The sequence below is a fragment of the Ornithodoros turicata genome, chromosome 1 (assembly GCF_037126465.1).
Source record: "Ornithodoros turicata isolate Travis chromosome 1, ASM3712646v1, whole genome shotgun sequence".
Classification (NCBI taxonomy): Eukaryota; Metazoa; Arthropoda; class Arachnida; order Ixodida; family Argasidae; genus Ornithodoros; species Ornithodoros turicata.
The window spans coordinates 133,200,498-133,344,676 of record NC_088201.1 but is presented as its reverse complement, the minus strand read 5'-3'; the positions used below and the strand labels follow the sequence as shown (position 1 = coordinate 133,344,676).

At 44.2% G+C, this 144,179-nt stretch overlaps 1 protein-coding gene and 2 long non-coding RNA genes across 3 annotated transcripts; all 3 read right to left on the bottom strand.

The window, feature by feature from the left end:
- Nucleotides 1–18,402: 18,402 nt before the first annotated feature.
- On the bottom strand, nt 18,403–19,000 carry LOC135369203 (uncharacterized). The gene is made up of 2 exons (XR_010414971.1): nt 18,941–19,000; nt 18,403–18,524 (listed from the first exon to the last, which is right to left on the bottom strand). It is a non-coding gene; the product is annotated as an uncharacterized LOC135369203 (long non-coding RNA).
- A 3,512-nt stretch (nt 19,001–22,512) lies between these two features.
- Nucleotides 22,513–25,098, bottom strand: LOC135369195 (uncharacterized). The gene is made up of 4 exons (XR_010414967.1): nt 24,960–25,098; nt 24,728–24,822; nt 24,487–24,604; nt 22,513–23,481 (listed from the first exon to the last, which is right to left on the bottom strand). It is a non-coding gene; the product is annotated as an uncharacterized LOC135369195 (long non-coding RNA).
- A 25,509-nt stretch (nt 25,099–50,607) lies between these two features.
- On the bottom strand, nt 50,608–126,428 carry LOC135369181 (protein 5NUC-like). Its single transcript, XM_064602826.1, has 8 exons — nt 126,350–126,428; nt 124,043–124,171; nt 108,706–108,934; nt 106,405–106,797; nt 96,737–97,000; nt 89,295–89,441; nt 88,550–88,738; nt 50,608–50,800 (listed from the first exon to the last, which is right to left on the bottom strand). The coding sequence occupies exons 1-8, from the start codon at nt 126,398–126,400 to the stop codon at nt 50,637–50,639; spliced, it is 1,566 nt and encodes a 521-aa protein (XP_064458896.1). The 5' UTR covers nt 126,401–126,428; the 3' UTR covers nt 50,608–50,636.
- Nucleotides 126,429–144,179: the final 17,751 nt, after the last annotated feature.

The window sequence follows — 144,179 nt, the reverse complement described above, 5'->3', positions numbered from 1 at the left end:
TAACTGAAATAATAAATGTAATATTCGTCATCAATGTAATGTATTCTACACATCACAACGAAAACATCTTATTAGTATGGTTAGATTGGAGATTGCTAAGGATACGTTTGTTCCACACCTCGCATGGAATCAGCGCTGACAATCAAAGAGGTTTTACACGACTATACACTCTATAAAACATCGACGTCCGAAGGTTAGAATTGTAGAAGAAGAATCACTAACTGAAATTTGGCATGTGGAAAAGGCATGTTACGTCAATCTTTCTTTGCAAAAGAGGATCACTAATATTTTGCGAAAGCTTATTTTATGAATTAAATTGCACAGTGTATACATTTCTCAATCAGTTGGACAGTTGACAATATACGTTGAAAGGAATCTATAATCAAATGACGTGATGAAGTGAAAGATTTTGCAAGCATGACGCGCAGGCGGAGTCTACAATTCTAATCATCGTATAACACACGGCACACAATTGTAATCAGACTTTGGGAGAATCGAATCACACAACTGTCATCAGAAATGTTTAACCACTATACAATGAAGGTGAGCACTATGCATAAACACAATGGAAGATATGTAATCTTAATTATAATAAGTAAATATTCCTTTGGAAACTTAACCAAAGCGGCACAGATCACACATAAACATAGATCCAATTCACAAAATGTACCTGAGGTTTTCATTAGACATACCGAAAAACTATTAACCTATTCATAATGTCATAGCATATGAGGCACTACAAATGGAAAGGGCACACTTTAATTTTAGAAGTTTTTAGCTCATAATGAGACAAAACGCAAACTCCACACAAAAGATCATTTTCTTGTTTAAATTTTCAATGTCAAAACTGTACACTCTTTCTTAGAATTTTGTTGCAGTTTTGTACTGCAAGCACACCATTGTTTTTCTTGTGAAATTCCCAATAAGTTTGATGTGTCACATGACCCTCTTCCTGTTGAAAAAAAAACAAAAATTGGATTCAAAATGGCCGACTTCAAAATGGCCGCCATGGTCACCACCCATCTTAAAAAGTTTCCCCCCTCACATATACTAATGTGCCACAAACAGGAAGTTAATATCACCAACCATTCCCATTTTATTAAGGTGTATCCATATAAATGGCCCACCTTTGGATTAAAAAGCTGTCTATATAGTCACACATTGTATACAAGATATTTGTTTGTGCATTAATTAATTTTTTCGTTTCTACCATGTAATACTGTGTGTAGTCAGTGTACAATATTGGTGTGTTTTTCCTGAGAATGATGCAAGTAGCATCACCATTGTACTTCCTCACTCCTCTGGTGTAATGCCTCACGGCGCTGCAGAGCTCTCTGAATAAATAAATAAATTAATTGTTAAAGTTTATCAGATCACATTCCAGAGCAGTGGATACTATTACACATCAGTAAGTGTTAACTAAAATTTGAACGGGTGCCGCAATTTACAGACTGAGTTGTAGAAAGTGTAATTTCACAATACGCAAGCTTTAGCTGGCTCACTTTGACACGCGAAGGCTTTAAGAACTCTTTCACGATTACAGATAATTTAATCGAATAAATTGATATTTTCTATATACACTATAATTTAATCCGAATTATCCATGTCGTGGATATTAAAAGTTACGAATATTTTTCGAACGAAATTTACTTAAAACTCGAAGAAATGGTCACCCGCGTCGACGAACCCGTTTCCGAAAGAAAGCAACACGCTCGCGTGGGGTGCCGCGTTAAGGCTATATAATCTCACTCCCCTCTTAAAAAGAGGCAACTTTGTACCAGACCTGTAGCTCTCATTTTCGTCTGTTGGTGGTGAAACCGGTGCCATTCGGACGCTATGATTCTTGACTTGGAAGGACCGTCTTCCGATTTTCGGCCAGGGATGCGGTTGCGGCGCCATAAGGCGTGGAACACGCCAATATCTCCGATTATGGGTGGTATTCGTACGAATATGGCGCAAAAGGGAGAGCAGATAGCGGCGCACAATTTGTTGCGTTGTGTTGTTCTGTGATACGTGGACGCTGGACCGTCTTGCTCTTATTGATATATCACGCCGATAATCTAGAAGCGCCTTCAGAAAAACATGAAAACATGCCTTTCTTTGGCTTCCTGTTTCGAGGTGTTCTAATGTCACCACACAAGCCTAAAAGTGGCAGAGGATAGGAAATTATGCGCAAAACAATTGCTGAAAATTTCAGCATGATTGGAAGAGCACAGCGCAGGTTATTACGTTCCCAAGCCATTCCAAAACCATTCTGACCAAACCAAAACTATACAGGATTTCCGGTGGCCACATAGTGGCGGAGCATGTAACTACCGTGTGATCAACTCCAGTATTCTGCGAAAGGTGGCGCTTGCGTCACTTCTATTCGTTACGTCACGTTGGTTGCGTACTGCTGTGGCCGTGCTGCGGACGCATTCATTCACGCCGTATTGACTGGTGCTGACTGTCGTGTTCTGATTTGAACTGTTGATATGGCTGCACGTTCATAGTATCGTTGCTGCTGCCGCTTCGCACAAACCGGAAACGCGTGGCAATGACACTGCCGTGCAAGAATCCTCGGAAACCGCGGAGTTGCTGTCGGAAATCAGTCCGCAAGCTGCGTCGGCGGTTGGCGAGAGAGAAACGGTAAGTTGTAACCAGGTGGTTGTAACTTTGTACTGGTGCAGTGCGCTTGCTCTTATTTATTTGTTCTTCCTGTAGGCAATCCAAGCTGTGATCTTTGCCCCCCTTGTATGGTCTTAGGCGTCAGAGGTCTTACTCTAGTGCCATTGCTTTGACTCTGGGGGCAAGACTGAGAAGCACCTGTATTACGACACTCCTCCGATTTTTTTTTTTTTTATTCTGAGGTACAGCACAGGAGTAAAAGGGTGAGAATGGACAGCGTTCTCTACGTTTGGAACTGTCTTCTGCTGTGTATCTCACTTCGATATTTCATTTCTGCCCATGAGAACATTACAGAGTTTTTGTGCATTTTGCCTTTTTCAGATTACCACAGTGGTGCCAACTTTCACTTGCGGCTATCCAAGAGACAGGCGTACGATGTGATGCGGTTCAGCTCGACCCGGATGTTATCATAAACAATATATGCATTTACCAATTTCTAATGGCTGTGTTCCATCTCCTCTTTTTCTATGTTTGCTACAGTTGCGTCACTGCCTCATCCCGTTGTTTTACCCTCGCCAAGCGAATGGCCGCTTCCGCAGTACGATGAACTCAGCATGGGCATGTTCATAACAATATCACAATGCCGGTACTAACATACCTGAAATTTGACCCGTACATTCCTGTAGTCTCACCCTATGTTCTTGACTTCTTTTTTTTTGCCTTCTCCAAAGTCCTGAGGTCTCATGAAAAGTTATCCTATAGATTTTTCTCCCACAAACGTCTTCTAACACTTGGAATACGTTAAGCAAGAGCAGGAGATTGACCAACTTGCACGAGATTTCCGACCACTGACCTGCTGCAATCGGGTTAGCATAGCACACGGCCAGAGGAGGGCAGATGACCGAGACAAATAATAGGAAAGCGCGCCCGTTCACATTCCTTCGGTTGTTGTACCTCCTGTCTAATTGTAAAAGAAAATCGTAGGGGAACGCATAAGGCTGTTATTCGAAACGTCAAAATGGCAGAATGGGGCTGTTGGTACATGACTTAAATGAATTAAAACCGGAGCACAGAACACGGACAAGAACACACAGCAAGTGTCGTCTGTGTGTTCTTGTCCGTGTTCCGTGCTCCGCTTTTAATTCAATTATTCGAAACGTGTCTCTTGTGTGCCTCCTTGTTTGTCTTTCTCGCATTCTCGCAAAGTGTCCTCGGCCTAACATATTGGCCTTGGCTCATAATCGTTGTTGTGGACGAACTAAAAATCGTAGAACCCTATGTTTGTGCCTAGAGGGCAATTCGTACGTGTAGTGTGCCTGTGGACCAAATCTAGCGGTACAATGAACGACTGTAGCATTTCGTGCAGCACTATCTTCGGTACGCAAGCAGCCATGGTCTCAAGGGAATATAAAACTGTAATCGGTATCATCAACATAATTATCGTAATGGACCTAATTATTGCAATACGTTTGAATAATAGCAATTGCGCACCTCGCCGCGCATGCTGAATCATATTCGGTTACTGCAAGTGTCACTGACATCCTGTATGTTACATAAAGCTGTTAGGGGCAAAAAGCAGGCTCCTACAAAAGAATTGTCACTGCTAGGCAATGAATGTGAAGAAAAAAAAAGGCTACGAGCTAATTCTCTTCCGTCTCCCAAACACACGCTTCTTCGACTTGTTCCTTTATTTTTTTCTATTTTTGCTTCATTGTTTCTAATCGAACGGAAGGAACCGGGTTATGCACCAGCTTGTCTGCGTCCTGTCCCTTCGGTCGGCAGTTAGGTAGCGGAGTACCGCTATTCGCTACTCCTCTGAAACGCCGCTACTCATTCCGAAACGTAGCGCGGTACTGCTACCGGAAGGAAATATGTACCGGCGCTACTGCCAAGCTGCCTCGTACGATATTTTTTTTTATGACGAACATGTAGCTATTATGAGTAGAGCCCACACAACGCTTAGGCAATAAAATATTGTTTTATGCAGGAACAATAAGCACGAAATTTGTCGATACCAGCTCTGAACTTTATTCTAGGCAGAATAAGAGCGTACAGAAATTAGAAGATATAACTTTGGTCATGCCGGATTGTGACACAGATACTGCGCGTATGACTGAATTCAGGTACCGTCTGCACCATGATAAACATTCGTTATGTAGGCACGGGGATTTTGTCGGACAAATGCTTTTTTATGGCAAGAAGAAAAACAAAAGAAAGAGAGAGAGCAAGAGACAGCAAATCGTGATAAAATTTACCTTTTTTGGCGGGGGAAGAATTCATAAAATTAGATTAGGCAAATGCTGTGGGACTACCTCTGTGTTATGTATTCTTGTCTATCGCATTGCACGATCTCGAAAACCTTCCGTATAACGTTCCTTCCATCTGCCGACGTCCTTGACCATTGAGAGTGAACATGTACGCGTCCTTACATATGTGGCTTCCCAGCTAATAGTTCTTATGAAGCCATAAAAAACATGGTAGTTAGTTAGTTAGTAACTTAGTAAAATAAAAACTTGGTATTTCTGGAACCATGTCAACTGTTTTAGGAAAACCGTGCTACGGAACCTGCGTGGCTAACATCATTTATCCGTAGAAGAGCTTGGAATGAATTTTTGTTCCTTGATTTCTTGAATGGCACTCCAAAATTATCCGCATCCGCAAAGTCCGCATTACGTTTCCTGTGCATTTCCGATCTATTAGAAAATCTATTCATTCCTCGCTAAACGGTATTTGACTAAAGCTAAGAATAACAATAAAGAACAAGAAGAGAAACGAGAACCGCAGATTCGAGATGCTTCTGGTGATAAAGCAGCAAGGTTATACGACATATGGGAATTAGGAAGGGGCCGGGTGGCTGTTTTCAAAATTACGGTTGTTACGTGCCGAAATATCATGAAGCCGAACTATCATATGGCTGAAGAAAAGGACTATGTATATCGTAAACTCACACAAACACACAAAAGAGAAACCCGTCCCCGAATTTCGCACGTGTGCGCCGTCGCGTATCGCGTATGACTGAATTCAGGTACCATCTGCACCATGATAAAAAATCGTTATGCAGGCAAATCCGGACAAATCATTTTTTATGGCAAGAAGAAAAACAAAGGAAAGAGACAGAAGAGATAGCAAATCATGATAAAATTTACCTTTTTTGTTTTAGGGGAGGTGGAATTCATAAAATTAGCTGAGGCATATGTTGTGAGGCTGCGTCAGTGTGAAGTATTCTGGTCTTTCGCATTGCACGTTCTCGAAAACCTTCCGTAAAACGTTCTTTCCATCTACCCCATGTAAAGTTTTCATCAAACCTCTACCAATTCCTTTTTTTTTTCTTTTTTCTGGCTACATTAGTGATCCATACGGCACAATTTTATACTGTATTCATTCAGGGATTGCAAATTCCATCCTTGGTTGGACCTCGACAGCAAACGCCTGACTAAGAATGGATTATATTTCATATCATACATCAATTATATATTACACTACCCGTATTGTTGCAGGAACAGCTATATCAATTCGTACGTATATAGCAACACACAGTCTTGTCTGAACACGTATACGCATGCTGTTGTACCTTCCGTACATTTTATTGCAATAACAGAGGTTATTGCAGCAAGGAGAGGATAGCTCGATAGTGATAGACAGAGGTTAGCTCATGCCCTTTCCAGCAGTGGCAGAACGATGTGTGTATGTGTGAGTGAGCATACGCGCCTGTGACCGGGCAATCGTTTTGCCCGTTCTTTTTTATGAAACAAGTGCAACACACAAACAAAATGTTCCAGTATCCACATCAGTTTTTGACGTGAATATTTCTTATAAATTTTCAACCACACGGTATGGTTTCTTGTAGCTTTTGGACTTTCCCGTGAAACGGTTCATCTTCTTGGACCAACTCCTGGTAACCTTGATGGAGATTTTGGAGATGACGGAGATGGAGAGTTTTCCGGAAGGTAGTTCCCTGTACATTGTCCAGCTGAGTTCAAAGGCTTTCCAAACCGCCGTCATGTTTTAGAAAATGAACGAGAAAGACAGACAGGGTAAAATGTGGGACAGGGACGCTTACACAGTGTCCTGGCTTATTGCGCCTCAATGTAAGAAATGACAAAAATGTGGTGGGACAGCCAGATAAATGTCGACAATTATGTACAGCCATCAAGTCCGCGAAAGAGCCAGGGCATAAATATGCAGTCCGCTGTTTTACGCGTTGTGCACTACCCACACAGAGTGCTTCGCTAACAATGTCACACCGATAGAAGAAATAGAAAAAGCGCGTCACGGAAAATATATCGACAACGACATTCGTCTATTGGGAATATAACAAGGAAATTTGGTTTCAATATCCAAACTTCTAAACTTGCCGAATCAACATGTTCTCTTCTTTTTGTCACAAATAGAAAGCGCGTGTAGGGTTTCCCACACCCCATTACAAGCGTGTAATGGGGTGTGGTTCTGGCGTGTAAAAACTGTCGTTCGCCTTCAAATTATATCAAGCAACCACACGAGGAAGACTCACTACTATCTCGATGCTGAAGCAAGCAAGGTAACAAGCAAAACAACGGGTATATGAAACAACAGTGAGAAAAGAAACGCCGCTCATAGCCCCAGTTGCTTCGGAGAGCTAACACGTAATAAAAAAAATCGAAATAATAAAGAGGACAGGTCAGTTATTTTCCAGCTTCGCCGCCCATTTGTCTCTCTCTCTCTCTTCTTTCTTTTCTTTTTTTTTTTCGAAAGTTACCGTCGCGCTTGATATTGAAAGGAGAATGTCGGACAAATCCTTTTTTATAGCAAGAAGAAAAACAAAGGAAAGAGAGAGAAAACAAGCGATAGCAAATCGTGATGAAATTTACTTTTTTTAGAAACTGATAAAATTACATGAGGCATATGCTGTTATACTGCCTCAGTGTGAAGTATTCCGGTCTTTGCGTTGCAGGATCTCGAAAACCTTCCGTAAAACGTTCCTTCCGTCTGCCAACGCCCTTGACTCTTGCCTTTGTGAAGGGATAATAGGCTCGTGGGGTAGCCCAAGTCGGGAGGGCTATTTTGGGAGTACAGATTTTCTAGGGAACCTGTTTAGAGAAAGCAGAGTTCCTGCTTGCCGCTAACCGACAAGATAAGGTGGTGGCGCCGCGTAGTAGCGGCTGATTCGACGCGATGGGGAAGGGAAATTGTGGGACCGTAGCCTTAACGCGTCGGGCGCCGAATCGCGTTCGGTTTCGGAACGGCCGGGAAACGTTGCCCGGAGTGTTGCCGAAACGCATTCGACGACGCGGGTGACCATTTCTTCGAGTTTTAAGTAAATTTCGTTCGAAAAATATTCGTAACTTTTAATATCCACGACATGGAGAATTCGCATTACGTTATAGTGTATACAGGGTGTCCCAGAAAACGTGTCATTGAATTATAATAAAAAAACTACGCCACCTAGAATCACGCGGTCAACAGCATTTGTTCTTATTAGGTTTTTGCCACCTCCTAATGTGAATGTCATGTACTCCAAGTTTAATTATGTAAATATTTGCAAACTGAACTCGGAAATTTGCCAAGTAAAGGTCACTTTACCCCACCAATATGAAGAGCGTGCCGAATTCACTCAAATTCATGATAATTCCATGATCCCATCGGAAAAAATAGCCGAATATCATGCTTTTCGGAGCACCAGACCATAGCGTGCGATGACTTTTTGGGCGCAATCGCTCTCAGTGCGACGAAAGAAGATTCCGAAGCCAGCCCACAGGGAGTGATAGTAGAAAAAGTAACAGTTCCTAAAATTGGGAGAGGGAAAGCCTTATCCCAGCGAAAGTCGGACGTGATAAGCCGTGCCTGTTTTATCTCTTTCTGCGATGCCGGGGAGGGCTTGATTTCCAACCTCCTTTCGTCGGACTGACAAATATTGTGCTGAAAAATTCATCGTGCGCTATTCTGTGCGACCTCCGTAGAGCATGATGTTCGGCTATTTCTGGGATAGCTCCTGAATACCCCTGTCAATTATCATTAATTTGACTAAATTAGACACGCTCTTCACATTGGTGGGGTAAAAAAGTGACCTTTACAAAGCAAATTTCCGACTTAATCTTAATCGACTTTTTAATCTATATCTTTTAAAAAATTGTAAGAAAGAGTGTACAATTTTGACTTTGAAAATTTAAACTAGAAAATGATATTTGGTGTAGAGTTTGCCTTTTGTCTCAGACTCTCACCCCTGTAGAAAAGCTCAGGTACATTTTGTGAATTGGACCTATGTTTCTGTGTGATCTGTGCTGCTTTTGTTAAGTTTGCAAAAGGAATATTTACTTATTATAATTAAGATTACATATCTTTCATTGTGTTTATGCATATTGCTCATCTTCATTGTATAGTGGTTAAACATTTCTGATGACAGTTGTGTGATTCGATTCTCCCAAAATATTATTGCAATTGTGTGGGGCGTGTTACGATGATTAGAATCGTAGACCCCCCTGCGCGTCATGCTTGCAAAATCCTTCACTTGCATCGCGTCATTTGATAATAGATTCCTTTCAACGTAAATTGTGAACTGTCCAACTGTTTGAGAAATATATACAGGGTGTCCCAGAAAACGTGTCATTGAATTATAATAAAAAAAACTACGCCACCTAAAATCATGCGGTCAACGGCATTTGTTCTTATTAGGTTTTTGCCACCTTTGCGAACTGAACTCAGAAATTTGCAAAGGGAAGGTCACTTTTTTATCCCACCAAAATGAAGAGCGTGCCGAATTCACTAAAATTCATAATTATTGTCAGCGATATTCACGAGCTATCCCATCGGAAAAAATAGCCGAATATCATGCTTTTCGGAGCACCGGACAATAACGCGCGCTATCTTTTTGAGCGCAATCGCTCGCAGTCCGACGAAAGGAGGTTCCGAAGCCAGCCCACAGAGTGATAGTAGAAAAAGTAACAGTTCCTAAAATTGGGAGAGGGCAAGCATTATCCCAGCGAAAGTCCGACGTGATAAGCCACGCCTGCGTTATCTCTTTCTGGGATGCCGGGGTGGGCTGGGTTTCCAACCTCCTTTCGTCGGACTGACAAAGATTGCGCTGAAAAATTCATCGTGCGCTATTCTGTGCGACCTCAGTAGAGCATGATGTTCGGCTATTTTTTCCGATGGCATAGCTCCTGAATACCCCTGTCAATAGCTCCTGAATACCCCTGTCAATTATCATTAATTTGAGTAAATTAGACACGCTCTTTACATTGGTAGGGTAAAAAATTGACCTTTACTAGGCAAATTTCCGACTTAAGCTCGCAAAAATTTACATAATTAAACTTATGTCACACGACATTCACATGAGGAGGTGGCAAAAACCCAGTAAGAACAAATGCCGTTGACCGCATGAGTCTAGGTGGTGTAGTTTTTTTAGTATAATTTAATGACACGTTTTCTGGGACACCCTGTATACAATGTGCAATTTAATTCATAAAATAAGCTTTCGCAAAATATTAGTGATCCTCTTTTCTAAACAAAGATTGGTGTAACATGCCCCTAAATTTCAATTAGCGATTCTTCTTCTACAATTCTAACCTTCGGACGTCGATGTGTAGTCGTGTAAAAGCTCTTTGATTGTCAGCGCTGATTCTATGCGAGGATCCTTGTACGTAGTGTGGAATAAACACATCCTTAGCAATCTTCAATCTAACCACACTAATAAGCTGTTTTCGTTGTGATATGTAGAATACATTACATTGGTGACGAATATTACATTTATTATTTCAGTTATACACTTATTTATTTCGATAAATTACAGTTCTATTCCAAACTCTGAAGTTTAATTTCGTTTGTTGTCTTGATGATGAATTCCGAAGACATCAAATAGTTTTAGTCTTATTATTGGGCGCTTGAATCCAGCGTTGATTAACGCAGGCGATACGTTGTCGCCGTGTTTGTATTGCTTCAACAACTTGCACTTTGTTGCGACGAACTTGCACAGTCTCTTATTGATGTTTCCTTTCCTTGTATGAAGATTCTTGAATGGCGTACAAGAGAGTATTAGATGAAAATCGTCCGGTGGTCCACCGCAATTGATATGTTCGTTGAGTTTCAATAAGTGAGGATACATCAGACCTTGTACGACAATATTGAACTTCTGTTCATTCGACATCATTGCAAGAACTGGTAGAAGAAAATAATTGTGTAGACGCTCTAGTGGAACATGTCACGTGACAATATTTTTTTTGTACGTTCCATTTCAATTGTTAGGTGTAATTTCAACAAATCCGTAATGAATCGTGCGATATAGACTGCTTGTATATGATAATTTGATCTGATTGCTTTCTTGATTAATGCAATGCCCATTGCAATGATTACAATTACATCTGATCTAGTGTATTTCAATTCTTCGTTAGCAAACCTCAAAAACTCCACCATTAATCCCAGCGGCCCTTCCGATGTTGACGTACAAATAGTTTGATAACTATTGTAGATTCGGCATACAAGCTCTTGCACCTTCAATTCCGTAATTTGAACCATATCTTCGAATACGACCATGTCTAAGACGTATTGAAATGCTGTGATAATAGAATCATTTCGCTGCTCTTCTTTTTCGAAGCAGCTTTTTATCATGACCTATGGTAGCGACTAGCGAGTACAAAATCCGTCCATCTCTTCGCTGAAACTTCCTTGTTTGTTCTGTTTTCTAGTGCGCTTCTACACTTCATTAAATCGTATCTGTGCTCATTTATTGATAAAAAAATTTATTATGTTATCAGGTTGTGAATATTAATAATATCCCGCTGCGAGAATTATGGAAAATGGTTTACAAAAACATGCGATGTGTAAGGAAAAACGTGTGCTTTCAATGATTCTATGTACAAGACCACGCTAGAGCCCGCCCCTCCCTATCTTGACATGGGTGGGGGCGAGCTTACGGCCTTCAACTACATTGTGTACCAAGACCACGGGAGCTCCCTGAGGGCAGAACCTTGACGAAAATGTATAGGAATTGTATGGGTAGCAGCTTCCCTCTCTTTTCGAATCCACTAGTGGGTCCTGAATGAAAAAGACAAGTTTCTTTTGTGTATTCGCGCTGCTTTTTAGAAAATGTTTGCCTGAAATAATTACTGCTTTGACTTTGTTTCAGATGATCACTCGACTAATATTAATAAAAATATTGTACTAGTTGGGAAGGTATTCTTGAGATGTGTGTGTTGATTTCCTCTGTATAAAACTTTTACATTAATTTGCATAGAGCGAGAGAGAGAGAGTGACCCCACCAGGCTCTAGTAGCAAAGATAGCTAGCTGGCTTGGTTGTACTGCGTGTCGGATACCTCCGTCAAGGTAATGTTATAGTGCGTGAGTAGGATGAAAATTGTATATTGTTCGACTAGATTAGGTAGCAAGGATGATTTTATGATAGTTTAAAAGATAGATTATTTCCATTTCAAGTTATTAAATTGGTAATGTTTCTTGTTTGATAGTTTGTTTCGATATTAGTTTCCTGCATGTGTCTGTTGTTTACACGTTGCCAGATGCGCCGTTTAGAGTGTTTCTCTGCTATTCAGTGTTAAGTCCGTGCACGTTTATTGTTTCATAGATCAGTGGTTCCCAACCGGGGAGGAGTTCCCCCTAGGGAGGGATTTCATGGCTCCAGGGGAGGAATTAGTCCCGCGTAGGCCTATGATCTGCCATGGGCATCATAGTTGTAGTGAAACTTGAATAAAGGAATATATTAACATTGTGTACACCTCAACAAGTCGATACACTGCTCAACCGTTTTGTGTGTTCGTGCGTCGCTTCCGGCATAATTGAACGCGGCGGGGTGGGGGTGACTCCCCGACATGTGCCAAAAGGGGTCCGGGGAGTGGAGAAGGTTGGGAACTACTGTGATAGGTTCTTTTTCAATTATTTTTCCTTTGTGTACCTCTTGTTTACGAGTTGGATGATGCATAGGTTTGGCTCTCTATTACCGGTTGACCTCTGTTGTTGTTTCTCGTTACTTCCTTGCATGTGTGCTATTCACGTCATAAGAAATTGATTAATTGTGTCATGTTGGAATATTCAATTAGCTTCCCATATTCTTTATTATGTGTATTGCGTTTCTTCTGCTTTCTTTCTTTTTCTGTTGAGTTTTTCTCCCAACTAGCTTCCCATATCCTTTATTATGTGTATTGTATTGTGTTTCTTCCGTTTCATGTTTTTGGTTGGGTTTTTCTTCTTCACGCAGAGTCACAACATAATTCCTGCCCTTATTGGCTTTAATATATTTCATCTTGTACTTTTGTGTATGGCAATCGTTTGTATAACTATACTTGCATGTAAACCGACCACCGCACAACTGCTGTAGCGGAAGAAAATACGAATGAAGTCGGCCCAGAGTGAAAAATTTAATTTGGACCAGGTGTTGTCAGTGTGCATGCTACTACTTGCGTGTAAACCGCCTACCGCACCGCTGTTGTAGCGAACAAATTATGAAAGAAGTCAGCCCAGGTAGAAAAATTGCCAAAGAAGTCGGCCCAGGTGTGACGGTACAATCGCCTGGCTGGGATGACAGTGTGCATGTCCCTACTTGCATGTAAACCACTCACGCGCTGCCTGAAAAAATTGCGAATCAAGTCGGCCCATATGAAAAAATACAGAACGATAAGGGCACGCGCAGTCCTCCGGCTGGCTGGTAGGCACTCGGACAGCCCCTTACCTGCGTGTCCCTACTTGCATGTAAACCATTCACGCACCACCTGAAAAAATTGCGAACGAAGTCGGCTCAGGGTGAAAAATGTGAATGTATTCGGCCCAGGTGTTGTCAGTGTGCATGCCCCTACTTGCATGTGAACCACTCACGAACCACCTGAAAAAATAGCGAACGAAGTCGGCCTAGGCGGAAAAATTGTGAATGAAGTCGGCCCAGGTGTGATGGCATCGTCGCTTGGTAGGGTTGCCAGTGCGCATGTCCCTACTTGCATGTAAACAGCCTACCACACGGTTGTTGTAGCGACAAAACTGATGAACGAACTCGGCCCAGGCGGAAAAATCGCCAGAGAAGTTGGCCCAGGGTAAAAAATACACAACGATAAGGGCGCGCCCAGCCCTTCGGCCATCTGGTAAGCACACGGAGAGCCCCTCACCCGCGCACCACCCACCGCGCGGTGGAAAAAAAAATTCGTGAGACAAGTCGTCCCAGGTTGAAAAATGCCCAACGGTAAACGAAGGCCCTCCGCCAACTCCACCGATCACTTCATAAGAATCTGATTAATTGTGCCTAGGATTTCCGGTTTTCGGTAGCTACCGAAAAGCACTGATAAACATACGCCAGTAAAATTTTTCTCGTGTTCGATGGAAACGGATTTTGCACCGATAACCACCGTAAATGACCTTCTCAGGCTGCTCGGTTTTGCACCAAAGAAGGGAATTTGGAACGGGCAACGCAAACAAGCACTCGAAAACGACGGTTATTCACCTCACTGCGCCTTTGCACTTCATTCAGCTTTCCAGGGGGGCGAAATCTGGGGGGTAGTTCCAAATAGTGTGTTCACAAATACACCTGTGTACTCACGAACTGCTTTGTTAGGGAGCACCGAATGTGACCTGGCATGTGTAAGCATGCTTCTGTTGGAGAGATCTCACGAGATCTGAAAACGTTAGAGAAACTTGAAGCAGCAGAAGTGGTCCGGGATTCGAACCGGGGTCCTTCGCGCGGAGCGTCTTATCCACTGTACCATGCAAGACAATGGCAGCACCTGCTTCAAATCGCTACACCTTTCTTTCATGGACACTCGTTCGGCCCTCTTCCTTGTCTGGGAAAGAGAGTGAGGAGGCAGGGAGTAGAGTTATGGGTTACGTCATCTTTAGAGGTAACGACCTCATTTATATGCCAGTAACCTTGAATGATGCCCAAGCACCACCGAAATAACTGTTAAACATAAATGTACTTCTACGTTTGAAGATGGTAACATTATTTCAAAAGTCATAGGAATATTAGCTGTTGTGCTTGAAGTTACGTACATCTCTCAGAACTTTGTAATTAAAACTCCACTATGGTGCTCACGTATAATAATGTAAGATTTTTTATAATAAATCTTGTAATTTGATTGTAATCATGTTGATTAAAAATATCTTCTTTGATCAAATGTGCTATCACATTTTAGTTCTGCTTAATTGAAAACTTGCGTGATTACCATTAATAAAAAATATTGTGTATGATGTGTGATACCCCTTCAATGCTATTGCATCATACCTGTAATAAGTATAGCCTTTATTACGTGTATCGTATTGTGTTTCTTCTGCATCAGGTTTTTGGCTGGGTTTTTCTCCTTCACACGGAGTCATAACTTAATTCCCGACACTAATGACTTTAATAAATATATTTTCACTTGTACTTTTGTGTATGGCTATCCTTTGCATGTAAACCGCCTACTGCACACCTGTTGTATCGGGAGAAAAATTTGCGATTGAAGTCAGCACAGATGGAAAAATTGCGAAAGAAGTCCGCCCAGGCTGAAAAATGTGAAAGGGTAAGCGCGCACGCAGCCCTCCCCCCGCCGATAAGAGCGCGGACGACCCTCCGCACACGCCCGCCCGCCGGGCGCTGGAAAAAATACGCAAGTGAAGTCGGCCCAGACACAACGGTGGCGCTGCCCTGGTGGCAATGTCTGTGCATCTCATCCTATCTATACTACTCATAATCCTATCATTTCTAATTAATGCTTTTAATTTTAGAATCAACTTAGCATGGCATACCTTATCAAAGCCTTTACTCAGATCAATGAAGATAGCGGGGTCATTCCAGCTCAAACGTCCCGATGATGGCGCTCGACTATCTCTGATTTCCATGAAAAAAATATATGTTGTTGTCGTCCACGTGAACATAATCCCTGCGAAGTATTTCGCCCGGGGTCCGCATAGAACCGCCGTCAGGGGGCTTCGAACTCCCGCGCCGGGCCTAAAACCATGATGCGTCTCAGTGGGCGCTGAGCAAAAACGGTTTTACCTATCCAAAAAATTGAAACGGGACGCGGTTTCGAAAGGGTCACACCAGTTCTGATCACGATCTCAGTCGCGCAAAGCCGATAATTCGCGAGCCGAGCTATCAAAAAGAACGTGCAAAATCGGCCATGTTGAGCAATTTTTTTGAAAACACCGTACATAGAAATCTCAATGTTATATTTTTTCCTTGTTGGGGCCCATCAATATGACTCACTGAGAAAGTTTGACGGCCGGACTATGGACCGTTTGGCTACAAAAAGGCGCGAAATTTGGAAATTTGGCGGAAAATTGGAAACTTTGACAAGAAATAGCGCTAAAAGCGAACGTGGGACAGCGCTGAAATTTGCACAGAAATGTAGCATAGTGTCCCGGTAATCACTACAAAAAATGGCTTCAGGGTGTTTTTTATTTAAAGCGCGTAATGAATTTTTAAAGTTGCTACGGTACGACAAACATGAATCTGCGCTGAGTACACGTAGCACGGTGGAACGGTGCATCACAAGCAGCCTTTTGCGTCCTCCTTTTCTTTTTTCTTTTTTTTTTCTTTCTGTCTATACTATTGCACCCGCTAAGACAAGCTTGAACCCACAGCACGCGAGTGGGTATAGAGTTGAGGGTACTTCTTTGTATTAATTCCAAAATTTTGCGGCACGTATCGGGGCTGCACAATACTTACTCCCATGACGCATCCGTCGCGTCCTACTGGTAACTGAGATGCGTCGGTTCAGAGATGACTAAATGACAGTTTAATGAAAGACACTGATATTACAACTCTCTATTTCAACAGCTCCTCTATTGATGAGGCTTGCTCATGGTTAGATGGACTGAACATGGGCAGACCGCTTGACTCTAGTCCTTGTACACGCGGAACACGCTGCTCTTCGCTGAAGTAGATGTCACCTTTGCACTTACATGGGTCGGAATTGATGGTATTTGCGAGTACCAGAAACAGGGACGGCGTGCTGGAATCGGGAAGCTAGGAATCGCTCCTCATGTGAAACTACGTCGTGCGGGACCCATATCGGTATCCACAAATTCCGGTAATACCGTTTGGGTCTCGGCGAGACCTTGATAATATGAGGAACTGCTCCTCATGTTGAAGGGCGGAAAAGTCAACTAACGTGCCGGGAGTTGCAGATCAATTTTCGGGTCCAAGAGCAGCATTCCAAGACACCCCCTCTGAAATCCAGCTAGACCTGATAGTAGAGGACTACGCAAGGAAGCTATCAGGTCTAGCTGGATTTCAGAGGGGGTGTCTTGGAATGCTGCTCTTGGACCCGAAAATTGATCTGCAATTCCCGGCACGTTAGTTGACTTTTACAGGGTGGTGCGTGAGTACGTGAGGAGGAACAGATTTGGGCAGGGAGAGGAGGACATATCTGAGGCGAATAATTCCCTTTTCGCGCCCCGACCTGATAACAACACCGATAACACGCCCGGTAGCTTTTGCGTAGGATAAAGAATAAAACGTGGTGTATAACTGTGAGAACGAGCATGAGACTTTCCAGATATAGGGAGACTGCCAGATGAAATTGGCAGGTTGGCGCCTGTGATTGCCTTCTGGACGACAAATTGACTAAATCCGAGATCTAAGGGTGCAGCAAGGAGAATAGCTACGGACCGCAGACGATACACAGACTACGTAATTTATGATGATACCGTCAGTATCAAGTTGGTATCAAGAGTTATTACGAGCTAAAATAGAAACTGACAATTTGGCGCCAGTGAGTGCCACTTTGGCGACGATTTGGCAAAATGTCTGAAGTATATAGATTGGGCTGGTTGGTGTAAATCCACAAGCGACCAAAGAACAAACACGAAACAACAACAGAGCGACTTGTGTGTGATCTTGTCTCCTGTTTGTTCTTTGGTCGCTTGAAAATGAACGATTTGATCAAACGCTACTTCGCAGGCTGTAGCAAGGGAAACAGGTATGGGCCGCGGACTCATATTGAGCATGGAGTAGTGATAGATATAGCACTTGGTAACAATGGGCCGCTCAGGTTACATGCGACACGCACACGCACGATAAGATATCTCAGAAAACAATGGAAATCATGTATCGATAGTGTGAACAATGGGTTCCCAGGTTTCAATAACATGCGCCGCCAGGATAAGGTAACGGTTAACTCAGGTAAACAATGGGAACTCACGTGTCGATAGTGTTTGATAGGCACCTGGTTGCACATTTAATGACACTTAATAACACGCAATGACGTTTAATAACACGCAATGACATGTAATAACACGCAATAACATCCGATGACATTGAATAGCATTTTCCGATCGGGTTGACGTCACGATCAGTCCGTCACCTACGCTGGTTGCCGCGTCAGAGCGCCAGGTAGGTTTCCGACCATGTGTAGTTTTGGTTTCGGTTTGAAATTCCCACCAAGCGCCCTCTAGTTTTCAAGCTTTGGCCGTCTGTAGTTTCAGTTTCGTTTGAAAAAACAAATGGATGTCGGGGCCCGCCACCTAGGTTGGCTGCCGCGCTAGAGCGCCAGCTAGGTTGGTTTCTGACCATGTGTAGTTTTGGTTTCGGCTTAAAATTCCCACCAAGCGCCCCATAATTTTCAAGCTTTGGCCGTCTGTAGTTTCGGTTTCGGTTTTAACAAGATGGATGTCGGGACCCGACGCCAATGTTGGTTCCCGTATAGTTTATGACCATGTGTAGTTTTAGTTTCGGTTTGGAATTCCTAGGTTTTGAATGGTTGCAGAAGCCCCCTTGTTTCAAGCTTTAGACCGTCTGTAGTTTCGGTTTCGGTTTGAAAAATGCATGGCGCGTGACAGCATGATTTTTTTTCCCCATGCCACTGTGATAAGTACACCCAAATAATGATGTATGTCGGAGACCAGACAACAGTGTATATATTCCTTTTTTATTTTAGCACATTATTTTTCTACTCTTTTATTTAACTACCGAAGGACATGTTACAAATTACCAGATTCTTGTTTGGCATCATCCTTGTACAAAAGCAATCTGCAAAACAAAGGAAAACGAAACATCCTGTGAATGCTTTTCTCAATCAGAACAAAGTGTGGGACGGCTAAGATCTTGATCGGGTGCCACGCAACAACGACAAGCAGCATTATCAAAGAGTCGGCTAACGTTTCCATTTTCCGATATGTCTCTCATACTGTGTCGTGCATTTGCGTTGGAGTACGGCCTTTGGACATGCCACACGCTAAAGCAAATAACCCGCTGACAATACTCTCAACAATCACTATAAAGTAGAGGTGTTCTATAGACATGCATTTCCAAACTTGTGTTGCTCATTGTGACAACAGCAAGCAACGAATCGAGAAACAGCGCATGACCGCGTATTGTGGTTACCAGCTGTGATGGTTTCGAAATAAAAATAACCAAAATGGCATAAGGGCGAGGGGTACACTCACATCTTGCATGACGAACTAGCACTGGGAACGGGACAGAGAGAAGAGGGTCGTCCATGGAGGTTGGTTCACAATCACCGGACTCAGTCTTCGACAGCTAGCTTATAAGACCCTTAATTTTTGTTTTATTTCAAGGGAAGGAGGGATCACGTGAATGCATCGTGGACAGCTTCTCCTTTCGCAGGAGCAGCATGTGAAATGCGATACCTCTTGCCGACACGCTCTTCTTTCTTCTTCTTTTTGTATGATAACACAAGCCGCGAAACACTGTGGCGGAGACACCCGTCTGGCTTTTTCCAAGTGCTCTTTGGGAACGCCAACCACACAAAAACATTATCGTCCTCGCAAGATGTGTTTTCGACTGCTGCACAAAGTAAATAGAGTTATATATGTGACAGTTGAATGAAATCGGTGCTTGATAGTGTACGTCAATAAGACGCTGTCGCTTTGTAGCACGTTGCATGATCTCGAAGCGAGTGGAATACTAAAACGGTTTCACTCATTCTTACGTGACCGTTAGATTAGTAAAACGAAGGATGTACCTTGAAACGAAAGAAAAAAAAAAGGAATCGACTGTCTGAAGCGCGGAATACATTTCTTTTGGAGATTCCCAGATGACTTGATTTCGACGATTATTCGCTAATCGCTAGAACTTCAAACAGCACAATATTCGTCTCAACTTGAAATGGTTCCATAAAATGTGTCCTCTTGACTGCTGTTAAACTAATTTTAATAGGTCCTTTCGAGCAAGGTATGCTTTCTGATTAGGCGGAGGTATCCAGTTTGGCTCTCACGTTTAAAGGTCAGCTATGCCGATATCCCAAATAGTCGAAACGGTTGTGATATTCTGAAAGCCCACATCCAGCTCTCCCCAAAATACACCTTCATTCTCTCAGTTCGGTACAGTACCATGTCAAAAAAATAGGTAATTCATTCCGAAACACACATGGGCGCAGCCATTTTTATGACGTAAATGCGCCCGAACGGGCATTGTGACGTGTACGCGCCTTCGTACTTGTCAGTGGATTTCAGCTACGGCTTCTCGCGGCTTCACGTATCTGTGCTTGAAGATGGCGGACAGCCGGGTTCCACCGTTCCGCGATAAGTAAACAGTGCAGCAGCTGCGAACTCACTCGCGAACCAACCTCTGTGCGATGTTGTGACTGGAATTCGTCGTTTGTGTTTTGTGAGCACGTACAATTTGTATCAAGTCGCGTCTGCGTTAGCCCCTTTACAGCACTTGCCCATTGTAGAGGCTGACGTTTCGACAGCCGTGTCAGCAAGAAAGTGCCGACAGCGTTTTATTACTGCAGGAAAATTGTGCTATGTATTTGAGAAACCGCATACTGCTATGGGACAAGTTTTACGTACGATTTATCAATGTGCAACAGCGTCGACGATGATATGTAACGACGAAAGACTTAAAACGAAATACAAATCACATTTTAAACTTTTTGTGGGATTCTGTGCATTTTCCAGAAGCTTTCTTTGAATCACGCACTCCCATGTCACGCTGCGTTGTGTGGTATGCTACAAACTACTGCATTTTATGTCTAACATCTGGATATTGTTTGTAATGAACACCGTCGCACAAAAACATGCACACGAAAGCTCCAGTAGCCATGTGGTTGCACACTATGCAGACGCAAAAGAAGTACCAGAGCACATATTGCCACTTAGAAATGTGGTGTCTGAAGAGTTAGGGCATAGCATAGATCCTAGAAATCAGGTGCACCTTATCCTTCTGTAGAGTGCTCTTTCAATTCACAACTCAGCCCATGGGGTGTAAAAGTATTAAAGGCAGTTATGTGACTTGTCGTCGTGGGTGACATCACTGGCCAGCCTCGGGATTAATTCCGTGCTCAGGAATTATTGTACAAAGCACTTTGTATGTAGGACGTGATAAGCAATATGTAAGTTGCAACCTTGTCTGCAGCATTCTCGATTGCCTCTTACCTTTACAGTTCGAGACACGTTATCAAACCATTTGCAAAGGGCACTCTTACAGGGGCTGTGTAACTTGAGTTTTTAGTATAAAATTTATAAAAATATAAGTATATGTAGAGGAACTCCACATGGCGTGCGCCGTGCGCAGGCACATCGAGTCTTGCACGCCCCTCGTGTCGTCTGCTACATATACAATATGTAATATGAAATTTATATAAAATCAAAAATGACATTTATAGAAAGAATTTATAAAAAAAATAAATAAAAAGGCTTCATGGAAGCAATCCGTTAGCATACCCATTGCACATGAAGCACAATTATATATGCTTGGACATCATCTAATTAATCTTCTGAACCATATGTGTGGCTGCATACGAAATTTTTTATGCGCATCCTCTACATTCCTATTCCTACATGTGCACACGAATAACAGTGCATATATGTGAAGTGGCAAAAAGCAACGCTAGACTCTACCATCATTGTGCCCCTTTAACTTTTCCACATTTATGTCTGGTGAACAGGGAATATCTCACTAGAAAAGAAGACATTTGTGCATTGTTTGGCAAGCAAATAAATATATTTATTTACATTTTCCATAAATCAACAATGTTGTGACCTGGTGCAAATATTAATGACAACAAGTAAAGTACTTACAAATTATTCCTATGTGCTCAAATGCAGATATGACAATTCTGTTTTTGTACCTCAGCACAGTACAGTTTCAAAATTAACAAACTACACAGCATCAGCAATCTTAAAGTATCTGAAGAGGGGAATCACATAAAGCTCCAATAATAGACTGTGCAAACAAAGCTAAAAAAAAACAAAGTACTTAAGAAAAATCTGATTAATCGGTTGCCGTTGTGATATGTACTACTATGCACAATTCATGAATGGAACATGTTACCTCATTGCATTGCCTCCATGTGAGCACTAGAACAGGCAGCCTTTTAGGTCGCTCTTTCCGTGTTTTTCTATTGTCTTTTTTTGTTTTCTGTTTTTGCATTAGCAAGCATGGCCATAGTGAACAGACAAGAAAAAGGTTATATATCTTCCCCTCTACTCATTCTATTTCACAGGCAGCCCTAGTATCATTCTGAGTGTGTCCGTGCGTTCCCTTCGAGATAACGTATCTCTGACAGAAGCAAATCCAACAGCGGACTGCTTACGGATGCAACTATCTTTGATTTCTCTCACCACTTGTTATTTAACCGCTGCCTTGAGCTGTGTGTTCTGGAAATTTAGGCAGCATCCAGAGTCCCTGCAATGTGTTGCCATGTTTCTCGAGGGCCTGTGTTTCACTATGGCTCTCAGATACAAACTACCCCATTTCAACACAGTAGAAAACACAGATTTGTAAATAGCATCTGTTGATTGCACTGTACATACCCCCCACATAAAGGATCATAGTGGATACTACATCTTGTGTGATAATGTCAGGAACACAAAAAATATAGATTTTAAACCACTCTTACGTCGTAGTAGTAGTATTTGTGTGAAGCTGCGCAATTCCTGTCCTGCAAATAATTTAAACCATATGTTTAATCTGCCAGCGTGATGATCCCCTGAAAAGCAATTCACACTTGGCGGGAACTACCGGTTCTGAAACCTATCCCTGATATGTGTAGCCATCAGGGAGGAAACCCAAGGGCTGCGGTGGAAAAGACAAACACACACGGGCTACGTTCTCTCTGTGTATCAGCTGCTCTGGCTAGGTTTCTATTCACGCTTAATGGCCTGTATCAGTAATGCATGAAGACCACTGCTAAGTTGTGTTGAGAAACACCACTTTATGTTTGCCATGTCTAAATGAAACGTACCTGACCTGATCCAAATTAATCGTTCTGAGTCTGGAACACACAAAGAAAAAAACGCAACACACGCCACAACATTAACAGATAGCAAATGAGCTGTAGCGAGCTCCACCTTGGGACAAAGTCAACAAGTAATTCACCAAAAGTCAATGAGCGCCTGAAATGTAACATCTCCAGTGGCGTAGCCCGACCTCAAAGGTGGGGGGGGGGGCTCGATACGAATACTCCCCCCCGCTGATCCTGTGTCGACAACACACACATACTTGTGCACACTTCAAACTGAGGATTAAAAAAGTGAACGAAAATAGTTGATTTAGATGTTCACAGTACGATTACATGTATAGGCTGTCATGACCAATGAAGTGGTGTCACGAGATTGGAAGTATTTTGAAAAGCTCATACTTTGAAAACCATTCAAGAATGCTTCTTAGATAGACGCCATGAACTGCAATAACTTTCGCGATAGTCACACTGGTCCCCCCCCCCCATATATTATGTTCTCGGATTTGCACGATTTGTGTGGGTCGGTCCGTGGCAGGTAGGGGGGGCTCGAGACCCCCTAGCCCCCTCGTGGCTACACCACTGAACATCTCTGACTGGTAGCAGGATGGCCCATGTTCAATTCCTGGTGCTAGCACTGACTGGCTTTTTCATGAATTATTTGTTGGAAGTTTCGATGTGCTTGAGAACCATTCGTCAACCATTGTATCCTCATGAGGTGATGAGGGTTTGTCATCCCAAAGAGACTCCCTTTCTGGCATGTGTCCTTATGGATGCTCATCACTGCAGAAAAAAAGAAAGAAAGAAAGGAAAAGCATTTAATGACAAGAAATGGATAGTCGCATTTACTGCATAATGATTGTGCACAACAGAAAGAATACTTTTGCACAGAAGGCTGTACTTCTTGATGTCTAACATCAAGTTACAAAATTCCAGAATATATGACATGTTGTAAGGTAGAGAATAAGTAGAGTTATTGAGTTGTCGAGTTGAGTTGAGGGGGCAGTTGTACCCCCTTTTTATTTTATTATATATGATTATATAATTATCTTTATGTCTGTACCACCTCTCGCTCTCTACATTACAACATGTTTTATATATTCTGGGATTTTGTAACTTCATGTCAGACATTGACAAGAGCAGCCTTGTGCACGAAAGTCTCGTCTCATTAAAATTTAGATGCTCTCAACAGTCTTCTTTCTGTTGTGAATCTCTATCGCAGCATACCTGCACATTGCTGTTCTACGTACTGTGACTTTGCAGTAAGAGTATGGACTTTGGGTAAAAAGACTACACAGCACTGCTCAGGTATTTTTGCCTATCGAACAGTATGTATGTATGCAGTATGCACACAGTATTTGTGCACCGGACCCACTAAAAATGTAGTGAATGTGGCATTGCCCACGGTAATGCACCAAGTTGAACACAATTATTGTAGAATCCAGGTATTTTAGCTTACATGTCAAGCCAGTACCACACCAGTATCCAGTGTGAAGTTGTGACAAATAAATAGTTTCCATTTTTCTTAGCTCTCAGAAAACAGACAGTGAATTAGTGAATTAATAAGAGTAGACAATGTTAACATGAATTCTGGGCTATTCTTCAGTTGAAGATTCACAGATAGTAAAGGCACCTTCCTCAATGGACGTTGATGACACTGAAAATTCTAAAATGTTATCAGAGGCGACATCAGCTTCGGTGTGTCAAAGGATTGTATGTCCAACAGTAATCCAGCTAACAGTAACAAAAATGTGCAAAAGACAAATTAACTGAACTAATGTAACGTACCTTCTATATCAGACAGTGAAGCTTGTAACACCCCATCCACAGGAACCAGTGTCCAGACACAAAAGTGCTTGAACTGGGAGATAGCAGCTAATCGTAATGGCGATCTTTGTTTTCCACCCTGGAAGCACAGGTTGTAACTTTGAGGGCAGATTTAAAAGTGGTGTCAAAATGTCTGCATGCGAGTGCACATGAAAAGTTGAACATAGATGAATACTCAAATTATAACATCACATTGTCATACCTGTTGGTGGAGGTGGACTGCAACTAACGTGTCAGCAATTTCTTCATGACCAGATGCAAGCCAGATCATGCTTCATTTCCGCCTTCAGCGTGCACCTGTGATAATTCAGAAGTTAGATTATCAATAGTACTATTGTGTTGTTAATCGTGGTTATATCAGAGTAAGCGCAGTTGGACAGCTGCACAATCGATTCATTAAGCTTGCTATTTTTTATATCTGAACCTCGACTTACCATTTTTTGCTCTCGTTTTTTGCCTTGATCCTCCGTGGCACGTTCAAAATGTTATGCGTCGGGCACCTCAGATTTTCATCAGACGATTTCGTGCCGAGATTCCAAATTGCCTCTGGAGTCGCGCGTAACCTATGATAACATTCGTGGACGAAACCCTTGCAGTGGAAATTAGCAGGCACCACTGTCAGCCAAGAGCTTCGCACTGCTTGGTCTTTTGGCAGCTTATAATAGGTAACACTTGAATGCACCGATGAATTGTTCTAACAGCGTAGCACTCTCGCATCTTCGACAAATTCGCCGTGGCATATTTACGATTCATATCGCTCCAGCCCATAAAAGGCAAGGTCAGAACAAGGAAGTGCACTTTCCCAACGACGCTGTGCCAAAAAAAAAAAAAAAAAAAAAACATTCACATGCTTTGTTTCCGGCTTAGCAACAACATAACAGCTGTTCGCTTATGTACGACGCACAGAGGAGGAAACGAAAGAAGCCAAGCAGCCAAGTCAAGAGTCCATGCCAAGCCAAAGACAGATAAACCGAGAGCAGTGACGTCGGTGCGCCCGTGCGCAGGGTTTGCCGACGGTCTGACGGCCAGGCGTGGGAACTAAAAAAACTGTTTTCTAAAAAACTACGAACAGTTGGAGCAAGATATTTCGCACACATATTCAGTGTTCGGTAATGAACACACAGCGCGAGTATCGCTCAGTTCTGCGGCACTTCAAAATCGGCATATCTGACCTTTAACCATAACTTCTTCATTTTAATATCGAACACTTTTTCCTTGAAGTGCATGTAGCTTCTCGTAAGGAAAGCAAAATGGTATCAGCCGAAAATTGTCTAATGGTTCACGGCGCTTGATATGGTTATCGAGTTCAATGAATGTGGATACATGAGATGCTGAAACTCTCACAAATGAATTTCTGCTCTTCAATCATCGTTGATCCAAACGATGCAAATCCTACCAGATATGAACACAAGGTGTCAAATAGAACTCTGTTAGCGTCCCGATATGTATGCGGCTGACATACGGGTAATAGTGAGTATAATAGGGAAAAAAAATGGTTAAACATATAACCAGACCGCGATCTGTAAATATATGATAGTCTACATTTCAGCAGGTTAGGTTTAGTAGGTTCTCCCCTCATCTCTATGTTGTCGATCTATAAGAAAGCATTCAATTAGGTCCAAATTACGATCTTTATCAATTGATAGATTCGAAATGATAGCTTTCCAACTCAATGTCGAATAATTATCTTGGATGATATAACATAAGATATTGGCTGGCGTGCCTTATCCATCCTGGGGGTGTGCTAGCTGTTCACTTCATCGATTTCTAATAGCATATAATAATTGATTCCTTACACATACCTACTTGCGAATCGTTCACATGTTGCTACATGTTGGTACATATAGCTACATTTGATTATCACGAATATGGAATACTTAATTCTCTTGTGAGTGTCTGTATAGCTTGGAATGGGATAGTATCTATTCTTTACATGGTGTTGTCTAGAATGTCTTATAGAACTGGTTTGCCCGCGTGTGGACATTGAGTCTATCCACCATGTCCCCCTGTTAATGTATGATTTCTATCGTTTCTTGCGTTAACTATTTACAATTATTGCTAAGATTGGTTGCAGGTGGATCTATCCCTGTCTCTCGAGAAAAAGATGGAGGTTACATATTTGAGTATCAGATGTCCTATAATAAAAAAATGAATTTGATTTGATTGTCATCGTATGGATTGAAAACATCTTATTGAAGCTAAAAGCCGTGTCCCTGATGTAAAATAATTATCGCTGGCTTTGATTTCATTCTTCAGATAGAAACATAGTGGTCGTGGTTTGTCGTTTTCATAGACTGCTTGAGTCTCACTCCTCTGCCTCTGTCGATTTCTTGGTGACTGCCTAATATGCTGTGAGAGACGTGTTCTGGGTGGTCGGTTTCTATCATAAAGAATAGTTATTTCTAGCATTGATTTTTTATTTTTTTAGATATTAAGTTGTGGTATAGAAAATTCACTGACTGGTCTGCTGGACCTCTGGGGATTGATTCCTCTGTCGTAGAATAATTACAGTTAGCTCTGATTTTATTCCCTAGATGTGACAAAAAAAGTGTGGTGTAGATAACAAAATATTTTTACTCGTGCTTTACTTGTGCTTACCGTCATGTCATACGATGCCAAATAAAGTTTAACTTGATACATTCGAATTGGTAACTGAGTCTTAATAGTTAGCCTGGATGACCTGATGCAACATCGAATCGATATTTTAAGGAATGGGAGTATGCAACGTACATAACTCTACAATTTCTATAATATCTAGGGAATATAATCAGAACTAACAACAATTGTTCTATATCAACCCTCCCAGCAATAGGCCATCCATCCAAACGCTCACTTTTCTATGTCACAACTATTTTTAATATCTGAGAAGGAAAATCAATGCTAGCACCAAGTATTCTTTAGCATAGTAGCCGACCAGCTACAATCAATATCTTGTACCATATTATTTCAGTCATCAAGGAATCGACACAGGTGAGACTCAAGCGGTCTATCAAACGAAGAACAACCACCACTATGTTACTATCTGAGGAATAAAATCACAGCAAGGGATAATTGAGTCTCTGTATGCAATACGGGGATAAGTCGAAAATCCCAAACCGAGAAAACTGCGAGTGAATATTTGGTAAAGTAGTTGCAGATAAGTTCCCTCGAATAACGCAAATGTAAAATGTGTAACATATATGCGTGTGTCTACTCTACATGCATGTCCCGTTAGCGTCCTTTCTGAGCGTGTGATTTAGCAGAGATTGAACAAAATCCAGGAGCATGACATATCCCCTTTTTCTATATAACAAAGCACGCACAGGGCTTTCGTGCAGGAAAAAACACTTTTCTTGAGTCGGACTTTCATGGTGACGGCAGGATGGCCGAAGTTACCTTTGTGCAGTGGAGCAGCCTAGATCGTGATTATCGTGCTGCTAAACGAGCATAATCTTGAAAATAATGTTCTATATGACCAGCAAAACATGACGTATTAGTATAGTGCGCACGTTTTCCGATTAAAACGCTCAGTAGCACTGCTGACACTGTTACGTGAGGTAGGAAGAACATGTTTTTCGATCGGAAGTCCAAGTTGATTTCTGCACCCAAAGCAAAATTTAAGCTACACCATTTCTACGCATGTGTAGAAAAGGGGTATGATCTGAATGTCCATCCCATTGACACACATGCATTTGCCGTTTCTTACCCACCTGTTGCGAGTCAATAAATTGCAATACTGTCCTAAATTTTCTTTGGCAGGTAGATAATGGTATGTAGATATCATTGCAACAAAAACACTAAAAGGGGATAATTTGACTTATCCCCTTATTGCACATAGAGGTTCAATCATTTTATGTGAAAACACAACCTTTAATTCCGAGAAGCGATTCTCAATCAACATGCTGGCAATTAACTATTATAGTATGTTGCTAATATTATCCGAAACGATCGACTGCACAACACAACACAGGATGGATAAAGCAGCATAAACAACATGCTGCATAATGTAAAACCCCGAGACTAAGGAACACGAAAGGACAGACACAACACGAAGTCGTTTCGTGTTCCCTAGTCTCGGGGTTTTACATTATGCAACATCTTCACCAGCTCGCTTGGTTCCTAGCCTTTTTTTTTCACTGTCATAAACAACATGTTATATATTTTCATCGTGGTTAATTACGACTCTATGAAGCGCGGAATACATTTCCTTTGGAGTTTCCCAGATGACTTGATTTTGACCATTATTCGCTAAAACTTCAAAGAGCGCAATATTCGTCTAAACTTAAAATGGTTCCACTCCTGACTGGTGTTAAGCTAATTTTGATAGGTCCTTTCCAGCTTATCACATCTAGGGAATAAAATCAGAGCTAACTGCAATTATTCTACGACAGAGGAATCAATTCCCAGAGATGTGTCCAGCGAACCAATCACTCAATTTTCTGTACCACAACTATTTTTTAAATCTCAAAAATACAAAAATCAATGCTAGCAATAATTATTATTTATGATAAAAAACCAGCCACCCACAACAAGTCAATCACAGCATATTAGGCAGTCATCAAGAAATCGACAGAGACAGAGGAGTGAGACTCAAGCAGTCTATGAAAACGACAAACCACCACCACTATGTTTCTATCTGAAGAATGAAATCAAAGCTAGCGATAATTATTTTACATCAGGGACACGGCTTTTAGCTTCAATAAGTGTTTCAAGCCATACGATGACAATCAAATCAAATTCTTTTTTTATTATTATAGGACATCTGATACTCAAATATGTAACCTCCATCCTTTTCTCTAGAGACAGGGATAGACCCACCTGCAACCAACCTTATCAATAATTGTAAATAGTTAACACTAGAAACGATAGAAATCATACATTAACAGGCGAACATGGTGGATAGACTCAATGTCCACACGCGGGCAAACCATTTCTATAAGACATTCTAGACAACACATGTAAAGAATAGATACTATCCCATTTCAAGCCATACAGACACTCACAAGAGAATTAAGTATTCCATATTCGTGATAATCAAATGTAGCTATATGTACCAACATGTAGCAACATGTGAACGATTCGCAAGCAGGTATGTGTAAGGAATTAATTATTCTATGCTATTAGAAATCGATGAAGTGAACAGCACATCCAGGATGGATAAAGCATACCAACCAACACCATATATTATATGATTCAAGAAAATTATTACATATTGATACTATTGGAAAGCTATCATTTCGAATCTATCAATTGAAAGACCGTAATTTGGATCTTTGGGCCAGTACCGCTTGTGGTGCTGTTCCGGGAAGACCTTTTCTTGATCTTTGGATAAGATTTGGATTTGAGATCGACAACATAAAGATGATGGGAGAACCTACCTAACCTTACCTACTAACCTACTGAAATGTACACTATCATATATTTACAGTACGCGGTCTCGTTATATGTTTAAACAGTTTTCCCAATTATACTCGCTGTCACCATATGTTATCCGCATACATATCGGGATGCTAACAGAGTAACATTTGACACCTTGTGTTCGTATCTGGTAGGATTTGAAAACAACTTCAATGACAACAGCCTCAAAATAGACAAATGTTGTAATTGTCGTCTGAGCATCATATGTTATAAGCATTACTATGCTACACATCACGATGAGAAAAAAGAGATAACATTTATTTAGAAGGCATGGCACGAGTGGGTGACGCAAGTTTTAATTAAAGAAGACAATCTGAAGGATCAGGAAGTGTCACTGTCAATCGAGTGAAAGCAAGAACATCTGAAAAGAACACTAAATAATGTTTACATAACCACGGTCAAATTTGAGCATAAGTAAGCAGTGTACATCTGTTAAGTGCGAAATGATCATCAAAACTTCAAAGAACTTATCCCATCAAGCAAAACATAATCTTTATTTGCTTTTCTTTCATTAGCATTTCTTTCATGACTAATATTTTTTTTCTTACTTCATATCGTTGACTAGGTGACAGAGGCACAAACGTTTTACATGTATCACTTTGATTAAAGTACTTTGTTCATCATTTTTGTTTGCTTTGTTCAGTTACTTTGTTCAATCGTTAATTATGTGTACAAATTTTTAATTGCAAACCGTCTTCAGGATAGCGCTCCTATAATTTGGATAGTGAACATTGATTTCGAAAGCATGACATGGGGCTGGCAACACTGAAATACTCAGCCTCGGATGTGATAGGAATCCTCGCTGATGGATTGCCCTTCATAAAGAAATCGGTCCGATCGAATAACCATATCCAAGCAGTGTATATCGAATGAATCATTACAGACTTTCTTGCCATTCCATCTGTATATTGATAGGGAAAGTATTTTTTAAGTCATATCACATGATGTGCCCGCTCTATCAAATCCATGCAATTATTTGCGGCTCGCAGTTGACATCACCGTTTGGATCAACGATGATTCAAGAGCAGAAATTCATTTGTGAGAGTTTCAGCATCTCATGTATCCACATTAATTGAAACTCGATGACCATATCAAGTGCGGTGAACCATTAGACAGTTTTCGATTGATACCATTTTACTCTCCTTACGAGAAGCTACATGAGATTGTGCAAGTTTGTGGAAGTCAAATGCTTATTCCTAAAACGTTATGGTACACGGCTAAGACATCTGACTGTACTGATGAATGCTGTATTCAATCGACTTATCATAAAGAAACACTATTTGGTACACTCTCAATTCATCACTACTCAGGACAAGGACGGCAACCGAAGGATTCGTAAGTTGGAAGATCACTTCAAGGAAAAAGTGTTCGATATCAAAATAAAGAAGTTATGTTTAAAAGTGAGAGTCAAACTGGACACCTCCATCTAATCAGAAAGCACACCTTGCTGGAAAGGACCTATCAAAATTAGCTTAACACCAGTCAGGAGTGGAACCATTTTAAGTTGAGACGAATATTGCGCTCTTTGAAGTTTTGGCGAATAATGGTCGAAATCAAGTCATCTGGGAAACTCCAAAGGAAATGTATTCCGCGCTTCATAGAGTCGTAATTAACCACGATGAAAATATGTAACATGTTGTTTATGACAGTGAAAAAAAAGGCTAGGAAGCAAGCGAGCTGGTGAAGATGTTGCATAATGTAAAACCCCGAGACTAGGGAACACGAAACGACTTCGTGTTGTGTCTGTCCTTTCGTGTTCCCTAGTCTCGGGGTTTTACATTATGCAGCATGTTGTTTATGCTGCTTTATCCATCCTGTATTGTGTTGTGCAGTCGATCGTTTCGGATAATATTAGCAACATACTATAATAGTTAATTGCCAGCATGTTGATTGAGAATCGCTTCTCGGAATTAAAGGTTGAGCTTTTCACATAAAATGATTGAACCTCTATGTGCAATAAGGGTATAAGTCAAATTATCCCCTTTTAGTGTTTTTGTTGCAATGATATCTACATACCATTATCTACCTGCCAAAGAATATTTAGGGCAGTATTGCAATTTATTGACTCGCAACAGGTGGGTAAGAAACGGCAAATGCATGTGTGTCAATGGGATGGACATTCAGATCATACCCCTTTTCTACACATGCGTAGAAATGGTGTAGCTTAAATTTTGCTTTGGGTGCAGAAAACAACTTGGACTTCCGATCGAAAAACATGTTCTTCCTACCTCACGTAACAGTGTCAGCAGTGCTACTGAGCGTTTTAATCGGAAAACGTGCGCACTATACTAATACGTCATGTTTTGCTGGTCATACAGAACATTATTTTCAAGATTATGCTCGATTAGCAGCACGATAATCACGATCTAGGCTGCTCCACTGCACAAAGGTAACTTCGGCCATCCTGCCGTCACCATGAAAGTCCGACTCATGAAAAGTGTTTTTTCCTGCACGAAAGCCCTGTGCGTGCTTTGTTATATAGAAAAAGGGGATATGTCATGCTCCTGGATTTTGTTCAATCTCTGCCAAATCACACGCTCAGAAAGGACGCTAACGGGGCATGCATGTAGAGTAGACACACGCATATATGTTACACATTTTACATTTGCGTTATTCGAGGGAACTTATCTGCAACTACTTTACCAAATATTCACTCGCAGTTTTCTCGGTTTGGGATTTTCGACTTATCCCCGTATTGCATACAGAGACTCAATTATCCCTTGCTGTGATTTTATTCCTCAGATAGTAACATAGTGGTGGTTGTTCTTCGTTTGATAGACCGCTTGAGTCTCACCTGTGTCGATTCCTTGATGACTGAAATAATATAGTACAAGAGATTGATTGTAGCTGGTCGGCTACTATGATAAAGAATACTTGGTGCTAGCATTGATTTTCCTTCTCAGATATTAAAAATAGTTGTGACATAGAAAAGTGAGCGTTTGGATGGATGGCCTATTGCTGGGAGGGTTGATATAGAACAATTGTTGTTAGTTCTGATTATATTTCCTAGATATTATAGAAATTGTAGAGTTATGTACGTTGCATACTCCCATTCCTTACAATATCGATTCGATGTTGCATCAGGTCATCCAGGCTAACTATTAAGACTCAGTTACCAATTCGAATGTATCAAGTTAAACTTTATTTGGTATCGTATGACATGACGGTAAGCACAAGTAAAGCACGAGTAAAAATATTTTGGTATCTACACCACACTTTTTTGTCACATCTAGGGAATAAAATCAGAGCTAACTGTAATTATTCTACGACAGAGGAATCAATCCCCAGAGGTCCAGCAGACCAGTCAGTGAATTTTCTATACCACAACTTAATATCTAAAAAAATAAAAAATCAATGCTAGAAATAACTATTCTTTATGATAGAAACCGACCACCCAGAACAAGTCTCTCGCAGCATATTAGGCAGTCACCAAGAAATCGACAGAGGCAGAGGAGTGAGACTCAAGCAGTCTATGAAAACGACAAACCACGACCACTATGTTTCTATCTGAAGAATGAAATCAAAGCCAGCGATAATTATTTTACATCAGGGACACGGCTTTTAGCTTCAATAAGATGTTTTCAATCCATACCATGACAATCAAATCAAATTCATTTTTTTATTATAGGACATCTGATACTCAAATATGTAACCTCCATCTTTTTCTCGAGAGACAGGGATAGATCCACCTGCAACCAATCTTAGCAATAATTGTAAATAGTTAACGCAAGAAACGATAGAAATCATACATTAACAGGGGGACATGGTGGATAGACTCAATGTCCACACGCGGGCAAACCATTTCTATAAGACATTCTAGACAACACCATGTAAAGAATAGATACTATCCCATTTCAAGCTATACAGACACTCACAAGAGAATTAAGTATTCCATATTCGTGATAATCAAATGTAGCTATATGTACCAACATGTAGCAACATGTGAACGATTCGCAAGTAGGTATGTGTAAGGAATCAATTATTATATGCTATTAGAAATCGATGAAGTGAACAGCTAGCACACCCCCAGGATGGATAAGGCACGCCAGCCAATATCTTATGTTATATCATCCAAGATAATTATTCGACATTGAGTTGGAAAGCTATCATTTCGAATCTATCAATTGATAAAGATTGTAATTTGGACCTAATTGAATGCTTTCTTATAGATCGACAACATAGAGATGAGGGGAGAACCTACTAAACCTAACCTGCTGAAATGTAGACTATCATATATTTACAGATCGCGGTCTGGTTATATGTTTAACCATTTTTTCCCTATTATACTCACTATCACCCATATGTCAGCCGCATACATATCGGGACGCTAACAGAGTTCTATTTGACACCTTGTGTTCATATCTGGTAGGATTTGCATCGTTTGGATCAACGATGATTGAAGAGCAGAAATTCATTTGTGAGAGTTTCAGCATCTCATGTATCCACATTCATTGAACTCGATAACCATATCAAGCGCCGTGAACCATTAGACAATTTTCGGCTGATACCATTTTGCTCTCCTTACGAGAAGCTACATGCACTTCAAGGAAAAAGTGTTCGATATTAAAATGAAGAAGTTATGGTTAAACGTGAGAGCCAAACTGGATACCTCCGCCTAATCAGAAAGCATACCTTGCTCGAAAGGACCTATTAAAATTAGTTTAACAGCAGTCAAGAGGACACATTTTATGGAACCATTTCAAGTTGAGACGAATATTGTGCTGTTTGAAGTTCTAGCGATTAGCGAATAATCGTCGAAATCAAGTCATCTGGGAATCTCCAAAGGAAATGTATTCCGCGCTTCATACAGTCGATTCCTTTTTTTTTCTTTCGTTTCAAGGTACATCCTTCGTTTTACTAATCTAACGGTCACGTAAGAATGAGTGAAACCGTTTTAGTATTCCACTCGCTTCGAGATCATGCAACGTGCTACAAAGCGACAGCGTCTTATTGACGTACACTATCAAGCACCGATTTCATTCAACTGTCACATATATAACTCTATTTACTTTGTGCAGCAGTCGAAAACACATCTTGCGAGGACGATAATGTTTTTGTGTGGTTGGCGTTCCCAAAGAGCACTTGGAAAAAGCCAGACGGGTGTCTCCGCCACAGTGTTTCGCGGCTTGTGTTATCATACAAAAAGAAGAAGAAAGAAGAGCGTGTCGGCAAGAGGTATCGCATTTCACATGCTGCTCCTGCGAAAGGAGAAGCTGTCCACGGTGCATTCGCGTGATCCCTCCTTCCCTTGAAATAAAACAAAAATCAAGAGTCTTATAAGCTAGCTGTCGAAGACTGAGTCCGGTGATTGTGAACGAACCTCCATGGACGACCCTCTTCTATCTGTCCCGTTCCCAGTGCTAGTTCGTCATGCAAGATGTGAGTGTACCCCTCGCCCTTATGCCATTTTGGTTATTTTTATTTCGAAACCATGACAGCTGGTAACCACAATACGCGGTCATGCGCTGTTTCTCGATTCGTTGCTTGCTGTTGTCACAATGAGCAACACAAGTTTGGAAATGCATGTCTATAGAACACCTCTACTTTATAGTGATTGTTGAGAGTATTGTCAGCGGGTTATTTGCTTTAGCGTGTGGCATGTCCAAAGGCCGTACTCCAACGCAAATGCACGACACAGTATGAGAGACATATCGGAAAATGGAAACGTTAGCCGACTCTTTGATAATGCTGCTTGTCGTTGTTGCGTGGCACCCGATCAAGATCTTAGCCGTCCCACACTTTGTTCTGATTGAGAAAAGCATTCACAGGATGTTTCGTTTTCCTTTGTTTTGCAGATTGCTTTTGTACAAGGATGATGCCAAACAAGAATCTGGTAATTTGTAACATGTCCTTCGGTAGTTAAATAAAAGAGTAGAAAAATAATGTGCTAAAATAAAAAAGGAATATGTACACTGTTGTCTGGTCTCCGACATACATCATTATTTGGGTGTACTTATCACAGTGGCATGGGGGAAAAAAATCATGCTGTCACGCGCCATGCATTTTTCAAACCGAAACCGAAACTACAGACGGTCTAAAGCTTGAAACAAGGGGGCTTCTGCAACCATTCAAAACCTAGGAATTCCAAACCGAAACTAAAACTACACATGGTCAGAAACCAACCTAGCTGGCGCTCTAGCGCGGCAACCAACCTAGGTGGCGGGCCCCGACATCCATTTGTTTTTTCAAACGAAACCGAAACTACAGACGGCCAATGCTTGAAAACTAGAGGGCGCTTGGTGGGAATTTCAAACCGAAACCAAAACTACACATGGTCGGAAACCTACCTGGCGCTCTGACGCGGCAACCAGCGTAGGTGACGGACTGATCGTGACGTCAACCCGATCGGAAAATGCTATTAAATGTCATCGGATGTTATTGCGTGTTATTAAATGTCATTTGCGTGTTATTACATGTCATTGCGTGTTATTAAACGTCATTGCGTGTTATTAAGTGTCATTAAATGTGCAACCAGGTGCCTATCAAACACTATCGACACGTGAGTTCCCATTGTTTACCTGAGTTAACCGTTACCTTATCCTGGCGGCGCATGTTATTGAAACCTGGGAACCCATTGTTCACACTATCGATACATGATTTCCATTGTTTTCCGAGATATCTTATCGTGCGTGTGCGTGTCGCATGTAACCTGAGCGGCCCATTGTTACCAAGTGCTATATCTATCACTACTGCATGGATATACAGACTACGTAATTAAATGATGACATCTTCGATATCACGTTTATATCCAGAGTTATTACTAAATGAAATGGAAGATATGGACAATTTGGCGTCTGCGAGTGCTGTGGCGATGCGAGTGGTTGTGTCTGCGAGTGGCAATGGTTGTTACCCTTGCTCGATGTAGTGCTGCTCCTGTCGACGTTAGGAAGTACATTCACATTTGAGCAGATCTTGTGACTCATGAACCTCAACAAGCAGTTATAGCGATCTGGTCTGAACGTGCATGTTGATAAACTACACTGTAAGTAATATGATAATTAAGAAGTAATGTGGACCCAAGTGCAGAGAATGGTTACACTAAGTTTATGGGCTTGCAGCATAGCAGCAGCCTCTCCGGATATCGTGCGCGAAAAACTATACGGTGCACAGAGAGGCGCAGAGAAAAAAAGGGAAAAAATAGAGATGGAGTAGTTATGTACGAGGGTCATTGTGTGCAAAATTTTTATTATTTTTCTTTCCCTGCTTTTTTTTTCTTTTTCACGTTGAAAATGCAAGCAAAATCAACAATAGAGTGTGTAAACCGACAATTTCAGTGCTGCTGAACGTTCGTTCGTGAAGAACTATGTACGACGAACTTGCAACGCCTTTCAAAGTTTCAGTGTCTCATTTGGAAAAGAAGCTCATTTATTTTTGTTGGTGTGTCAAGTGAAGCTTTTCATTGACGAATTGTATATGGCGAATGCCTAATAACTATACCGCTCAGCTGTTTACGCTAAGGTACTTTGCTATAATTGCGGTCCTTACCAGGGGTTTCATTACCCCCACCCCCCAGGGTGGTGTACACTCCCCCTGAATTTTTCCAACCAGCCCCCGGTAATTCATAAGATTTCCTGATACAGCTTGGCCTCCAATGGATATACCCATAGATGTATCCATAAAGATATACCCCCCTATGGTTCGCTCCACTCGAAATCACGTAGACATCTTCTCACGCCTAGAGATGCAAAATTTCCAGATATTTTGAATCGCTCGAAAAAAAACGTTTTTTTTTTTTGGGGGGGGGGGCGTTTTTCCGAAAAAATGGAAACAAACGCGGTTACTGCTGAGTCGAAGCATTGTCGGCCAAGCCACAGCATACAATGAGCTAGAATCTTTAGTAGTGTTCACTCTCTAGGCATAAATGCAGAGCAGAGCATCCCATGAGACTGTTCTCTACTCAGCGATAGGTAATTGGAACCCCGTCCACTCCGACCCGCTCTGACCAGAACTCCGACATCATATGAACGCGATGGCGATCGCTTGGAGCAGCCAGACGGAGCTCTAAGTTGGTGGTTGTTGGGGGATTAGAGGCACCTAAGGCACTGTTGGCGGGTTGGAACGCATCGAAGGCACGAAAATTTACATTTTTGACTTTTGTCGCTGGAAATGTTGGACAATTTTTCCGGAGACCAGGAAAAAAATCGAAAAGAACTGTTTTTTTCCCAAAACTTCCGGGTTTTTTTCGGGGCTTCGCATCTATAATCACGCCGGGTACCGCATCTTGACTTCTATGTGCATTGATGATAGTGCCAGCCGCAACAACAATGACAAAGAAGAAATTGTCGTTGCTCTTCGGTGCTGATACGAGTTGCGCAACGGACTAAAAGCTGATACCTGCCGTTTGAATTCAGCATGAGAGAGCCGTGACGATATGGCATGAAAAAAAACTTGCCAAGATACGGGGCACAAAAGTGAACTTGCACGGCAAATCGCCGGCAGTCCGAACATTTACACGGCAGCAGACACTTACGAGCACTCGTGCTAAAGTCTGAGGAAAAGACATCATAGATTAGAACACATATCCGTTACGCAGCCGTTTGAATTTCACTGTTCATGGTAATCAACCAATTTTTCTCGAAGTGCAGCACGCATAGAGAAGTCCATGATTCGCTTACACGTCTACCTGCAAGAAATGACACACAGTTCTCCTTCTGAAACATTGCATCACTTGCCAACTTCTTTGAGAAAAGTGAAAAGTAACCTTTCTGCAACCCCGATGATGGCAGGGGCATCCCAGGAATACACCACAAAAAGTCACTGGTGTATTCTGCATAGCGAAGCCATTATGAACGACTTATGCGTCCCTGTACTCAGATTTTAACGGTGCTGACCGCAAATTTGGAAAAGGCGCCGGCAGAGTCCTTTAAAACGGGCAAAATCCTTTGTATCATTGTGCCAAAGGCATATTCGAGACGGCTTATGCTATTGCCCTTCACACTGGGATTGTAACGGAGGCGACCGCAAAATCCCTAAAAGACCGCAGCACAGCCCATTAGAACGGGCGAAACCTCTTTAATGATGGTTCGAAACAGATATTATCAACGGCTTATGATGCTCTTCTACTGGGATTGCAACAGAAGCGACCACAAAATTCGGAAAGGGCAGCAGCAGAGTCCTTTAAAACGTACGAAACCCCTTGTATCATGGTACCATGGTCATGACGGCTTATCCTATGCCTCTCTGCCGGGATTGCGCAAGAGGGGACCGCAAAATTCGGATACGGCGGCAGCAAGGTCTTTTAAAACGGGCGACACTCCCTGTATCATGGAGTGAAAGAAATAAAGTTATCAGTGGATTGTGCAATGCTATTCTGCTGGAGTTATAACACAGGCGGTCGCCAAATTCGGCAAATGTGGTAGCACAGCCCTCTTAAACGAGCAAGACCCCTTGTGTCATGCTGCCAAAGACTTCTTATCAACAACTTATACTATGCCATTCCAACGAGATCATAACACACGCGACCGCAAATATCGGAAAAGGATGCAGCATAGCCCTTCAAAACGGGCGAGACCACTTGTATCATGCTCCCAATGACATGTCATCAATGGCTTGTGCTATGCCCTTCTACTGAGATTGTAACAGAGGCTACCGCAAAATACGGAAAATGCGGCAACAGAGCCCTTTAAAACGGTCGATACCCTTGTATCATAGTTCTAAAGCCATATATGTATTCGCAACGGCTTATGCTATTGCCATTCTTCTGGAATTATAACGAATGCGGCCGCAAACACCATGAAAGCCCTTCAATCATGGTGGCAGACATTTTAAACACATATAAAGACGCGACGGCTTATGTTATGCCCCTCTCCTGTGATTGCATCGGGAACCACCGCGAAATTTGGAAAAAGCGGCAGCAGGACCCTTTACAATGACTCAAATGATTTGTATCATGGTGCCAAAAAGGTACTACTTGTCCTCGGATTGTAACAGGGACTAGCAGATCCTGACCTTTAAAATGTGCGAAGCCCTTTTAATCATGGTGCCAGGGCGTACCTGTTTCCCCTGTACATGTAGAGGTCACGTTTGAAGAAACTGCTTCCAAAACGACACTCGCGAAGGGTAAAAAAAAAAAAAACAAATAAAATGCTATCAAATTTGGGGCTTAATACGAGCTCATATAAAAATAATATAAAAAATGTGTTAAGCTGGTTTTACAGAATGTATACATGAAATACAGATTTCGGAGTTTGAGCCCCGTACCATTTTCTCTTTTGCACCCCGAGAGGTCGCGTTTTACCAAATCGCTTCCAAAAGGGCACTCGAAATGGCCAAATGGCCAATTTCATCAACTTCAGGGTTTAATATCATTTGATATAACAATAATATTAAAGATGTCCAAAGCTGATTTGCTAAAGTGTATATCTGAAAGTAATATCACGGGGTTTGAACCCCGTACCTTGTTCCCCTGTTGCACCCTGAGAGGTCGCGTTTGACAAAATTGCTTCCAAAACGGCACTCGAATTGGCCAAATGGCCAATTTCATCAAGTTCGGGGCTTAATATAATTTGAAATAACGATTATAATAAAGCTATCCAAAGCTGATTATGTAATATGTATATGTGAAAGTAAGATCACGGGGTTTGAACCAGGGATCGGAACTGGAACTGTACCCCCGAAAACCGAAAAAAAAAACATTATTTTCTGACGAACCGGCACCGAACCGAACCATTTTTTGCTTGTCCTGAACCGAACCGGAAGTGAACCAAAAAAATCATACGATTACCGGTTCGGGAATCGGTTCAGAGGTGAAATAATTGTACTACTGACCGACCTTTTTTTTTTTTACTTACCTGAAACGGTTATCTCACACCTTTCTCTTACGACCGTGTACGATGAGCGGAAGCTCGCTTTCATGTAGCAAAATTACTGCCCATGAACCGGTTAAACCGGGACCGAAAAAGCAACGGTTCCTATCCCTGTAAATGTCCCGACCACTGACCTATTTTGTTTGTCTGCGTGTATGCGGGAGTGGGGGTTCTCCCTGAGCCGAACCCGAACCAAACCGATATACCTGAACCGGTTCAGGCTGATAATTTCGGTTCAGCGGAGCTACACGCGAACCGAACCAATATGCCTGAACCCTAACCCGAACCGGACCGAAAAAAATACCGGTTCCGATCCCTGGTTTGAACCCCGTATCTTGTTCTCCTGTTGCACCCTGAAAGGTCGCGTTTGAAAAAATCACTTCCTAACCGGCACTCGAAATGGACAGTTTTATCAAGTTGTATAGTTTAATATAAAAGCGATATAAAATACAAAACGGTATCATTTGTATATTACTCACTCAACATAAAATTGCCTATTCTGTCAGCCCCTTCGAATTCCGGAAAAAATAACCGTTCGCCTTTCGAACTGCTTCAGACCGGCCGCACAGTCTCAGTGCATGCAATACTGGGACTTAGTACGTCGAGCGCCTAAGAGGGATACCTTGTCTGAGTCACAACTTAGAAGGCCCTAGGTGCATCAGGGTTAACATTCACACATAGTGCCGTGGTTGGTATGTGGCCTGGAGGACGTACTGAACAAAAATAGGCGATGACATTTCCAGAATTTGACTGTCTTTGTCGAAAAATGGTAGTCTAAACATGGGCGCTGTGCAAAAATCGACAGAATCCCCATAGGCGCAATGCATTAAAATTAGTTTGACCAACTGTTAGCGCCTTTCATGTCTCCAGGGGTTCTTTACATGGCGTTCTTCTTTACTAGACGATAACATCTTAAAAATTGTATTCTGTTTTGCTGTTAATTGGCATAAACTCTGTCTCCCATTGAATTCACATCCTGTAATGCCGCTTCCCGCATAACGGCTGAGCATGGTGGCGGAGTGCTAACAACACACTAACTGTGGTCAAAACACACGACTGCTCTGGAGCATCTTTACTTGGCGACTGCTGCTCTTCCTTCGAGGATATACAAGATATTGGATATACATACATATGTTCGGGTGCCTCTTCTGAGTCACGCGGCTAACTGGCTTTTCCTCTTCGGGCTAAAGCGCGCGAGTACAACGTTATGAGTACTTGGGTACTATCTAAACTTGGCTAGCAAACCTGTTCTAAAGCTATACTCGGTGACCTTGGATGTGGAAAGAGAATTTTCGATTTTGGGAACATGAAAAGGAAATAGCAGTAGCGTGTCATATGCGTCGCATGTTTCTCTCAGGGAAGTCACAGTGACAGTACGTCAATCAGCTACGTGTCTGTGAGAAACTTGCTTTTATTTCGTTGCATTTCTCCATATCGTGCTCATAGCATTTGCCATTACCTTCTTGTTATTGTCATAATATCAGTATAGGCTCAGTATATAGTAATGGGGATAAGCCTATGAACGGAGAACCTGTTTCATGACAGTAACTGATCGCAGTTGCCTCGCGACGTAAAGCCTCGAATTATTATTATTATGACAGTAGCTATCGGCATTGCCTTCGCAAACAGCGACGAATGGTTGTAGGAAACAATATCCCGGAAAAAAAAGTCCGTCCACCGAAACTTCCACACCGAAACGTCCCTTTCCCGCCCCAAAAATGTCCCTGACTGACCGCGTTATTCAAGCTACCAGCGATATTCCTGCGGCTAATTTCAGAGTTAGCTAATTCCTAAAGTGTGATCGCCACGAGGGACTCCTCGTGTAGTGGCTCAAGTATAATTATTGCGGGACAGGGAAGAAAACATTTCCGTTCTAACGAAACAAAATACAAGATTACAACAACACACGCACACGAAGACATGATGATGGCGTGGGGCTCATGCCGGACAGCAGGCTGACAAGATCACAGACGTTTTTACCAGATGTACGTTTTCTTGTATTTGCGTTCACGCTTTTCTGCTTTTCATAACCGATTGTGCACCCCGATGCTTTGGAGAATTGTCTTTGCGTGACAGTAAAATCCCGAGACGAGGGACGACAAAAGGCAAGGGATTATAAATCGGCGTTCGACGAAACGGTGTTGGGTAAAATGTCCCAGTCGAAATGACGAAATGAAAACCCCGTCACATTTCCCTGTGCCGTTTCCCTAATGTATCAATTTCGCGTGTGACGTTGTCCCGGTCTACGTTCCTCAGTACACTGTACTCCAAAGAGAAAAATAATATAACTACTAAAATGCTACTGTATTCTCGTACTGTAGTGCCGACTGTATTTGCTTGGCTGGTTGGTTATGTGTATCAAGCGTAAACAACATCATAGAAACAAAGCACAACGAACCATTGCGCATCATTTGCCGCCATGCTTTTCACCGAGTCTGAGTTCCCGATTTTTCTATTAGCGAAAAAAAGAAAAAAGACAAGAAATGGGGGAAATCTATTTTTCCCTTTTTTACACACGCCCTTCTACATTCACAACTGCAGATTCGCGGAAACCCACCCAGGAACGTTTCCTAAGCGCTTTTGACGAGCGGTCGTTGCTCAAAACAAATGAGAGCAGCATGAAAAGTCTACTCACATGCGATAATACCGAAATCAGTTGAACCCTGGGGATATCGTCTGCGCCATTGTCTGCAAAGTGCGGAAGTGAGACAGCGCTCTGCGGGCGATTTCAGCTGAATTCGTGCTTTCTCGGCGACGCATCGTGGTGGACGAACACAAACACGACAGACACGGACGGCGTTCAACTTGGAACCCAGGTTTATTTGACACAAATCCTCCCTACCGCTACCCGGGGGCGTGTTTCTCGACAAAGGTGATGTCTTCCTTTGATGAGTTCCAACCAACATGCGCTTTACCTTCTACGTAGTGCTCCACGGCGCAGCGGATAGACCTGAAATGACCAGTGTGTAACCAGTGTAACAGTCCGTTACGCGAGACCTGGAAATAGACCCCCTCACGGGAGATTGGCATCCACTGTGCTGCTGCAACCGGGTCAACGTGACAAATGGCCACAGGACGAACGACCGAGGAAAAACAACGAGAATGCGCACGCGTTGACATTACTTGGGTTGTTGTATCTCATTTCTCATTGTAAGAGAGGATCACAGGGGAACGCAACAAAGCTGTTGTTTAGAGCTTGGCTCTTGAGTGTCTCTTCGCTTGTATTTCTGACATTCTTGCAAGGTTTCCACAGAGTACCATATTGGCTTTGGATCGAAACAACTGTTGTGGACAGAACTAAAAATCGTAGCATCCTATTTTTGCCCCTAGTAAGCAATGCGCGCGTGTACAATGAACGCTTGCGGCATTTCGTACAACAGCCGTTTCGTTGCAATCTTTTCGCTACGCGACGGACAAGCAGCCCTGCTGTCAAATGGCATATAGAACTGTATTCGTTATTATTACAATACTTATCACAATGAAACTGCGATTATCACAATAGGCTCGAATCATAACAATGGACATTTCCATATTCGAGTCGCCCCTGGCGACGGAATGTCGAACGTCGTGTCTTTCCGCCAAATAATGGTGACACGCTTTTCGGACTACCACATTGCGTGGGAAAGTAGCAAGAGAAGATTGGAAGAAGAATGCGGAAAGAGTGAAAGCGCATTGTACTCGTTACCAGACCTCAAACGTCCGCGTAACCTTGAAACGATTATATATCCCCACAATGAACATCACAGTCTCCCGCAGGTGGGTCCATAGCGATGTTTTCCACTGAAAGATGGCGGACTCAAGGGCTGGGCATGCGCATACGCGTTGTCGGAAATGGTCCATTGCGCCCTTCGCTGCGCATAACGAATCAACTTCGGTCTCCCAGTGCCACTGACAATTTCTATGACAGCGAGGCCTGTTAGGGGCGAAAAGCAGGCTGTTACAAAATAATTATCAGTGCTAGGCGTGAATACTATTGCCCAGAGAGAAAAGAATATAAGCCAATCCCCTTCCCCAGAGCACGCGCGTCTTTGTCTCGTTCCTTTTTCTTTCCAACTAGTTTCTTTGTTTTCTACATGTGGGGGAACTGAACGAAGAACCGGAGCATGGAAGTAGGGGGCACCACGGTAAATGTTTATTATGTAGGCAAGGGGAAGGAGTGCTGTAGCATCCATTTTGCTACGATGAATTTTTGTCGCACGATAACGATGTTGCAATGCAAATGCAATTTCTTGGATTGAACTCTGAAGTCTGTAGACGAATCCTCCGTTTACTCGCAAGGACAACGATCGTCTCACGACAAACTGTGGGCAGTCAGCGCCGCGTAAAGCGATGGAGACGACTGAAATAAATTAGTGAAATGACCACATTTCGTGGCGAAAGATGACACCTCTCGTCATCTCACAAAGCGATAACACGAATCGCAGCCAAATAGAGAGAGAAAAAAAATTTATCTTCACCTACTAGTCACAGCCGCTACTATGCGGAATACGGACAGGTTACATAGCGTATAATTGTCGACTTCCCTATTTTACTTCCGTTATGCCATTCCTTTGATTCTTATCATTTTGTGTGCGCACTGTGAGTTGAACTTCTAGTTTCAACAGAACTGGTAATTTCATAAGTCATTTCAAGAAATCATGTTTCCTGTAAGCTGTATTGAGATAAAACTGCTACCGATCGGCACGTGAACAGACTCTTCACAGCTGACTGCAATTATTTAGTATTTGCGTCATTTTTTATGACGGTTGTTTGACCATTTTGCATTTGAGATATATATTTTTATATCTCTCAAATATATTTTATTTTGCACAGTCTTCGTCACACGCTACGCGCGCGACAGCTACCCCCGTGCTACTCAAAACACGAAAGCACGAAAATCAACTCGCCGTCTTGCACGACAGTTTCAGAAGACTTTTACGAGACAATCGTCCCTTCTACACACGTATAAACACCGGGCACAATGGCATAGAGAAGAGACGCAAGGTCAAATGGTCCAGTTGGCAGCTGTCCCACGCGCGTTTCTCCCTAACGGGGTGCGTCATCCACGGAAACCGCGACGGTGGCGCCCCGCCGTAGGAAGTCCGTAAGTAAATTCAAGATGGCTACCGTGAGACCGTAGCCTTAAGCTAGGGGCGAACAAGGTCGCGCCCGAAAGCCACGTTTCAGAGGGGATTACGATATTCCCTCAAAGGGAAGTGACCTTCGGTCTTTTTTTATTCTTTTTTTTTTAATAGGAGGCAGCGAACAAGTGCCCATTCAAGGAACCCAGCCCTCCCCTTCCGACTTGTTTTAGTTTGAGTCTGCCTACTAACGTCATGGTGAGATTAGCAGGGTCGTACGCATGTACAAGAAACGTCCCTGGAACAAAATGCCACCTCCACACGACTGCGTCCCCGGGAGTGTTTACAGGCGGTTACTGATTGTGGTGGACTATTACCACTGCGAATAACATTGTGCTACATTCATGTAGAGGTTGAAGAGGAAAAGAGGAGGAGGAAATAAAGACTCTTGGGGCACGTTCTCTAGGAGAACGGTTGCGGATTTGCGCTGCTCCTGTACCATACTAGTTGTACAGTATAACTCATAATTGTGACAATGTGTCAGACCTGTAGGTAACGCATTACAAGTAATTGCGTTACTTGCGTAACTGGGGCTATTCTTGTATAGTAGGCGGAAGCCATCAGTAATAGCGTTCTGGAATTATATGGCCCCTCTTCCTAATCTCCCAGCGTGCCGTGTAGGCCATGCTCCCGAATTCTAGTGAGTCATGTTCAACTTCCTAGTGACGTACCACGGTCGACATACTAATTGTCAGTCAATTAGGTGTTCTATTGCTGAGCCCTCAAGGAGCCAACGTCTTGACAGGGAATAAACATGGTAGTCCTACAGTCGGCTGCTTATAGTTAGGCTGGTTTGTCTTAGTTGTGGTTCTTCTGCCTTACGTCCGACGCTGTCATCTCACGGAGGAAGGGACTTAGAGTCGGCAAGCGAAATACGAACGGTCAAAAAGAATAGACACTGAGGACTACCTTCAGCTTCGTCGTGCGTATGGTCGAAGTCATTGGGATGGAATGGTGTTGTATCGCGGTACCCATATGCGGTATACCTTTCTTGTCCTGGCAACGCATCCTTCTCGGTTCTCACCAAATACCTGATTACATGGTGGGTATTTTTCATGTACAACACAGCACTCCTATCAAGTGCTGCTGGAAAGTGGGTCTTCAGCGCAGCCGCCGATATCTTAATAAGAAAATATGGCAAAAGGAAAGACGAAAATTTTGATCAGTGAGTGTGCTAGTGTGTAAATAGCAAGGTTACGTGGCTTATTTATTGAAACATGCAAAATATATTGCTATCTGCACTCCCCATTCATCATCTTAAAAACATAGTTGTTGTTGTTCTTGTTTGCTTCCTACTCACGGGCGAGTCTTACACGCTACTTCAGCTCTTGCAATCTCTTGGGAGTTGGGCCTTTACGTTCTTTTCTTTCTTTTTTTTTCGAAGCACACAGGGACTCTAATTTTTGCATGAATTAAAACGACTCGAGTAAATCGCTACTTTTATACTCGTTACTCAACTACATTTTGAGTCGAGTAATTGGTAACGGTAATCAATTACTTTTTCGGAATGGGCACAAGTCCACCTTATGATTGCTGTATCTTCTATGTTGACCTTGCAGTATCTCATATATGAAATCTTGAAACCAATTAATTTGTTACGATCACATAATCTTCTAATCTAGCGTGAGCAACGCTTCTTTGTGATCGGCAATTTTTGTACAACTGCATGCCCCTCCGTTATACAACACCAAGTGCTCAAGCAGCGTCAGGACCGTTGTCATTGGTACCTGTACTACCACGTGTGCATCTCTATGCCACTGTGAATTATGCTGACGTGTAGTCTTTAGAGTTAGCTGAATACAGTCGGACCTCGTTTTATGAACCCTCGATATACGAATTCCCTCAACTAACGAACGACTCCACAGGGAACCAAACTTTTTACGTGTATTTTGACCTGGTTTTACGAACCCTCGATATCCGAACTATGAACGGATTATGAGGGAACGGACCCAAAGTAGCCAAACCATTCTGACCTCGATATACGAACGGGCGTTATGAACGTACAGAGGACAGGCCAATGGAACGGAGGATAATGAAAGTTCCTCAGTACATGCTGCCAAGGTCAAACATACAATGTCCCAACGCCACTACGTTCCACAAATATGATTCACCATTTCCTGAAAGAATAATTCGGGCGTTTACAGCCGAATGGTTGTGAGTTTGGACCAGGTCTCCGAGATGGAAACATCTTGCCGTTCCAAGAAAGCGTTTAGTCCTGACAGCCGGTGACAAGCGTGATATTTGCCGTTCGAAACAGTCTCCTCCGCGCGCGATACGGTACTTTGAGGACCGGGTGCATGAGTCAAGTGTCAGACGTCTGTCATCTCTTCTAAACAGGATACACCCTGCAGAAGGTATGGTGCAAAGCACAATTACGCAGTATTTTCAAAAATAAAACTTATTCAAATCAATTTCCCGTGGTTTTGTGAGGTATTTGTGCACTGCAGACCTCGGACCTCGATTTACGAATACCTCGATTTACGAACGATTTTCTAAGAAACGAAGGGTGTTCGTAAAGCGAAGTTTGACTGTATAGAATTTCTAGTCATGCTCTTAGAGTCTTCAAACGGAAACTAACAACAAAGAACTTTTTCATGCATTCGACCTTGATTCATCTCTATTCAGCTTGCAATGATAAAAGTCTTCATTGTGCAATGGGCATTCCTGTGTACCTGGGAGATCCAAAAAGAAATTGTGAACAAGCTAGAACTCCCCCCAAAAAATAAACTGAGTACTCATCGTCACGTTTGAGACAACCAAAAGAAACACGCACAGAGAAAACTTACATCTTATGAAACAAGATGCTATGTGCGTTATTTGATGTATTGATCCTGTCCCACTCGGTCTCAACAGTTACGCCACGCTATATTTACAAGTGACGCCCAAGATAATACAAAGTGGGGCAAAGGCCCTCTAACGACTCTCACGGCTCTTCTATCAACCACCAGGAACGAACCTTGGTTGCTGCTAATAAGAATGTGCTGAAAAGAAACGTGTACTTGACCCTCATATATGCAAGGTTGGAGGAGAACGTTTCAATAGCTCTGTTGCCTATGACGGTACTGTTGGATTTCCATGCCGCGACCTGTGAAGTCATAGCAGAACGTTGCAACATGGTGCTGCCTACAACCTACTGTTGGATTTCCATGGTGCGTCCTGTGAGGTCAAAGGGAAACGTTGCAACAGCTGTGTTGTCTATGAGGCTACTTTTGGATTTCCCTGGTGCAACCAGTGAGGTCATAGGAAAACATTGCAACATCTGTTGCCTATATGACACTACTGTTGGATTTCCGTGGTTCTAGGTCAAACGAGAAAGTTACAACAGCTATGTTGCCTATGAGGCAACGATTGGATTTTTATGGTGCGACCTGTGAGGTCATAGGGAAACGCTGCAACAGCTATGTTGCTATCAGGCTACTGTTGAATTTCCGTGATGCGACCTGTGAGGTAATAGGGGAACGTTGCAACAGCTGTACTGCTATGAGGCAATTAGAGAAAATTATATGCCTATGAGAAAATTGTACGAGTAACCCGTTGCACGCATAAGAACTTACCGCTTATATTTGACGAGCCGCCGGCAGCGTTACCTGAAGGACTTTCAATAAGAGCCATTGGGTTTGCATCATTTCTTCTTCCAGCCATCGTCGTTTCGCGAGTTGCTTCAAAGTAAACTAACATAGCGACTACGGCAAGAAAGTTATCGATACTACGTTTGCAACAAAAAGCCACGCCCGCACGTCACTGTAACCACACTGATCGGTGATCACATAACGTATGGCATGCGGCAGAGACTGACAGCAACACGACAGACACCACCGGCAGCGCGGATTGCCAGCGAAAGCGATGCTTCGTACCTTCCTGTTCCGGTTGAATTTCAGCGCCACCTTGCAGGAAATTTTGTATCTGCAATCAGGAATGGTTACAAAGTTGGACACCGATGGCGGTTTCACTGATTATGCACGGGTGTATTTCTACACCCATGCATATTACTACTACTATTTCTTCTACTACTACTACAAAACAGCGTGCCAAAGCAGCGCTCACTGTTATCGGACGGTTCATACTTGCAATGCGGCGCTAGTGCTATAGTTTAGCGGAAGTTCGGTGGTCGTCTCCGGTCCCAACGATCATGGCGCATACGGAGTTCAACAGCATGCGCACGAACATGTTCAGTCAACTGACTGAACGAAAAATTATCAGATATTTTGGATTACAGACTCGCCGGTTCCAATGCGGTCGCCGTGCCGTGAAATGCTGAAGCAAAACAACTCCACGACTTTCACGACGACATCGCTGAAGGGCCTCCTCATTGGCCAACACGAATGTAGTGCTAATTTAGCGCTAAAAAAGTTCCGGCAAAACTCCGGCAATCGCTGATTTTTAGCGGTTTGGAACACTGCGAGGAGGAAAATATCGCACTATTTTCTAACGCTATATAGCAAATCGCTATAAATCTCTTGAAAAAAAGAGCACTAATCGCCAACCTTATGCGATAAGTCTCGGCTTCGCTGCACCTTTGAAGAGACCCGCATCTAATAACGGAGGTCGTACCGCCCTAGCAAGGGAAACCAGCTTTCTGAAGGTGTCGGCGTCGTCAAAGAGTGGCAAGTACGATCAGCTCAATCCCTTGACAAAGTTTCCCGATTTCAGGGAACAATATCTGAGCACAATAAATACATGAAGACAGACACCTGCAATGAAGATTCCGCCTAGTTGAGATATCAATGTTTTCGACAAGAAGTCACAAAATGCACTTTATAAGGCTTTCAGGATTGTTTAGTTTTATTTCTCAGCGTCTTATTGATGTCACTGAGAATACGATCACAAACATTACTATAGATGTTCCGGTGTGCGGAGCCCCGCTTGCCAGAATCCTTATCCTGCCGTCGATACCGGTCTTAATGGGCGAGAATTTCTTGACGTATTGTGCCAGCAGGTAAACGTCTGTTACATCTATAAGAGAGGAGCACAGCAAGATATTAAAGTGCTATTCAAAACACACGTGAGAATCAACGTCGCGAAGAGTGTGTTCTGAGTACTACCACGGTCCTTCAATGGACCTTTTTCACAATGACCTTGAGGCGCCGGGGAGGATTATCTCCGTCCTCACTAGATGGCGCAGTATGGGGACGACAGAAGTGGGGACCAATGGGGGAGACCGCGCGAATGGCGCCAGCTTGTTGGCCCCACTCCGGGCCGGTTTTGGTCCTTTGTGCTACCCACGTGGATTTGTTTTGAAGCGCGCCGAGCATGGTTCGTTGGAGAACCGCTAGGATACCACGCGTATGTGAAAAAGGTCCATAGCCTTTCTGGTCAGAAATCCCCCACGAAATGTTCGCGCCACGACCAACTGTATAACTACACGGCCATCACACTTGCCGGTCGTCCTACGGAACTTCCGTTAGCGCTAGAAGTCGCAGATGTTTAACGAGAGATCCGCAAGGGCCGCTGCAAGTGTGCCATACAGACTTTCGCAGAATGTCGCACGTACTGATTAATTTAGCGTCATCGCGGTGACATAAAATGATTATATGTAATTCCAATTAATTATCCGCAATCGCTTTCAATTACGCTTTAATTGCCCCCCCCCTTTTATTACCGAAGGTAACCACTGGTTACCTGAGGTATTCTTGAATCTCATGAAATTACCTATAGGTTTACTTGCTTTAATTACTCTCAATTTTCCTTAAATTGACGCTAATTACAATTAATTAGATCTAACTACCTCCGGTAACGTCGAAATGGGAAACAAATAAAGGAGGGAAAACACTGTAAGGAGCTCGCGATGAGGAAATTACAAACGTAACATGAAAACGGCTAGGAGCAACTAAGATTCAAGTACCTTATTTAAGATTACCTTCGGTAACCTTCGGTAATCTTAAATTTCATTAAAACTCTCTTAATCACCTATATCTTGTAATGTTCCACACGTAAGACCCCTTGTCTCCAGCCTCGAACACTGGAACGTAACTTTATTGTTCCCTTTCGCAACCTCTTCCTCTTCGTCTTCTGCCCACTACATATCTTATTCATTACCTTTAAGCTCAACTTGTTTGCTTTAATTACCTCTAATTAGACTTACCTCGTACTCTTAATTACCTTCAACTACTTCAATTCCTTCTCATTTACCTTCATTTACATTTACTTCATTTACATTTACCCTCTGATCTCCCCTTTGCAACTCTACTTATACATCTGCCTTGGTAAGGCTTCAGCATCTCTCACACAGACGTACATACTGATTTTTCCACTTTGACACTCCTAATGCTAACGCATTAAAAACATTGGGTGCTGCAAATGACTCTATAGGACCACATGTATGTATAGGACCGCCGGGAAGCTGCTAAACTTTCGCGCTATACTTTTGGTAATTTTTTGTTCTCCAAGCTGCTAAACGTTCGCGGCCTGTGACCTGACACACAACGTAACACCTGCGCATTTTCTCTTGATGAAGCAAAATCGTCTTCAGGGGCGCGTTGTTCACGTCTCACCCGTGTCGTCTTCCGTGTCGTCCTTAGTAGTCGTCGTCCTCGCCTCTCCCGTCATACGAAAGACGAAGGGTGACCAACAACGAGTTTTTAACGCACGGTGGTTCTCCTTCCCCGCACACCATGACTCAGAGACGTCACTCCCAGCACCAGACGCGTGGTGCACACGCATATTCTTTATAATAATGAAATTAAACGCCTTTTATCTGGTGTATTTATTTGTTTGTTTTCAAGGTTACATAATAGAAAATAGTGAAAATTATCAGTTGCAGAGACTGTTGGGGGTTTGATAAATGTGTTCCAAATCCCCTCCCCTCTTGTCGTCTGCTCGTCTGCAGAAGTTCACGCGCTTTACAGAGCCTCGGGGGCTCGTGAGACAGCAGCTCTCTTGTCATTGAGCCAAAAGCAATGGCTTTAGAGACCCGCGTGTTTCCTCGCCGTGCACTACAACCCATGGGCGTACCGAGAGGGGGCAAAGAGGCTGTGCCCCCCTGGAGCCCCAAGGTCGCTTGTGAAAATAGTGCCCTCTTTAGTCATAGGTCGCAATTATTATACTCAGATATCATAATAGGAACCTCTGAACACCCACAGAGTCCGCAAGGTCCACCTCCAGAAAAAGAGGTGGTAGGGGAGGGGGTTGCACGCTTGCCCCTCCCCCCCCCCCTTGGAAAAAATCCTGGGAACGCATGCTTCTCAAACGCGAAGTTCGCCTTTTATTCCACAGCGCCCAGTATATGTTCGCCCTATTTACTTGTTCGAACTGGACGCACACATGTTTTGTTTACATTTCTGCATTTGCTTCTTCATGCTTGCAGAAGCGAACGAAGCATGCACATATGGCACGCAATTATTAGAATACAACGCGAAAACATTCTGATGTACCTGTCCACTTAATAAATTTAACACATTGCAAAAATCGAGCACTGAGAGCCACAACAACATTACGTCGAGGTAAAGACTCGGGGCTACGACTTCACGTATTTAACTAAGATTTAATGACGCGTTTGCAATGTGTCCTGTACTCGCATGTGTTCTCATAAATCTTTATTCGTAGCGTGGAGAATCAAGTTTGAGAATCAAGAGAATGATACACACAGAGTATACTGAAAATCAGTATTTGATCACCACACCTTTCTTTGTGCAGGATTCTGCACATAGCTGGCTCACACAGCTCTTGGAGAGTCGTTCCCCACGACACCATATGGTTACGACGAGACAGTCGTAAAGTTGCGAACAACCCAACTTTTGGCGCGGGAGACGATATGTGCCGCGTGACCGCTCCGTTGCCATGACGACAAAGACGGACGACGACACGGGAGAGACATGACCTACGCGCCCCTGAGCTACGCGCCCCTGGGCTATGAAGTGGCCATGCCAGGCCCTGTAGATGCAGCTTGGTGCTGTTGAACATCCGCGAATGAATCTGCGGATGAATAAAACATCCACGCCCGTATGACGCCAGTAAAGCACAGAGAAGAGCCCACCTCTGATTTCCACCTGCGTTTGTTTATTTTGTTAATATCTCATGAACGTAAAACTATTAGAGACGATGTAACATAGAGATGGAATTCGTGGCATCACGCAGCGAGACATATGCACCATTAAAACAATAATAATTCGTGGCTTTACGTCACGAGAAAGCTATACCATCGAGACAAACATGATGCACTAGCACATATTACTTAGCCATTATTGAATTACCACTACATTTGCGCACAATTTTATCAGGCGGATGGATTCCGTTGGAGGGATATCAACAGTAGCTCAATAGTAAGCACACTTGTTGTTTACATATGTACCGTTAGTGACGGCGGGTTTAAATCGATCACGTGATCTCTCCGGCTATGAAGAGCGGTCCAAAGCGTGGACCGCAACGCATGCGCATTATTCACATTGTCACGAGATGGTTGAGGGGAGGATGAAAGTAGCAGACGACAGGACTGCGAAGAGGAAGGTTCCCGTTTGTTGTTTTTTTTTTATTATTATTATGAGGTTACTAACGGAAGAAATGTTCAGGAGGCGGTGGCGCTGCTGCAGGTTGTTGCGGACCAGGGTGTTGGTATAGTGTCGGTAATCGGTGGTTTCGCCTACCTCTGTATTTATGAATGACAAGCTCAACGAGCTATGGTTGATGTGGTCGCTAAAAAGTGTACATAGGGAGCGTTTGCAAAGTTATTTGAAAGGCAGCAGTACGTATCCTCGCACAGGTGATCGTTGTCGGTGTTCGGTCGTCGATTGTGGTTGCGTATAGTAACTTCATCCGCATCGACCATCGCTTTTTCATCGTCTGTTGTGCGACCTGTGTGGTGAACTGCAACGATCAAGATCGCATCCCGATTGATGGGGCATTCCAGCAGCGTATTTTATAGGCTTTCGAGCCTGATGTCATGTTCGCAACGTGTATGCAAGTGCTTGATCGCTGTAGGCTATGTAAACAGAAAGAACATTGATGCAAGGGTGGCCTTATCCTGCATGGGACTCTCACACGCATAACTTTTACGGTGTTCCAGTTTTAAGAATCGACGTTGTTCTTTCAACGTGTCACAAATGTGCAACGCGTTAGAGCATCTCTTTGCTGGCTGTGTTTCTTTGGAGTGCGACTCATACGAAAAACGTACTTAGGGTTTGTTTACGTCCTCGTCGTGTGTGTGTGTGTTTTTTAGTACTGTTTTCGTCATGTTACCGAAGGCGTGTCCGCTGGTGAGCGTGGAAGTTGCCAGTGTCGTGGCTCCCTGTCAGTGCGGTGCTGTGCCTACCTCTGACCTCTTTTATTTCTGCATTTCAGCACATAAGAGTATTGTACAAATCATTAAGCACTAAAGTGATTGTTCTGTTCAGCCAACAAAGATTCATCATTACATTTTGACTGTCTGTTTGCTGTCTGTTTGCTCTGATGAAATTTCACAACAACAACAACTTTATTTTGAAACGGAAACTGGGGAGGGTCATCGCCAGAGGCGATACTCTACCCCATTGCTGGTGAGGAGGTGGGGAATAAAATAATGAGCCCCTTCACAATAACGATCGAAGTCCGATGGTGCCCAGAAATGTCAAAAGAGCTTTGAGCGCAGATCGTTGCTGGGCTGGATTGGGCCAGGGACCAAGCAATTTCGATAGGGAGAAGGGGCAAGAGTCCAGCTGACTAAGAGATTCGGAGAGCGCGGTTCGGGAAGGTTGGTAGTGGGGGCAATGAAGAAGAATGTGCTCCAGATCCTCAAGAGCACCACAGTGGCAGCAGGTGGGAGAGTCAACTTGTTTCAAGCGGTAACGCCACTGAACTGTAAAGGCCACATCGAGTCTCATTCGGTGGGTTAATGCAGCATCTTGACGAGAGGTGTTTCGTGGCATGCGGAAAGCTAGCGTTCGATCAACTCTGCTCAACATAGATGGGGGAGAATGTCGGTTGTCCATTGGCGGGAAGCCAGGGGTGTCACGAGGCGTCGCAGAATGGAACGGGGGTCTCCTCTCAGCAGAACAATACTGGTCGGTTTCCGATACGAGAGTGCTGCCTCTGCGGCGCTGTCGGCCTGCTCGTTCCCCACGACACCACAATGGGCTGGAACCCACTGGAGAACTAGCCTGTGGCCTGCTGCGTAGACAGTGTGGTAAGCCAATAACACATCTGTGACTAGGGGTGCGGATGGGCCTCGTATGCCGGAATTTTCAATAGCTTGAAGAGCAGATTTGGAGTCTGTGAAGACTGCCCATTCCCGCGGGGTAAAATCAGCGATGTGTTGTAGAAAGAAAAGGATGGCATAGAGTTCCGCAGCTGTTGAGGAGGTTGGATGTGAAAGACGTCGTCCTTGCACTACGCCTTCGGATGGCATGACGATGGTAGGCGGACTTGTTGTTGTGGGATGGGCGATCTGTATATGCTGCCGTAAACGTAGAAAACTTCTCGTCTACCAGAGCATGAAAATGGCCTCGGATCGGAGGACTTGAGGGGGGACCTGATCTCTTCTTTCCAGAAGGGTCGAAAGGCTTACGAAAGTCGGCGGTACCGGCAGAGACCAGGGGGCTTCCGGCGGTATAATGTCCTTAGCTATGAAGCCAGTGAGAGTCTCGCGTGTCCTCTGCGCCACTCGATAGAAGTCGCTTTCAGGGCGGTATAGAATTTTCCTGAGGAGCGGGTGACGAGGAATGTGAGCACGCAAACGTAGGAAGTGCCGAGCCGTTTCACGTTCACGGAGAACCTCAACCGGGAGTTCACCAGCTTCCAGGGTGTCGAACCGAAACGTTTTTCATTCCCGTTTTCGTTCCGGTTCTATCACAAACGGTCCGGTACCGGTTCTGCTCCGGTGCAAAGACATAACGGTTCATGTCGGTTTTAACCGGTTCCGCTTCTGGTGGGCATATTCATTCATAGAAAAAAAAATTCAATTGCAAAATGTAAACCCGTTTATTTCGCATACATGGTATTGAATATTAATAGGCAGCTGTGAAATTGGTAGCTCCTGGTTCCTGTAGGGTGACTGTCTCCTCAAATAGGCTTTCTCCTTTCTTGAAGCGCATGATACAGACGGACTTGTTTTTCGTGACGTCATACGTAAAGTACTTTCTTGCTGGATTGGTGCGATGGCGTCCCATTCGAATGTCTGTTGCTGCTTCTTAACCAGCAAGCACCACTGTACGAGTACGACGCAAATCGAGGAACACCTTCACTCACAAACGTAGCTCGACGGCTCCGTTTTCTTTCTTCGTGTCCTGTCCACAAAAGAGGCGCTACTTCGCTCGCGCTTGCCCTCGCGGATATTTAACATCGCAGCTCTCAAACAAGGGACGCGTTGCTCGACATTACCGATAGAGGAGCCGTTATAGAGCCCTCTTGGGTCGCTGTTTAGTTGAGGAAAGTTTGGTCGGATGAAATTAAAACGAACACTATGGCACATTGGTAGAGAGTCAGAACCGGTCACATGTACCGTCTATGTGCGCGAACGATAAAACGTTACAGAGGGAGCCCACGGGTCATAGTATACCGACATACATTCCACCGTAATCCTCGTAAAGTATCCATGACATGATTTGAGAACACACGACGTCAGTTTCATTCGTCTATTCTTAGTCCAAACCGGCAAAGTTTTTTCTTGGACTGAAAACCGTTAAGTAAATTTTTCGGTTGCCCTCCTGAGCGAAAAAAACGGGTACGGTTTCGATTCCGTTCCGGTTCGCACGAAAATAGCGTTTTTTTTTCGGTTTTCGGTTCTGGTTTTCGGTTCGCTCCGACACCCTGCCGGCTTCAGCCAGTATACTTGCCGTGTTTCATCCATTCTTGAAACTCCGAGGCAACGACGAAGGCTTCGAGCAAACAGGGACCGAAGGGTATTTAATGATGTTGTTAATATCCTGTGCAGAATAGGAAGGCTGTAAAACACAGTCGCCCTCAGCAACGCCGCGTGAGCTGCGAGCAGGGAACGCTGATCACAGCCCCATCCTGAGCCAGAAAGATGTTGAATTGCGGGGAGCCATCGCTGAACTTCAGTTTCAAGGTGTTTAATGTGGCGAGCCCAGCGTAAATCCGAGTCGATTACCACGCCAAGGAAGCGGTGGAAGCGTACCGGCTCGAGCTTCTTGGCACCAACCCAAAGAGGGAAATTGGTCATAGCTTTGCGCGTGAAAGGGAGCTCGACGCATCTTTCGGGTGATAAGTCCATCCCAAGGTGCGTGAGGTACGTATGTACATTATTTAAAGCGAGCTGTAGCCGGCACTGTATGGCAGGGCGTGATTTTCCTACTGTCCAAAGGGCAACGTCATCTGCATACACGGAAAACGACACTTTGCGAGGAATTGCTGATTGGAAGCCGGCCATCCTCACATTAAAGAGTGTCTGACTGAGGATACTTCCTTGGGGGACTCCTTGATGAACAGGATGCTGAGGGCTTTGGCCTTAGGACGTACGGACAGCGACAGTTCGGTCCGTAAGGATGTCTTGGAGCCAGATGAAGAGCCGACCGGATACCCCAAACGAGCGCAAGGTGTGCAGCACACGAATGTGCGAGACGGTATCATATGCGCGCTTGATGTCGAGGAAAACCGATAGGACGATCCGCCGATGGGCACGAGCATGTTGGACTGTAGAGACTAGGTCGAGTAAGGTACGTTCATCAGTGAAATTTCACAAGACGGGAACATACCTAATGTATATATTTGTCCTTACAGTTGGGCGTACTGGTGATCTGATATGATGCACTTGACATCACAGACGTAATAACTGCTAAAACAAGAGGTCACACTTTAATGCAATTACAGTGCATCTGAACCATTCAGAATTTGTAGTTTATTGAGAAAATGTACACGATATATAGTAGTTAAAATGAACCAAATATCTCATAAAGGAGGAGGTCTTATACCGGTTTCAATAGCGATGTTTCAAGGATGGAGCAAACAGAAATGGGGCAAAGAAAACACACACACCGACAGCTGCAACATCAGCTTCAAACAAGCCTGTGCTGCTATTTTGTTCAATTATTGCATTGTGATTATCTGCTCAAAGCCATATATTATTCTGAAAACACTTTTACACACCTAGCTGGCGACTTATCTATTTTTTCTATGCTCATTCTTTACAAGCTTCACTAGCATTATCATCGCACCATTACCTGCCAAACAATCGCCACCACCAACAGCTAAAAACTCCCCACAGCTCATGGCACGCTATAATACGGCTGCCAACAGCACATCATGCACTAAACAAACGTACGAAGACGAGGTAGTTGGTATGAATTTGTGGTGTGTAGACAACAAAAAGACGCGGACAGAAGAACGACGACACGGACGACTGCACCATGCACTACGATATGTGAAATCACTCTGAGCAGCCGACGGAAATGGACGACAAGCGCCGCTATGGACGTTTCGTTACGACGCGTATCTCGCGCATGATCTTCCATCGGCCGGGCGTATCATGGTCATTGTTTCAGTTGTGGCCTGGCTGTCACATTAAACACTTCTTGTCATTCAGCCTTGCCTGCCGGTCCTTCTGTACCCTACAGTGTGGTGACCCGAACGCTGCAGCGTACATGGCGCAGCAACCAGCCCCTACAACTCCCTCCGCCTCCGACAATGCCTCAGTGCCGTCGTCGATCCAGCACTACGCCATGCGGCTGCCGCCCTTCTGGAGCCACAATCCTGGCATATGGTTTCTCAGGTGGAATGTCAGTTCGCCCTCGGGGGCATAACATCACAGCTGACCAAATTTTGCCATGTGGTGAGCGTACTGTCGCAAGACGTTGCCGCCCAAGTGGTCGACATCCTTTCCGCTTCGCCCGCAGCCAACCAGTACGACGCGCTCAAGACCGCTGTCCTTGAGCGAACCACGGCTTCGGAATGCAAGCGCTTCCAAGAGCTGCTGTCTTCCGAAGATCTTGGCGACCGCCATCCATCTGAGCTATTACGACACATGCAGGGGCTGCTTGGCGAGCTGTCTTTCGATGCCAGCCTCCTCAAACAACTCTTCCTCCAGCCGTTACCAACAGCCGTGCAGATGATCCTGGCGTCTGCGTCGACTCTGTCCATGCCCCTTTCGGAGGACCACCTTTTCTATCTGGAGGCATCACTCTGTTCTCGTACGCTTCGCTCATGAAGTTCACACTTACCTAGAATGCCGCGCTGGAACCAGAGGTTGCTACTTCTTAAACGAAGGCGAATTTTGCTGAAAATAAGCGCAGCTTTATTGGCCCTCCAACGTCGCGAAAAGCGCAAACAATCAAAAAAGCGTTCGCAATGGGTGAGTGTCCTATGGCGAGCGAGGGAGACTGAGGGGGATTTCCACACACTGGTAAGTAAGATAACACTGCCTTCAAACTTTCTACAGGGTGTTCAAAATTGAGCTTTCACGATTAAAAAAAAAACACGAGTGGTAGAAGGAAGCCGCTTGTGCAGGTAGGTTTTGCGGCCAGGCGGACACAAGGTGAAATGATCGTCGCCGCCCTTAAACTCGTAATTAACTAAAATCTGTTAATTAACGTTTTAATTATTGCAGTTAGTGGGCAAGATTATATTGGAAATTTGGAGGCAGTCGCGTTCCAAGACTATTCCACTTTGTAGAATTTTCCTAGCTCACCCGTAGTCCAAGATATTCGCCTTCAAATTTTCCACCGAAACCGGAATTTGAATCTTGGACTACGGGTGAGCTAGGAAAATTCTACAAAGTGGAATAGTCTTAGAACGCGACTGCCTCCAAATTTTCAATATAAACTTGCCCGCTAACTGCAATAATTAAAAAGTTAATTGACAGACTTTAGTTAATTACGAGTTTAAGGGCGGCAACCATCATTTGACCTTGTGTCCGTCTGGCCGCAAAACCCGCCTGCACAAGCGGCTTCCTTCTACCACTCGTGTTTTTTTTTGTTTTTTTTATCGTGAAAGCTTAATTTTGAACACCCGGTATGTAACAGTATGCAGTGCTGAACGTAGTGCTATTGGTGTCACATCTGCAGATGTCAAAGATGAGACTCTACGATACTGCTGCGTTCAGGAGGTATGTTCGCATGTCTCCTGAACAATTCGACTATCTGCTGAGCCTCGATAAGCACAGACTGGAGAAGCACCCCCAAGGTCGTCAAGCTTTGGAGCCTGCACACAGGCTGGCCATCACGCTGAGGCAAGTTTGTGTCCCACACTGTGAAGAGAGGCAATTTTTCTTCCTGCATGTATAGATGTTATGGTGATCCATTGGTGAGGTGACCCGTCAGGAAGAATATCTTTATTTGCAAATATTGATTATTGTATATATTTTTTGCATCTGTGGGCATTTCTTTGGGACGCCAACGTAATCAGCACTGTGGACTCATGCAGGTACCTGGCGTCCGGCAGTTACCTCAGCAGAGTGACATACAGCTTCCGGATTGGCTTCACGACGGACAAAATGATTGTGTATGAGACATGCACGGCGCTGTGGGAAGAGCTCATGCCGATCTACCTTCTCGTGAGTGTCAAGCGATAAATGTGGTGTAGTACAGTAGAGTGTGGTGGGGCAGTGAATACATGTTACAGTATGTGCGGCCAGGCTGGTTCTAGGGGTGTACGGGGCCCGTTTCACACGATTAAGTGCATACTTGATATTTAAAAAAGTAATCCCTGGTTGAGGGCTTCATGCGCGGGGCCTAAGGTGATCGCCTTACCCCCCCCCCCCCCTCCCCACTATCGCCGGCCCTGAGTGCGACACGTTTGTTGTTGCATATGTCCTCGTGAACACATACCAATTTGATGTTCATAAAATTTTTGAAAACATCTACCATCTACAGCAGTACTGAAACATTCTTGTTGCCCATTTCACTGCTTTGTTTTACCTTTTTCAAAATATCTTTGCAACAGTGCATGCAGAGCATACAGTTCGTCAATCAGAAAAACTAAGAAACTTGGTTTCGTCAGGCAGTCTTTTTTGGAATTGCTGCACGCATGTTGCGCTCCTATTGCCTATAACTACATAGTGCAGCAATACTGTGTAGGGCATTCATTCTTTCAAGGCCTATGTTATTTTCATTATTTGTATTTTTCATAGTGCAACAAAATACCGAAAGGAGTGCCAGCACCTTCTGCTGCCATGTCCTCGTCTTTTTGTAGGAATGGCAATTTTCAACCGGTGGCTAATTGTCGCTACTTCACAGAACCCGTCACCAGCTGTGTGGGCACAGTCAGCGAGTAAGTTTGAGGAAAGATGGTCCTTCCCAAACTGCATTGGGGCTGTGGACGGAAAAAAATATCACCATTGAAGCCCCACACCGTGCAGGGTCATTGTTTTACAACTACAAGGTTGTGTGACATTATGAGATTTGCCTGAGTTAGTTGGAGCATATTTTACAAAGCTGCATTTTATTGTAGGGCTCTCACTCCATCGTCCTTATGGCCGTAGCCCATGCAAACTACAAGTTTTTGTATGCGGACATTGGGGCATATGGGTCCCAGTCTGACGGCGGGGTTTTTAAATCCTACTCGTTGGGCAAAGACCTAGAAGCTGGTCGCCTCGGACTCCCAGCAGCAAGGAGGCTTCCTTGTTCATTCTTGGAGGCCCCCTACGTTTTCGTGCGAGACGAGGCCTTTCAGCTGCGCCCTGATTTTTTGCGGCCCTTTCCAGGCGCCGACCTCAATGACACCAAGCGTGTGTACAACATACGGCTATCACATGCGAGGTACTGTATGATTTTGTCCAACACGCATTATGCTTGAGCTATGTAGACAACTCCGGAAAGTGCCAAGCTGATGCACCGCTCACAATCTTGCACTAGGTAGCCTTCGATGTCAGACATCGTGCATTGCACTAACATATTTATTTAATATTTCTTTTAGCCTACATAAGTGTCTGGAACCCGGAACAAAAAGCCACTGCACGTGGCTTGACGAGGTCATTCATATCATTATTTTATTGTAACGTGCAAAGTGTTTAGAGCGACGTGTCCTCATCTGAGCACAAGCAGTAAAAAACTGTTCTGTCAATAAATGTCAAGACTAATCCATATGCGTAAGAAAGTATCAGCTTTACAGATCTTCATGTAGATTTTGTTTGTTTGTTTATTTATTTTTTCAAGAAGAAGTACCATAGGCAGATAATATACAGGATGTGGTCTCATAATTTAGAAAGTGTAGATAGTAGTTTAGTTTAGACTATTTTGGCATTACATTTATATTGATACATATTCCAGACGGTGTGTAGAGAATGCCTTTGGCATCCTCGCATCACGATGGCGGATATTCAGGCGACCCATCAATGTGAAGGTGGAAAACGTGGACCTTCTGGTGCAAGCCTGTGTCGTTCTGCACAACTTTCTCAGGGTTCGGGGGGGGGGGGGGGGGCAGCACCAGGCAGGGAAGTGTACTGTCCACCAGGTAAGGCAGCATCGGTACATAAACTCATATGTTTATGAGTATTCAATATATTGGAAGGTAAAAATTAGGTTTTGTTTCAGGGACTATAGAACAGGGTTGTATCGCATGTAACAAAAAAACAAAAAGAAAAGAAAAAGACGTGTTGTCCATTTTGGGTGAACACAACAAACTCAGCAATTATGGTGTGTGCAAAACATCTAGCATGTTGCAGAACCTGTGTGACTGAATTTTCGCGCAGAATCCCGTTTTCGTTTGTTCTTTTTTTTTTTTTTTTTTTTTGAGGCATGGGGGCTTTACTCAGGGTTATGATAATGTAGGTCAGAGATAAAAATGGATTTTACCAGGTGCAGCCATAAAACATGAGGCCCCATTAATAAATTATGCAGTGACACATTTCGGATTAGGAAGGCAAAAAGAAAATGCATGTGTATTGTTGGATTCTGCACAAGCTTTTATTTGCCTGTGTACTTTGATAGACACCAAAACATAGGGTTTACAGTTCCAGAAACAAAAACATATTTCAGTTATATAGGTACTGTAGTATTTCCTATATAAGTGTATAGGTACACACGCTTGGTGTCAACTAAATGCTTAACATGGAAGAGGTCACTAGCACAGTTTAAAATTGTTATGGAGTACTATGTTTAATGTAGAACATAGGTTGCACAAACAAGCTGCTTACCAACTAAGCTGGTACAAGAAGGCACAAAACAAGGGTATTGCAGAACCATAATGAAGGTCTACTATTTTTTCAATGTTTTCAACAAAAAGGATATAGTACAGGGTGTCCCAGTTAAATGCGAACATATTACTTAACAATATGTATATATCACTTTTTCTGATATGAAATCAATTGCAATATAGCATAAGCTGACGGGCACTCCTTAGGAGGGCATTATCAAACTCCTAAGGTAATGTCTTCATTCACTTTTAGTAATTAACTTTTTAATTCTAAAAGCTATGAAGTTGTCGCAGTGAAAACACCTGGTCCCTTCGGTCACCTGATATGGGAAAGATTCTCAGAACAAAAATCTGTTTGATAGATCGTCCGCAAAAACACCGAGAAGGAATACCATTTTTTTCCTTTATTTTGTTCAATGCACATCTTCGGAGACGTGTCTTTCCTTCACCCCCAATCTGAGATGGCGAAGGAGCACAGTGCCCCCTCATGCGTCGAAGATGAGCCTCAACTTGCAGAAACAAAACGAAAACAAATGTATTGGGTGACTCTATCAGAGCTGCAATTATCTTGGGTGGCATTTTCTGTTTTCGTTTAATCTTTTTCCAGGACGCAAGTCGCAATAGTGTGCTCTTTTACCCTCTCACATTGGAGGTGAAGGAAAGACGCATCTCTGAAGATGCACAATGAACAAAATAAAGAAAAAAGAAGTTGTTCTGTCACAAAAAATTTTTAGGATGATCTATCGAACGGACGTTTGTTCTCACAACGGCTCTGGTATCAGGTGAAGGTGACCGAAGGAACTACATGTTCTCATTGGGACAAGTTAATAGCTCTTATAATTAAAAAGTTAATCAAGACATTGCCTTAGGAGTTTGCTAATGCCGTCCTAAAGAGTGCCCTTCAGCATGTGCTATATTGCAATTGATTTCATCTCGGAAAAAGTGCTGTATATATTTAAAAAAGATATGTTCGCACTTAGCTGGGACACCCTGTATAAGAGGTAAGAAACCAGTGAAACTGTGCAATCTTCTGGTGTTGCTGAATCTAAGGCTTACAAGGCATACAGACTGTGTCCATTAAAGGATTCGCAGACCGCAACATTGATGCAAGTGATGCCGAGGATGGCCAGTGGAGGAACCTGCTCGCCAGGAATCCTGCAAATGCCCTGGAGGACCTCAGACCGACGCTTGCAAGACGTTTCTCACGTGAGGCAGCAAGTGTGAGAAACGTTTTTGCCGACTACTTCACGAGGTGCAGTTTCCTGGCTGTGGGCAAAGGCTGGTGTCAAGGAGCCACTCTAGGAAGGTCTGCAAATGCATTGTACGTATAAAAATGGGAGGCAAAATTCGAAAGTGACAAAGAAAAGCAGCTCACTACAATAAGTTGGTGGAAGAAATGATTACTAACGGTTACTGCTCTGTTACAATGTGCACAATCTTGACTTCCATATGACCCACCTGCACCTGCAAGACTGTAACCCGGCACTGGTGCTGGAACCTCCCTCACCAGGGCACTCACAAGACCCTCAAAGTGTCCATGGGCATCTACAGCGGTTTGCAGCTCTACAGTCGAGCAATGCAACTCAGCCGTCGGAGCCCGGAGAGCTTCAGCGATGTTGCTGTCGTCAATCTGAGACACTCTCCTTCTCTTTTGTGCCCTGTGCGCTGCACTTGCTGATGTAAGAGGCACGTCTTCTTCCTCCTCTTCCACCATGCCTTCTTCAGCTGGGACTACGGATGGCACCGAACAACCTTCCCTGGACGGCCCGGCACTGCCTGCCCTGGATGGCCCAGCACGGGAATAATCATGTTCAATGCCCATGTCCTCATGTGCAGCGACGACCATCTAAGGCATGGAAGAAGTGCATGCAGTTTAGTGCTCTATGACTTTTGCTGCCGACGTATATGGCCATCATGAATAATTCCACAAAGTTCTCAAACGTTCTCGAAACCTTCATTGTGTATAACATTTCGAACAAATGCTAGAACATCTGATATGTGCAGTATTACGTTTCCTAGTGCTTCCACATTTTCCACTTTTATACATGTAACTGGAGCCTGGAGTTTTAGGGTTTTACTCCACTCTTCCCCGAATTTGCACCCCGGATTGAAGTTTGACTCTTTAGGATGAAACCCGAATTTTACCCGGCAAGCTCCATCCACTCACTGGGATCTCTGTGGGGATGCAGTAACTTACCTGTACTTGTTTTGCAGCAAATGCAATTACATCACCATTTGTACCAAACCACTACAGTTAGTAACGAGGTAACTGAGCCCGATTTCTCTCCGAATTTAGCACAGTAGAAGTTTTTTCACCCGAATTAACATGAATTTTGTGCACATGTTTATTTACCTGATTTTTACCCCCGAAATTTAGAGAAAAATATTTCCTGAAAACTTCAGGCTCTATATATCGATCATACTCTAGTCGGGTTACTCTGTCATACATTCTTTTGAGGGTAACTTTACAAGTACTTTAAGTTTAAAGTTCAGTGTACAGCATCTTAAAATATTTTTTAGCTGTAAGTTGTACTTATTTTTGAAATTAACTTCTGAGATATTCCCATTCATTTACTTTTACACTTACATATGCATACATCTATCTTGTCTAAAATATTTTGTCTATCTCTATTTGTTGATTGTCTATCCAATCTTGTCTAAAGTATTTCGTGCTACCCTGGCTCCTCTGCAGTAAAGGCATGGCTTGCAGGAGCAGAGGGTGCTTTAAGTTCTGAGTGGTACAAGGAGCAGTGTGTTTGCCTGAATGGCAGGTTTGTGAATGCTCAGGGTTTGTGAAAGCTAGGGAAGATATCAAAGGGAGTCCCGAGGGAGTAGTCATATGCACTGTGATTGTATCTATTTACCCGTCATTCTCACAAAATTTTCATTGATTATAGTATCTTAAAGGTAATGAGTTACTTTGTACTCTCAAAGTGTAGAAAAAGACGTGAAAGAACAATTCAAGTTGTGAAGAAGATTGTACTTTCAAATGCAAAGAGGACAGTTTGAAACATCTATTAACTCATTAATTACAAGACTTCATTGCATAAAGTTCTTGTAATTAATACATAGGTGTTTTTCGTGTTGAATTATTTAGCATTCTGCTCAAATGTGTCTTAGTAGGTTGGTATTTAGAAGTTTACTCTGTTACATGTTAACTAGGACTGAGTAATATGATCTACATACTTATTTGGTAACCTGTACAAGCATACCACCTTATTTAGCGTTACCTGAACTTCCGGCTCCATGCGTGCAAGATCTTGAACGGTCGCTGCAGGTTGTTCTTGGGGACGGTTGCATATTGTCCTATGATAAGATAATGCATCAACTCTTTTATATATTACCGTTAATGGGACTGGGACCTATGTCGATGGTGCATTGACAGTGGTGCATAAGACAGTGACATTTACCTCCTTGGGGCGACGACATCCCTGAGGAAAAGGAGAGCGCTGTAGAACTTCCACTTGTGGGATTCTCCACTCTGCTCTGCCTCAAGGATGTCATCAAGTCCCGCACCAGTAGCTGCAGCTTTTTTTTGAAGTTGTGTAGCTCCTCCTGAAGCCGTTATAGAGCTTCTTCCACGATTTTTTGCACATGTCCACTGTAGATATGATACAAGTGCATCCATTAGAGTACTCAATTAAGTATGATATATTTTACATCTAGTCTATCTGCTGAACAAGTTTATTTGCGTGTGTTAGCATAATAAGCAAACATGATGTTATTGTAGTGTTCTCGCAGTTCTGACTGCCTGAACATGTGTGCGTGTGTTTTATCTATACGTTCAGAAGGCTCAAGAAATTGCACATAGAATTGAAAGCATTTCGACAAGTACATGCATGATTTATTGTTGTTTTTTATGTTTACACTGGCATTTTAAATGGATGCCTCCCATACGAATAAGTAACAGTGGTAGTTCCATCTATGTTTGGTGGTAACTTGTAGGTGTGGCTAGTTACTTTTCTGGTAAAATGTCTTGTAACTGTAACTAGCTGTCACCTTTGTTTAAAGTGACTGCAAAATGTAACTATCAAGTTATTCAGTTACTGCAGTGTTTTTCATATATCATTGTTTTCTCGAGGCTTCAATTTGGTACACTACCATTTTTCCCCGAAGAAGGAATTACACAAATTCTTTAGTCTCACATGCAGTCAGGATGGCCTTAGATGAACTCCCCGCTGTGCTGTTATGATCCATGAGATATCCTTTGTTTTTATAAAATGGCATAACTGTGCTAGGACACTACAAGTGAAACAAAACAAAACAAAAACAAAAATACATCAAATTACACGTATTGGGCTTTGTATTCATTAAGTAGTGGCCTGTAAAGTAACCCTAAGATGTTATACATTTGCAAACATTAAATAGCTGCAGCTTACATTTTGTATGCTTATACCCATGGTTATCACACATTATGATCATTGCAGCTGTTTGGACAGTTCAATAAGTGCCAAGAGTTTTGCTTTAGAACTTTCCCAATAAATCTGGCAACAGTACAAGAAAGAAAGGGGACACAGGGCTGACCTGCAAAGCATCATGTCAATATGTTGCCCCTTTTTGTGCACTCACATTGATATGTTATTTTTGTTGAAGCGAGCAAAAAGTATTTTGCAACTTCTCCTAGCTTATGGCAAGCAAGTACGTGCTCCACACTATATGGTTTTGCACTCAAAATATGATGTACAGACTTAGCATGTGAAGTGTCTTGTGAGCACCCTTTTCTGTACTACCCATGATGGCCCATGAAATAATGAAAGGCATACCCATTAGAACATGTGCTGACAAAGCTTTGAGTAGTGAAGCCGATCTGACACTTACAATGACAGCTTCATGTAGTGAAGGCGTTCATCTGAAAGGGATCTTTCTTGTCCGCTAGCAACGTAATACAAACATGATTTTTTACAGACGTAATACATACTCGAAACATTTTGCTATGTAATGTTTTCTTTCTTTTTTTTTTTTGTACGTTTGCAACACAGTGGCAGCCTAATGAATTGCACTCTTTCTAACAGAAATTCATAGTCGAAATTCATAGACCGCATTGTCGTTCAGCCTACTAGCTATTAAAGAAATTTTGTGTTGACGCTGGTTGACGCAAACAAAACCAAACTTGGATTAGTCTCTGGTTAAAAAATATATACATATCATTTTATTGTGACAGTTGCGTCTCAACAACTTGGAGCTTACAGCCTAAAATAGTTACGGGTAGAAACGCCCCTTCAAAATATCATGTGGGTGTAGGCTACAGTCACCAATCAAAAGGACAGAGGCGAAGAGTTTTCATTTTCCCGGGGGCGGGGGGGGGGGGGGGGGGGGGGCAAGGGCGCTACGCGAAGTAAGTACTCTGGCTTGTTATTTCAAAAAAAAAAGTGGAAGGGGAAAGGGGGAAGACAAAAAAGGCAAAGAAAAGAAGAAAGCAAAAGAAAACAAAAACAAGAAAAGAAAAGGAAAAGAAAAATGAAGAACAAAAAACTAAAGCTGAAGAATCACAGACTCTGGCTTGATCCTATGATGTATGCAGAACTGGTATAGAAATAAGAAGGTAGAACAGAAAAAATGATGAAAAATAAGAAGAGACAGAGAGAACGTAAACAGTGAACATGTGCACAACTGAAGGCATTACGCCTTTGAAAACTGAGTGCAAAAGGAACAAAATGCATTGAATCATCGGTGTTTCACCCGATATGCGCGCAATATAATGAATATGGTCAATGAAATGGAGCAGCGGGTGTTGAACCCGCTTCCAATGGATATGTGTTCCGAAGATCCTACCATTACACCTCACTGGCCAGCTGCTTGTACCTTTTCGACATTTCTGCCTCGTTTCATTGATCTGATTGCTTTGGGCGAAATTCAGGCTATGTGTTGTGTCATCCTCTGTGTTTCTTCGCCTCACCTTCTACTGTGATAGTGAGTATTGTGGGCGGATACATATTTTACAAAATGCAAGATGCATTTTTGGGGTTCGTGTCTCTTCGCTCTTTTGACCCGGGCGCGCCGAGCCCCAACGGTTGGTGTCAGTCTCTTAGCGGGACTTCCCGGGGGAGGCGGCGCCCCCCCTAGTTCATGTTCCAGGGGGGCAAGCCCCCCCCCCCCCCCCCGCAGTCGGCGCCTATGAGCTTTCATACACAGCTGCTTGTTCCATGGTTGTCAAATAACAATCTAGAGTATATCAATATCCAAAACACCGCAGCTTTATGAGACACACAGTAGAGAAATTTGCTGTAATAGGAAACCTTCTACGATTAAGTTCATCCTTGTATGGTTTCAATCCTCCACCTGCACTTTCTATTTTCTTTTACGGTATGCAAGAACTTCTTGTCGATATCATCTACTTATATAGCGGCCGTTGTATGCCATGAACCAATTGCAATACTTTGAAATGAAAATTTTGTTTTTGTGAAGATCATTGCTCACGTTGTCACATGTAGACGTATCTGATATATGGCCAGTGACTACACCATGCTAGCAGGCTCTCTCCTGAGGTAAACCGCTGAAGTGCATGAAGAACAGAAAACCAGTGTCATTCTCTCTTTGGATGAACATAGGGTAGTTGGTTATCAGCCCCACTTTTACACTCATGGGACACTCAGTAGAAAGTCATACCCAATATATCAAAAAAAAATACAGCAGCACATATTTCGACGCCGGTTAAAAAAGAAAAAGAAGAAAAGCTGCAAAGCACGTAATACACTTTCACTGTTCTTAAGCAGTAAGAGTACTCAGGAAGGAAGAGCAAAGCAAATTCTACAGCTTGCCAAACCTTTTTGAGACTCTTGCTTTAAGTGTTACTTTCAAGTTGCTCTGCAATAAAGTGTTTCTCACCCGTCATCTCTGGATGGTTCATCGCTTCCTGGACTTCAAGCCATAACCTGGAAACTTCATGTCGATCCTTGTATCTACTATCCCAGAGAGGGGGTCTCTCTTGGACTTCCAGAATTAATCGTTCTCGAACATCGTCACTCGGACAGAACATAGTGAAGACTGACAAAGTGGAAGCTTGGTAGCATTGACACTGATGGGAATCATGGCTCAAGGCTTTTTGTCGGCAATATATGACCCTGAATAAGCGATAACACACAGGTACAGAAGCTACACGGCTCCTGCAAAGTACTAATGAGGATGGCGCCTTCACGGTGCTGAAAAGCCGCCCCTCTATAATCCTTTTATGATACGCATCGTGAATAAACCGATAACGCGGGTTGGGTTGAACACTTTATTCGTAGTAATCCATATTCTGCATACACATATAATGAAAATGACAAGAAAAGCGAATCTTACGATAGAACATTGTTTCTGAGCCGATTATGAAACCACTGCACTTGAAAGGCACACTTGTAAAATCACTTGCACATCGTCCGACGCAAAAGAAAACAAGTCATCACTCACCACCATTGCTAACACTGAACACCACTGAACAGCTCCATACGTAAACAATACTTCTGATGGGCGTGCAAGATCGGCTGCAGAGCAACACGGGCTGCAGAGCAACACACGCTTCCGGGCTTTCTGCAGCCCGGCAGCGCTGCTGCTCTCGCCCAGTGCTATGGGACCGTTCGTGTCGCTGCAGCTCTGCTGCTCCGCTGCTGTTGCTCTGCTGCTGCTGCTCAAATCGAGGCTATGGGACCCCGCCTTAACACCACCTCTCTCAAGCTGCAAGACTTCCCCGTTCCCGGTACTTCCGTTTCCATCTGTTCCGACACGTCGACTCCTCAACCTAGGCCTTTCGTTCCTGTCACGTGTCGCCGGGCCGCCTTCTCTTCTCTCCACGATTTGGCGAACCCTAGTGCCCGGGCAACTCAGAAGCTCGTAGGGGACCGCTTCGTCTGGACTTCAATCAACCGAGACGTCCGCGTCTGGGTTCGCTCCTGTCACCGCTGCCAGCGTGCGAAGGTCCAGCACCACACCTCAGCCCCCCTCGGGAAGTCCCAGCCTCCTGACGCGCGCTTCGACAACGTGCATCTTGATATAGTCGGCCCTCTCGCACCATTTGTTGCCTGCCGCTATATTCTAACCGCTGTCGACCGTTTTACACGTTGGCCCTGGGCCACGCCGATGGCAGACGCCACCGCAGAGACCGTCGCCAACACCTTCGTCGCGTCGTGGGTCTCTCGGTTCGGCGTGCCGTCCCAGGCCACTACGGAAAGGGGCCCACAGTTCGAGAGCATTTTGTTCAAGTGCCTAACCGACCTCCTCAGGACAACTCGCGTCCGAACCACATCATATCACCCTGCATCCAACGGCCTCGTAGAGCGCCTTCATCGCCACTTGAAGGCCGCCCTTGTCGCCCCCGAAGACAGGGCACACTGGGTACACCACCGGCCGCTGGTGCTCCTCGGCATCCGCGCAGCCGTCAAGACCGACATCGGGTGCAGTTCGACTGTACACCTTTTTACTGACAGATTGTGCAATTTCTTGAGAAACAACACAGTGGGATATCAAAGCAAGGCACACCTAAAGGTGCTCATTCTAGCATGAAATCTCAGTGCCACAGCAAGCAGCAGGACTGATCATTGTCTGCTCGCTTTCTGTTTTGATCTATAGCAGACAGTAAGAGGAAGTCTACCGGCCTCGGTGGCTCAGTCGGTGGCTCAGTCGGTAGCGTGTTCGCCTTCTGATCCCGCGATTGCGGGTTCGAACCCAGCCGAGGAAGCCAGCAACTTGGTTGTAGGGTACAAGATGCTTAGACATGCCGTCTTCCGCGAGGGACGTTAAATACGGGGTGCCGTGTAGTGAGCTCTCATCGCATGTTAAAGAACCCTCAGGCGGGCAAAAGCAATCCACAGACCGACCGCTGTGGCGTCGCTCATGATCTCAGTTGTCTCGCGACGTAAACCCCCAATTATTATTATTATTAATTATTATTAAGAGGAAGTCTGCAATAGAAAAATGGACGCAATGTAAATAAGCTGATACAAAGAAAAGGATGCAACTTGAAATCAGGTGCATCTTAGCTCCAACGTGCTGTATTATTTTTATTAAAATTTACATGATTGTATATCTTTCTTCCATAATTTCAGCTATTTTTTTAGCAACTTTGGTAGTTGTTACTCTGCAGAAGCCGACATATTCATCCAGTTCTGTAAGCACAAATATACAGGGTGGTCCACCAACCATGATAGAAATTTATAGTAAAAAACGTAGACCCCAAAAAGACAAGCGGTCAACGAATTTTTTTCTGCCAATAACTTTTGCCACATATTGGTAACATTTTTACTTCATTTGAATTGACAGAAAGTTAATTTCTTGAATTGAGCTCCGGAATTTCAAAAGGCAACCTAACGTTTTCTTTGCGGAAATGGGTTCCCCCGTGGTCATTTTACTCAGTATAGCACATAATCCCACTCGTAATGCAATGGCAATTGCCGAAATAGATTCGCCGAAAATCCGTGGAAATGAGCCCTTCGCTCCGCCTCTGTTTTGACGGCTCGTAGTTTGAGCGCAAAGCCTGCGAAGAAGGGAGGTTACACTGACACGCCACACGAGGGGGGAAAGGGTTACAAGGCGTCGGGTGACCTCATTTTTGATAAGATAGCTCTGATTCCCGCACTCACCGCTCGTGTCTGTTCCGTGGGTAAGGTTTGTAACCCTTTCCCCCTCCTACTCCTACTCCTACTCCTTTCTTCTCAGCTTTGCGCTCAACCTACGAGCCGTCAAAAAAGAGGCGGAGCCAAGGGCTCATTACGGATTTCCGGCGAATTTATTTCGGCACTTGCCATTGCATTACGAGTGGGATAATGTGCGATACTGAGTAAAAGTGGGAACCCATTTCCGCAAAGAAAACGTTAGGTTGCCTTGGGAAATTTCGGAGTTGAATTCAAGAAATTAACTTTCCGTCAATTGAAATGAAATACAAATGTTACAAATATTTGGCAAAAGTTATTGGCAGACAAAAATTCCCTGACCGCATGTCTCTCCGGGGCCTACGTTTTTTACTATGAATTTCTATCATGGTTGGTGGGCCACCCTGTATTAGAGTCACTAAATAAGCTACCCTTCAGAGTATCGACACTGAGTTCCAAGAGTAAGCATGCGCCATCTTGTTTCCCCGCCACGCTACCCACGCGCACGCGCAATGCGCACCTTAGCGCACGATGCCATCTCTCGTGCGCGGGTGAAATGTTCCTTTCGTTTGCAAGCGGCAGTTGACAGCCTTGAGCTCACCTTGACATCCTCGGGACGCTCTGGTTGACAATACATGGTTTATCACACAATAATCATACACGCTTCTCTATCCCACAGGGAGCATTATGTTAGCGCTTAGCGGTCTTTGTTCCTCAAATGGGGATGATATCGGTGTGGTGCGGAAACAAGATGGCGCTCCTACACTCTTAAAAATGAACTTCACCACAGAGCACGCTCCTAGCCAACCATCACCCCGAATGACAACGTTCTCGCTCTAGATTTGTTGAAAACGGGAGGAGGAGCCTATTTTGTGTCCATTATGCACGGCACAAAATAGGCTCCTCCTCCCGTTTTCAACAAATCAGGGGCGAGAACGTTGTCATTCGGGATGATGGTTGGCTAGGAGCGTGCTATGTGGTGAAGTTCATTTCTAAGAGTGTACTCTGCCTTGGACCTCAGTGTCGATACTCTGAAGCGAAGCTTATTTAGTGACTCTACCCTGTATGCATCTGGACAGTTTAATGTAGTGAGCATGGTGTACTGCATGATCAAGCACAAAGTCTGGTAGCAGATGTATGGGACACAATGCTGAATTTGTAGTAAAATAATGTAGATGCCTCTGCATGACTAGCCACCTAACTTCAGTAACGAGTGATGAACATGCACTGTCTTCAGACAACTTCTGGAAATTAATACATGACGTATGGGAGGTGGTTTGCAAGATACCATCACCCAAAGCAACATTTTCATATAGATTCTGGGCAGATGCATTACGTTGGCACACAAGAAGAGCATGTAATTATTTCGGTCAGCTTTAGTGAACTTTATGCACCCCTAAAGGTGCCTTAGAAAACGTGGGGGAAGAGGGGACTTCTAAATAGAAACAGAAGTAGTGTGAATTTTCCGTTAAAAAGAAATGAAAAATTCCACACACACAACCACAAGATTTCTGAACCTATGGTGAAGCTAGCTCTTACATAGATATGTTTCTCGTGTGTTTCATCAGGGTTAGTTTTGTTGGAGATGGCATACCATGCCACTGCCACTTATCTAGCCATAGGTGCCATACTTAGCTAGCTTCACCATAGGTTCAGAAATCTTGTGGTTGTGTGCGTGGAATTTTACATTTCTTTTTAACGGAAAATTTACACTACTTCAATTTCTATTTAGAAGCCCCCTCTTCACCCACATTTTCTATGGCACCTCTAGGGTTGCTTGCTGGCATATTTAGGGGTGCTTAAAGTTCAGTAAATCTGACCGAAGTTAGCCTAAGCTAATGCCAGCTGTTGATGAACAAGGAGACGTAGAGACAAGAATAATTTATTCGCGTGAACACACAGAGCGAGGAAGGCCACATATTTGTGCAGGAGTAAATTTTCTTCGCATATGGCGTTTCAGAACTGCTTACTTGAAACAAAATAAGTAACCGTATGACACGTACACAATCGTACTTCACAGGCATTTGGTACCAGTCATTCAGTGAAAGTAGTGTGCATGAGATGACATGTTGTCCTGGTGGTGATGTGGGGGAAGGAAGCTTTCCAGCAATAAATGTATGTCATGATGTCTCTTATTGCAACAGCATTCACGCACTGCTTCGAGTGACAGGGCCACAGATGTTAGAATCATTTGTCATGATGCTGATGACACAGTCTTAGTTACATCAGAACTAAGAACATCAGAACATCAGAACCGTGGTATGCCCATATTCTGTTCAACATCCTCTCACCGCCCTACATTTAGGGGCGCAGTGCGAGTAAAGGCAGAGGACAGCGGGTGTGAAATGAGAGTACCCATTCTGCGTATGTAATGTCAGGACGTACAGCAGAAACCGTGGACACTTGGCATGCACCTGAGCTGCTGTAAGGAGAACAAGTTGTAACATAATTGAAAGTACAGTGAGGTACTACACATATTAGAAGGATATTGGATTGGTTCACTATTTTGGAACTCAGCTACTCAGAACACGTTGAAGACAGGCACAACACAGCCAAATTAGAGGCATTGCGGCATTCACGATAAATAGGAGCATGACTGCAATGTGGATGCAGCTGTAAGTGATAAATCATGTGGCATGATTCCATAGAGATGTGTTTTTCCATTCTTAACATTTTCCTGCACAGGATATGAGGCGACACAACAAGAGCACATAGATCACACAAGTGTAAAGCTGCAGTGTCGTCGAGCAATTTTTAACAGTCCTGCTCACAAAATGGTGCGGAACAGCATGTATACATTTTCGCTTGAAAGAAAAGCCTTGAGCTCCAGGAGACACAAAAGGGACACCGTTTTTTTTTCTCCTGTATATTTTTTCATTTTATTCTTTTTTTTGCGCTATGTTCACACTGAACACATGAGCACCTGGATAAACTCTGTGGCCACATGACAGCTATCAACAACGTAAAAGAAAGAGAGCTAGTCTAACATTGGTGCATATTTACCCTGCTTTACTACCGTCGTCTATATTCATACTGAACACATCAACACAGAAATAAAGTATGCTGCCACGCGGCAGCTGTCAATAACGTAAAAGAACGATAGCTACTGTTAACATGGGTCCATGTTCTTCCACGTGCTTGTGGCTCAGTCCGGCTGCATTGGCTGGACAAATCTGTATGTTAACGCAAACTAACTTTCTTTTAAATTGTTGAGAACTGTCATGTGGATATGTGCAATTTATCCATGTGCTCATGCTACAGCGTGGCAGAACCACATTTCCATTTTGATGTTGCATGTACCAGATGACTCCTATTATAATTGTCAATACCATCTATTGATGAGCCTATAGCCTATGTTTTGTTATATACATCTGGAAGGCGCTATATGCAGCAATTGTGTCAAATTTCGTGTTCAGTGTAGTGCAACAACATGCAATATATCCATGCCTCGATAGTATCCACGCAGCAGCCGCAAGACGCTAATGCACTTTATGATCAGTCCATTGGACTGTTAAATGTCTCCGGAGATTAGACACGCTGCGGAGAGATGATGCCAGGAAAAGATACTGGGATGGTTGATAAACATGCCAGTGGATAACCCCCCTCAATTTCTCCATCGGAGCTCACAACAACCATCTAGCATGTTATTGCTCTTACTGTACAGTGACGGGCGCGCTTACAGTGTGTATCACGGGAGATGACACTCATTATAAGCGCCAGCACTACTTATACTTGGTTCTTGAAGATACACATTGACGTTCGGCCATCCGCACGCTCTCTCGATCACTGGGATTGGTAATGGATTTTATCCAGCGGCACATGTCGATGTCAATCTCTTTGACCACAGTTTGACTATGGTTTTTACGTTTGCCATGCAAGAGTCTGCAATAGTGCCTTCTAAAAACAACGGCCGCATTTCGTGTCCTCGGCCAAGCGTTACGCCGTTTTCCTACTAACCGTGCATGTAAAACGATTCTGCTTAATTTTTACAACAGAAAGCGGGAAAAAGTGAAATCTGAAAAGTTATAAGTTAAGTTAAAAAGCTACAATGTTAAAAAAGTTAAAAGCTAATGTTGCGCGTCCCTGGGCTTTTGCAAACAGCCAACACTACAATAAAATAAACAGGCAGTTTGCCGTGTGACGTCGAATTCAGATTGTCTTTCACATCACATCTGGACAAAACCTCTAAAAAAATCCGGATACAATTGTGTGCATAAAACTAAAAAAAATCCACCGGATAAAATCCATGTGGATTAAATCCAAACAACCCTGGTTTAAGTAGCTTGGGTGCGTGATCGAAGTGGAACATTCAAGGCAAATATTCGCCCCATTGTGATAAAATCCGTCTCCTGGGCGCTTCTAGTAACTATATCAATCAAAACTTACCCAAGATTTGATGAAAAATTCTTCGTGAACCGGGGATTAGGCCTACCGATCACCATCGCTTCTGGCAGGCTCTGGTGAAATGCGCATGCGCTGTGCAGGAAGCTCGCTATGTGCGGTGCCATATAGGCTTCACAGCAACAGGTGGTAGAGCATGGGGCGGCGATCCAGGATTGGCGAACGAAAGTCTCACGTGATCGATTTAAACCCGATGTCACTAAACCGATGGTTTAAAGAAGTTGGTGAATACGGGTGAGTATGTATATAACACTTAAAAACATGCACTGTGGCACTGCGAACGCGGTGGTCCAAAAAACAAGTGTGTGTATGTTACGGCGGGTTTGGGGGAGACTTCGGTGTCTGCCGGTGCACGCCTATCGTTTGGATAGTGTTTCTGCGGGTGTTTAGATGTGTACTCATTTCTAGAATGCTTGTGAGTTTTCCATGTGTAAGCAGATGTTCTAGAACAAGGTCGCGGCAAAAGTTGCATAGTGTGAACCGACCCTAAGAAGCGTAAAATGTTCAAAGGATAGATCTTTCAACATGATGTCAATCTAATAACTGGTCTTAGAACTGAATATGTGGATAAAGATGTGATGCCGAATGAGCTTTGTAACCGAAGACCACTCAAACACATTAGTCTTTTTTCTATCTCTTTTTTTACTGAACCGAACCGGAAAAGAGTCGAATCTTTTTTCTTCTCAGTCGCAATAGACTGAAGCAGTTACCGCTTCGCGAAACAGTTCAGGCAATGCTTACTTGAAAAAGCTGTGCTACAACGTTGACTAGTTACCGTGTTTGGTTAATGTAAGGTATTGCAATATTTCTCACGCGTCGTTCTCTAGCGAAATTTTATCGAGGCTTCAACTGCCCTGCCATTTTTCCCAAGCAGGAATTGCACGAGTTCTACCATCTCATAGGCAGCCAGGATGGCCTTACACTAACTCCAATGGAAATTACACTGGCTCATAGGAAATGATCTGTTTATAACACGGTATAATTACGCTTGGAAGTAGAATTGCTCAGACGTACTTGAGTGGAACTGCAGCAAGGGACGCGGACAAGTGGGTTAAAACATAAACGACAGGGGACCTGCAGACTCGCAACTAGCCGAAGTTTAATGGGAGAAGACTGTTAGATATATTTACACAATGTGTTGTCTAGTTTCGTTTTCGTGTTCGTCTGACGTATGCTCACGTGTTTGTTCACTTTCATCTTGCGCACACTGCCTGTCTCGCGTAACACGCTTTTCCTTTACTTTTTCCCTTTTCCTTCACGAGTAAAGTCGTTCCTTGTTCGACTCTTGCTGTGGCCTCTGTCTACTCATACCTGCGCAGCGCTAACAGATTATGGGCCCAAGACGCAAGTGAAGACGACAGGTCAGGATGCAAGAGAAGACGACAGTTCAGGACGTAAGTGAAGAGGACAGTCCAGGACGCAAGTGAAGATAGCGACCGAAGCCCGAAGCGACGTTAGCGAAGCCAGACGCCAGGAACACAGAAGTAGTGCCTGGGACGACAAAGCGATTCTGAGCGACGCATACCGAGACGGGGCGACAGTCAAACCAGAGAAGATTCAGCAGTCATGGCTTTCAGCGACGAATTCAAGATCACGAAACTGAATTCAGAGAACTACCATGCGTGGTCGATTAGGACGAAAGCTGCACTCGTACAAAAGAATTGCTGGGAAGCAGTGGATCCTGGATACTCCGGCTCAGAAATGACAGACGAGGAGAGGAAACACAATAACAAGGCCCTCACTTTCCTGTTCCTTGTAGTAGAGGACAGTTATCTGGACGACATTGGCACTTGCACAACCGCGAAGGAAGCGTGGGAAATCCTTCGGGAAATTCACACGAAATACGGATTGCTGCACGTCCTACAACTCCTGCGAGATTTTGTGAATGTCCAGAAGAAAGACTATGAACCGATGAAGGAGTACCTGAGCCGCTTGATGGACCTACATCGCAAGTTGACTAACGGTGGATACGGATTCACTGATAAAGAGGTTGCGCTTGTCATGCTGATGGGACTGCCGGAATCTTACGAAGCCCTCATCCTCAAGTTGGAGCAGGACGAAGCCACACTCACCGCTAAGGAAGTGAAGGCAAGACTCTTGGTCGAGGAAAAACGCAAGAAACGTCGAGATGAAGGGCAGACGACGGAGAGTGATGGTACAGCAAGAGCTCTGTTCACCAAACGGGAAGCTGAGATGATGTCCAACAAGTCAGTAGGCGACAACATGTCCAACATGTCTGAAGGGAAACCGTCCTCTCGAGGCCGTGGAATGAAGAGTTTTCAAAAAGTAAGATACGATGTTGGAAGACGACGTGTGGGATGCTTCGCCTGCGGGAAACTGGGACACATCGCCAAACACTGTGAAGAGGTTGATGACGGCGCCACACCGCAGAAATCAACAGGACGACGACAAGCGAAAAAGGTGACTCACGCATCATTATCGGTGTCAGATACAAGATCTGGGAGTCATGCTGTTTGGTACATGGACAGCGGAGCTACAGATCATATGACATCAAATAGGACGAAATTCGTGGAGTTCCAGCCATATGAATCTACTGTACACACAGCGAATCAAGACGTAATGAAAGTCCTCGGACTTGGCGAGGTGAAATTCCAACTAAAAGAAGAGTACGGTGGGAATTTCTTAACCCTCAAGAACGTGTTGTACGTACCCGAGCTAGACGGCAACATCCTATCTGTAGGGAAAATTGAGGAACTTAATTTCAAAGTAACATTCCACAATGGAAAAGCAGAAGTGCGACGGAGCAACGGTGAGACCATCTTATCGGCAACAAGGTCGGGAAGATTATACACGGTAGAAGAGTTGTGCTCGTCATCGAGGCTATCGAAACGTGGTTGTACTGCAGATGCATCGTTGTGGCACCGTCGACTCGGCCATCTCCACCTGGATGCCGTATACCAGCTCTGTCCAGAAAGCTTCAGGAGCGATGAAGAAAGATGCTCGACGTGTGTGGAAAGCAAGCTCAGGAGAAGTAGTTTTCCGAGCAGCGACGTCACAGTGAGAGCTACAGCGCCGTTAGAACTGATCCACTCAGACGTGGGGAGTGTGACACCAAAGTGGGGAGTGTGACACACGTTCGAAAGGAGGTTCGAAGTATTTCGTAACTTTTATTGATGATTACTCCAGATACGCAGTCGTGTACCCTATGAAAAGGAAAAATGAAGTCCTTAAAAAGTTTGATGAGTGTAGACGGATGGTGGAAAATCTTCACGGCACTACCATCAAGACCCTTCGAAGCGACAACGGTGGCGAATATGTTGGAGAAGACTTCAAACAATACCTGACGAAATATGGGATAACACGACAGTTGACAGTGCCTGGGACACCGCAACAGAACGGTATAGCTGAGAGATACAACCAAACGCTGATGGACATGACGAGATGTCTGTTTTGAGTCCGGCCTGACTAAAACACTTTGGGCAAATGCGCTCGATACAGCAGCGCACATACGTAACAAGTGTCCTTCAAAAGCCGTCAACCATCAAGTGCCGGAAACACTATGGCTCAACCGAAAGGCCAAAATAGACTACCTCAGAGTCTATGGATGTCGAGCTTGGGCAGTACAGCGGAGACAACGTAGAAAGACGAAGTTGGACCCCAAAGCGGTCGAATGCATTCTTGTAGGTTATCCTGAAGGTGTCAAAGGATACAAACTGTGGGACATGAAGAATGATGAATTCTTCTTGAACCGTGATGTTGTTTTCGACGAAGGCATATTTCCCTGCAAACCCGAGACTGTCGAAACAGTCACGGAGCCAGTGACTGCGGAGTCATGTAACGACGACGGAATCGTAGTCGTAAATCTTGAAGTCAACGACGAAGACGAGGCCCCAAAGGAGACTCCTATACGAGAACCCGAGCAACAAGAAGTGACATGCCAATGTGCAAACAGAGACGAAGAGCTCGTCGATGAAGCAGGTCAAGTGGGGGACGAAGTAGAACAGCTACCAAGACGATCTCAACGACTAGCGAACAAACCACGGCCAAACTACTGTTACACGGTCAAACAAGCCGACGCTATCCCCGATCCTATCAGTCTGGAAGAAGCATTGTCGATGCCTGATGGCAATTATTGGCAGGAGCCCATAGATGAAGAACTGGGAAATCTAGAGAGGAACGGTACGTGGGAAATTGTCCCAAGACCGCGCGATGAAGGAGTTGTCAAATGCAAGTGGATATTTCGAAAGAAATATGACGAGAACGGGAATCTACAACGGTACAAAGCACGACTTGTCGCTTGTGGCTATTCTCAAGTCCAAGGAATTGATTTCAACGAAACTTATTCACCCGTTATAAAGACGAAGTCAATACGGATACTCCTTGCGGTTGCAATTGAGAGAGATTGGAAAATACATCAGGTTGACATTACAGCAGCATACCTGAACGGAATTCTAAAGGAAACCATATATATGGAGCAACCCACTATCTTGTGTAAAGACGACCAGGACAACGTTTGCCTGTTAAAGAAAAGTCTTTATGGACTCCGTCAATCAGGGAGGGAGTGGAACATAAGATTGGACGAACTGCTAAAGAACGAAGGCATGACAAGGTCAAAAGCAGATCCCTGCGTTTACTTTTGTGAAGACCTCATTATAGGTGTGTATGTGGACGACATACTCATCCTAGCGAAGACGGAGAGGAAAATTGGGGACTTTAAGCAGAAACTGCGAAGTGCATTCGAAGTAAAGGACCTTGGTGAAGCGAGCCACATACTATCTATGAGAATCAGAAGAAATGAAGACGGAAGCCTGATCCTGGACCAAACGAAGTATGCTGAGGAGCTCGTGGAAACCTTTGGCATGAAAGATGCGAGGGGAGCTTCGTCACCACTAGATCCAGGAATGAAGTACAAGAAAGCGTGTGATGAAGACGAGGCAGCGAATGCATTGTCTCATCAGTACCGTCAAGCGATTGGAGGGCTACTTTATTTAGCTGGAGGGACGAGACCTGACTTGGCATTCGCAGCGTCATATATGAGTCAGTTTAATGTGAAGCCTACCGAACAGCATTGGAGCGGATTGAAGCACATGCTACGCTATCTCAAACAAACGAAAGACGTTGCGTTAACGTTTTCAAAGACTGGGAAGCAAATTCAAGCCTTCTGCGACGCAGACTGGGCGACTGATTGTGTTGACAGATGTTCTTTCAGTGGCTACGTTTTTACGCTAGCAGGTGCAGCGGTATCCTGGAGTAGCAAAAAGCAGACGTCAACCGCACTGTCAACAGTCGAAGCGGAGTATATCGCAATGTGCCACGCAACTAAAGAGGTCTTGTGGTTGCAACATTTTACGAAGGAAGTGGGAGCGAGTGAATTCATCGGTGAGCCACATACCCTCTTCGTTGACAATCAGGGTGCAATTGCGGTCGGAAATAATCAAGTGGTATCCGAACGCAACAAGCATATATAGTTGCGACACTTCTTTCTCCGTGAGAAGATCGAGACCGGACAATTGAAACTCCAGTACGTCAGAACATCGGAAAATTACGCGGACATCATGACCAAGGCTCTGAATGGGAACAAGACACGCCGGCATTGTGAGAGTCTGGGTCTTCATAAACATCAGACTCCGATACCATCGACAAGGGTTTTTGCGACGACACATTGAGGGAGGGTGTTAGATATATTTACACAATGTGTTGTCTAGTTTCGTTTTCGTGTTCGTCTGACGTATGCTCACGTGTTTGTTCACTTTCATCTTGCGCACACTGCGTGTCTCGCGAAACACGCTTGTCCTTTACTTTTTCCCTTTTCCTTCACGAGTAAAATCGTTCCTTGTTCGACTCTTGCTGTGGCCTCTGTCTACTCATACCTGCGCAGCGCTAACAAAGACAAATATACAGGGTGTTTGGTCTAATGTGTCCAGAAATTTTATTTAAAGCGAGCGATAAAAGAGAAACGAGCGCTACTTTTCAGGTACTTGACTAAGAAACAGGTTCTACTAGTGATCCACTACCTGCTTCTTACTCAAGTAGCAGAAAAGTACCACTTGCTTTGCTTTTATCGCTCGCTTTAAATATAATTTCTGGATACGTTACGGCAAACAGCCTGTATACAGTACTCAGAGTAACCAACCAATTGCAATGCAGTAGTACCTTGAAGTGAACTTGCAACACAGTAGTAAGTTAGTAACACATGGAGCGATAACAAAAGGCATTCCCACGTGTAATCTTAACACAGACATCCCACGTGTAATCCGAACATTCAAGGAAATATATTTCAGGCTGAGTTAAGGCAACTGATGGTACACTTATGCACGCGTTGCCGTGTAAACTAATGTGAAGCGCCTCTAGAATTTCGCGAACAGTTTTATCTGAACTCTTGACTATTATTGTAGTGTTTTTGGATCCCTGCGAACAAGAACAATCCCTACAATGTACTGACAGATGGTCGGAAGGAGTCCGTCCTATAGACGATGCATGCTCAAGGAGTCGAACGTTGAGGCAGCGGCCAGACTGACCAATATAAAAATCGCCACAACCCAACGGCAGTCTGGCCGCTGCCTCAACGTTCAACTCCTTGAGCATGCACCGTTCATCGTCCAGAGTTCTCCCTGGTCGTCCGATAAACCTGGAGTGATAAAAAGAGAGACGGCAGAAAGAACGGAAGAGGGTCGGGGGACTTGGTCTATGAGCTAAGGCTGCGAACTGTTCGCAAAGAGAACACTCCTGGAAGACAGCCAACGCCCCCGCAAGTGCGACGACCGGCAACAATGCCCCTGCAACATTACCAACGCCGCTCCACGTGTACTGTTCCCCTCTCATTTTCCCCCTTTCTCTTTTATATAAGCCCTTGTCACCTATTTCCAAGTTTAGTCCTGTTGAAGGCAGCGCTGACTGCCGAAACGTCGACCCCTAACTGTAACTGGAAATCTATTTCTAGTACCCCCCCCCCCCCCTTAATTGTTAATGCAATAAACGTAGCAACTGTTTTTAATCCATATACGGATTTCCGAGTCTCTTCATTACTTGTAGTCTATATCTTTTTCGCGTCCATCTGTACCCAGTTATCGATACATACAGGGTGTCCCAGAAAACGTGTCATTGAATTATAATAAAAAAACTACGCCACCTAGAATCATGTGGTCAGCAGCATTTGTTCTTATCAGGCTTTTGCCACCTCCTAATGTGAATGTCATGTACTCCAAGTTTAATTATGTAAATATTTGCGAACTGAACTCGGAAATTTGCCAAGTAAAGGTCACTTTTTTACCCCACCAATATGAAGAGCGTGCCGAATTCACTCAAATTCATCAAAATTCACAGTGACACTCACGAGCTATCCCATCGGAAAAAATAGCCGAATATCATGCTTTTCGGAGCACCGGACCATAGCACGCGATGACTTTTTGAGCTCAATCGCTCGCAGTGCGACGAAAGGAGGTTCCGAAGCCAGCCCACAGAGTGATAGTAGAAAAAGTAACAGTTCCTAAATTTGGGAGAGGGAAAGCATTATCCCAGCGAAAGTCGGACGTGATAAGTCGTGCCTGTTTTATCTCTTTCTGCGGTGTCGGGGAGGGCTGGGTTTCCAACCTCCTTTCGTCGGACTGAAAAAGATTGCGCTGAAAAATTCATCGTGCGCTATTCTGTGCGACCTCCGTAGAGTATGATGTTCGGCTATTTTTTCCGATGGGATAGCTTCTGAATATCCCTGTCAATTATCATTAATTTGACTAAATTAGACACGCTCTTCACATTGGCGGGGTAAAAAAGTGAAGCTCGCAAAAATTTACATCATTAAATTTACGTTACACGACATTCACACGAGGAGGTGGCAAAAACCCAGTAAGAACAAATGCCATCGACCGCATGACTCTAGGTGGTGTAGTTTTTTTATTATAATTCAATGACACGTTTTCTGGGACACCCTGTACATACAGGGTGGTCCACCAACCATGATAGAAATTCATAGTAAAAAACGTCAGCCCCGGGGAGACATGCGGTCAAAGGATTTTTTTTCTGCCAATAACTTTTGCCACATATTGGTAACATTTTTATTTCATTTGAATTGACGGAAAGTAAATTTCTTGAATTTAACTCCGAAATCTATCAAGGCAACCTAACGTTTTCTTTGCGGAAATGGGTTCCCCGTGGTCATTTTACTCAGTATAGCACATAATCCCACTCGTAATGCAATTGCAATTTCCGAAATAAATTCGCCGAAAATCCGTGGAAATGAGCCCTTGTCTCTGCATCTTTTTTGACAGCTCGTACTTTGAGCGCAAAGCTGCGAAGAAAGGTTACATTGAAACACCACACGAGGGGGGAAAGCGTTACAAGCCGTTGGGAGACCTCATTTTTGATAAGATAGCTCTGATTCCCGCACACGCCGAGCATGTTTGTTCCGTGGGTAAGGTTTGTAACCCTTTCCCCCCTCCTGCTCCTCCTCCTCCTCCTCATTTCTTCGCAGCTTTGCGCTCAAACTACGAGCCGTCAAAAAAGAGGCGGAGCCAAGGGCTCATTTCCACGGATTCCTGGCGAATTTATTTCTGCAATTGCCATTGCATTACGGGTAGGATAATGTGCGATACTGAGTAAAATGACCATGGGGAACCCGTTTCCGCAAAGAAAACGTTAGGTTGCCTTGGGAAATTCCGGAGTTCAATTCAAGAAATTAACTTTCCGTCAATTCAAATGAAATAAAAAAATGTTAGTAATATGTGGCAAAAGTTAGTGGCAGAAAAAAGTCCGTTGACCGCATGTCTCTCCAGGGCCTACGTTTTTTACTGTGAATTTCTATCATGGTTGGTGGACCACCCTGTATATTTGTGCTTACACAACTGGATGAATATGTCGGCTTCTGCAAAGTGACAACTACCAAAGTGGCTCAAAAAATAGCTGAAATTATGGAAGAAAGATATACAATCATGTAAATTTTAATAAAAGCAATACAGCGCGTTGGAGCTAAGAAGCACCTGATTTCAAGTGGCATCCTTTTCTTTGTATCAGATTATTTGCATTGCGTCCATTTTTCCATTGCAGCAACAGATGTCCCAATTATTGCCCATGTAGCGATGCGGTCGCCCCTTGAGGTAGACGTTTACCTTACGCTAAGCTCTCTTTTGCTATGGGATCGAGTTTCGTGACCAGAAAGAGTAGAGGAACCGTGACAAAAGAAGGTTGATGAGGCTGTCCGTAACACTCTGCAGGGTGCAACGACTTCTAGGCAGGAGGGAAACGACAATCGCACAATGTCTAAGAAGTGGGATGGCGATGGCATGCCACGTGCTCCCCTGTCCCCATGTCTTTTCTCTTATAGTCAAAAGGTTCAGCGAGTAAAACGGTCCAAAGATTCCAAAGATTAAAAAAACATGGTCGATCCATTGGTGGATCCGACGGAAATGAGTTAACATAAAGCTTGAAAGCCCTTTGGGAACTCCCCTTCACAACGCTATACAACCCTGCAACGACCTTTCGCAAACGCTACACAACCCTACGCAATGACGACCCTACACAACGTTATAGCGCAAGACAGCAGTCGCAGTCAAGCGAGCCTTTCGGGCTTCCTCCGACTCAGCTTGGGAGCGTCGTCTCGCAGCGTCAGCCAGAGCGTCTCGCTGACGTAAATCCCGCTTCGTCAGACACTGGCGTCAGCCTTCTTTCGCTGCCGCTCCTTCGCGCAGCTTTAATAACTCATGGGGCGCCCACGCAGACACGTACGGCTCAGACGACGACCACAGCTGCGCTGCCTAGCCCTGCCGCCGCCGACACGTCGCGCACTCTCCTTCCCTCTCCACTAACCGCGCATACACACCGCGAGGTGGCTACAGGCAGACCACAACGCGATTCTTGCCTAGCGAGGACTCTAACGCTAACGCATGAAAAAGTCACGTGACAGGAGAGTCAAAAGCTCCAAAGCGTCTTAAGCACCAACTGTGTCAATCAAAACGACACAACGACACCATCAGCATCATTAATAAAGACATGACCCTGAGTTTGGCGTAAAGACGCAGATGAAATGGACAGGACGAATCTCCACTTCGTGTGTCGTCTGCATCATTACCACAATCTGAGGGTCATGTCTTCTACAACTATCGTACAAATCGGAACCAGTGGCAGTGCATGGTTCAGAATCTTGTCCGCTGGTTGGGTGCGGTAGACCTGGTAAGCGAAGATATTCCAAAAGCCGGGCGTCATAACTGGAGAATAAAAAATTGTCACCGACTTAACGCAACAGGAAATAATTTATTTAGACGATCATTGAAAAGGCGACCAACGCAACTAGGTCAAAGACTGAGCTTGTGGACCACTGCTGGAAAACGGGACACGTGTTCGACTATAAGGGCGGCGTCAACTTGGCGCGCGAACAGCGGTAGGGACCGAAAAAATTCCTCGAATCGTGGCACATCCAAAGGGAACCAACAGCATGCAATACCAACCGCGGCCCACTTCCCGGACTGTACTCTGGTCTCGGTAAACCCTTAAATAGCAAGACTGGTTTTGGTGCTCCTCATTCTCGTCCCTACCCTTGCACTGATGATGTATCCCGCATAGGAGACGAAACGTCTAAATAAATTGTTATTCCTTGTTGCGTTAAGTCGATCACATTTTTTTATTCTCCAGGTAGCCCTGGTAGTACGTAAGCTACTTTAGCAATTGTATAATATTTTGGGAGAATAGGAGCGAGACACGAGGATTGCAGCGACATAAATTAGATAAAATAAGCTTCGATAAGATTTGAAGTACGAACCAGTCAACAGATAAATGTGGCGGTCCAGGTTGTACTTACTGGTGTACATTCGTAGACTTTTAGGAACGGCGCTGAAGTCGAAGCCTTCTCCTCCTTCAGCGATATACTGAGGCATTGCTATGGTGTACCATTGCAGTCGAAATACTTTCTCAAATTTTACTGTGCGACAGGATGTACAGACGATACGTAGGTCTTCTACCCTTCTGCCCGCGTACACCACCCGCAATCCTGAAACAGCCAGCCGTCAGTCGACGTCTACAGTGAACAAAGTATATGGTCTATTGATACTGCGATAGTCAGCACGGAAACTGTACGTCTCACGCTTTCCACAAATCAGGAATGATCATTTCGTTATGTGGTCAAGTGAGTGCGTGTATCAAAGTGCTAGTGTCAAAGTTACTATAGCGACATGCTCCTCATGTTCAACTCAGGACCTTGAGATGAACGTGTATCTAACATACCTGGGTGTTTTAACTCCAGGGGAAACTCAAAAACTCCGTGTCATCACACTAACAGACGAACAGCTTCCTATTTTCCTGCACTCCTATTCACTTAAAACAGAACTTCACCGCACAACACGCTGAAAGATTACCATTGCACAGGACAAGCATCACTCCTGATATGTGGAGAGTGCGAGGCGCGCACCTTTTTGTGACAATTAACGTATAGCTACACAAGTGTCAGGTTATACTTCTTTCAACAATTCGTGGAAGAGAACCATGTCATTCGGGTCGATGGTTGGAGGGTTGTGCGATTCCGTTTATGAGTGTGCTTGCAAGCCTACCTGACATCTGCAGGAACTGCCCTCCGTAGCCGGTTTCATCGACGGAATGCTGCATCATTTTGAAAACGGTATTTCCTTGCATTGTCATGAGCACAAATTGGTCTTCAAAGGGATATAAATTGTATAGGTCTTGCTTCTGAATTTCACCTGCAAAGTTAATAAATATAGACTGTGGTGCACCCTGAAATGGATGAACCCCCCCCCCCCCCCCCCCCATAGACATGAGCAAACTTTCAGAAAACATTTCTGTTTACATCTTTGTCTCGTGAAGTGTTTACTGTCGGTATGTTAAACGTCGACTTTTTAGATATTTTTTTGTTTAATCTGCTACTTGATGACGAATAGAGCAAGCTCTCAAAACAAACTCACTAAATACATTATAGGTACTGTAAAGCAGCAGACGCGATTTTATACTGCTGGCTCATTTGACAGCCTGGGTTCGTAGTATACAAATCTTCCAAAAATATCGTTCAAATCCAGCTCGTAGTTTTTAGAAAATTCAGATTTAACATTACGGGCAACCCTGTGTCTAAGACCCCATACGAACTCCACATTTCCCCCCTATTTAGGACGGCGAACCTAAACACGCCAATAACAATGGCAGAGCCGTATATAGCCTATATACAGCTCTGAACAATGGGAGCGCACAGCGACATCTGTGGACCGCTACCATCACCACGCCGGTTAGCGGACGCGGTTCATTTTTGTGCAGGTGACTCTCATGGCGATTCTGCTGATACAGATATATTACCCATTTCCACGATGTACCAATGTTATTGCATTGTATGTACGGAACTATCGCGTTTTGAACAAACTTTTCAAAGAAAGTTCAAGAAGCCGACTACTTAGCCCATGACTTTGCCGATAGGGAGTTGGGAACATGTAAAACTGTTGCTAGACGAATGGGAGATTGCTTCCCACCAGGCGTCGCCCTGCGTGTTTTCATTGCAATATTTAGTGTTTTCTGACGCACATAAAATTTGCAGTGTGGGTTTCTTTCGGAATAAGCTTTCAAATGCCGCGGCCAATATTAGCTGCTTGCCTGCTGCTTTACAGTGCCTTTGAACCTTATCGCTTTCATTCTAACTGTTTAAAGGTACTGTTAAACAGGACCGATCAGCTGTCATTTGGTGTGGCTATTCGATAGTCCAAGCCACCAGGACAAAAACTGCGCAAGTTTCATTCCAATCGACGGTGCAATTAATTAGAAAATTACAATTAAAGATTACGGGCAACACTGTACTAGGTATTCGAAATGAATCCGTACTCCTGCCACATACGGCGGCAACCACATTGCATGCGTAGAACACTGGGCCAGACATAACAATCCACGACAAAATCCGCCCCTGCAATCCACACAACTATCCACATCTGAGGATAAGCGAACTGAAATGCCGTTGAAAAAAATGTGTCAGACGTTCAAGATGCCAGACAGCGTCGGGACTTGTCTGTTCACAGAGAGAGTTTGTTCGTTCGAAAGAGGCCGCGAACTGAAGGAGCGCGCAGGCGCAGCAGAGAAGTAGGGAGAGCCTCCATCGAACAGCGGCCGACGCTGGGTTACTTCGCAAAAAACACTGTTAACAGGGGTTTCAGAATGCATAGGTAAACAGGGAAACTAATATTATGGTTACTAAAATAACGAAGTTCAGATGTAATAGTGTGTAATACAAATTTTCAGGGTTGCCCGCTGTACAGGGGGCTGTTTGACACCAGGCGTCGCACCGCTCCCCTACACCGCATTTTTCATGGCAAATTAAAAATATTTATAGTGCGTTGTCGGTCATATGGTTCCGCATATGGTATTTAGGAGCAACAAAGTCTCTAGTCACATCACCGGCATATCATGCTTGTCTACTGCTTTACAGTACCTTTAAAGGAGCATTAAAGTGGTATTCAACATGGCCAAAAACTGCTGCCATCTTGTAAAGCAGTGTTCGAAAAGCATTCCCGTCAAATATTTCTACCCAAAGTTTTTTTTTTTTTTTTTTCACTGAGACGCAATTTCATTTACAAAATCGCGGCGAGCGGTTCGAGCGCTCGAACTGTAGACCGCACCCCTCTATATAGTGTGACGCCTGTGACCGAGAGCCCTCTAATTCGTTGGCAGAAAAAATCTCCTGCTACGAGCGGCTACGAGCATGGCGATCTGTTCCTTGTTGACTGATATTCATTGTGTCGCGTCTTCTAAAAAAGAAAAAAAAGCATATAGCCCAACAAACTAGTATTACGATCATGGGAGCAATTTTAGTGGCTTCTGTGCAATCTTTCGTTGCACGTCTCCAACGGGGCAGCGATGTGCACTATACGCTTCAGTCATGTGATGCGGTGTCCAATGCGAGAATACTTCCGGGACGTTTGTGTGGTACGTCTCTCCGTCGAGTTCGCTAATTCCCAGACACGGCAAAGTCCATTTGATCTATCGTGTACCCATATCAGTGTATGGCCGTACCGCTTATCGGTGATGCAGCGCGGAGTTCGGGGTTGCGTGAATGAGAAAGGCAACGCCAGACTGTCGTTTGCACAAGGTTCCGCCGAATGAACCAGGAAGAAGCAAAACGCTCGCTTTATTCAACGTCAGGATACCGAGCCTGATACAAACCTTCGAATATGAAGTCTGTATTTCGGCTAGAGCGATTATCAATCACTGCCGATCGTTGTTGTGGTACGTCAACTTTGTATCTGCAGCAGATATTCCCCCACTCGCTTGGCATGTCGATGCAGCTGCCGTATGTACATTTAGCAAACGCATCCCCTTACAGTCTGATTCATATGTTGATGCCGAAGACATTTCTACGTAACAGCTACATATAGCTGCACACCGTCGAGAAGAACTGGGCTGTCCTGTACAACGCACAGTGAGATTGGCACAGTGAGTCGTTCTTCCCATACTGTCAGCGGTCCAAAAACGTCGATAGCGTTGGCAGCCTTACAATCCTACATTTTGGACATCAGGTAACGGAAGAGCGTCAAGCGTCTCGGAAGCGGTAGCAGGGTGATTTCATTTATAATTGAACAAGGTGCGGAAGTCACATTTTTTGATCCCGTCGAAAAAAATATACGTTGGAGGAAACCTCAAGTGATGCAAAACGCGCAGCATGCGAAGCCCGTGGGCGCGATACTTTCCCAGAGGGAGAGGGGGAAACTTTTAGGTCGCATGGCCGCGCTTTCCGCTGGGCCAACTTTCACGGGGCCTGGAGTCAACAATTTTTTGGTTACAAATCTGATTTTTTTTTGTCGTGAGAGACATGGCCGTCGTCTATCACAGTGACCATAAAGAAGCGGTTGTCACGCACAAGTCGTTCTTCAGAAAATTCCAAACTTGGCAGGAACGTTCAAAAATGCCAGATTTTGTTACGCTATTACTTCAGAACGGTACGTCTCACTACATTGCGGTTAACTGCAATCGAAAGCCCGTTAAAAGGCCCATCGACTGGTGTACAGCTCATTACTATCAACTGCACAGTTATGCTGCTGCAGTGCTGAGAGTAAGGCATAGTAGGCGAATTTTCGCGCTGTTTGACCCCAAATATCTAAAAAATGACACCTTCGTTTTCTACAATTTTTTGCATAGAGGTTATTCTATCCCTCCACTTTGCCCCAAAGAAAAGACATTTGTACATATTTTGCTCTGAGACGCGTGGCGAGTTTTTTTTTTTTTTTTTTTTTGCGCAGCCTCCTCCGCTGCCTTCCGGCGCGGTTGCTCCCCGTGCATGCACTGTCGCTGTTTTCTCTTTTCCTTGTTTGTTTCTTTAACGGCTTGACCGCTAAAGCCCCTTGTGTACTGAGCTGGGCATTGCATTGTCCTCCCGAGTACAGTGTCTCATGTATGCTCTGTGAAGCGACAGGTGGCATTGTGCACCTTCGTCCTGAATCTGTATAGTCATTTCCAATAGCGCATCCTGAAACCTTTTATCGTGCTCGAAAGCACTTCCATCCGGACCCACGCCGAAGTATTCCTCGCAGAGTTGTGCCTAACTCGTTACAAGTAACTCGTTACTTGGTAACGGTTACTTTTTTTGGTAACGAAGTAACGATTCAGTTACTTTTTTAAAAATTGTAATAGTAACGGAATCAGTTACAAAAATTGGTAACTCGTTACTGACGTTACTCGTTCTTTTTCTTCAGCGCGGGGGAGCACATTTCGGCACTCCGCGTGGCGCAATGCGTGCAGATTTGACCTGCGTGACCCACGACAACGTGTGACTCAAAGTCCCTCGCTGAATGTGTTGTTGTCTTTTCTCTTGTTTCCGTAATCTCCGACCATCACTCCTTCATAAGAATGGACACCTATTGTGCTATGCCAACAAAAAACGCGTTTCGACTTCTAGACTTTTCTTGTCTTTGCTAAGCTTCTGAGCGCCCTAAATTATGACGCAGCCCCTCGTCTGTTTTTGGGAACCGCTGGTGATTGGTGGCACGAAAAGTGTTTTTTCTTGTGTTTTCATAATCTCCAATCACCCCGACTTCGGAAAGGAGGGAGAAGGTCCAGGCAAGCTGATATAGAGTCATGGTAAGGGGCCGAGAGACACGGAACACGAAGCACGGACGACAAATTTCGAGTATCGGCTTCTTCTGAAGTGTAATTCCTCATTAATAAAGGGTTGAAGGCAAATGACGGCATGTTTGTTGGCTCCTTTAACTATGCGGCGGTAACGTAAAAGTAACTCGTTACCTGTGAGTAACGAGAACTCGTTACTTTTGTATGTTGGTAACGAGTAACGTATTTAGTTACTTTTTTCTGAAGTAACGGGTAACGGTATTTAGTTCCTTTTTTTTTTTTTGGTAACGGGCACAAGTCTGATTCCTCGTTTCACATTGCGGCGCATGCCACAAACAGATTTTCTCTCGCCAGTTGAATATGGTTCGAGAAAGCAAAGAAAACGCTGTGTAACCTTCACCGGGCTGCGAATTCACACGCCGTTCAAGGTTCCGGGCCGTGTCTGCTGTCCACGTCGCAGCGTATCTTTCCCACGGCGGCCGTACCACAGAGGGATTTTGTCCAGTGCTAGTAAGCTTACTTGACTTCGAGAAAGTCGGAAGGAAGCTGCAGAACCTTGAACGTGGTACCAATCCACACACCGCTCCAGGTAGTACGCTTTGCCCCGACCTCCCAAATAGCGACTCTCTATACATCCCATTGTGTATTCTGGAAACTACTGTTTTTGGAATGTATGACGTTTCACAAGCAGCGGAGCGGTTGGTTTGAACATACTCAATGCTATTGTCCTCCCCGGTCCTATGAATACGGGGACTACGCACAGCTACACCAACGTGCAGTCAATGACGTGTTGTGTGCTCCGATTATGGACGAAAGCACAAAAAGATAGCGTACTTAAACAAGAGGTTTCGGTGTGTGAGCGACCTGGGTCTTCAAGACGTCAAAGATGTTTTTTTGCCATGTGGGATCATTGACGTGCTGCCCCAAGAACACACGCGGTCCTCAGGATGTCCCCGCAGTGTCATCGTGTCCTCGTCCTTCAAGGTGTATCCCCATAACGTCCTGAGGATGACACTGGAGGACTGTCCGTGAAGTGTCATTCAGGTACGTCCTGTGCCCGTCCCTGTGTGTAGATACCGGGACGAGAAATATTACTTTGTTTAGTTTACCTGCTAAACCGCTTCCGAAATAACTTCCGAAAACACCGACCAAACTGGTGGACTAAACATATTGTTTTGTGTTTTTGGCCCATCCTTGGACCCAATTGACATTTTTTCTCAAATAAAGGGTGCTCCAACGTAAAATTATCTGCCTCCGAAAAGGATGACTGTCTATGATACACGGAGAATTTCTTGGGGAAAGGATAGGAACGCGCGATTCTGTCGCACTGCTTTTGACTTTCAAAAGTCCTACCTGAATATCTCAAACCAAAAGGAGTAAGAAACATAGACTTTGCAGTGATACAGAACTAATACTTCAATAAATTCCTCGCTTTTGTTATTTTTTCTTTGCGTAATCGAAGGAAACATGGACAGCTCACCCTTTGTTTTTTGTCGCAGACGGGCATGGCTATCGAATTTACGGAGGGTCATCGAGTATCTGTTTGTGCTTCGGAAGTGAATCCTAGTACCTTTCGGAGTGGGTTCGTCGGACTTTTTTCTGTGCCTTTTATATTTCTCTCTTTCTACTTTTTTATTCTACGTTCTTATTTCTTTTTAAACCCCTGTGCTTATTGTCGGTTATGGAACGTACTGGAAACGAACAGCAAGACTTTATTGCGGCAGTTAACCAAGATGTATGGAATCAGTATGCAACCGTTTTCTGTGCAATAAAAAACATTGGTATGGGTTCTCTGATCTTAAGTGTGCATGCGGAAAATGCAGAAAAAAGGATATGAATATAAAAAATGGTTCATACTAGAAATGCTCTCGCACTCTTCTCAAGTTGTCCTGACGTAGGACCTGTGGATGATCTGAGGGTACCATGGGGATGCTATGTAGTGCCAAAATGACATGTTGAGGATGAGTTGAGGATCAGATTCGCCGTCCTGGGGATGTCACCCCCGTCCAGATTCGTAACCAAAAAAATGGTGGCTCCAGGCCCCGTCAAAGTCGGCCCAGCGGAAAGCGCGGCCATGCGACCTAAAAGTTTCCCCCTCTCTCTCTAGGAGAGTATCGCGCCCACGGGCTTCGCATGCGGCGCGTTTTGCATCACTTGAGGTTCCCTCCAATATATATATATATTTTTTTTTTTTGACGGGATCAAAAAATGTGACTTCCGCACCTTGTTCGATTATACATGAAATCACCCTCAGACAATAGCAGACGCTCCAGCATCAGCGGTGTTGCTCACCGATGGTGGTCGACGCCACCTCGATCATGTGACCTTAGACCGAAAGAGGAGAGTCTCTCGCACACACGTCACATACTGACGCGCGTCCCGGAGCTCGTCACGTGTCTATGCTGAAGGTGTTGAGGGAGTTTCGCTCACGGGAGATTCGGTGGGCTATTGTAGGCGTCGCAAGTCCGCTGCGGTTGTACTAACTGTGGGAAACGGTTTCCGTGCGCATAACATTCCAAAGTGAACAAAAACAGAATCAAAGTTGTGTGCCTCTAGACTGCTCCTTTAAAGAACTCGTTTTTTTTTTTCCTCTTGCGATCTTGGAATGGTTTGACACAGCGGGCTGTTGATTCTAACTCACTAGCACCATTTGCTCACCTTGTTCAAAGTGTTTTGTGTTGAATTTTGTTAGGTGTGCGCGAATTTGTATAACTTTCAGTGTATTACCTGCTACTTTGCATGTCACTCGTTCTACGACGTTTTTTAATGTCAGAAGAATTCTAAATAGGTAAATATAAATAACTATGCTCCTGTCATAGCAGTTTTATAAAAATCGTGTACAGGCTAAAAAACATCCTTTATGTTTTGCAGAAGTCCATCCATTCGGTCTTCAGATACAGGTACTGAGACGGTGACTATACCGACCCTCTATACTCGGGCTCACCTCCATGCAAGCGTTCGTCGACGCCGGAATGAGTGGCAGCTGCATTGACGACTGCTGCATTGATCATGCTCCACGTGCCCTCGGCCTGTTCGTTCGAAAAGTAATCGAATGCTGCCTCCGCTAAGAGTGTCCCACCGTTGCACTGACCCAAGGAGCAATCGCTAAAGGTGTTCTTGATCTGCACTTTGGTAGTTCCTACAACTAGCCTACTTTGTTCCGTGACATACTTGTCCCATTGTCTCAGTACATCTGCGACTGTTCCGGCTGCAAGGGTTAGAAACACACATCACAGCTAACGTGTAAGCACTGCAATATCTTGTTTTGGTCCTCCTGAAGTTGTGTATCACTTATTTGAGAACCTTTCATTTTGAGCGTTCCGTAAACAAATCATATTGAGAATCGTTCAGCGACAACAGATGATTATCTAGAAGAAGTCATCCCATTTGAGATCGCTGTTAGTGCAAGATACTATACTGAAAATTGATTCGGCTCGCCGTAGTCAACAATGTTTGATAACACGTTTTTCCGACTAACCAAGATGAAATGCTCTTACTTCAACTGGTATTTTGCGAAATGTAGGCACATTTTCATTCCTTAACGTGTTAGTGCAATGTTGTCAAGTTAAAATCGTAAATCTTGTATTTCTTCTCCAAGTGGTCGCATAACTCATATTCGACCAAGCAAGCCTGCGTGCGCACATCCAACTAAGATGCATTAACAGTAACTAATGGTGAATTCCACTGGTCCTTGGACTGAATAAAAAGTCACAGTTCCAGTGCGCATGATACCCTGGTCGAAGTGCTTCGCGTTCGCACTGGCAGTCCCCTTTGCCCCCAGCAGCCCAATCTCGGTCGAATACTGGGCCAAGATTGCCAATATTGGTCCAATATTGGGCCAACATGTTGTGTTGCTTGGGGCTATTCGTTCGTTTCCACGCTCAACCAATGTTGCCGCCTAGATGACCTGAACACTCCTTCAATTGACGTCACGCACTTGGCTCTACACTTTTAAAAATCAACTTCTCTGCATAGCATACTTCCAGCCAACCATCATCTCAAATCATATCGTTATCTGCCCTGATTTGTTGAAAAAGAGAGACGTACACCTTTTTGTGATACTTACGCTCTTCATAATTGACGCAAAAATGGCGCACTACTCCCGTTTCCAACAAATCAGGCCATATAGGCCGTATAGGAGTGTACTATTGCTGTCAGAGCTCGGCAAAATAACTCATGATCGCGATAGCTCACGATACGCACAATCACAATCGGCGATTGCATGAGTCCCGCGTGATTTCACACCACGTGGCAGTTCATCTGCGATAATCTGCCATCACGTTGGCATGACAACGCGAAGGACCACGATTATTGTGATCGTGCTAACGCTGCACTCTGATATCGTGAGTTCGCTTAGTGCACTCATGCTGACGCGTCTCTCGGCTGTACTAACGGGAACCACTTCGAAAGGAATCGTTTGCTTCAACGTCATTATCGCTGTGAGTCCACGATCATTGTTGTTAAGAAGTCGCTGTCTGTCGGTGCGGCAGTCTGACGTTGATGTCCAACTTGCTGCTACACATTCGCACTTGCTGTCTGGAACGTTTTGCATTAGTAAATCTTTATTTCCATCGCACATGCTGCTTAGTCGCAACTCTCACATTTTTATTTCATTTTTGAAGTAGGTGATTTTGGACAGGCACGCGTGCGTACACTTTAAATCCTGTGACGGACATGTGCCAGTTAAAAAAGTTCACTCAGAAAGTGCAGCCGGAACACAGCCGTAACCGTCTGGAAGCAGCCGTAACGGTTATCAAATAGCAAGCACAGCGATCCTCATCGCCAAATTTCAGCAGGTACAAAGCCGTCACGTTGGTATGAAACAGCGTTGTGCCCGCTGAATAATGTGTGTGCCTCCTCAGCCTTGTACTCGTGTGCTTGTTGAATAATGCGTGTGCCGGTTGAATGTGCGTGCCTTCGTTGGAGCGTACTACGTTGTTCCGTGCTCCGCCGGTGAGGAGTGACATGGCACAACCAGTGTTGCCACATCTACAGATTTGTATGGAAATCTACAGATTTTCAGCAACATCTACAGATCTACAGATTATTTCTGAAATCTACAGATTTTCAGCAACATCTACAGATCTACAGATTATTTCTGAAATCTATACAGATTTTTTCTACTCCATGATGAAATATGCTTGAGCGTGGGCTACACAAAATACACGAACATACACAACGATCGTTGTATATGTTCCTGTGTGTTCCCATGCTCAGGCTTGTTTCATTGTGGATTTCATGCACCAGCGAACAATCTGCATTTATGCTATTTTGTTATTTGTTCTGTCAAGTCCGATTCACGATGCGCCACTCTCGTGTGAAAAAACACAACCTTTTTTTTCTGCTTGTTCCGGATGCGCGCGTCAAAAAATTACCGTAGAATAATATTTGATATTCTTGTCACTGGCACGGAAGCTGTTCGGGCTTATCGCATGATCGAAATACTTTTTGCTGACTATGGATTCCTCCATTTACTAATAACTATGGTTAGATAGAGCATATGTATAAATTGCTTGATTTTTCGTTTATGCTTCCACTGGAAGCAAATAGACCTCGCGCAGCCGCCGGCGCATTGGCAACGACGCACACGTATTCGTATGCTTTTTTTGAGCTGTCTGCCTGCCGGTGTGTTGCTCTGGGTGGGGAAACCCCGCGTCCTGGACAGTGAACTGTGCCAGCATTTGTCTTAGAGGATCTGAGAAAAGCCCAGGAAAAGCAACTAGACAACACAGCCGGCGCCCGGATTCGACCCCAGTACAGTCAAGGCACTATGTGCAGCTCCCCAATAACTTTTACCGTCACATAATCTCGTTGTTTCGACGCAAAAAGCGAAATAGCAAATGTCAAACGATGAAATGCACAATATCCCGGCCTCGAAACTATGTTAATGCAGCAAATTATATATATTACCGCAATCTACAGATTTTTACGAAAATATCCATACTTTTTAATGAGTGATCGTCATACTTTTCCTCTGATGGGTGTGGAAACACTGGGCACAACGTAATCTCCTGCAGTACGTTCCTTGTTCCTTTACGCTTCCCGCTTTCTTGCCGCTGTCTGCGTGGCAACCTCGCCTTTGAGAAGGATGACACCTTGCTTTTTATGTACAGGTCTAATGTTTGCTTAAGGTAAGCCAACCTAGCTGTGATTCATCGTACGACGCGCGCGTTTTACTCGCGTTTAACAATCGAAGGACATTCTGTTGCAGACGGTGGACGCATTGCAAATGGCGGCAGGAGAGGATCGGCTGCATCGGTGAAGCGACGATGTACATTACAAGCGAGGTTAATTGTATTATTTCGTTATATGTGATCGTGGGACTGTATCGATTGCGAATAGGTGAGTTACAAAATGGAGTACTATTCCAGCATTAACGTTGGAACAATACCAGCGTGATATTCACTTCGGTTTCTTTACAGGTTGCTTCCTGTCTCAACAGTAACACATACGCGTGCAAGATTGCAACTGCTTCTCACGTGAAATTGGTGTCTGTTGCCACTTGTTGGACAATTGTTCCTCGGCCATTTGGCATTGTTTTGGTAGGCGTCACCATTCTGCAAGTCGGCTTCACCTAGCGCACGGGTGCATTAGGTGAAGCCCACTTTACAAACCTACCAGTATGGCTTGACTGTACGTACGTTTCCGCCAGAAATGGCGAAATGTAACGCGTTGATGTTAGGTGAAGCCCACCTTACGGAGAAGCTTGTGTTGCTCCATATCGTTGTCTTCCCTTCGTATTGTTTGTAAAATTATGTCCACTTTTAGCACGATTTCTCCGTCTGTACCATCTGCGTCCCTGTGACTTTTTTTCAGCGTAGGGCAAATAATTTCCGAAGGGAGGGTAGACAAAAACGTACAACCAATAGGCCCAAGACGAGGACAATCGAATGCTTTAACAATCAGACGGTCCTCTGATAATGTCCAAATTATTAGACGATATCCGAGTGGTATACGAAGAGTCGTATACGAATCCGAGTATGATCCTTGGCTACCAAGGAGCCTGTGATAAGTCGGTTGTCACCAGCATCAAGGTCAACGCGGCGCAAAGAAAGGTAAAACAAGAGGTCGGAACACTTGCTCCTCTCCCCGCAAATACCGTGCGCTTTTCTTTGCGAAAATCAAGCAGGAGGGGGCTAAAGCCGAATTTTTACAGATTTTTTTAGACTATATATGTTGCGATACAGTGCATAATTTCGGTTGGGTGTGTGGTTATCAGTGGAGGACTTCATATTTCTGTGGAAAAAAAAGTGAGGTTCCCTTGGCAATTTTCAAAGTTCAATTGAAAAATAAATTTCCCGCAATTAAAAATTGTTCAAAGCCTTCCTCATTCGTCGCAAAAGTTTCTAGAAGGTAAGTGCCGAAAGTCTGACAATCCTCCGGCGAGTACGTAGCCATTTAGAATATTTTGGTACGTTTGATGACTCGTGAGGCATACCTCGCTGTTTTTGCCTGAGTCATTGCTAGAGCAATCGACAAAGCCTGTAAAGTGCAGTTGTAATGATAATTTTCAAATCATTGTACTTTTGCCAAATCACGAAATCATTGTACTTTCGACAAGAACAAAAATAGAAAAATGAAGAAACACGCTACCGCTCGTTCACTTCTATAAATTTACCTTACCGCTTTTATTGAAAGCATCAACAAGTATTTCAGTTTCTGGTGCTCTAATGTCAATTTCTTTTTCGCCTCAAGGTAATCAAGAACGCGAGATTGCCTTCCCTATCCGCGCTACAACCTCCACCGTTCATAGGATTACTTGGACGACTCATTTTAATGAGCATGTCAGTGGCTTCCATTTTTATATTGTCGCACTGCTCAATCTATAGAACTCCATACACGGTAGTGCTCTCCTCTAGGTTAGGTTAGGTTGGGCTAGGTTAGGTTAGACGTTAGGGTGTGTTAGTTATACGCTGGGTGTTAGTGCCCGCCACGGGACACACAAACCTCACGATGTGGTCAACTGTTGCGTACTGCAGGTTCATGTGTGTCCCGTTGACCTCGCGCAGGTAGCTTATGCACCTGTAGTCCTGTCGTTCGTCTGGCGCTACTTTCGTGCCCGGTGCGACGTCCTGTCGAATGAGTGGGCCAGGTGTAAAGAAATCAGGAGCTGTACTCAGATATCGTCAAAATGGTTTGAACATTATCAGAGCATTCGATTGTTGTCATGCTTGTCCTGTACCCCCCTCCCCTCCCCGTGAATGAATTACTTTGCCCTACGCTGAAAAAAAGGCGTACAGACGGAGAGGCGAAAAGAAGCGATGTTGCGATCACTGTCCCGTAATGTTTGTTGGTTTTTTCTTCGCTCACTTTTGTCGATAGTACAAAAAATACAATATAGAAGAAATGCACAAGTAAAGTTACAAAGGAAAGAGAAAAAAAAAGAACAGAAAGGGCGTGCCAAAAAAATCCACATACTTTTACAAAGAATACCAAGGGGAGAAAATGACACGGAGCGACATAAGCTGCTCCGTAAGGTGGGCTTCACCTGGCATCAAAACGTTACATTTCGCCATTTTTGGCGGAAACGTACGTACAGTCTAGCCGTAGGTTTGTAAAGTGGGCTTCACCTAATGCACCCGTGCGCTAGATGAAGCCAACTTGCAGAATGGTGACGCCTACCAAAACAATGCCGAAGTTTTTTCGAGGATTGTGTGTTCGGCGTTTGGAGGACTGCCTGGTGCATGGGAGCATCGGGTGGGTTGTGTGTCCGTGCAACGTGTGTCCCATATGTGTGTGTGTTGGGATTAGTGAACCGTGTATGCTTTCCATTCGGCAAACGATGATGTACTGGATGCAATTTAAAGGTATGTGCAAGCCAATAAAATTTGGTGTTTCATATTCGATGTGCTTGGAGCATTTCCTTCCTTGCTTTTTCCTTTTTTTTTTTTTTTTGCGAAGCAAGGAGGTAATTTTTCTGTTAGGAAACTCGAGAGGTGCAATGTGTTTCGCGTATTAGTGGGTACAAGTAACCCTTCGATACGTTCGGTACACTGTGGCTCCTGGCGTCAGCAGGGATGTCGTGCCAGTTGCTTCAGGGGGCACATGGCACCTGCAGCTTTCGCAGGCACCGCGTGCCCCTTGAAGTCATCTGGCACATTTTTAAAAAAATGTGCCAGTTCATCAGACGGCACCTATCCGTCACTGGGCTTAGAGTGTATGCATAATGATTTTGTCAAACGGTTCATGCAACCCGTGTATTTAGATTTGATTACATGCTGCAATAATTTATCTCAGCAACAACATACACGACGTTGATACATAAGGAACTTCGTTTGTTCATTTGTGGCCCACTATCCCTGTGGAGTGAGCCTCAAATACCATATCATGCGTGTGGACTAATTCTTAGGTTATTTGTATGATTTCTGTTTTTAGGTTTAGCTTTTCACACCTTCGGCGTGCAAAATCGGATCTTATCAGTGATTACTTCACCCGGTCACCACCTCCCGCTCGCTTTTGATGGTCACATTGTGAATTGGAAGACAGTTGGTGGAAAGCGGAGCAGGACAGTCCCATGTACATGGTGAATGCACTGCTCCAGGCTCTAGCTAGGCCGCTTCTTCATGAAACAGGACTAATTTTAACCTGGGCAGATCCTAAGCGTAGCCCTTGCAATGTGACCCTAAGCGTAGCCCTTGCAATTTGTGTCACAGGTGGGACAGTAGTTGGTTTCTGTCTTTATTGGAAATGATTTCATTTCTTCCGTCCATTCTGGTTCAACATGAAGCCAATGGAAATGAAACTAAACGAGTCGAAGCGCTGATTCCAGAGGTTAACGGTATACTAATCATTTCCATCCACCGCGTGAAGATTGCAGCGGTCTACGTTTATCGATGCTGCTATTCGCTAAATACCGAAAACCTTCTAGGGTTGTGCCAACCGAATCCGCGAATTCTCGAATCCTAGGCAGGGATTCGAGATTCGGGGATCCGAATCCCAGTGCCCAAAATGGCGAATTGAATCTTTCGAATCCACCAACCACGTTTGTTTGTTTCTTTTTCGAATTGGTGCCTCTGCAGTCCGCCGAAAGCCTGATTGACCGACAAGTGTTTTCTTGTGTGCTTGTTTACATTGCTCTGAATTGAAAGAGTTCAGGCAGGAACTTTTACATTACAAGTTTAAAAGTAACATGGCTCTGGTTTTGATAGTAGCTTAGTTTTATGGAAATAATTCAGACTCGAGAATTTATGTATTTCTTGCAGTCGATGACAACATGTTAAATAAATTTGTTCAAGAAGAACTATATGTGTATATTTTCTCCTGAAACTCAACTATTATTTAATTTGTTTTTCATTAAACAAATGTGGATCCGTCCCATCACTACCCTCTACCAACTCACCTAGCCTGTATGAAGGAGATTTCAAATTGTTCAACACTTTCCTCCTCTTTTCTAGAACACACTAATGAGCGCTGTATTATGCACAACATTTTGTTTTCCTTGTCGCTTTGACACTGCGCATTCGGACACCTATAATTGGCAATACCTACGACTTTTCCAAGTAAAGCATAACTGAAGAATAATTTTGTTCCCCCAATCTGTTTATCGACGTTCGAAACCACATGTCGCCTATCGTCCATCTAACATATGCATAAGAAAGAGATACGTTCAGACGAATACCACCCCCGCATGACATTCAGTCACGGTCAAAGTCGCGCCACAAACAAGTTTCGATATCAATTGAGTGACTTAGTTCTACATTTCCGGGTGTGCTTTTTACATTATACCGTGAGTGCACTAGTATGCCATAACCGATATCGCGTTAATCTTGACGTCTGATATCGTGATCGCCAGAGTACTATACGTCATAATCATTCGTGTGAAGTCGGCCAGGTGGCGCGACCATCTGCGATCAACTTTTATCGCCTGGAGCTGTTTGATTATTTCAGGCTGTTGGAAGTATTGCGATCACAATATTGCGATACGGGGCACGATATCTGCCTTTGCGTGAGTCCATAGTGAGTGTGAGGTCGATGCGCGCTTATCAGATGATTGTGAGCGTGGTGGGGGTGGTGGCGAGAGGGTTTGCTGTTATCGACCTCACAGAGGTGGGCAACGTCACGACTGACGCACTGGGGAATGTGCGTCCGTGAGTGATCGGGGGCCAAAATGCCAACCTCTCAGGGCTGTTGGCGATAGACGTGATATCACCGAAAGAGCGAAGAAGAAAAGAGCTCCCTCACTGACAATGCATGGCAGCCGACCCAGGCGAGTGCCGTTACCGAAAGAGTACTGAGGCCTGTTTGTTATCTAGGTGGCATTCCACCGACACGCTACACTGTACTGCACGAAAACGACCAGCGGAATTCGACCTAACAGGCTTTGCGTCATCTAGTATTCCGGGTGTCTCAATCAAATCCCCGGGCTAAACAATTCGGGCACGCTTGCACCAATCGAAGAACTTTCTTTCTTACAAGTGTCTGTCCAATACCACCTAGAAGCGACGCACTGTGTGAATGAGTGGGAGGCGCTCATTATTAACATAAAAATTCAAATGAGTTTCGTGACAAACATAACTTCTAAAGCAGGGCACCGTTGGCATTAAAATGGGCACTACCCCTTTTGGCACCTTCAGTGGACAACTTTTAGAGAAAAATCCGCCAGCGAAGCGGGTCATTGGTTGCAGTAATTAATTGGTTTCGGTTTACATGTTGTTGTCGCGGCTCGCCGCGGTGAGGCGCGAAATGACGCTTTTCCACACCAGCACCTTGAGCTCACTTCACGACGGGGAGTGCTGTAGAAAACGTGGGAAGCATGTGATATCAAGGTACGATGTGATTAACTGTGTTTCGTTCGTGCGATCATAACAGAGAAAGTGCGCATATCACCCAGATAAGCGGGGTGAGGAAGTGGCGAATCCTGTCTGCGCTGTTACTTTTTCGTCAGCACTCCCCGTTGCGAAGTAAGCTCAAGAACACGTAATTCATTGGTGCATAAGGGAGCGGAAGAGCGTCCTCTTGCATTTCACCGCGACCAGCCGCGACAAAAATATGTAAACCGAAACCAATTAATTACTGCAACAAATGACCCCCTTCGGTGGCGGATTTTTCTCTGAAACGTGTCCACTAAAGGTCCCAAAAGGGCTAGTATACCCATTTTAACGCCAACGGTGCCCTGCTTTAGAAGTTGTTTTTCACGAAACCCATTTGAATTTTTGTTTAAATAATGATCGCCTCCCACTCATTCACACAGTGCGTCGCTTGTAAGTGGTATTGGACAGATACTTGTAAAAGAGAAAGTTGTTCGATTGGTGCACCCGTTCCCGAATTATTTAGCCCAGGTATTTAACTGAGACACCCTGTATATATTCTTACTTTTAGACAAAGGTAGTACATGTACAGACTGGGACAAAAGTTTACGGAACACTGGGGGGTCGCATTTCTCCATTGGAGTGACACCCTAGCACCAAACACAAGCAGACACACATACTGAGAGACTGATAGCACACCCGGTCACCCGACCCTTTCTTATTCTACCGTTTCCCGATACCTTGCAGGGGACCGCTCCGATGAAGAAACATGCCAGTGCCATGTTCTGTAAACCTTTGTCCCAAGCCGAACTTGTCCTATATATCAATTTCTACAGATACGCATTGTCACGCTGTTGGCACTTACATAAAAAGCTCTCTCCGCTCAATATGGCAGGTAGACCTTCGTACGCGATTGGCCTCCAGGTTTGTCTGTCATAGGTGACGGTGATGTTACCGAGGTATTTTCCGAACGGAAAGACCGCCACCATGAGACACAAAGTTCCGTCTGATCGCGTCACCGTCATCGGGTAGTCGTCAGTGGCATTCTCACCAGCTGGTGGCGTCAAACGTTTTGGGTACATGCGAACAGATTCTGTTGCTGTGACGACAACAGATAGCTCTGGGATGCTTCTTGCAATCTCTGTGTCCAAGTCGAGGGTGTAACCACCGAAGGCGATAAAAATTTGAGACCCACGTGCTCTGAGCTCCTTCACTTGCTCCTTGATGCATTCCACGGGGTCGTCTGTAATTACTGTGGCTGTGTGAAGTAAAACAAACAAGCTCGTCACACCCCGCTACTATCAGTACAGCGAAAAATCACTAATCTCTGGTTTTCCTAGAAACTAACTTGCACAACCATTCGACGTCGAGCCAATCAAACTGCTGACGTTGGTAGAATGTAGAGTCACTGAATAGCTTCAGAATACTGCAACCGATTTACAACTGCAAGTTCTACGCCAGGGGACACCGTGTAGGGATGCCATAAGTTCGTCTACTATGTTAATGACAGATCCAGCCTGTAGACGTTCGTTCTCTCTTTATTCGACCACGCCCTTGCGTCTTCCTTGACGACAATGGATCAAGGATATCTAAACAAAATCACACATGCTGTTACACTCTTAGGAAGAACTTCATCATATAGCACGCTCCTAGCCAACCATCATCCCGAGTGACATCGTTGTTTACCCAGATTTATTGAAAGCGGAGGGCGTACGCAATTTTTGTGGCATTATGCGCTTTATAATTGCCACAAGAATGGTGTACGCCCCCGTTTTCATCGAATCAAGGGAGAGAACGTTGTCATTCGAGATTATGGTTGGAAAAGGTCTTGCTAAGTGTGAAGCCCTGATTTTAGAGTGTACGGTGAACGCGCTGCAATTCGCGATGTGAAATAACATTGCCGCAGCATACGGTCGTTTTGCCTGGGCAAAAGAAACCGCACACTTAAAAATTAACTTCACCGCATAGCACACGCATAACATCCCGAAGGACATCGGTCTCTCCCCAGATTTGTTAAAAGCGGAGGGCGTACACCTTTGCACCGCATCGCTTATGTAGTGCAGGTTGGGACAAAAGTTTACGGAACCCGCGAGCGGCGTACTTTTTCTTCGGTGCGGCACCCTAGCGGCTGGCGGAAGCAGGTGAGTTCACTGTTTCGAAGGGGTGGAGGGTGCGCTGTTAGACGCACAGTGGCAGTTCCGGTGTGTCTGGAAGTGGAAGCTACCGCTGTGTGTCGCTAACAGAGCACCCTTCCACCCCTCCGAAACGGTGAACTCACCCGCTTCCGCCAGCCACTAGGGTATCGCACCGAAGAAAAAGTACGACGCTCGTGTGTTCCGTAAACTTTTGCCCCAACCTGTACATGATTGGTACAAAAAAGGCGACGCCTCTTGTATTCAACAAATCAGGCGCGAGAACGATGTCACTAGGGATGATAGAACTTTGGCTAGGAGCGTGCTATGTGGTGAAAGTTCATTTTTCAGAGTATGCGTTTCCACTGGCGCGTCAGCAAAATGCCGCCGAGTCGAGTTGCAGATTTTGTCCAATGGGAGAGCGGCGCTCTCAATGTTGCAAGACGGCTATCGGCATAGTGCCGGGGAGAAGGAATGCTGTGAAGCTATTCAGTGACTCTACACTGTTAAAATAGAACTTCATCACATAGCGCACTCCCAGCCAACCACCATACCGAATGATATCATTCTGTGTCATGATTCGTTCAAAGCAAGGGGAGGAGCCTATATGGAACAAGCATAATACGTCCCAAATAGGCGCCTCTTCCCATTTGCAGCAAATAAGGGCACAAAATGATATCATTCAGAATGAGACCTCGCCCCCAGTGATTTCCATCTCTTCGGGCCACTGAAGGTGTCCCTTGGGGGCCGCCACTTCAGCTGCGATGACGAAGTCACGAATGCGGTCCGCTCATGGCTGCTACGCGCCGGTAAGGATTTCTACGCTGCTGACATCCAAGCCCTCGTGAAACGCTGGGAGAAGTGCATTGGTGCAGCTGGAGATTACGTTGAAAAATAAAACAAATTTCTCGCCTGTAAGTTCATTTTACTATTGCGAAAAATGAAAAGTCCCGGTTTGACTTGAACGCCCCTCGCATGTGCTGCTGGTACTTGCTGTAGATGACGGGCACGAAAATTCAAATAAAATGACTTACGACCAGGGGCTGCTCTGATCCTCGCTCTCGGATCAAAATACCCTATGATTCCGATGTTGACACCACCCCGTCGTATCATCAAGGACTTCTTAATGGTCACATTAGTCAGCAGTGACTCAGGGGCAAAGTCCATATTGCAGCAGACGACAGGCACGTCCGAAATCGAAAGATTGTCGAAGAACAGCTTCAGAGGTGGTGGCCCTCGGTAGAACTCTTTATAGTTAAGCGTCTGCAAGATAACAGAGTCGCGTTGAGTGCAGCGGCTGATTGCTGTGGTTGTTACATTGTCTTCCTCCATACACTGGTCATAAGAGAGGACAGAGTGGGAGAGGTCACACCACGACTCCCTGGATGAAGTGACACCTATGAGAAGGGTAGCCCTACAGTAACCGCGAATCCTAGAGCCTTTCCGACTGAAGTTCACAAACGCAATTGACAATCTTGCAGCAGTGTCTCCGGTTTGATGGTTCTCATTCACGTGGAATGCCTGAGCCCTATTAACACCGATTTCCACATTACTTACGTTGCTTTAAAGGGACCGAAAAGTGAATATAAACCTATCGAAACTTTATGTTCAGCGAAAAGCTTGAACCTTCAAAAGTTCAAATATCAAAGAACTCCGCTGAGATCGCTGTAGTTTTTCTGTAATCGAATTTTCCATAATTGCATGTCCAGCGACCTAGTAGGAAACCGAGCAGTCTGTCAACAATTGCATGACCCCACGCCATCTGTCGAGGACGCATGTAATACGCGCACTTCCGGGCGCTAATCCGGCGAAAACGAAAATGGCAGTGGGCATTTGTGACCACTTTCTACGTCGAGAATGTTGAGCCTCTTGAACATGAGTGCGCTGGAATTCTGCATTCGAGAACTGTCGCTCATGCAGAACTGTTGTTCGTGCGTAGCGTGGTGGAAAGTGTGTTCTTCGCAGCAGAAGATTCCTCGTCCAGAGATGAGCTGGAGTCACATTCGTCCTCAGCAGTAGCTCACCGTGCCGTGAACATGGACTGCTTTGTGAAATTTCCATGCATCAGGGAGAAGCACTTGTGTAAGCCGAAACAAGCGCTGTTTTTTCGTCGTGCAGGTGTTCATGTGTGAAATGCAAACCGACAGGTACTACGGATGGATACTACGGTTTTTGCTGCCGAGAGGTAGAGAATGCGTGTGGAAGGTAGACAGACAATTGCATCAGAACTAATGAACATCTCGAAATACTGTGCCTTGGCAACGAAGTACTGCAAGTGCCCTTTACATACGTTCGAGAAACCGAAGAGCATGGCAACATACACGGCAGCGCCGTGTGGTCGTTACGCGCTACTTGAACGGCAAACTGGACGGAAAACCCTTATTTCTGCAGGAAATTCCGTTATACCACCTGTCTTCCATTCACAAGAAGGATATGGTGTGCTCCGAGAAAATACAATAGCAAGTACTCCACTGAATCTCGATCTGCGTCATGCATGCAATTAGGGATGCTTTCCCATCAGTGCGCAGACTTGTAGAAATGTTGATGTCAGCATATTTTCATTTCGTGCTTGCTGCAAGTTTTTCTCATTGCTTTTTCTTTGTTGTCACGCCATATTATAATTCCTAGTTTGTTCCTGGAGGGTTAAGTAACCTGTGGGCATAGATGTATTTGTAGGTTATACTCATGTCTCAATTGTATATGTGAGGAGTAAGTAAGGTAATTTTCATCAGTGTCATTCAGTTGAACTGTGTTCATAACCTTTTAGTACACTTCTTAGTGACCACGTTTTCAAATGTCAATTAATATTTGAACCAAGATTAGGATTTAGCACTTAATTAACTCTGTTTTGCTAAACGGAGTACATGTAACTGATTCATTATCACGTCACCAACTAACATTTGTAAAGAAGGACTTGAGGGCTGACTTAAATTATTATTAACCCTTGATCTGGGTTCAAAGTTAACCATGCACCATTGGTGTGCATAGTACCCCAAAATGGCTAAATAATTTATTGCATAAGTTCTCTGTTACTGTAATTGAGATGTACCCGTACTTTTGTAAAGTAATTTTGACAGCCCTGCAAATTGAAACTGGCTTCAGTGTACACTACAAATGCATCGTAACATTGGATTGAAATATAATATAAGAGCAGAAGCGACGTTTTGTCACAACTATATATTTCTTTTTTATTGTCCAGGGATTTAGGAAACAGAGTAGGACTTCCTGCCCTCTGATGTTTTGACGTGCTTGATAGAGTTGTAAAACCTGCAACAAAATAAACAAGAGACGTATAAACAGTTTTGTCTTTTGCTTTTGAATTTAACAAGCTAGTTATATTTTATATTTTACCATTTGTTCACTTTTGTATTCTCTGTTGGTGAAAAGATTACAGGAACAATAATGCTGCAGATCAAACAATGACCTGTCTTCTTTATGAAGATGAGAACATTTCTTCAGGCATGCTAAGTGAGACAAAGGAAATGTACAGTGAAGGTTGTACAAAAACAGCAAATATCCGTCGACTAAAACTTTATATATGTGGATGTTACCACATCGTGTAGTTCCCATTCAAAAGTAGGACTAGGCAAGGTTGTTTGGTAGTTGTTGCTAGGTTGTTGGCATGTTGATGTGCTATACCGTTACAGCACATCAACATAGATGAGGGGCGGACACAGTAGACAGCGTGATGGCTGCAAACTCAAGTGAAGATCTATTCAACGGAACAAGAAACCGAAAGCATGAGTAGAGAAAGGCAGTGCCCATGCAGTGTATGGTGAACCACACTAATCTCTGAGAAGGTAGGATCGGAAGAGTAATAAAGAGAAATGACAGTTGTGTCCGAGATAGGGGAACTCTGCAAATTTGGGACCAATATGATGTGGTAACCTTGCATGGCTCACTACAGCTCTGACACACAATGCCAGTAGTGGAGCTTCAAAGACAATGAACGTTCGCTGTTCATTGGGCATTCAAGTGTAGAGGATGCATCTCTAGAAAATTAATTAGCGTTCCTTTGTCATAAAGTCATAACTACACCTCAACAGGAAGTATATATTCTTGTACTCTTCAAAAAAGCTAGTAGTACTCATCGGTTTCTTCTCCTATTGTTGACCTCATACTAATGTTCTGCACCTGTCCAAAGACTCCAAAAAATGTCACGAAGTCTGCAACACGTAACAAATGTAGTGCTTCCGTCTGTGGACTTTGCATACCTGCTTTCAGCTATTTCTGTCATGTCAACTTGAGTGCCTGGATCACACACACACGAAGCAGTCTTGCGCTACTTCAACACTGGAAGGCCCCTAAAATTAAATTTGTTGATGTTGACAATGTTGAGTACGGGACAAGCAGGATAACATAAGTTAAATGGAATACGTCATCGCTATATTATAATTTATACATGTGTGACGCCTGTACGTACCTAAGACGTTGTGTTGAACTCGTCACCTCGGTGAACCAAAATCACTGGGTACTGAGCATCGGTGTGCTTCGTTACGTCTTCGCAATTCGCCTTCTACAGGATATTCGTAGTCATCGGCAGCAAAAGGAGCTCAGCGCACACGACACAACTGCTACATCTAATAACCGAGTGTTTCGAACCACATTCGTTTTCGCGCACTCTCCTGTTGAATCTTGTGGTAGAAAACGCCCGCCGCCGATGGTGAACGAACATGATTTTTGCATCCCCCAACACCAAAACTACACCATGCATATGTAGGTCTCTCGAATAATTGACACAATAGCCACGAACATGTCATTCACTTATACTTTCTGGTTTCTGCTTCGCGCGACCAACATGACCACCCGCGACGTAAACAATAAACGCAATAACACGGATGGCCTTGCAGATGGCGCGGCGGATCGTAGCTCGTAGCGGCAAGTAGCTGAATGCTTTATTAACGTAAAAGCTATGGAAGTGAGCATCATTCTTAAAATGGTGTTTAGCTGTAAGATAATGTGCGTCAACTTTGTTCTCAACAAAGTTAACTCTCACGTGGTAAGGGATGACCAATCCCTGGGAGCCCTGGACCCGAAACCCAAGTTGCTCTTTTTCGCCGTTCGCCTGCAGCACCGTCCATGTTCCGGCGATCTTCAAAATATTTATACGTAAAAATATGCTGAATTGAGAAGTAATGCTTTCTGCGTCTTATCAAACAACGATGTTGTGCACGACAGTGGGCGAAAATATAGGGGTTATTTTTCACTTTTCGGTCCCTTTAGAATCAAGCTGGTACAAGTACACTTTAAGAAAAACAGGTAGAATCTCCTACCCAAGCTGGTAGAACGACAGTACTTCTAGCACTTCCGGCCAATCCACCCGCGCCTCTCCTCTGCGCTTCCCGTCTGCACAATCCTAAAGCCGCGTTCCCACTACCTGACGAACGTCCGCAACGGTGCCCGCAACAGCAGAAAGGTCGCTCAGTGGTGACCGGAGGCCCGTTTTCTTGCGCTGTCTAACCAGTCGCTCCTTGCATGACTAACGACCCGGACCGCAGTGATCAAGCAATCGAAACGAAGACGACGGCGAGGGTCAAAGATGGATGAAAACATACCAATACCAGGCCCCAACAGCTCCCCGTACAGCCCGTTGTCGGGGATAATTAACACAACACTGTGTCTGTGGTAAATTAGAATCGCTCCTTAGCTCCCTGAACCATCCAATCGGGAGCCTTCCTGTTCGGCTCACCGCTCGGCCGTTCCCGGCTCTCATCGACTTCTACTGGGTTTCGTGTCGACCGTTCCGTGATCTCAATATAACTGAAAAAAAAAACTCTTGAATGTTCTGGCAAAATACAGTCGACCCCCGTTTATCCGGACTTCATTTATCCGGATCCCGCGGTATCCGGACAAAAGGCACGGGAACGGATTTTCCTCCATGTATTTTGTTCTCATTTATCCGGACTTCAGCTTCCGGACTCGGACAAGAATTCCAGGGAACGAAAGTCGAAAATTCTTGTAATCCAGCTTCAGTTATCCGGACTACCGTGAGTAAGAGGAGACGCTGACCCCGCTTCGTCACCCTTTTCGCTGTGTTGGGGTTATTCGCGTCACACGTCAGGGACCTACATTCCTCCGTAGGGGAGACAACCCTGCACGATGACCCCCTTTTCTATTTGTGTGCGTTGGGTCACGTTGACCAGTCGAGTCATTCGGAAATATCTCGAGCAACTGTCTGGTTCTAGAGGGGAAAACTCCAACCCGAGGGCCTGCTGCGGTCCCTGATGCAGAGGCTCACTGCGACTGCCGTAGATGGTGCTGCGGTTTCTGACTACGTTGACGTTGATTAGGATGATGACGCGTGTGCAGCTATGTCTGATGACGGTGTGATTCCTGATATTGACTCCAATGATATGCAGCAAGACGGTGCCGATGACGCCAGTGAGAAACAAGGCTCCGACATTGACACTTTGCGTCCGCACTGACATTCTTCGAGCAGCGCAACAGCGAGGCTCAACTCCATGCAATTAGCAAAAGTTTGCAGGAATCGAGTGCCTACACTACTATGTAACCGCTGTCATTGACGAGATTTCTGTGTTTTAATTAAACCTTGCTCTGTAGGACGTTTCTATTCGGTCGTTTCATTTATCCGGATGCCCCGGTATCCGGACGATTTCGCCGGGAACGGCACCGTCCGGATAAACGGGGGTCGACTGTACATACATTTATTGACGCATCACGTTGTCTCAGACGTCTAAAACATGAATAAGCCCAGCGCGTACAGCTCCCCCAACTGTCGCATTTGCTAACATACTGTGATCAAGTTCAAGCTTGTAAAGCACGGACACACACAGTCGATTGCTGATAACGGTAGTGATCAAGTTCAAACATGCAAAGCGCTCACACACAATCTATTCCTAATAACGAACAAGTTTGGCCATATCCTTTCGTTGCGTGCAATACGTCGAGCAGATCTCAGCGAAGCAAAGTACGTACGCTGCAGGCTTATCTTTGTTGCCACTGTGTTCGAAATCAGACGGCTTCAACGTGGCTTCTACTGACGATAATATGCCAATATCTTATAGACTGCCGGATATCTGGGTCGAGAAACAGTGCAACACGCACAGGTACACATCATAACACAAGAGTAAGCCCGCTGCACACTTTTTCAACAAAAGAATACATCATCAAGCCGTCAATTCGCAGCGGCCCACAGCCGTTGGCACACACTGAGCCAGCACGCAGACGCAGGACTCAGGTGCGCTAGCGAGAAAGTAACAAGTGCCGTTCTGAATCCTAGCTCCTACCCACGTGATTCTGACAAACCAACCGGAGCACGTTACAGGTGCCTGACCTATATATGGGAGTCTCTCTTTAGGTCTGCGCGCAGTGATACTCTGTTTCCGGCCGCGATTGCGGGTAGCTGTCGGGGACTGCCAATACCTCGTCGCACGTGCGCTTAATTACTTTGCCAACGTAGGTATACCTCGAGAGCGTCGCGAACGCCGGTGAAGACACACTCGCAGTCCTCCCTTCAGAGAGCATCCTCAGAAAGCAGCTCCTCAGAGAGCATCAGTAGTGGGATCCAAACCCACACCCTCTGATTGTCGGCCAGAGATGCTACCAATTGCATCGTTCTAGCTACCCTCTCTTCAACGTATCAAGCTACTCCTAAACGGGACATCTCCTCTTGCGGAGTCTGGCGCTCCCGCGCTCCCGTCGGAGTGCTTCGCGCGCCCTCCACTCTCCTATCCCGTTGGACCCACGTGCACCTTCATTAACCTCTTTAAATGTCAGATATGCCGATTTTGAAGTGCCGCAGAACTGAGCGATACTCGCGCTGTGTGTTCATTAGCGAACATTGAATATGTGTGCTAAATACCTTGGCTCAACTGTTTGTAGTTTTTTAGAAAACGTCTTTTTTGTGTAGATGAGTAGAAATCCAGCGAGCCGGTAGAGATGTAGGAATGGAGTTGCCTCAGGACAGAAGCCGCCGATATTTCGAACAGAGTCTGTTCTTCTTCTGGGCACCGTCCTCATCCTTGGCATGGTATTTAACGGGTTAGGTGTGACGTGTTTAAAGGTTCATGCGAATTGTGGGTCAACAGCCCGGAGGGAAGAAAGGTTCCGTACGGGCTTCTACGGCCGGAGTGAATGGCTGCTTTGTGAGTTTGGAGGGGATTATGTGAACGTAGTGATCTAGGCTACAGACCGGTTACAGAAAAATGGAAGGTTCACGAACACGCGGACACAACGGGACAACAGGCAAGAATTGGCAAGCACAGCGAAAGTTAAGGAGGTTAGTGGTTACGTGGGGAAAATTCCAGAATGAGCAAAGGCTTTCTATTTTTTTTATTTGTAATACAAAGTTGTGGCATGCAATAAAGTAAGTAGAAAGCAGTGGCCATGCAGAACATAACAGATGATATCTGTTATGTTATCCATTATCATCTGTTATGTTCTGCGTGGCCACTGCTTTCTACTTACTTTATTGCATGCCACAACTTTGTATTACAAATACTTAAAAAAAAGCCTTTGCTCATTCTGGAATTTTCCGCACGTAACCACTAACCTCCTTATCTTTCGCTATGCTTGCCAATTCTTGCCTGTTGTCCCGTTTCGTCCGCGTGTTCGTGAACCTTCCATTTTTCTGTAACCGGTCTGTAGCCTAGATCACTACGTTCACATAATCCCCTCCACACTCTATAACAAAGCAGCCATTCACTCCGGCCGTAGAAGCCCGTACGGAACCTTTCTTCCCTCCGGCTGTTGACCCACAATTCGCATGAACCTTTAAACACGTCACACCTAACCCTTTAAATACCATGCCAATGATGAGGACGGTGCCCAGAAGAAGGACAGTCTCTGTTCGAAATATCGGCGGCTTCTGTCCTGAGGCAACTCCCTTCCGACATCTTTTTTGTGTGTGTGTTTCCCCGCCCACTCGTCAGACTGTCGGCAAACCCTGCGCACGGGCGCGCCGACGTCACTGCTGTAAGTTTATCTGTCTTTGGCTTGGCATGGACTTGGCCACTGCTGGTCACTGCTGGTCACTGCTGGCTTGGCCGCTTGGCTGCTTTGGTTTCGTTCTCTGTGCATCGTACATTAGCAAACAGCTGTTATGTTATTGCTAAGCCGGAAACAAAGCATCTGAACATTTCTTTGGCACGACGTCGTTTGGAAAGCGCACTTCCTTGTCCTGACCTTGCCTTTATGAGCTGCAGTCTAGCTGCCACCAACAGGTATGAAATGTCACGTCATAATTTGAGCATTCGCTATATTCCACTTTTCATGGAAGCTCTCATGTAGACATCTTGGCACCACTCTTAAATCTGCCCTCAACATTACAACCTCTGCTTCCAGGGTGGAAAACAAAGGTCGCTATTCCGATTAACTGCTATCTCCCAGTTCAAGCCCGTTTGCTGTCCAAACACTGGTTCCTGTGGATGAGGTGGTACAAGCTTCACTGTTTGATATAGAAGGTACGTTACATTAGTTCAGTTAATTTGCATTTGCACGTTTTTATTACCGTTAGCTGGATTACTGTTGGACGTACAATCCTTTCTGACCCGCAGAAGCTGATGTCATCTCCGATAACTTTTCTGGAATTTTCACTGTTATCAACATCCATTGAGGAGGGTGCCTTTATTATCTGTGAATGTTTGATTGAAGAATAGCCCAGAATTCATGTTAACTTTGTCTACTCTTACTAATTCGCTGTCGGTATTCTGATAGTTAAGAAAAATTGAAACTATTTATTTCACACAACTTCACACTAAATAGTGGTACTGGATTGGCATGTAAGTTAAAATACCTGCATTCTACAATACTTGTGTTGCAATTGATACGTTACTGTGGGCAGTGCCACATTCATATATTTTTAGTGTGTGCTGTTCACTAGGTAAAAATACCTGAGCAGTGCTGTGTAGTCTTTCTATCCAAAGTTCATAATCTTACTGCAAAATCATAGTACGTAGAAGAGCAATGTGCAAGTATCCCGCGATAGAGATGATTCACAACAGAAAGCAGATGGTTGAGTGCATGCAAATTTTAATGAGACGAGAGTTTCGTGCAGAAGACTGCACTTCTTCAGGTCTAACATGAAGTTACAAAATCCCAGAATATATAAGACATGTTGTAAGATAGAGAGCGAGGGTAGGTACAAACAGAAAAATAAATATATAATAGAATAAAAAGGGGTACAACTCCATCAGTTTCAAGCCGACAAGGAAAAAGTTGAAAGAACTGATGTTCCGAGGCTGGAACAACATAGAAGGGACAAATACATCCAGAAGAATCCAGAAGATGTGGGTTCGAGTCCTACAGCTGGCTAACCTTTTCAGTGACTTTCATCTTTCAAGAGAAAAGTTGACAAGACACCGTAGCACTGTTTCCCTGAATGTGTCGCAGGTGAATGCCTTTTGTGCCAAATACTGACCTGGCCACCGTGATCACTCATGTACGAGGGGCGTTCAAGTCAAACCGGGACTTTTCATTTTTCGCAAAAGTAAAATGAACTTACAGGCGAGAAATTAGTTTTATTTTTCAACGTAATCTCCAGCTAGACTCATGCACTTGACCCAGCGTTTCACGAGGGCTTGGATGACAGCAGCGTGGAAATCCTTACCGGCGCGTATAGCAGCCATGATCGGACCGCACTCTTGACCTCGTCGTCGCAGCTGAAGTGGCGGCCCCCAAGGAACGCCTTCAGTGGCCCGAAGAGATGGAAATCGCTGGGGGCGAGGTCTGGACGGTAATTCTGATGTGGCAGCAACTCCCAGCCAAGTTCCTGTAAGGTGCGTGTCGTGAGATGCGCGGTATGCTGGCGTGCATTGTCATGCAGGAGGAGGACTCCTTTGGTGATGAGGCCCGACCACTTTTGCTTCAGCGCCTTATGCACATCCCTGAGAAGCTGGCAGTAATATGCACTATTGATGGTGGTACCACTGGGCAGAAAATCAACATGAACAACGCCAGCCTTGTCCCATGACCTTACCTTCAGACGGGGTGCTTCTTGCGAGCTGGCGAGCCCGGATGCTTCCACTGTTTTGATGCGCGTTTAGACTCACGAGTGAAATGGTGCACCCACGTTTCATCGCACGTGATGATCCGATCAAGGAACCGCTGTCTTTCAGTGTCGAAACGGTGCCTTAGCTCTTGGGAGATTTCCAGTCTTCTCTGATGGTCAAACAGGGACAGCTGCCTCGGGACCCAACGGGCACTAACTTTCCGAAACTGGAGGTGTTCATGAATGATAGTGTTCAACGTTCCCACAGAAAGGTCCGTCTTTCGAGCCAGTTCGAGACATGTTACCCTTCGGTCCTTGAGGATCAGGCGCTCCACAAGTTGGATGTTCTCAGGAACTCTGGCACAGGGCTCTGAGCCGCCCCGGCCGGGATCGTCCTGCACTGATGTACGGCCGTCTCGGAACCACTTGCACCACTCAAACGCTTTGCTAAGTGTATCGTGGACATACTGAGCCTGAAGTCTTCTGTGAATTTCAGATGACTTTACGCCTTCATTCACGAGAAACTTCATGACAATTCGCTGTTCGATGTGCGCGCTCACCTCGTTGTCGGCCATCTTGTCCAGCACGTGTCTTCTGTTTTGCATAAACTTTAGACCACCACGTGGTGAACGCGGAGGCCTGTCGCGTGTGAAAATGACGAAAAAGTAGTAGCGCGAGCCGTTTGTACACTCAGGAGACAGAAAGTCCCGGTTTGACTTGGACACCTCTCATATTATGCTACACAGCTCATCCCTTGTTTCTTTTGAACTAATGGAGTCGTACCCCCATTTTATTTTATTTTATGTTTCTATTTTTATTTGGATGTTTGTACCAACGCTAGCTCGTCTTGCTCTCTACGTACAACATGTGTTATATGAAAAATGAAAAAAAAACGGCTAGGAAGCAAGCGAGCTGGTGAAGATGATGCATAATGTAAAACCCCCGAGACTAGGGAACACGAAAGGACAGACACAAGTTTGTGTCTATCCTTTAGTGTTCCCTAGTCTCGGGGTTTTACATTATGCATGTGTTATATTTTTTTTTTTTTGTAACTTGATGTTAGACCTGAAGTGCAGCCTTCTGCGTGAAACTCTTGTCTCATTAAAATTAAGGCGCTCTCAACCGTCTTCTCTCTGTTGTGCAAAATCATTATAAAGCAAACATGACTACTCATTTCTTGACATTAAATTCTTTTTCTCTTAGTTTTTTTTTCTACAGTTTGAGCAACACTAAGGACACATGCAACAAAATGAGTCTCTTTGAGATGACGAGCCATGTTTGATGAGTCGTTCATGTTCTCAGGCACATGAAGACTTCAACAAATAATTCATGAAGAAACCAGTCAGTGCTAGCACCAGAAATTGAACATGGACCCTCCTGCTACCAGTCAGGGATGTTACATTTCAGGCACTCATTGAATTTTCGTGATTTACTTGTTGACTTTGTCCCGAGGTGGAGCTTGCCACAGCTCATTTGCCTATCTGTTAATGTCGCGGCTTGTGATGTGTTTTTCTGTTTGTGTGTTCCAGCCTCAGAACAGTTATTTTGGATCAGGTCAGATACATTTCAGTTAGACATGGCAAACAGGAAGTGGTGTTTCTCAACACAACTTAGCAGTTGCCTTCCTGCACTACTGCTGCGGCCATTAAGCATGAATGGAAAGCCACAAATTATATTCACCGTACTTTTATTCTGTGCTAGGTAATCCTGTTCAAGTTCTGTCAAAGGCGCATGTAATGGCATGCAATGTAGTAATATAGTTCAGTGATTCCTTAAAGTGGGAGCAATGGCAGAGTATGATTGCAGGAAGGAAACCGTCATGCTATGACAAGTTGTTGTTGTTTCATTTTATTTCTTAGCTTTCACCAGTGTATCGTGTCAAGCCATGTTGTACTAATTTGGGACATGTTCATTTTAGTAGCCAGAGCAGCTGTTACACAGTGAGAGCATAGCCCGTGTGTGTTTGTCTTTTCCACCATGCCCTTGTAGTGCCCCACCATGAACTGATAGTTCCAGCCCAGTGAGAATTGCTTTTCAGGGGATTATCACGCTGGCAGATGAAACATATCGTTGAACTTATTTGGTGGACAGGAATTGGGTTGCTTCACACAAAAAATTCTACTACGACGACGTAAGAGTGGTTTCAGATCTAGTTTTCTTGTGTTCCTGACATTATCACACAAGATGTAGTATCCACTATGAACCTTTATATGGGGGGTACGTAACGGTAACACATTGTAGGGACTCTGGATGCTCCCTAAATTTCCAGAACACAGAGATCAAGGCTGCGTTTAAACAACAAGTGGTTAGAGAAATCCAAGACAGATGCATGTGTAAGCAGTCCGCTGTTGGATTTGCTTCTGTCCGAGATACGTTATCTCAAAGGCGACGCACAATCGCACTCAGAATGATACTGTGCCTGTGATACTACGCCTGTTATGATACTACGCCTGTGAAATAGAATGAGGAGAGGGGGAGATATATAACCCTTTTTTCTTGTCTGTGATTCTGTTGGTTAAATTCTCATTTGTTTAGCAGCATGTGTGTGTATATTCCAGAGTCAGCTAATAAATATATCACTTGAGAGCTAGCAGTTGTGCCGTAGCTGTCTCATCCTGTCCTTGGCTGCTTGTGTTTCACTATGGCCATGTTTGCTATTGCAAAAAAAGAAAAGACAATAGAAAAACACGAAAATTGCGACCTGGAAAGCTGCCTGTTCTAGTGCTCACATGGAGGCAATGCAATGAGGTAACATGTTCCATTCATGAACTGTACATAGTAGCACAGATCACAATTGCAACCAATTAGATCTTTCTGAAACTATTTTGTCTTTGGAGCTTTGATTGTCCAGCCTATTATTGGATCTTTATGTGATTCCCCTCTTAGGGTATTTCAAGATTGCCGATCTTGTACAGTTCGTTAATTTTGAAGCTGTACTGTGCTAAGGCACAAAAAGAGAATTGCCATATTTGCGTTTGGATATATAGCAAGAGTTTGTAAGTACATTCCTGGTTGACATTTGTATTTGCACCAGGTCCCAACATTGCTGACTGATGGAAAATGCAAATAAAGATATTATTTTGTTGTCAAACAATACACAAGTGTCGTCGTTTCTAGTGAGATATTCTTTTCACAAGACACTAGTTGCAGGCAAGGGGTTAAGGGACACAATGAGGGTAGAGTCTAGCATTGTTTTTTGCCATTTCACATATATTCACTGTTATTCGTGTGCACGTGTGTAGGAAGGTACAGCATGTGCATAAAAAATAATTCCGTATGCAGCCTCACATATGGTTCAGAAGATTAGATGATGCATTACATATACATTAACAATTGAAGAATGGAACAATCTGCACTATGAAATTTGTAGCTCCCAGTCATATGCTGCTTTTACAGAAAAGCTGGATTCCAATTTCAAATTCTCATCGTAGGATCCCAGACGGCTTTGATACCAGTTGCTTACCAATTATTGCCTTTTTCTTTTCTTTTTAGTTGTTGTCATGTGTGAGTGTACTTCGTATGTTATTGAATTTACCCACTCTTGCAATGGCTCCAGGAGAACCAGCAGCATCTTGAAATCAATAAATATTAGACGTCCAAGCATATATAATTGTACTTCATGTGCGATGGTTGTGCTAAAGCATTACTCCCATGAGGACTCTAGTTACAGAGGCACTGTAAGGCTGGCCTTTGCGAATCGTTTGGTAACGTGTCTCTAACTGTAAAGGTAAGAGGCAGTCGTGAATGCTGCAGACATGGTTTCATCATGCAAATTGCTTATCATGTTCTACATGATAAATATTGAATACGAAGTGATTTGTACAATAATTCCTGAGTACGGAATTAATTCAGAGGGTGACCAGTGATGTCACCCATGACGACAGTCACATAAATTGCCTCTAACACTTTTATACGCCCACGGGCTGAGTTGTGAGTAGAAATAGCACTCTACAGAGGGATAAGGTGCACCCACTGATGCTATGCCCTAGCTCTTCAGACCCCCGAAACAACATTTCTAAGTGGCAATATGTGCTCTGGTATTTCTTTTGCATCTACATGGTGTGCAACCGCATGACTTCTGGAGCTTTCGTGTGCATGTTTTTGTGCTATACGGTGCTCATGAAAAACAAAATCCAGATGTTAGACATGAAATGCAGTAGTTTGGAGCGTGCTACACAGCATGACATGGGAGTGTGTGATTCAAAGGAAGCTTCTGGAAAATGCACAGAATCCCACAAAAAGTTTAAAATGTGATTGGTGTTTTGCTTTACGTCGCTTGTCGTTCCGTAACATTGTCGACGGTGTTACACATTGATAAATCGTACGTAAAACTTGTTCCATAGGATTATGCAGTTTCTCTAATACATAGCATGCTTTTTCCTGCAAAAATAAAACGTTGTCGGCATTTTATTGTTAAAACGGCTGTCGAAACGGGAGTCTATTTCCTCAAAATAATTGACCCTACACTGGACAAGCGCCGTAAAGGGGCTAACGCAGACGCGACTTGCTACAAATTGTTCAAGCTCAGAAAACACAAACGACGAATTCCAGTCACAACATCGCACAGAGCTTCGTTCACGAAAGAGTTGCTGCACTGTTTACTCATCGCGCAACCAGTGGAACCCGGATGTCCGCCATCTTCAAGCACAGATACGTGAAGCCACGAAAAGCCGTAGCTGAAATCCACTGACAAGTACGAAGGCGCATACACGTCACAATGCCCGTTCGGGTGCATCTACGTCATAAACATGGCTGCGCCCGTGTGTGTTTCGGAACGAATTATCTGTTGTTGTTTTTTGTTGTTGTTGTTGTTGTTTTTTTTTACATAGTATTGTACCGAACTGGGAGAATGAAGGTGCATTTTGGGGAGAGTTAGATGCGGGCTTTCAGAATATCGCAACGTTTCGACTATTTGGGATATCGGCATAGCTGACAGTTAAGGCTGCAGATGGCCGAATCGGAAGACGAGTCTACCGGAAAAAAAAAACGGTCAGGCACACCAAAAGGCCTGAGGCGCTTTGCACACGCAGCGCTCTCTTCGCTTAACACCCGTTTAGCAGAAGCTCCAGAGTGAGAGGGACAGAGTGGACGGAGCCCGCTCTGCACAGCTCCTACATAACGCGCCCATTCTTTTTAATGGCGAGTGCGTGTCCTCGTATTTCCTAGCGTGGCTTGGTAAGTTAAAGAGAGGTTAGCTAACATGGTGTAATTGGAAGCATCTCGGACCTGTAATCGGAGGGTGTGTGTTTGAATCCCACTGCTGGAGCCTTTCCTTCAACTGCCATCATTCAATTGAAGTATGCATCTGGGCGTCGTGAGGCATGTGTTGTGCTTCCAGTGTCTAATTGCCTCATCCGCTAAAACGAACGTAGCATAACTATAGGGTTGGTACCGCGTACATACTCGTATACGTGAATACTCACGATGGCATCGAAGTGCATGACATTAAGGACAGCTGACCAAACAGTGGGCCCAAGGAGGTTGAACCAGATGTTGCCGCGAAACATGTTCCCAGCATTCAGAAAAATAGTTGGCTTTCCTGTGTCATTTAGCTGAAAAAAATTGCATCAATTTTTGTGAGTATAGAGGGTTTTGCAAACGCCATTCCAAGACTCATTCGGGATCGCATAGACATTCAAGGCAAGCTTTGATGAACTGCCTTGGCAGACCCTGAGATGCCATTCCCACGTCTTATTCTCTCAAACACCAATGTAAACCACGCTAATCTCGAAACCGAAGGGCATAATAGTGTATAGTGTACCACTAGTATATTCATCTTCACAAGTATTCTAGTACAGAGTAGCCACTCGAAGACCTCCAACTGAACTATCTCTAGGTGTAGCCCAAGTATGAAAATATTGTTGCCACTACAGTATCCTGCAACCCCCCCCCCCCCCAAGAAAAACGAAAATACACAGATTAGTAACGAAACATCCCACCATGTACACACGACATATACATCACGGATAGGGATAGGGAAGTCATCCTCCTAAAATGTGTCTATTTGAGAAACACCCCAGAGAACCTGTAACCGTCCATGGGCAACCTGCAAACTGTCCGCTGTGGACGCTGGGTACGTCACACGAATGTACACAATGTACCCGAAAGACGCTCTGCCTACGTCCCTTCAACACTGCTAACCAAGAAACAACATCCGAAATGGACGTTGCGGGACCTCCGTGGTGGATTCTCAATGGACGTGTTTCGTACTTGTTTTGTCCCTGCGTATCGCTTGCATGATACGTGGAATAATGTTGGTCTTCATCTCAAGTAGTGTCACTCTCGCATCTTCAGATCATTCTAGGTCAGACGTTATGACGGTGCTCGATACCATACAATTATTTCATGATATTATCGCATTTCTAAATTTTCGTAGCGTGATAATAGACGGACAGCACACTGCACATCACAACGTGGTTTATTTCCATAAACATCCATGAAAACATACTTTTAGAAATTCTGATTGGGAATAGATTTAATGAGAACGTACTTCAGTCAGTAATATTAGTCAAATTAATACGTAATGCTACAGAGTGAATTATTGTGAAAACATACGTCAGTCTGGGCACATATTAATTTCACTATTATTATTTTTTTGGAAAAGTCACCATGAAGAATACTCTTCAATATGGCAATAACTGTTTAACTTACAATTAAACCAATACATATTCCAGAAACACTAACAAAAAAATATCAGAGAGGGTAAAGTTAAGGTGAGCAGTCTGCCATTTCGCATTACGAGCTCAATATATAGAAACATTTACACATAGCATATCCGTTTAGCCATGATTGTACATAGAAGCCTAACCTTTGATGTGAAAGTTACGGTATATGAAACAAAATGCATTAAAGACCATGGATCATCAAAGATCACGAAAATCAGCGAAGCGAAAATGGCATTTTGTTGTTAGCCATCATAAAGGAAGGACACACAGAAGACAGGCACGGAACATCTCGAACCAGCAATGGCACTGTAATCACAATGAGGAGACCCGAGACAGGTGAAAATTAACAGACAACAATTTGTCAGACACAGCAACGAATTTTAATGGCACGCCACGTTTATATACAAAGCCTCCGGAGAGGAGGAATGGGCACAAAGGATGGCTTGCTGACGCAATTGCCATATTTAGCTATACCCCATGCAAGATATACAGTGTAGATAGACGCTAATCAGCACAACCAGCATTACACCGAGAATAATTCCACATGACATCGAAACCTGCGAAGCCTCTGACATTTCCAGTGAGGGGACGAAAGCGACAGACCTGAAAGTTTTTCCAGCGCACTCTCCATGAACACGCATTTGCTTATTGGTATGATATTGTACGTTACATAACTGTGTTGCTCACCTATCGTATCAGCTCATATCCGAAATGGAATCGATGAAAATGCGGCTGAGATTACCATCCCGTTTAGCCCTGTGAAAGGAGAACCGATAGCCCCTTCATATGTTTTTTTTTTTAATGTCTGCAATCCAGAGTAATCCAAACGCCATCCCGAAATTGCACATGAATTTTAGACGTAAATTCACCCACTTGTTGTTTCGACACTGACACCATAAACCGCGAAACCTCTGACACCTCCAGAGGGGACGTTGAAAGAGAGAAACCAGAAAGAACATGTTAACCACAAATACAATGTAAAGCACACCATGAGTCGATTTGGTTCAAGCGACCCGAAAAGCAAGTCTAAGACGATACTTAAACTTAAGCCCCGTCGCTGTTTACCTGTACTGTCACGGCTGACTTGTATTTGCTAGCAGAGTATTCATTCCCCATGAGTCATATTCCTTGACTGTTTCACGAAATCGAAGCTGAGCCCTTACTTCTCACCCTGAAAAAGAAACTAAGTAGAGGGCTATAAGCACGGAGGGCCGTGGGACTCCTCTAGCGGTCGCTCTAGTTATGCCAGCCCAAGGAAGCTCCCATAGCCGCAATGGTCCATGGAAAATGGAGGGCCTCCGAACCACGTGATCTCCAGGAAGCATTCACAGCACACCTCGCATCCCAGCGCGGAAGTGAAATGCGCATGCGCAGACCATCCTCATCTCCTAACCCCTTCCCCATTCTTTCCTGGGGTTTGTCGTCTGCTCTCGCTTCGCCAACTTCACACGTTTTCTTTGTGTGATTGCTAGTAACGTCGTAATGTGTTGACCAAAGTTGAGCAACGAAAACCGATGAAGCTTTATTATTCAAATTTATTTTCGTTCATAAATTGTATAAAAAATTAACACTACATACACATGTCTTGCCATAGGCTTCACCGGAGCATTACGCATCTGAACAATAAAGAGCAGTTTAAGCGAGTCAGTCCACATATCCAATAGGTAGAAGTGAAATTTCTGGCGATGGCCACGGGAACATTAAGCTGTTTCGTTTCAATCAACACACGAACACACGTCGAGCTGCTCTTTTCAACCCTGCTCTGGCAAAAGAGGCAATCCAATGTCAAGTGGTCGCCGCACAACAGTCTATTCTTGAGCTCAGTCTGCCAAGTAATTTAGCTGAGGGCGTTGTGCACAGGCAATCCATGCTGATTTCCTGTTTGAGCATCAAAGCGTCCTGTCACAAGCGTTAGTAAGTCACAGCAAATGAATAACTGCGACGTGAGAGACAACTAGTACAACCAGAATACGTAGCGGCACTCAAGCTGTACAAATTACAACACCGCACAGTGAAACGCCCCGAACATTAGTCAGTGACTTTATAATGCACTTCAAACGATAAACTTGCATTGTTGCCTTGAGTAGAAAGCATCAAACTTGTCTTACCGTTCACCGACGGGAAATCGGAAGAAGGAATTCAGAGTTCCAACACGAATGATTTACTGCGATGTCCTCCTTCTTGCATTTCTTCTGTCAAAAGCTGGAGCTGTAGTTCGCCACAATCTAAATTAAATCGGTAGCATTGGAAGCCATTGAAACTATTTGACTGCGTTATTGAGGATGGAAACGACTGTCGGGGCAACAGGGGTGGCATCCAATGTATTGCTCCGTAGACGAAAGCGTGCTGGGCGAACGCAATGCATCCTGGACAGGTCCTGGTCTCACGTCACAGCAAACGCCAACGCGCACGTGACCTTAACGATGGCTGCGCCGGTGATCGGCGGCCAAACCGTTTGCAAACAACGCGGTTGTTGTTTATGCTGGACGTTTTTTATGTCTTTCGATCACGGCAATTATTTTTATCCGATCATCTCGCAGTAAAACGCGTAGTTTTACAAATAAGGCCTCGTACTGTTGACGACTTCCAAAGATGTGATGACGACCGCACGTTAAGACTCACTGAGCCGATGCGATGTACTTAAACTAAGGAGAAATGGGCTACCATGTTGCGGAAGGAGTACCGCATAGTTTACGCTGGCAAAATACGTTCATCTCTTGGCGTTATGACGACGAAAATATGTCAGTAAGCAGCAAAACGACATGTAAACAAAGTCACATGACCTCAAAATGACCTCAAATGTTTTCTATGACGTGCGACCAGGACAAGATGGCAGTTTTGCCAAAAGCACCAGCTTGAGGGTAGTTACAAGAGTGGCGGGTTTGTGTCACCCCTGTGGTCGGGGCGGACACAATACACGAGCAAAAGCAAGCACACGGTAGACGCGAACATGCACGACTGGGCTGGGCGTCTGCCAATCTGCCATCTGCCACTCTTCCAGCGCCAACGGCCCTCCTCGTTCAAATCAAATTATGATCGCCCAATCGGCGCGAAGGATCTGGCGCAGCCTAAAACAGCACTCCTCGGATCCGCACCAGTGGCGACAACGTTTTCACCGCGGCGCCTTTGGCTGAGCTTCTCATGGATGGTTCTGCCTTCTGCGTCCACGCAACGGCGACGGCCGCTGTTGTTCAAATCTGAAACTGTCCTCTCTGCTCTGTGGCGATGGGTCTGTCTTATTCCGTGAGAGGGGCAGAGAGCATGGTTTCGCTTTCAGACTCTCCCTTCCCCATTAATGGATTGACAACACACCAAGTGTGCATGCTGCCGAGAAGTGGATGTATGTGAGACATCCATCGCTGTAGCCGCCAGGACATCCCTAAGAAGAGCGCTTTGACGGAAGGTTCGACAGAATCGTTCCTTTCTTCCATCTTCTTTCATTCTCCAGCTCGGAGCGCTCTGGCTTCGAACATTGGTACCGCCAGTCGGGGATACCATTAGACAAAGGAGAAATGAGTTACCATGTCGCGGAAAAAGCACTGTGTAGTTTACGTTGGCAAAATCCCTTTGCTTTATGCCGACAAGAATATGTCGGCAAGCGTTAAAACGACATGTAAACAATGGCACATGACCTCAAAATGACGTTTCCTATTCGTGTGACCGACACCTTGTCCTGGTCACACGTAATGTTTACATGTCGTTTTACCGCGTACTGACATATTCCCATCGGCATGAAGTCAAGAGATCAACGTGTTTTGCCAGCGTAAACCATGCGGTGCTTCTTCCGCAACATGGTAGCCCATTTCTCTTGAGTTTTAAGGGGCTATGAACCCTACCAAGCCAGCCCGCCGACTGTGTCGGCTCCAAACGGCGATTTTAACTTATTGGCTGTGACACCTTTTGTATAGATGAATTCGATATATCCGTATCTTCACCACATATGGTACGCTCCTAACGAAGCATCATCCCGAATGACAAAGTTCTATCCCTTGATTTGTTGATAACGGGAGATGGAGCCTGGTATGTTGCAATTATGTACGGCCAATTGATACAAAATAATACCACTGTCACACGGGCACTCTTCAACGACTATTGAGATCAATGACCATTGAAAATGAGACCATTGAAAATGCAGGTAGTACCACCTAGCGTGTAATGCGTCAACCTATCAGAAAACATTGGATCCACTGCTTGCCGAGAAGGTTACGCGTTAGACGCCTGGTGGCGCTACGCGCATTTTAAGTGGTCGTTGGTTTCAATGGTCATTAATCATGTCTTAACATCATGTCTTGTGCTCCTGGGCTTGGTCTTTCAGCTTCTGCTAACTCTAGAGGAGATAATATAGTATTCATTGTGCGTACAGTCCATTGCATACAAGCTAAAAACTCTGCAGTGACTCCGTCAGTGTGTGTCCGTGTGTATACGTGACTACTGCCTGCGGCAAACATGTTAGTGAAGTGTGTGAAACATTTTAGTGTTAGCAAGAAATAGCAAATTGTGATACCGCTCACTAAAACAGCAGTTTCGGTAGTGAAGGCTGCAAACATTATCCTATCTAGTGCACTCTCATCTGACCCGCGAATACAAATTCCTTTATGAGATATTTTTTACATAAAGAACACTAAACGTACCAGAGGAAAATATATTACCTCAGACGGTTTTCTGGACGTCCGCAGGTGTACACTCTTAAAAATGAACTTCACCGCATAGCACGCTCTTAGCCAACCATAACCTCGAATGACATCGTTCTCTCCCCTGATTTGCTGGAAACGGGAGGCGTGCGCCATTTTTGTTACAATCATGAACTGCATAAGTGTCACAAAAAAGGCGTACACCTCCCGGTTTTCAACAAATCACGGGCGAGAACGATGTCATTCGAGACGATGGTTGGCTAGGAGCTTGCTATGCGGTGAAGTTCATTTTTAAGAGTGTACGTGGAAACTTTTTTGCGTCGTGGCCATTTCCACGATCGCTGTCGTCACTCCACATCGCCCACAACAGACTGAAAACTTCCACTTGCATAAAAACGTAGCGCGACGAGCACTTGCACGTCCTCAGGGATGGCTCGACACCGCGCTGTTGGGCGTTGGAGGGCCCGGGAAAGCTTCTCGCACAAGCTCATTATTGAAGATCGTGGAAGACGATAATATCGAAGAAGATGGTTCTCCGGTATACTTTGGAGCGTCGTCCGTGGCCTGAGAACGCGTTCACGGCGCAAAGTTCTCCGCGGCTCGATCTCGACTGCTGCCAAGTACGCCGCCATCTTTGATCGTACGGCCACTTAATATTGCTCGGAGGCTCTCGTGGGATTGTCTCGCAGCTGACGAAAATCTTCCGACGCGCGCGCTTTGTGAATCTGCATTTCGTCCTAAGTTTATCGTACGACCCAGGCAAAAATCTGGAGTGGGACCACTTCGAAGTGGATTATTGGACAGGAACCACTTGGAATGTGGAACCGTTCACTGGCTGGGACCAGAAAGTGGAACCAGTTTCACGGTGGTGCCACTTGAAGTGGAACCAATGGCATTTATGCGGTGGTCCCCTCTGCTAAGTGGTCTCGGATCCGACCACTTAGCAGATGGGACCACTGAATGCATGACCGAAAGTAATGCGTAGAAAGGCACATACTGTTCAAGTAAATATTGTTTATTCTGCTATGAGCATACACTAAGAATAAAGAAATAATCGATACATCTCTCACGTACTAAGTCGCACACGGGTAATCACTCACTGCGTCTAGACGAGGCATGTGCTTGTGTTGAATTGGCGATGCACTCACGGACAACAGGGAGCATGTTGTTTTGTTGGCCACCTCACACGTGTATTTCCTCAGAGAAGATGACACCTCCGTCCATGTAGGTCGCGACATGTACCCTTTTCCTCTTCACCAAACGATCCTAATCTTTATACTCGTCTTAAGCATGTTTCTCAGGTTCCTCTAGCTCCTGAAATAAAACATATGATCAGTAGCAATCTAAGCACCACGATAAGCACTTATACCTCTTAACATCGGAACAAGCATTCTGTGCAGTCCGTTCGGCGTTTCATCGTCCGGTTCTTCAGCGGACGCCGTGTCTTCTTAGCGTCGAAACTTCTCTGAGATATCGCCAATATGTTTCACATGACTCATTGTCATCACGTTGTCTTAGAAAACGCACTAAAAACACGTAAATAGTGCACAGGAAATGCCCGATCTCTGCCACGGCAACCGAACAGGAAAAACGACCTTGCAACGACGCGTCCAAGTTCCAACTGACGCTCTCTCTGCTCCCTCTCGCCTCTCGCCCTCCCGCGGCCCGCGGCCTGCCGTTCGAATTTGAATTGAAAGCCTCCCGCCGCACCGGGGCGCCCTCATAATTATTGCATCTGCTTTGGGTCAGCCCGTACAATGACCTCTTTGTTTTTAGTTATTCTAAGTATTTGGCGGAGTGTGTCATCTTTTGATTGTGTCTTTTGGCATTTTGGTAACTTTTATGACATTTGCCTTTAGATGAGACTATGAGCACGAATCGAAGTTACAGCATATATTTTGTCGAAGACGTAGATGAATAAAAAACAATAAATATAGACCATACGTGTGCTAAAATACATCAAAATAATGGCTAAAAAACCAGAAGGGTATATGGCAAGAGTGGACTCTTTTTCCCCTAACGGATCTCAAAGGGGGAAGCTGCCCAGCTTGGAATCTCAAGTGGTTCAATTGACCATTGTGGTAACAAAATGGTACCTGTGAGGCTCCCACTGTAAGTCCTAGAACAATTTTAGGCCTGAGTGGTACCACTGATTTCACCAATGTGGAACCAGCCACCCCACTTGTGATTCCAGCTGGGACCATCAAGATTCAACTGGAACCAGTCCAGATTTAACTGGAACCATTCTGGAACCAGTCCAAATTTTTGCCTGGGGAGGGCGCTTACGATAAGTTTTGTCGTACGAGCCCTGTGTGAATCCGACCCCAGAACCTTATGTGTACCTGTGCGTTGGCGTCTGATTGGGTGCCATACAAGTGACGTAACAGTGGATAGAGGTATCTGGATGGCGGTACATCTACTCGCCGTATTCGAAAAAGAAGTGCGTTTCTGTATTGACGCTGCACACGCTATGAAGGAATTGATATGAAAGGGAATGAACAATAAATTGTAAATCGAATTACGAGTAGAATAGAATAGAACAACATTACACCAGTTACACCCTAACTAAATACCTGCAGACAGGAGTTCTTACGTCCTTTAAGTACAGGGTTCGCCAAGATAAACTTCAGGGTTTGTAATGAAGATAAAACAAATAAGAACAGTGTCGGGAAGCTAAAGTAGATGTTAGAGGACGTATTATGCCCCAAAATTTTATGTTGATATTGCCACTTGGTCCGCTTCTCTGCGGATAAGTCGTGAAAATTAAAAAAACGCCGCTGCCTAACATTTCCAATCGGCTATACCTGTGTTTCAGCTCCTTTCTGTCAGATGGCGACACGGTCGAACGCGGCATTGCAGAGTGCGACTCTGCATTCAGTTCCACCCCAGGCGGAAATTGGAACTGGAATTCCAAGTGGACCCACTTGACTACCAGAGTGGTTTGGAGTGGACTGAACTGTTCCCACTTCTGAGTCAAGTGGTTCCAGTAGGGAACCAGTGGTTCCCTGACAAGCCAAGTGGTTCCAGTCTCCAGTGGTTCCGGTCTTGAATGGACAATTCAAGTGGTTCCAGTAGGGAACCACTAAGCATGCTTAGTGGTTCCCTACTGGTTCCCTTCAGCTCGACTTGAACAGAATATGGATACCATGAAGGAATGGAGTGGTTCCATTTTGCCAGCAAGTAGATTTGGCAAGGTCCACTTTAGTCCAATATGGTTACATTTTGGTGACAAAGAGAAAATTAGAGTGGGTTAGACGGGTCCACTTGGGGTCTGACATAGGGAACACTGAAGCCACTTGGAGAAAGTGGGAGCATCGCTTTCTGGCGGCATCGCCATCGCTAGCGATAGCAGCAAAAGGAGATCAATCCGATCCAATCCGTGTCGTTGAACGTAACCTTTGTGGCGGTTATGACGTGAACAGAAATGCTGCATCGAATTTTATGGACTACTGAATCCGACGACAAGCAACGCAAGGTGAGGCGACTACTTTTGTTTTTGAAGCAATCAACATGCATTTTGTAGATCTGGTAAGGCCATTTCGTTCAAGCTTGAAGCTGAGTAGAATGTTGTTGTGCTGTGGTCAGGGAAGGATAACGGGCGTATCTTGGTTACCGTTTCCATTTTCGTTACTGCTATATTTTCGTTTCCGTTACTGTTTCCGTTGATGGAACGGTTGCTACAGAGCTGCGGGAGGACAGCCCGTCCGGCTCTATCAGCACCCTGTTTTGCCCAAGTGTTGCTTCGTGTCACCCGTACACACTTCACAAGTAATTTTACGTCGTTGGGATGCGCACATCTTGCAATATATATATATATAGGAACATGTTTTCAGTCTTCAGTCACTCGGAGTCCAGCAACTCTAGATGGGCGTAACTTTCATCCAATGTCGCATTCATAAGCGGACGCTCTCAATAGTAAATAATACTGCCATGGCCACAGTGAAAAGAAAAAAAGTACAAAATAGGTAACAAAAAATCATAGGCTGGCGTCCTCCTCCTATTGTGGAATATAGTCATGTGTTGAAGTCACGGAGTGATGAGGACTGGGGCGAGGAAAGTGAGAAATGCACCCTCGAGATCCAATTTGCGCTTTCTTTCCATGCTCTCGTGTAGTGTTTAGAGCATTACAGGGAATGGAGTCATCAAAATAGAAAAACAAAAAATGAAAACTAACTCAAATGTCATCGCACAACAGGAATAGCCGTTACTCGAATTCAATACCGGACGATAAATTCGTTTCCGTTTCTGTTTCCGGTAATGGAGGACCGTGGTATGCGTTTCCGTTTCCGTTATCGTTACCATCTTCAATTTCGCTAATATACTGTTTCTGTTTCCGTTACCATTACCGTTACCCTTCCTGTGGTAATGACAAGATCGCTAGTTCTCAAAGACTACACAATCCCAGGCGCATATTAAAACAAATATGTTGCGATAGAACCCTGGTGAAAATGTGAATGAGGGACAGCACGCACGCTTGACTATGACAGTTTTATGATGCGAACCATCACTTTCGATCACCGATAAGGAGTGCAGGTTTTTACTGGACGGGTGTCCAGTAACGGGTCCAGTTTACGGGACGGTGTCTCTCATTCCTCCTTCGTGTCTTTTCACCGCTGGTTTATATCGCTAATACCATGTACCAACCCCATACCATTCGGTAATATAAGAATCTGAAATCTCCATGATGATGTAATAATCAGTGTAATGTCAGTTTTTAATTTTATAGTAGAGTGAGATTAATGAATGGCTTTTGCATAAATGCTGAGTAAGCATTCAGATCTCAAATTAATTTTCTCTTACTGCCCTTTTTACCTCTACAGAAAGGTACTGTGGGCTGGCCTGAACAAGAAAATGGTTGCCGGAAGAAAGACGTCTTAAGAGCAGTTAACCAGATGTGAATGCTTCATTATTGGATGTACCAAGTTTGTTAAACTTTGTAATGTTTCAAGTTTTGTTGCAAGGTACATCCTTGTCTCCTCGGGCAAGCTAAGCTCCTCCTCTGGTGGCAACGAATAACGTACCGTGTTGGCATGAAATGCCCAATACTCAGGGCAGGTGCAAATTTTGTCCAGAGCTCGTTGACCTTAAATTTACACTTCAAACTTTACTACAGTTGAAGTGACTTAAAAGATTTCGCAAGGATTAAAAAAAGATTAGGTGAGCATCATACCGAGCACGAACCACCCCCTTGATACCGAATACAACATTCGCATTCATTTTGTACGAGTAATTAATTCGTAAATGATGACAATAGCAAATCGACATGCGAAGAGTAGAAAACAGAGCTCCATGCTACGGCGGTTCATCCGGATGAGGATACCGTGACGTCACCCAGCATTGTTGTCTGCTTCGAAGCCTACATTCTCCCTTGCCGGATGATGTCAGCACTGTGTGCTTTCACTGTCCTCTCACTTCACAGAGGTGAAGCGCTCGCTTCGTAATAAATTCGTTTGTATAAAACCTGCACAGTTTTCGAATGAGATATTTCGTACACATGTTCCCGACATCCCAAACGTTACGGATATACCGAAACCTTTCTGGTGATTTTGTAGCGGAGTCCCACTTGAAAGGGTCTCTGACCAGAAGCTGGAGAGACTTTTCTGCAGTGGCTACAAATAGAATACACAAAAGCAACTTCACATACGAAAATGCATGCCTCAACACCTCGCAGTTTTTGTAAAGTAGAATTTTGAACATCGCGGTTCACGCCGACGCTGGCACACCTAGCGTCAAACCAAGAGAACGTACGTATATATAGAAAACTCATCTGGTCATCCCATTGGGATGACGTCAATCGCCCATGCAATCAGCGCGCAGAATGCCGTCACGTGATCGAGCACTACAACAACAACTTTCAGCAAGAACCAACATTTTTACGCCGATATACTGTTGTCGCAATGTGTGGAAATAAAAAGTATGTACAGGGTGCCCACGCTAAGTGTGAACGGATTTTTTAGAAATATATCAATCACTTTTTCCGAGATGAAATCAGTTGCAATATAGCATATGCTGAAGGGCACTCCCTAGGGGATCATTAACAGACTCCTAAGGCAATGTCTTAATTAACTTTCAATAATTAACTTTTTAATTATAAAAGCTACGAAGTTGCTCCAGTGAGAACATCTGATCTCTTCGGTCACCAGATACCAAAACCGTTTTCAGAACAAAAATCCGTTCGGTAGATCGTCCGCAAAAAATTCATGAAGGAACGCCATTTTTTCTTTATTTGGTTTATTGCGCATCTTCAAAGAAGCGGCTTTCCTTTACCCCCAGTGTGAGAGAGTGAAAGAGCACAGTGCCGCCTCATGCGTCGAAGATTAGCTATAACTTGCGGAAACAAAACAAAAACACAAACCTATCGGGTGACTCTATCGCGACTGCCCTTAGCTTGGGCTGCATTTTCTGTTTTCTTTTAATCTTTCTCCAGGACGCAAGAGGCGATAGTGTGCTCTTTCATCCTCTCGTATTGGGGGCGAAGGAAAGACGCGTCTCTAGAGATGCGCAATGAATAAAATAAATAAAAAAATGGCGTTCCTTCATGAATTTTTTGCGGACGATCTATCGAACGGATTTTTGTTCTGAAAACGGCTTTGGTATCTGGTGACCGAAGAGATCAGATGTTCTCATTGAAGCAACTTCGTAGCTTTTATAATTAAAAAGTTAATTATTGAAAGTTAATTAAGACATTGCCTTAGGAGTCTGTTAATGCCCCCCTCGGGAGTGCCCTTCAGCATATGCTATATTGCAATTGATTTCATCTCGGAAAAAGTGATTGATATATTTTTAAAAAATCTGTTCACACTTAGCGTGGACACCCTGTATATACATGTACTTCGAAATCTGTGACCCGTTTTATAACTGCGATAATCCAATTAGCGACTTCCGTGCAAAGAGGAAGTAACTACGAGCTACGACGACTTTCGGGATCCGGCGCGCTGTTTCACAGCGTTAGTGTAGTGTGTGTATTTCCAAGTTTTCTTTATTTATATCTTTTGTGACAACGACCAATTTATCGAGGTACACAGACTTCATTTGACATGTCGCGGTTGTGTCGTCAAAGCGAGATTTCTCGGCGGGCATTCAGTTCCGTACGATACTGCGCGTTCAACCGCAGCGGCAGGTATGGTTGGCAGCGGATTTTGCCAATCGTGTTTGAAGAATGCAGACTGTGAGACGGACCCCTCATTTTGTGTACAAAGGACCTTCGCCTACAGCAGTCCGCAGTGCTTTTCTTGAATCTATCTTCCAAGACTGTTGGATCTGGACGTGACGAGGTTAGTGTCTTCTGTATAATTTATACAGTGTTTACTCTCCTTGTGAGAATCACGTTGTGGCATGCAGATGTTAGGAGAGCATTTACGTAACAAAGAAAAATAAGGTTTGAAGAAAATTGAAGTTTACGCACTAAATCAAAAGATATAATGTACATTCCGAGTGTTGTTCAGAATGCAGCCATGCCAATGCAGTAAGCAACATCCACAGTACGTAAAATGAATATGTGTAGTCCGCATCTAGGTGTAACATTTTAATTGTCACAGCAATGTGCACCAAAGTAGTTCATGACTTCCTTGGACAAGATGTGGAACCAAATGTTGGAAATACAAATGCAGGGATCAGGCACAAGTTTTCTTCTATTTGTTTTCCTTATAATATGCAGGATACTGCACGTAGTAAAGAAGGGCTCTGTATTCTAAACCAACGCAGTTCAAATCCTTAGTTTACCCCAAGCTGTACTATTGTTGTCTAATCTGGGGACACACCCCAGAGGGAGCTACGAGAAAATTGCAGTGTACAAAAAAAATAAAAGAAGGAAAGCCTGGTGTATGACAACCACACAGTAAATTTTTTTACGCCCTTCCCGGTGTGAAAAGGGTGTACTATGAGGACACACCCGAATTACACTTATACTACACTCAGCTAAGCACCCGTGTTGGTGTAAAAGGGGTGTAATGTACCAATACACCCCGATCACACTAATGTTACACACAATGCTAAATTTTGGAACACTCATGTCAGTGCAACAGGGGTGTACGCCGCACAATGCTCAAAGCACCTGTAGTTTTCTTTTTCATTGTGACAATCTTTGCAATATATATATACTATAACTTCTTGTGTGTGTGTATGGATAACTTGGTACATACAGATGGATGCGAGAAGATATAGACCATAAGTAACGGAGAGACTTGGGAAGCCGTATAAGGATTAACAACAACTACTTTTATTGCATTAACAAAATTAAATGGGAATTATGGGAATTACTAGAAACAGATTTACAGTCGTATTGCCAACTGTAGGACATCTGTAGTCAAAATTAGGGGTCGACGTTTTGGCAGTCAGCGCTGCCTTCAGCAGGACTAAACTTGAAAATTGGTGACAGGGGCTTGTTCCCGTGGCATAGGGGTTAAGATCATCGCTTTCCACGCCGGTGGCACGGGTTCGAATCCTGTCACCGTCCGGGTTTTCCGAAAACTTACCCAACGAATGTCAGTTCCCCCGCAAGTCGGCCCAGGGCGCACACTAACCCCCCTGTTCCCCACTCCTTCCTGCTGTCCACGCCTGTACGCCACTCATGGCCACAGTTGCTTCGCGGCGCTAACACGGAAATAAAAAAGCTCTAAGAGTCTAGATAGTTAAGATGTTCACACTTGCAAATGCAGGTTGCACAGCATCAGTGGAACTAGTGTTCCGTGAATTTCGGGAGCAAGCATTTTTTCGTTTTTGGGGTCAATACACCCAATAAACACCCGTCTTTTGGGTGTAACATGTGACACCCCTGTTACACCCATTATTGAGGTGTAGTATTTACACCCATAAGGGTGTGAGTTATCTAACACTCATTTTACACTCATAGGGGCGTAAATAAATTTACTGTGCATGTCTACAGGTGCAATGTGCTGGACCTTACGGAACTTACGACATTAACAGAGATATAAAATAAAACACGACTAACACCTTGTAGTAGTTTTCACTGGAGCTTTTCTTGTTCCATATAGGATCACCTTCTCCGCTTTCTGTAGTTTCATTCCTACCAGCTACACAACAAAACGACTAAGTTCCTGCGATGTTCCGCGACGTATTCATTTTCGCGGATTTCGCGACTGCTAAAAATTGTACTCGCAAACACAGCTCGACGTTTATCCCGAGAAAGGAAAGAGCCCTAGAATCGCGAAATTAAATACTCGCGAAAAAGTTCGCAAACGACTGAATGCGCGATTCGCGAAAATTAACACATCGCGAATGAAAATACGTTTACAGTAACCCTCCTAAATGTGGTAATATGCGAAAAAAGAAAAAGACACCTTGTGTTGTTAACTGGAGCTTTTCTTGTTCCATATATAGGATCATCTTCTCCGCTTCCATTCCGTGATGTAATTCCTACCAAGTACCCAACAAAATTTATTGGATCACTGCGGACCGGGGAACAGTAACCGTAATGCTAACCGTCAACCGATTACCATGTTGCCGGTATTATTGGGGCCGGTAACGGTATCTGAAACAGAAACGCACATCATGCGCCACTATTACCGGAAACGGAAACGAAAATATTCCGTATTGAGCCCGCGTATAATAGGTGTATACATATATTAGAGGCGAAGTGACACCACACAGGTGCACCTTCGGCACATGGGCACCATCTTTTCGCTTCTTTTTACGTGCGTTTGTAGATGTAATTGTCAATACCTTGCATATAGTAATCTGAGTACGAGTACACAGTGAGAATTGAGAACATAGGGAACGAGAGCACGTGATCATCAGACACGTGTGTATAGCGGTTGAGTTGGTCTATGAATCCCGACGTTTCCTGTTTAAAAACGCTGGCTGGGCCATGTCACTGTTTTTGAAAAGTCACAGCCGCCAGGGAAGATACCTGCCCAACATTTCTGTTCTGCTTCTTGGTGTAGAAACGAGAAACGATTCGAGAGCCCGAACGCCTCGTTTTTCCGATGCTCGGTCAACGACAGTCGACAAGTGAGTCATTTGCTATTGCTTGTTGCCTTATCACAATACCGCATTCACTTTGTGTTTTGTAGATAAATAGCACAGCAGTCACTGTAAATCCCAGACGGTGACCGACCGCGTAGCTCTGCAGTTACGTAGATTTCCAGTTTTGTACTTAGGTCATTCATCACATCTCATAGCTGCGCGGTTCTCACAACCGTACCATGCATAGCCGTATATCAGATCCTGATTTTGATCTTGCAGCCTCTAAGCTCCAGCCCGCCGTCGCATCCTTACAGTCGTTGCCCGAGGCAGTCCTACGTCGTCTACCTAAACCACGCATTCCTCGTAACACAGTAACACACATGAAAAGTAATTAACTACAAAAAACGTAATTAGTGTAATCACATTCTCATGGAATTTGTTACTTTCTGAATTACACACGATAGCATGTAATACTATCCGTAACTTAATTACTTTTGACGCTGATGTAATTCACTTAGAATTACTTTTGGAATTGGTACTTTGTGTGCAGTTTCCAGATTCAACATCATACTACATGTTTGCATACTTCCTGGCCCAGGCAAAGACGACGAAAACGGTAAATGCATAACAGGGGTTACCGAAGGCGGGTTTAAGTTCACTTCATATTGTCACGGTGTGATATATGTGATACATATATGTGATATATCTTACATTCATTACCTTTAAACTCGACTTTCTTGCTTTAGTAACCTCTAACTGCTTTCTCAAATGAAGAAAATCGAGCTAGCTGGTACTATACCGTACTACGCACATCCTCGAGACATGGCAGTGACAGCGATAATCGCACAGGAATCATCGGGACTCATTCCGTGTTCTTTCGTTTGTCTGCGGTTCCACCTGCTACTTCATTAGACGCGTTTGCGTCATAGAATGTCCGCTTAGTTGTGGTAACTTATTTGGTGTTATCGTTTGAAAGTGTGAAGCTGTGACTAGGGTTGTCAATCGGGATGTCTCGAATCCCGAAATCCCAGGATCCTGGCCAATTTTTGACGTCCCAACGTCCCGGGATTTTCCGGAAGAAGTCCTGGGATTTGGTGAGAACAAATGTGACAGGAAAATCAATCACCTGTAGGCCATCAGGCACAGAGTCATTCCTTCGTAAGGAAATGACACTTTTTATGACTGGAGGTGGCAGAGGACCGCTGCCTACACTTGCGTATACAGATATTTCCTGACTGCCATATCTTCTAGCGCAGAAGCTGTACGGACCTTCAGTTCGGCTGCCGGTATTTGCAGAAAAGTTCACTCCGAACTGGGAGACACCACTCTCGACGGTCTGTGCTTTCTCAGGTCGTGTTTTCATCGTTGTACAATATGATAAGCACGCAGCGACGGTGTTGTAAACAGTTTAGTGTTTCGTTTCTTTACATTCGCTTTTTTTTTTTCGTCGTTGTTGCTGTTCTTCATTCAAGTGGAATAGTACACCGTATGAGGAAATTATAAAGTAATATTTCCTGTTACTTCAAGTGTAGCGGGACTCGCATTCTTTTCACGTGCAACATTGAAATGCAGATGAATAAAAAGGGAGTGGCATTATCATAGCAAAAAAATAATAGTAAAATGTAACCATTTTGCCGTCACTATTTTATCAATGTGGTTACACTGCGAATTTCTGTGTGCTTTCCTTCAAGAAAAGGTAGAATTGACAAAGCGCACATGAACTGCACACAACACGCCGATATTGTCACTTGAGGTAAATTGACTTGGAAGTAGAGCCCTGCACGGCACGCGTGCGGTTACATCCTACTTCGCCTATTCCCATTTCACCTAATCCGGATTATCGAATTAGATAGGCTGGAGGAGTTACTGGCGTTAGGCCAAATGGGCTGCCGTGCAATCGCATTAGCCGAAACGGGACTGTCTACAAGTGGGCATTACTTATACGTCCAACCGCGACGGAGACGTCTGGAAGAAATGAATGCGCTCGTCCGACAACAACCTTACGCCGCCCGAAACAAGGACCCTTTACATATGCAAATGAAGGTGTGCAGGATGGAAAGCGGAAAATTGATCACCATTTAAGAACTGAGACCGGACATTTGCTCACCCCGTTCCACTTTACCAAGAGCCCACCCTGACAGTTTCATGATTTATCTTAATCTTTTCCATCTGTGTGGAACAGTGAATTATAGTAAGCGTTGTATTGTCCAGATCAATTTTATTTCTCGAACCTTTTAGAAAGACAGCATCGTCCGACAGCTGATATCTATATTTTAAAAAAATCAGTTTCGGTCTTCCCTTGGTGGAAGCAATGGCTTTGATGACGCAATTTATGAAAACCTTAAACTAGTCGTTGGTCCTATATAGCCGTGGCCACAGCACGCTTTTCTTTGTTGTTTGGAGGTACTGAACAGAAAATTTTAGTCGGCATTTGTGCGGTACCGATTTTCAAGAAACAAGTTAACTGAGTTATGCAGTACCAAAACGCCTTTCTAACGTTTACCTACCCAAGAAATTTCCATCCCTTGCAGTAGTTGTATGTATTATTGTATGTAGGCTACAAATTTTCACGATACGACCACAACGATTATATGCGCGAGTCGTGCATAGACGTATAGATGATGAACCACTGCACCACTGCAGTGATTCATCGTCTATCGTCATTCCGTCTTCGTCCTGGATTCGTCTGGGACCCCTCACTACTATTCCTCTCTTAGAATTGAAAGCATGACGCATAAATTTGATGTTTCCCGGGTCCCAGCACTCACCCCCACCCCCCGAGCCACAACAAGGTATGCTCTCCTGTGGCAAACATGTATTTATACAGGGTGCGTCATTAAAAACTGACCAGAATTTTTATTAAAAGCTGTGAGAGCAGCATAGATGTTGTTTTTGCAGTTGAGTTCTACGGCCAGGCGGACATCGTCTGGAAGAGAGTATGTAACTACCACATGGCTAATTACCTGAAATTAACTAATTAATTTTTAATTAGGGAATTTCGGGCAACAGCGAGATAGCAGATTGAGAGACTATCTTCGTTGAACACGTTTCCACGTTTAAAACTTATGAAACACGCACGTGCGCTGAAATATGCATCCCCGAATTTCGGTATGCAAATGAGCCAAAAAAAAACGAAAAAGCGCACCTGAGGGGCGCATCACCAAGCCGACGCAGGCTTATCTGGGCCGGAGAGCGGTTTATCTGCCCAGAAGATCGGCACCTAAACTCCTATCACCTCAATCGCTCCAAATCACGTGGCCCTCTGACGTGAAATGAGCGCTGTACTCCCCGCGTTCCCGGTCGCCGCGGTTTCGGTTTTGGCTCATTTGCATACCGAAATTCGGGGATGGATAATGTAGCGCACGTGCGTGTTTCAGGATTTTTTTAACGTGGAAAGGTGTTCAACGAGGACAGTCTCTCAATCTGCTATCTCGCTGTTGCCCGAAATTCCCTAATTAAAAAATTCATTTATGAATTTCAGGTAATTAGTTATCTGGTAGTTACATACTCTCTTCCAGAGGATGTCCGCCTGGACGTAGAACTCAACTGCAAAAACAACATCTATGCTGCTGTCACAGCTTTTTTTTTTATAAAAATTCGAGTCAGTTTTTAATGGCGCACCCTGTATATACTGTGCCACAAACCACGACACCTAACTTACGAGAAAAGAGGCACGTAAATAATTCGTTACAGTAACCCGTTCCGTAATCCGTACAGTACAGCCGTAACAGTAATAGATACTTTTTCGGTGTCGGAGTGCTGATCGCGATACTTTTTTTAAATCAATATCGAAAAAGTATTTCCCTTACAAGTTCATCGTCCATGATTAACACAAGCTTGAATATAACTAGCAAAGGGACAAAGTTGTTATGTGGAGATGCGTAATTAACTTTGACTTCCCGATATAGAATAACGAATTTCTCACATTGACTTTTCTGTAAATACTAAAGAAAAAGTCAACGCAAGGCAAAGCTTGAGTAAAATCAACAAGGTTAGAGAGTTATGTGAGGATGCGAAAGTGACATTTGGCAGCACGTCAGGGGACCGCCTTCTATCCTCACGTGACACGGATTAGTATGCGAAGTGGGACTGTTTGCAGGACACATTAGGCCAAATGGGACCACGTGCAGTTCAAGGTCAGTGAACCTGCTAAGGCACAGCAAGGTAATCCGCTAAAAAGCATTAGGCGAAATGGGAAGAAACGCCGCGGGTACCCGCGGGTGACCCGCACTATGTTGCGGGTGGTAGGTCTAGGTTTTCGGTGTCGTGCGGGTAACGGGTCCAGTGCGGGCGTCATTGTTGACTGCGGAGTGGGCAGACGGTCGGGTGCGGTAGACGCT

What these genes read in the sequence shown, in the direction of transcription:
- LOC135369181 (XM_064602826.1), bottom strand. Translation starts at nt 126,400, where the DNA reads ATGGGGAATGAATACTCTGCTAGCAAATACAAGTCAGCCGTGACAGTA. An exon ending in AGTCAGCCGTGACAGTACAG is followed by an intron (nt 124,172 to 126,349) that starts GTAAACAGCGAC and finishes AATTTTTTTCAG; the next exon opens with CTAAATGACACAGGAAAGCC. An exon ending in GATCAGAGCAGCCCCTGGTC is followed by an intron (nt 106,798 to 108,705) that starts GTAAGTCATTTT and finishes TACTTCACACAG; the next exon opens with CCACAGTAATTACAGACGAC.